At 43.9% G+C, this 139,320-nt stretch overlaps 3 protein-coding genes across 4 annotated transcripts; 1 reads left to right on the forward strand and 2 right to left on the reverse strand.

The window, feature by feature from the left end:
- Nucleotides 1-2,074: 2,074 nt before the first annotated feature.
- LOC311442064 (trefoil factor 1-like) lies at nt 2,075-6,552 on the forward strand. 2 transcript variants are annotated; one of them, XM_084530831.1, is made up of 5 exons: nt 2,075-2,124; nt 2,495-2,693; nt 3,721-3,867; nt 5,551-5,700; nt 6,347-6,552. In XM_084530831.1, exons 2-5 carry the CDS (start codon nt 2,612-2,614, stop codon nt 6,352-6,354), a joined length of 387 nt encoding a protein of 128 aa, XP_084386957.1. In that variant the 5' UTR covers nt 2,075-2,124; nt 2,495-2,611; the 3' UTR covers nt 6,355-6,552. The 2 variants fall into 2 exon arrangements, with proteins under 2 accessions (XP_084386957.1, XP_084386956.1); XM_084530830.1 differs by lacking the exon at nt 2,075-2,124 and having other exon boundaries at nt 2,204-2,693.
- A 9,003-nt stretch (nt 6,553-15,555) lies between these two features.
- On the reverse strand, nt 15,556-66,600 carry ABCG1 (ATP binding cassette subfamily G member 1). Its single transcript, XM_084530810.1, has 15 exons — nt 66,402-66,600; nt 63,350-63,593; nt 33,029-33,146; nt 31,985-32,117; nt 30,622-30,672; nt 26,425-26,570; nt 25,603-25,726; nt 24,485-24,599; nt 23,652-23,800; nt 23,368-23,469; nt 21,294-21,462; nt 20,408-20,508; nt 19,790-19,948; nt 18,294-18,412; nt 15,556-16,688 (listed from the first exon to the last, which is right to left on the reverse strand). Exons 1-15 carry the CDS (start codon nt 66,441-66,443, stop codon nt 16,460-16,462), a joined length of 2,001 nt encoding a protein of 666 aa, XP_084386936.1. The 5' UTR covers nt 66,444-66,600; the 3' UTR covers nt 15,556-16,459.
- Nucleotides 66,601-81,895: 15,295 nt separating this feature from the next.
- LOC311442054 (uncharacterized protein) lies at nt 81,896-94,586 on the reverse strand. Its single transcript, XM_084530820.1, has 11 exons — nt 94,498-94,586; nt 93,333-93,587; nt 92,265-92,377; nt 91,710-91,929; nt 91,373-91,531; nt 90,973-91,071; nt 89,996-90,241; nt 87,000-87,083; nt 86,287-86,399; nt 85,556-85,754; nt 81,896-84,317 (listed from the first exon to the last, which is right to left on the reverse strand). Exons 1-11 carry the CDS (start codon nt 94,568-94,570, stop codon nt 84,121-84,123), a joined length of 1,758 nt encoding a protein of 585 aa, XP_084386946.1. The 5' UTR covers nt 94,571-94,586; the 3' UTR covers nt 81,896-84,120.
- Nucleotides 94,587-139,320: the final 44,734 nt, after the last annotated feature.

Below are 139,320 nucleotides of genomic sequence, written 5' to 3' on the forward strand. Positions count from 1 at the left end.
CTGACTGCTTCCAAAACAGGTCTCTCCCTGAAAGAGAAAGGGAAAACCCAGCCCCAGCCTGTGCCCAGCACAGGCGAGCAGCACCCACGCGCTGCCCACCTCCAAGCTGCAGCACAAGGTCTGCACAACAGCCTCCTGCTTGCTTTGTGGGAAACAAAGTTCTCGGGCATGTTTTACAGCAGACCTACATCTACACAAAGCCTGGTTAGTTCCCTCCCACACCCACTCAAAGCATTGACCTTTTAGCTTCAAAACCACAGGGATTTCCTACTTGAGCTAGAAAAGAAGCTCTGTGAGAGAAGCCAAGGGCACCAGCAGCTGTTGTGAAGCAAGGCAAACAGCAAGCCTCATGATAAGGAAGGAGAATATTGCTCATTCCTACGGTTTCCATAAACACTCCTAAAAAACAGAGTTGCAGTGAACAGCATGAAGCGCACTTTGCCTAGGTGGTGGTGTGAGACTAGCACTGCTCCTGGGTCCTCTCCTCTGCTGAGCATCCCTTGCACAGCTTGAAGGAGCAAAATCGCCGAAGACAACCCCCCAGAAATCCACGAACTGGAGTTTCCTTGTTGCTTCGCCTCTGACTTTTTACCTTTTATGGTTATTCATTTCAACAAATGTGAAAAACTTGAGATTTATTTTGTGGGCTAATGTACAGTGGTGTTGAGCGATGAGAGATATTTCATGTAGCACTCGTTCTAACCACAGAAGGAAATTCCCTTTAGGATCCCAAACTCCCTTTAGGATGAAAACCTAATTAGTGCTGTTGGTTGATGGGTTGAGGAGCTCTTCCAGCCCCCTTCGGGAGCTCAGCACAGAGTTACCGAAAGGTCTGGGTAGATGCCAGTCTCAGGGAAGGAAACACATTTGCAGAGAAACCCCAGATAATGTCCAAGGCTTTCCTATATAAACATATCAAAGATCTTAAAGTAATCCGCTGGCAGAAAGCGTGAAGCTTATTTCTTCCAGGGTGTTTGTTTTAAGATGCCAATCATGCAGCCTTTCCGCAGCGAGAACTTGGTGGAAGATTTGCCTTTGTGTGCGCGGTGGGATCGGGCCCAGGAGGTGACAGCTTGCAGATAAGGACTTAACTAATGTCCCGTAAGAGGCAGGAGGGACAGGTGTTATCAGCGGCTTGCCTGACTCATGCCGTGGGCTGATAATCTCCCGTGAGCTGCTGCAGCGGCACGAACACCGCACCGCTGCCTTGGAAAGGCAGTGTTGCAGCCCATCCCTCCTGGTACTTGATGAAGGATGGTGGAAAAGTCCCTCCTGACTTCCCTCGGGCCAGGCATCACCACTGACCTTTGGGAGTGCGGTCAGTGTTGTGTCCATGGAGAAAAATAGGTGAATTTTAGGTCTGATGCTCCCTCCTGGGGATAGAGGTGAGAGGCGTGAGGGCTGGCGCGTGGTTGTCTGCTGCCTGCAGCTTGGTACCTTGTGTGATGAAGCATACACAGTGTCTGATTTCTGAACAATGGCTTTCGGTGAGAAGTGCTATCACTATATTCAATAGGGATGGATGTAAATAAAGTATCAAATAAGTTAAACAGCAGGAAAATGAGCTCCGTTATTTTTTCCTTGTAGAGCCAAATCCCTCCTGTACGGTTCAGAATGCTTCTCAACAAATAAATTGCCTTCAAAACACAACCACAGAACTTTAAATTTCTTGCTTTGAACTGTGTTCAGGAAAGAGGCAGAAAACAAACTCATCTATAATTATCAAGGGCACGAAGATATAATTCTACCAAAGATCAAAAAAATGCATTCAATCCTTATCAAATGATGAGCAGGAAGAATTCCCTGGTGGCTAAGTCACAAACCCTTGAAACTGATAGTATATTTATGTTGTATCTAGGTTCACCTAGTTGGGACTGGTAAAGAGAAAAAAAAATATTCAGAAGAAAAGTTGTTCTTTAAAAAAGCAAGATTTCCATGAGGTAAATATCCTTGTGCAGGACAACTACTCCAAAATATTATGTGGGCTGCTCGCATCTGGCCCCTGAGCAACTACAAACCCCAGTGGGTCAGTGAGATCCCATATAAACTCTCCTTTTCTCTCCCAAGTCTGCCATACCTTGAAAGTGTCACACCTTCAGCTATCCTGCCTTACTTGGTTTCAAAGTAAGCGTAACTCAAACCTAAGGCCAGGGAAAATCTGTGTCAGAGAGGACACACTTGTAAGGAAAATATGTGTATTTATTTTTTAGTGGTGGCAACCATTTAAAGCCGCTCAGAGCTTTGAAATACTCTAATAACAATGAAATCAGCTCAGGCTGCCAGAGAGATGCAGTAATGTCCTATTAATAGATTATGGGATCACGTAATAGATATGTGATCTATGGGTACGTAATGGCTATGTGATCAATAGATCATGGGAGCCTAGAAATTTATCTCAGGGATATCAAAATATGCATGGCAACATTTCCTAATTAAACAGCAACAAAAAAAAGCCAACATCTGGGTGAAGCTTCACAGGGAACAATGTTATCAGATCTCTCCAGGCAAACATGAGGACCGTATAAAACGAGCTGCTCAAGGGAAGGCAGCACCTTTCTTCCAGCAACTTGCCCTGCCAGAACAGCCAGAGGCCTGAGGGCTCCCAGGAGCAATGGATCTGAAAGGGATCTGCATGCTCTCTGTCATCCTTGTTGTAGCCCTCATCGCCACGACAGAAGGGAAGACACCACCAAGTAAGTACATTTATCTCCTGTTGCTTTTGCAGGTATGTATGTGGGCTTGAACCTGCTGATTGTACTGGAAGCATGGGCATGTCTCCAGTTCGTGTATCAGACAGTGAATGTCTTGTTCTGACACTGTTCCCAAAGCTGGAGTCTTTTTAAAAAGTCTTTCAGAGAAATCTATGGCAGCAACAACAGCAAAAAAAAAAAGACCACAGGTGAACTCTTATGCTGGTGGCATAACCAGGAACCTGCCACAAAGGTAGAGAGACAGAAATGCTCAGGAGCTCGCTAGAACAAGATTGGGACTGGAACAGGAGCTAGCTCTGCCTAAGTATTCTTCTGACATCTATTTTATGCTACTTTTCTATGTGAATGCAATCTCAAAGAAGTCTATCTGCCTCCACAATAGAAGGCATTTAGACAACTGAAGAAGTAGAAAGCAAGTAGCTCAACAGCAGGCACCTAGGGACGTGCTGAGAATTTCTTGGTTGTGGATGACCATGTAGTAGGCTTAAAATATTAAAAGTATAACTGTGACTATTCTCACATAACCCTATGATTTTATAGTTAACTGAAGGTAAAGCAAAGATTTTGCATTTTTACACCTGTCTTATGTCCACAGGACCCTTTACTCATTCTTTCTTCACATGACATGGGCAAACAAACAAACATTTACTAGCATAACATCTAAACCTGTGTTTTGTACCGTTTGATGTGGTCTATTTGAAGTCCACAGCCTCCTGCTGTGCCGGGCTGGGTTGACTGCAGGTGAGACCACAAGATATTTACTGGGTGAAGTACAGACCTTACTGTAAGGGAGTTTCACCCCAACCATAATGGGGCCAGCATTTCCCCTGCCATCTTTTACCATAAGCAGATCTTAAAACAGACAATGTCTGGTCTTAGCAAGTGACAGAAAGTGTACACTTGCAAGATGGACGGAGTACACTGCTTTCAGTAACTTCCTCATAAATGCACCTCCACTAACAAATGTGCAAACTGACAGCCAGTAACTTAGGATTTCTGTCGTCAACAGCAAAATGCCAGTGTAAAATAGCCCCCAGGGAGCGGAAGAACTGTGGTCACCCAGGAATCTCAGCAGCGGACTGCAGGAAAGCTGGGTGCTGCTTCAACGCCTCAGTCCCTGGCGTCCCCTGGTGCTTCACCGCTAAACCAAAGAAAGGTAATATCTCCACCAGGAACACCGATTTACCTAGTGTTTGCTTATATGGAAATGTGGACAACCAGGGAGTAGCTCTGCTTTGCTCTTAGGCCAATGAAGTGGGCACAAACCTCTGTTAGAAGACCTCTGGTAAGAAAGTACAAAGTCAAATCCTGCTTGTCCATCGGGCTTGTAACTCGTCCTCTCTGCACAAGATATTTCTTTTTCCTTCAGGCTTCTAGTTCTCAAATAGTCCTGATTATTTAAAAACATTTCACTGCCAGTTGTGGTCTTGTTGATCAGTGGAACGTGGGATCTTCTGCACTTACTTAAATGGGTTTTCTGCATGGCTGACAAGGACTTTAGCACTGCATGTTGAAGAGATCATGAAGAGTCACGAAGAGTCCAGATAAGTCCATCTGTGGTTGTTTAACACCACAGGAATCCCGTAACTTGTAGGTTTTTCCTCTTTTTTTTTTTTTTTTTTTTTTTTTTCCCCTAGATTTTTTTTGATACTTGCTACTCCCTTCTTTTTCTGTGTGTTTCCCAGTATAATTCCACTGGGTGTTTTTTTTTTTCCTCTCCTGTTTTCGCTCGCAGTCTTCATCCAATGAAATCTCCAACATATCCCAGGGCGGATCTTTTTTTTTTTTTTTTTTTTTTTTTTTTTTTTTTTATTAGATTCTTCCTTCTAAAGACCCCTTGGAAAATCCAAACAAATTCTTCCATTTTTTGCCCTTGTGTTCTCAGAGAGGGTTGGAGCTGCTCACCCAAGTCCTTCAAGGACCGGGTGCATATTTTATGTAACTATTGAACATGAGCTATACTCATAGTGCCAACCCCTTCTTAGGAGAACCTTGGCAGTTGCACAATCAGCCCTGGGAACATGAAACGAGGGGAAGCGGGGTTACAAAGGCAAAGTTAGCAAATAAAGTAAGTTGATACAAATCAAGATCAGTCAACAAGGCTTCGAATTGTTGGAGGACAAAAAGTGATTTTGCCTTTGAACGCTGTTTGCATTTCATGAAAATCTTGAAAAAGAAATGGCTGCATCTTGAAGTGTCATTTTCACAGAGTTGATTTTCAGAGCAGAACCCTCCCAGGAGAGGAAAACTTAATTATTTAGGCTGTGTGGTGAAACCACTAAAAACAAGGTTTTAATGCTGTGGAAGGGGACTCTTAACATAGATTCCCCACAGCTGCAGTTCCTATCTGTTGGCTGCATCCCCACAAAGGTTCCCTCTGTACCTTTGATTTTAATTTTATGGATGAGCAGTGATTTCTCCTAAATGACTTACCTCCCCTCCACAACTGAAGCTGCCATGCAAAGGTGGGCTACGGCCATCTAAAGATTGGGCACAGATAAAGACAGGGACAGCCCCGGAGCTGAGGCCAGCGTCCGTGGTACCACCATGGGAGACAGGTTTAGATGCTGCCTGCCAGGCACTTTTAGGGGTGAATTTTGGCCCCTCTAGACCCTCTGGTGTGGCAGCAATTCCTCATCTGTTGGCATTTAGTTTTGCCTAGCAGGTATGGCAAGGGCTTGGGTGGTATTGCCGCCTGAAATCAGTGTGGAGAAGGTCACCGTGGCTGTTGCGCTCACTCACGGGCCACACTTGCCTTCCATTTGTGAATTCTGCCCCCAGGTATGTGGAGCATGAAGTAACGCAGCCTTCTTCCTTCCTTCCTTTTTGCTTTCTGCAGTTAAGAAAGTCTGTCCTGCCGACCCTCGGATCCGAGTGAACTGCGGCTACCCTGGCATCACAGCCAAGGAGTGCACAAGTAGGAAGTGCTGCTTCCGGGCACACCCCGCTGGTGTCCCCTGGTGCTTCTACCACCGCACGGTCGAGGAAGGTAACATCTCGCATGAGACATTGCCTGTGTGTCCCCACAGATGCCCTGCAGCTCCAAAGCAGGACAAGCTCTCCTTTCCTTCCCAGTGGGGGTTCAGAGTGCCCAGGGCATGAGCGGGAAGAGGTGGTTAAACCCAAAGAAGACCAGCTTCTTGCACAGAGGGGTGGTGTCCATGGACCACCAGAGCCAGGGACTTGTAGGCAACGGGGCTCTGGTGTGAGCACAAGTCCTCAGCTAACACCAGGGAAAAGGTGTAGCTACCAAACCCACATCTACGTTATCACAGGAGGCAAAAGGCTTCACTTAGAAATGCGGAAAGCACCTTACAGAAATTTCTGATCCCTTCCTTCCATTTCTGTAACTGGTCTTGCAGCACACCTAGTGTAGGTAACAAATACCCCTGGCTGTTCCCAACACACCCCATGGTCTATTTTGCATCTGGAACAATTCCCCATAATTCAGTTTTATTGAATCATAGCTAGGAAACACATGTAAGGATGGGTGGGAGAGTAATTACTAAAATCTGACATCTGGATGCACACAACCTTTTTAATGTCCTTCATCTAGGCAAACGCTTCCTTGCATCTTTTCAAATTTGTGGAAGAAACAAATCGCTTAATCTGTTTCTCCTACTTTTTCTCCCCAGCTTGTTAAAGCAGAAACTTCCATCAAGAGCCTACTCAGCTGGGAAATTACAGCCAGACGTCCCAGACCAAACTTCATCATCTGTAACAACAACAGTTTTTATGTCACTTTTTTCTCCTTTCTGAAGAAAATTTTTCCATGGCTTTTATTCTATCAGTAGGGTAGTACCACACAGTTTTTCAATGTAATAAAGGAACCAAGACACAATCCACGAGTCCTCTGCTGTCTTTATTTTAATGCCGTGTATTTCTTTGTCTCCTGGGAAATCAGACGTCCTAGCAACCCGCAGATGACAACACGGTTGCTGACATTTCTGTAAGAAGCAGGGTGCGGAGCTTATACTTCACAGAGTAGCTGCTTGGAGGTGCTAGCTGATGGGTGGCTACGCATGGACCTTTCTGTTTTGAACACTGAAAATACCCAGCGTTTCCCTTTTTACAGTGACAGCCGTGGGATTGTTGTGTTTTCCCCTCAGGACACAGGGAAGGGTCCCTTTGCTCTCCCCAGCGCCACCCCCAGCAGCCAAACCAGCACCTGTACAACCAGCCCATGTCCTCACAAGTGGGTCCCATGGTTTGGGTGCAGGAAAAGTCTGATTCGGCTCAGCAGCATTAAAAACAAAGCAAGAAACAGGGCCCCTGGCCTTAACCTACACCTGAACTATATGCTGTGGTGTGTTGCCAGACACAGGAGGAGCACTGGGCCTCCAGGTGAGTGCGACTGCTTTCCTCTGCACACCTGTAATGCTTGGCACTGCAGCTTAAATGCTTCTCTGCTCTGGCTGAGATAAAGAGTCCCTAAGAGCGCTCTTAGCTCTTAACAGAATGGGTAACATGAGGCTGCTGCAGTAGCATGCCATGCTCGGGGGCTTTGCAGAAAAGAGCAGTTGAGCAGTTTTGCAGGGATGTGCTGCAAGGAGAGAAAATGATGAATACACCAGCCTCCTTAGAGCCTTCTTTTATGGTGATGAAGTTATCCAAGTGGGCAAAAATCAGTCATGTGTGAAAGTCCATTATCTCTCAATTAAAACAGGCTCGGTAACAGGATATAAATATGGTTGTAATAGAAGCAAATAAATTGACAAGTCCTCTGAAAGTCTTTGAAGGTCTTTGCTAAGGGAGATTTGGAGGTGTAGCCCAGGTGAATTTGGGAGGGTTAAGCACAGTGTGATCATTAAAATAGCAAAGTGGCCCCCAGAAGACAAGCCCAGCCGAGGGGCCCTGGCTGCTGGCCATCGATTGCGTTTCAGAGCCCACGTTGGCCAGCACATGGACATGAGCAGATGCGCACAGCTCATCCATTCGGTCTGCGTCAATAGATTTACAGGCTTCACTAGCTGGCACAATGGAAACAGCTTCAAATGATTGGGTTGTGTAAAGCCTGTCCTTTCCTGTCCCTTCTTTATTTTTTATTTTATTTTATTATTTTATTTTATTATTTATTTTTATTTTTTTTTTAATGGAGCCCTGACTTACTTTGAGAAAAGAGACTCAACTGGAAACTTGAACAAAGCTGTTGTTAGTGTTTCAGGCTGGTTACCCTACCCCAATTAAACTTCCAAATAAAAAGAAATCCAAGTGCACCCATAACACCCTGAGAGTGATGGGTGGCCACACTGGGTCATTTCAGAGGTTCATCCAGCGTCCTCCAGCCCCCAATAATGTTGTTCAGGGAGAGGGGCAGGATAAGCATACAACAAGGCTGCTTTTTTAACACAGCACAGAGCTCTTGTCACAAACGTGAATCAGTTTTAACGAGCAAACATGAGGAGCACAAATACAGACTCACCCTTAGCGTCTTTGCTTGCACACCCACATAGCTGCACAGCGATGAACAAGTAAGCAAAGTGCCTAATATTTTTCTGGGGGGAAAAGAAAGTAGGTCAGCTACAGGATTTTCCATTTGAGGAAGAGATGAAGGACTGGCACAAAACTGTAATGTCAGGTATCTAGTAATGCTATTGCACAAAGTTGACTTGGCATAAAAAATTCACAGATCTTGAAAAAAATCAAGGCACAATAAAATAAAATAAAATAAAATTTAAAAGGAAGAAAAAAGGGAAAACAAATGAGGCTATGAAATTAATAATTAAAAAAATGCAACTAGTGTCCATGCTGCTCTTGGCAGCTTTTCTGCCACAGAGGTGGGAATTCCCAGCCAAGCCCCTTATTATGGCTTTCCTAAGATAAACCCCGGTGCTGGTAACTGGCAGCATGACAGCTGCTCATTGCTTACCTGGGCACTGCACACCTCCTCGCATCCTTCCATGCTGAAAGAAAGGATCATTCTTATTGTAGCAACTTCCCTATCTTTCCAGCATTTCCCATCCTTCATTATGAAAGTTTTTAAATTGATAGTTACGGGAAAAGGCAACATCAAGTGTTCTTTGTTTTCAAATGCTCTTTATTTTATGATGCAATTTAGAGAACAGAGTGGATGGTAATTGCATGTGAGGTATATTAATTTTTGTACAGTTGATAACGAGAAGTTTATGGCTGGCTTATTTCATAGCATTAACTGTAATATAAGACAATAAAAGTGATTGAAGTTGCTGCTCGGGCTACAAAAGAATCCTGTTCCTCCTCTTCCTTGTCTGATTTATGGAGAGTTGGCATGGGAGGCATCTACTTTTGGGGACCACGATGTCTTCAGTCCACCATTTTTTGCAGGTCTATAAAACATGAAGCATGACCTCTATTATCATTACAAAATTGTCTTGCTCTTAGTTTTGAAAATGTAGTCCTATTGCATCCTCTGGGGAGTTTATCCTTTAAGCATCACTGCTCATGTTGTCTAGGGCTGGACACTTAGCAAACTTGTGAAAGTTATGGCTGTTAGCCTTGCACTGTGGTGAGATACACAGCTAATTTTGTTGCTGTGGCAGGCAGGAGGGGTGGCACAAGGACAAATTAGTACCGTGGAAAGCCACCGTGCCAAAATGAGTTTTGGCATGAAAATACCTTTCATGATGTATGTGACAGAAATGTACAGGAGGCTGCAGGAGAACACAGCACGGGTGTTGTGGCTGAACAAGGGAACATGGTGCTTGGTAAAATGGGAAATGGACAGGTGGGACTGGCAGAATAAAGCATGGTTTCCCTTCTCTGGGAACAAGGGAGGAGGAAATCTATAACTTCCAGAGTACTGAGCAGAAGGTAGACCAGGAATGATCATTGACTCCTTCCTGTAATGTAAGAGTATGGGAAAACTCTGCTGAAACTTGCAGCTAGCATGGTCAAGAACAGGAGACTCAAGCAGCAATTAGACAAGTCCATGAAAGAAAAATCCATCAAACGTAAGAAAATACAAAGAAAACTGCAGTGGCTCAGGCAATCCTTGAACTGTCAGGCAAGCACCTCTTGATGCTTACCCCGTTCTTACTGTTCCCTGTGTGGTGCTGTTGTCCACTGTCAAGCACTGGGCAGTACAGATCCTTGCCCTGAGCCAATGTGACTGCACTTATGTTATGAAGAATTTCTACGAGTTATATCTGTAACCTACCTGTACTGGAGTTACCTGAAACCACATCTAAAACAGGCAATTTGCTGTCCTTGCTGACTGCCAGGGGCAGTCAGTGAAAATGTATCTGTACCACTGCAGCTGCCAGTTCCCTTGGAGAGAGAACAGCGACAAAGGCATCTGTCTGAAAATAATAACACTTTATTTGATTTTTCTTTTGTTACATTATCATAAATGTCTCTATTCTCAGAAAACAAAGCCCTAGTTTGGAAAATAATGCACATACAAATCTCTTACGGGTATTAAGTATACAGAAATATACAAAGATTTCTCTATTATTGTCATATATCATCAGAATGCCCCACATCCCACATTTTTACTCAGGTCCACTGTACCAGTAAGCGTTAACTACAAAGGTAACAAGCAACCTGAAAAAGACATGGTTTATATAATATAATTACATATATGTATATATATATCTACAACAGTGCAAATATATCACAGCGTGCAGGCAGCAAAAGTCTCTAGAGAAGCATAATAAAATTGATTCATAGTAATGCAAATGCATTACAGAAAAAAGAGACAACAATGACATTCGATATACAGAATATGCACACTTCAGCACGCTGATTTAGAATGATACTTGCATTGACTCTTGCTTTAAAAACAAAAGAACAAATGTTAAATAATTCAATTACAGATTCAAGGGTAGTATCTCACAATAAGGTCAACTGACTCAGAGAAAGTATTTCACAAGGCTTACTGACATACATAAGGGTTTGGCTACACTGCAGAACTTGTTTTCTTTTCAGATATATCACATAATCTTTTTCCTTAAATTTCATGTATTTATCCTGTAACTTAGGAGCATTTGTTCGATATTTTTAAGAATTGTTCAACAACTTTGCGTGGTGGGAAAGCTGCTTTTTAAAAGAAGAGGAAGAAGTTTGTGCAACAATTATGCTAAATGGGTTACAGAAATAAGTTAAAATGGGGTAAGAAGAAAGACATCACAGATGTCACTGAAGTTAAAAAAAAAAAAAAAGTCAACCTTAAAAGTAAAGATTTCCATGTCATCTTTTAATCTGCTTAAAAAGACATTTTAGATTTTGTTCTTCTTGAAAGAGTGGAGAGAAGCACATCCTCAGATCCAGACCGTGAGGTATTCAGTAGCTCAAAGAAGTCTAAAAAGTCAGCGCTTCACCTCAAACCCCTTTGCACTGGTCCCAAGAAGCTCATTTTAACCACCCACGTAGACAACAACAAGTAACTAGCTAGAAGGACACGAGCAATTGTTTTGCATGGCCAGAGCTGTACAGAAACCCCAAGTAAGAAAATGGATCGATAAAATCGTGATGTACCTTGAAAGCATAAATAACGTACAGAATGCAGGCTGGCAGGCTAAGTTGTGGGAATTTCTTTTGCAAAAGGATAAATATTTTGACTGGTCATCCTTTGTTTTACAGTTCCTGCAATTAGTCTCAATAGAAACCTAACACTCTTAAAAGAAGCTTCTACAACCGACATCTGTGTAAAGCTACGGTTCGTTAAAAGATTTAAAAATAATGAAAACATTGAAGCTAGATTTCATGCTCTAAGGTAGCATTACTCTTTTGCAAAATCTGTATGAAATGTGTACAGAAAGAGAAGTGTGCTAACATACACACAACTGAAAGGAAATGTGATGCTTGCAGGCTCAACCTGTAGCTTCTGGACTTGTAACACGCATCCGGGTTATAAAAAACATTCGGTGGGATCAAAGTGACCTATCTCTATATAATGAGAACACGTATTCAGGAACAGGACAGTAGGAGTTGATCCCTGAAAATGCTACTGCCCCTGTCCGGGAATAGCAAAGCCCATGATTAACTTCAGTGAGACCTCGCAATTAATATATGCACTCTCTAGTGTGGTGGGGTAGAATTAGTAGGACCTGTACCATGGGCTCAGCAATGATTGGCCTGTCACAAACTGTTACAAAGGACATGATACTAGGACTAGTTCCCAACAGCTTTTCAAAATGCCTTTGTGATTATCCTACCTTGTTAATGTTTTCCATACAGAACAAAAGGGAAGTAATTCCTGAGCAAGTGCACCCTTTCGGGGTGTTCTGGTAGGAAAATGGACACACACAAAAAGATCATTTTCAGGGTCTCAAAGGAAAAAGAATAACTGATATCTTAATGACCATGACGTTTTCTAATATCCTTGCTCTTCAAATCACAGAATCATTTAGGTTGGAAAAGACCTCTAAGATCACCTAGTCCCACCTTTAACAGGTCCGCATCACTGTCTTCCCACTGAGCCACCAAGTGGGGCTGACCTACAGCTCAGTGAGCAGAGGCAATGTGGAAGAGGCACGCATGCCATCTGCACCCTTCTTGCACCCATTTTCTGAGGATCTCTGTTTAGGATCATAATCACTGCACATTAAGTCCCTCCCTCTGCCCTTTTTTTATTGTTCCTGAAGTTAATCATCACAGAGCAGCAGGCAAAAGAACAAAACTGTATTTCAGTTAAAAGTTAATGCCGAAAAAAGAACCCTTCCTGCTTATTTTGGAAAGTACAAATAAACACTGGCATTTTTAGTATGCAAAGCAGTCCTGGATTGGCATTTCTGGTGCAGAAAGAAAAAAATAGATCTTTCTCCTTACCAAAATTACACAAAGGCAATTATGCAAAACAACAGTAAATACGCAGGAAAATATATACTCATCTCTCTGCTTGATTTTCCTTCTCTTCTGCCCCTCAAAAGAAATTTCTGGTTCAAAAGAGTAGATCAAAATGCCAGCTATCTGATGCCTCTGGTGTCTGGACACAAGTGTTCATTATATTACACCTATACCATCTCTCTTTCTTTAATGTGCATATATATTCCTCTCCTGTAATGATAAAATAAATACTTGGGGCTCCAAATATTAAGAATTCAGATTTTTAAAAGATATTTTTGTTACTCCTTTTGATCCATAAAGATGACTTTTTCTCAATTTCTTATGAGTGCAGACTACTTTCCAAATCTTTTATTTAATTGTAAATAAAAGTAATTCCTCCTAAAAACTTTAAGGGTTTTTCACATTATATGCAAGTATCTGCCCCCAAAATAACAATTCTGAAGCACATAAAGTGTTGACTGGTGCATGTCATAACCAAAGCAACAGGAACAAATACGTCCAAATGAAACAAGGAAGCCAAGGGAATGCCCAAGTCTTCTACTAATCACAACAGAAATCACACATTCAGTCTTCAAGAGAACTTCCGAAAACTTTTGTGCCTCTTGTGCAATTTTTAGCCAGATTGTGCCTGGTTTGAATGGTGATAATGGCATCGATTTCAACCAGTTTATGGCTACTTATATATGGCTATATAAAATGAGGTTTTGAAGTCTTTACAACCCTGCTGGCCTCATTATGTCTCAGCACGAAGCCTCCAGAGATTGGTAATGGGCTTGCTTACACCACAGCACATGCAAGTTCAGTCCACTAACATGGGGACGTGTTCAATACTAGCCTGCTAGAACTTATTTCCACATAAAGGGAGAAAGGCCATGCTGAGCCTCTGTTAAAAGACTTTGCAGCATACGAAAATATAACTGGGATGGACTTCAAATACTTCTGTCCCACAGTATCAGCAAAAGAGATACCAGTTAATTTTAGCACTAAGGAGGGGAAAAATGATTATCTCATTTATGTTTAGTGCTGGCTTCAAGAGAATTAATTTATTTCTTTACTGGGATACTACAGTCTGAAAGTGTTCCTTAGAATAGTAACTTTGAGCTAAATTCTGCCAGCAGATGGCTGGGAAGAAGCACATCTAATTAGAAAGGAGTGATCAAAAATAGTCCAAAGCATGCATTTTCTTAGAAACACCCATGGAGAACCAGACTTTTGGCTACTGTAACGCAATACAAACTTACAGTACAGGAATGTTGCAGACTAAAGAGGTAAAATAAGCCTACAAACACAGGAGCAGGCACAGATAACAAGACAGGATCCAAAGAGCTCCTACTGCTAAATTGGTCTAGCTGGGAGGAGACAGCAATACCCTTGTCTAAGCTGAGAGTGGCGAAGTACCAGTTTTATCAGCAAAGTGATTTCACTTGGTAAGTTTCAAGAGATCCTCAGTGTGCTATTTGGTAAATGGTGTTGATAAAAGCAAATCAAACCCTGAATTTATTTCATGCTGTGGATGTTGCACACTTTCATACTCAGCTAGCTCGCAGCTGGACCAGCAGTGTGCAACAAAAGAATAATCTGGCAAACATAGTCCTGTATCTGTTTGCAAACAGCAACCACCTGAAATATTCACAAATATTCTGAGAGTCTTAAAATAATCAAGGCACATTGTGCCAAGGGATTTCAGGGGAACAAGGGATTTGTGACTTGTTTAAAAACTGTTCACAGTTATGATTATTACCTAGAATAGTCAAAGTTCTTAATTTCTCCTATCTGACAGCCATGGAGGCCCATGCCTGATTGTGAATATACCTGGAAAAGCTGCAGAACTGTATAAAAGCTCTACGGGCTTCAGAGATATTTTGTGGGGGGGGAAAAAAAAAAAAAAAAAAAAAAAAAGCAACAAAAACATGCAGAGAGGTTGGACAAGGATGGTTTTTCTTGTCCTTTTTTTTTTTTTTTTTTTTTACAGTAAAGATTGACCTTATTTTCGCAGATTGACCAATTTCCAGGGAAAGTTCAGCTGACCTTCCTAATACAAGTGACTTGACTTCAGCCTAGAAGACTGGCTTAATTCAAGCATTCTGAGCTTAATAGATACGCACGGTCTGTGTCTGTACCAGCAAATAAAATAGAGCCTGGGCACGGACCAGGAAAACAATTGCCTTCACTGCTAAGTGGTAGAGCTGTGGCTCAGCACAACCTGAGCTTTTCCAGACAGTGTTTGGGCACTGTTTAAAAGTTAGTACAGTGCAGAGATTGTTCCTGGTAGCCCCAGCTGTCTGAGGATTAACGGGACAGACAAAGGCAGACTGTGAAATCTAGCCTAAAGAACAGAGACCAGGCCCTGGAACTATTTAGTTTGCTAATTTAGATGTGGTCATGGAGTCCTCAAAGCCAGACTGTGAGCTGTGACTGTCGGTGGCCAGCAGATGCACAAGGTCTCTCTCTTCAACTAGTCTGTCATGAGTTGCTGAGCTCCTGAGTGCTTTGCTGTCACTGAGCTGCTTCCAATCTACAAGACCTCAGTGTCCCGATAGGAATAATGCATTTATAGAATGCGTACTATTGGTTTGGATGTCTGTGACACTAAGGTAAAACACACGGTAACTGCAGAAGGTAGTGGAATTCACACAGATGTTTACCAGGATGTCCAACATAGGCATTGGTCCCATGCTGTCACTCTGGGTTGCCAATCCAAACCCGGGAAAATCAGTGACAAAATTCACATCAACTTGGAGTCAAAACTCCCCCTGCCAAGTTTACAAAGGTGAGATATGCAGAACAAATGCATGCCTCTTGCAATGGTTTCACCGGTGTTAATTCCCATGTCACGCATGTAGACATTGGGATGAGAACAGAACTGCTTGGTATAATTAACCCTGCAATATTACAAGGCCCTTTGCATATTTTGAGGAGACTCCTACACGTAGTGGGTTACAGGTATTTTAAATGCTGCTGCAGGAGGCAGTCACCAGTGGTTTAACACAATGCCCCAAGCTTTGAGCTGTGGATAGACCTTGCTCAGGCTTTAGGGATGGATTCTGCTTTCATAATTTAAGAAAAAAAGAGCATTGGAGTGCTTTGATCTTTTCATTCACAAGAGGTAGATCAAACAGATAATGAGCAGAGTCAGTATTTTCAAATACAACAAACATTTAGGATTTAAAGGACACTGCAAATAACATATTTTCAATCATTCAGCAGTAGCTTGAATATGTCTGTGCTATCTATTGTTGCTTCCACATACAGGTTCAGTGCAGACTCCGAATCTGCCTTTTCCTCCTAACATTAAGATTTTCAGATATGAGACCAGCTCGACAAGTAAAGCACCAAAATTCTACATTTAGACACAAACAAAAATAATGACTTGAATAATTATATATTTTTTTTGTTTTTAAAAAGTATCCATGTTAAAGAGATATCTTTTCCTTATTAATTATTACATTTACAGACTTTTGGCCAGAAGGGGTAGTTCTGTGGAAAATAACTGCAAAATAATACATATAAAACTGCAAAGATGAAACTCTGAATTTAAAAAGATGAGAGAATCCTATTTTCTTTGCATTCTCCATTTTGCATCTCATTACCTTGTCACTTACAATGACATTATACAATTCTGGCTACCAGGACTAGTATTACCTTGTCGTATGATTGGTTTTCATAAGGAAATTTCCTACAACCATTTTTTTTTTTTTATAACAGTTACACTGTCTCAGTATCGATATTCTGTGTTGTAAAATTCCCTTCTATTTCTTCTTCCTAGTTAAAGCTAGAAAGTGTAATAAAAACATGACCCAACCCAGCTGGACTGATTGGCTTAACACTATATGTCCTCTATCCCAATGTGGTTCTCTATGGGCTAGGTCATAACAGCATCTAGCTGGGCACTGGAGACGGGCCTGCCACAGTGAGACAATGTCAAGAGCCCTCTATTGCATGTCTAAAGATCTTCCTACTCTATCATTTTAGCTGTTTTTCCTTTACCTCTCTGCTCGGATTTTGTATCTGAGAACAAAATAGGCAATTAGGCGCAGAGAGATGAAGAAAATTCCAAGAACAATGAAGTCCAGGTAAAGTTTGGCATTTTCTACATCCAGTTCTCTCAGAATGGCCTCTGATTTTTGAAAATGGCAAGTGTCGTCTTTGTCACAATGCAGGTCTTCTCGATCCAGTCCATAGATGGAGAGAATTACTCCTTCGAAGCCATATCTGGAAAGAAGAAGGATGGGTTATAAAGCAAAATGTTGATAATCAGTTTAGAAGTAGTCCATCAGCAATACACTCTCTATGAGAGCTTGGCTGGAAACACTGAGAGGTTCAGTATTGTTCTGACATGCCTCAAGGTAAATTCTATCCCTATTACAATCAAGCAGATGACATGCCACTGGCATTTTACATGAGATTGAACAACGATAGAAGTTTTGCCTTGAACTGCTTCCAGTTAGCGTATAGTGCAATTTCTCAGAAGTAAAATGTTAAAATACAAAGCAGACTAATTTCAGCTCACACTCAGAAACTCCGCTTTTAAAAGTGACATTATTAATTCCATTTTTAAAGCTAAGCAAGGGGGATACAATTACGGTTTGAAGTCTGAATATATTAAAACCGGCATCTATCTAGAATGTCTCTTCTCTTACCTTCTGTTCACTGTAGTTTCACTAATTAATACTGCACAGTTCCCACGTCTCCCCTAGGACTGGGTGTGCTTAGGATCTGACTTTGCTAGCAGATACAGTATCATGGTTCCCACACTTATGATAGCTCCCTCCAGCTCCAAGAGACCCCACACAGGCTAGACAATGGCTAAAGGCCTCAGCTTGAATTCTAGCGACTAATTTGGGGGGGCTGTAGTCTCTCAATCATTGTTTGGTCTCTGTATAAGACCTCACTTGTCAAACAAGAAGATATTTTAGCTTGGGTTTTCTTAGTAATAGTGCAGCTCAGGCAGGATGGGGAAAAGGGGGGTGGGCAAAGGAGGAACCACCTAGGAACCTATTTCCTCATACTAAAGTGGTTCTGCAAGTACATGAGCCATATACAAAATGATAGTCCAAGAACTGTTTACAAGGAGCCATTTTAGCTCCTTGGGCAACATACACTTCCTAATCATTTAATTTCATTCCAAAAAAAAAAAAACATCCACCATCACCACAGGAATTCATCTTATCTAATTTCAACCACAAACATTCAGGGTTCTTGACTAAACTAGCCCACCATGCTAGCCTCCAGAGGCTTCCTGATGGCAGTCACCACATCTTGAGACTACTATCTCAGACAAGGAGTGTGACTGACATAGATAGCATATAAGGTGCCTGTGCTTCCAATGCCAACAGTTCAGATTAGAGATAACAAAAACCCCAAGCTTCTCATGGCAGTACTACTGCAAAATTTAAAGAAATCAAATCTTCATCTAACAAGTCCATCTAGGATACTGCAGTGATTTATACAACATTTTCTTCCAAAATGAGGCACTGGCATCAATTTCTCATTTGGGCATACTGTTCCTATTATTTCACAAATCCACTGCTCCAAAATCCAAGGAGATTTGAATGCTGTGTAATTCCATTTAATTTAATGGAACTTACACAGACTTGTGGCTGATGATCTGTACTGAATGTTCCAGTTTATTTCACATCATACACAAATAAAATGAAGTTGAGATAATGTGGTATTCATTTACATCATATTCATGTATACTTTAAAGAAACATCCTCTGAACATAGTTTCCTTGGCACCCAAAATAACCAAACAGGCAAACAAAATAAAACAAACAGCATTTCCAAAATGGGAGGTTAATGGCCCCCCTAGCAGTACCTGACATAGGAAATGTAGGACATCCACTGGAGGTATGTTGGGATGGTATCAAAGCTGACAAAAAACCCAGAGAACAGAAGCACTGGGATGGCAGTAACTGGCCCCACAAAAGTGGCCACCTGGGGAGAGAAGGAATAGACAGTCTATTGCCAAGAGAGACAAAGAAAACAAACAAACAAACAAAAAACTTGCTTTTTCATCTGACCTCAACTGAGAAAATATTTTTTTTAAAAGCACTTTCCTTAGGAAATCCTCTGTTCTGTGCCAAACCAAGTAAGTCAGTGAAAATCTCCTCTCTTAGACAGTTGGGAGTGATGCCACTCGAGTCCTTCTGAAAACACTACTCCCCCAAATTATCACAGTTTCAAATAGCAAGAAATTACTAATTTTTTTGGACAAGGTTTCTTAGGGGGGAGGTTAGATGGTCAATGGAGGAAAAGGGGTCCCTCTTCTCTTCCTAAACCTTGCTCCTAGTTGACCACACTGCTGTGCTGGGATCTGTCCTTTGAGACACTTGGACCCACCAAGAATTTACTGAGCAAGATGGGCACTGGCATTCCCTTGCATACCCTGTGTGTGAGACCCATCTTCCTCAATATTATCCTTCCTCACTCACTCCCCGCTGCAGGCACACAAAGTTCCCTTCTCATTAACCCCACATGCACAGAAGCTTCAACTGGTACTAAAATTTGATGAAGAGGATTATATCCAGTTGGGTGGCTTTGGTGGGGTAGACAGATCTTGGCCCATCTCCAGCCTCTTTTCTCTACATCTCCTCTAGGGCAAAAGGCCATACGAGTATCTCTGGGTAGAGCAGACAAACAGGGGTCACAGCACAGGGCTATGCTTAGTTCCAGAGGGTGGCACAGAGAGGGAATCAAGACTTCTACTGCAGAAAAATTATAGTATCAGTGCCTATTAATGTCAATAACATCTATTACCACAGGCACCACAAAACAGTTCTGCTGTGAATTATCACTTCACCAGCCTTCCTGCCAGGAAGCAGAACGGTGGCCAGCTTCCACTGCAGCAGTCAAACCAACAGCTGCTTCCTACCCTCCCTCTGCAGAGGTTTAGTTTCTGGGCAATCCTTTTTCCACCTTGGCTCCTGCAACTTTCTTGTATGTACATGGAAGGACCCCATACTGAGCTGCTGATCTTCATGGCCTACCTCTACTTTGTAGATGCATGCAAATGCATCAGTACTGCAGTTTTTAGGACCTGCTCAGCCAGGGATAAATAGCAAGTGACAATTCACTCAATCAAGCACAGCCCCGTTCAGATGAGGAAGGAATTTCACAGCCTTGCATCCAGTGGGTGTTCACACTCTTAAAGTCGATGGTTGCGAGAAGCATCAAATAGCTCTACCAGACCAAGAGAATATTTTGCCTGTTATATCTTAATAAATGTCTTGTTGACAAAGCAGCAGTCACGGTAAACAGTCAGTACTAGGAGACTGCAGGATTTCTGAGAGGTCACAAAACACCATTAAGTACCTGGAGGGATGTAGAGGCTGCACCTATGAGAAGACCTAGTGACTGTGCCACCAGGGATGTCATGGTTCCCAAGGCTGCAAAGAGGACAAATCGGAGTGCATCAGATGGCTGCGAAGTCATCCAGTAGACAATGCTGCAGTAAGCTACAGGAAACATGATCTGCAAGGAGATACTTGTAGTTAGTCCATTAAAGCCAAACATTCACTCACTCTCAATAAGATAAAAATGTAGTGAGTTCCAGTTAACTCAGAGCTCTCAAGCTTTGCATGGTACATGACAGGCATGGCATTCAGCTGAGGAGAATGAATGCATCTGCCACAGACTGGGATGTTTATCGTACTACTTCAGTATTAGAAAGCAGATCCCATTCACTTGCAGTCCTTTACGATTCCCCTTCTGCACAAAACCACAGATAGTAATGTGTTTATTCAAAAAGTATTGGGTCAGGTCTGGGCATACTGTAATCCATGTGCATCTGATTTGGAACTGAAGATTCAGCACATATATATGAACAGTTTCACCGCCATTCAAATGGATAAAATACTATTACTGATCTCAGCAAGTGGACTTGCCATGAATTTAAATGATTCTTGTTTTATTGAAAAATAGAGCATATACCTGAAAAGGAACATCCGCCATCGTTTTGGCAAGATAGTAGGCTTTCAGGCTGTACCAGTAGTTCAGATGCTCTCTCAGAAATACTCCCATCTCAAGAGGAACTACAGAGAATACAGTTTTGTAAGCTAGGTTGTCAATGTGTAATATTCTTGCACATAATAACATATCTAATAATATAATAAAATAACAACATAATCCATATCTAATCCTTAACTGCTGTAGTCCCACAGTAAGACTGTAACTCTAAGGCCTTTGACAGACCAGCAATAGTTTCAATTATTTGTCACAAAATGTAAGATGTCAGCCCTGAGACTTGCTCATTGTTTAGAGTATGCATGAGGTTACTCAAATGATCTGAACTTTCCTCAAAGAGGCTTTTGAAGGAAAAATGTTTTCAAAGCACGAGGGACTTGGTTATTCATTTTCGTCCAACAGGGAATACAAAGTAACAGCACTCCCCTAAGAAGTAGGGAGCAGTCCATACTGCAGGAGTTTGTTTCTGATACCACAAGATTGTGCTGATTTCATGCAGGAGTCATGATTTAGAAGTCCTAGAGAAATTAAGAGAGTTTCTCTAAGATTAAACCACAAGATCCTGACAAAGCAGAGATCCACTGGCTCCTTAGGAAAAGGGGAAATCCCAGTCCAGGATTGTAACATTGGACAGTGAGGGTTGAGAAACACTGGCAGAACTGTGGAGAGAAGTCTCTCTTTTGACTTCTACACAGCAGCTAGTTAAGTGCAAGATTTACCCCGATACCTGTCTTAGAAGTGGAAGCACAAGTCAAATGTTACTTTACATGTAACAGATACAACTCCCTCTCAACCTGCTGCAACCTCCTCATCCTTTAATTTAACAGTATGACTGTTAATGACTGGTACTCACATGTAAGGACAGTTGGCATGAGCGCAGCAAACATAAGAAACAACATGGAAAAAAAGAGGAAGCCGGAATTGCTGAGGACTTTCTTAGCTTCATTGCCAATGCCTAAGTAGAGCAAGCCAATGAGCAGGCCAATTCCAATGTGTGAGGTTATACGCAAGTGCGTCAGGACCTACAAGCAAGGAAACAGAAGTATCTCTGATCAGAAAGTCTATGTTCAAAAACAATGGCAATATCACCAAAATCAGAAGCACAGCTTGCAGAAAAACAGTAATTTATATCCAGAAGAACATATATAGAAATGTTAATTCTCTTCTAGCATACTGGTCCTCAGCTATGGGAAACTTATGGCAATGAACTTGCCAATGTGAATCAGACCCAAGGCTATTACTGCACAAACGTTCTTCCTGTAAACAAAAGCACAACCTGCAAATGCTGCAATCTGAAATCTTAGTGTCAGACAACGTCATTGAGCCATTGGCCCTCATTCATCAGGGGAAGCAGACTTTCTTTCTGACAAAAACATGAATGTCTCTGAGCAGAAGAGACCATCAAGGGAGGCAGAAGAGTTATTTGGGGCATACATAGACCAAATTAACTTAATCTGGCATAAATAAGCCTTTTGTGTCTTCTCTGCAATACAATACTCCTACAAGAAGTATGGACAAACAAAGGATGATTAACTGTAGAACAACTGCAAGTCTTTACAGCCGAGCATGAAAAAAATCTTAACAACATTATTCTTCCACCTATGCATCTGAAAATAAGCTAGAGTTTCCCCTGGTGGAGATGAGGAGAGGTTTGTATGATCCACGTTCTGAATTTGTACACCTCTGGGATACATATAAATGGTAGTGTCCTAAAGGGATACCTCACTAGGTGAGGGGCAAGAGCAGTGTAGCTGCAGCATCTGGAGCTCGGTAAAGCCAAACTCACCCTAATGCAAGGGTAATTCACTCATGCTGAGCTCCATGTGGCTCAACTACTTTGGAGTTCCAAAACACCTCATTGTCTCAAACCCCTTTCTTAAGGACAGGTATGTCACATTAATGCGTATATTAATGCGTATATTGCCTTTTCTCCCCCATCATGTAAAGCACCGAAAACCTTCCAAACCACAGGAAAGCAGCAAACAAACCCTCTTTGGGTTTATTAAAGTGCAAATTTGGCAACTAGAAAAGCACTGGGCCAACGATACTGAATACTCATGAGTCCCTTGGACAAGTGTGCATGTAAGGTCTGTTTGAGGAAGCTCATCTCTTTAATTCATGCTTGTTAATGAAGAAATAACCCTATCTGGAGGATCTTTCAAAGCAGTAACATTCAGACAGTGTAAGTACTCCCATCTCTTGAATTCACAAACAAGAAAAACTTCAAAAATAAGAAAAACTTCCCTGAGTGGAACAAAGAAAGGCCCATTGCATTTTGTTAATGTAGACTAGCCACCCAAAACATTTAATGAACTTGCATGAAAACTGCAGGTTTGGGGATTTTGAAGGGGGGTATTTATTTTTAGGAAAAAGGTGGAGAATATATACTTTTTTTCCCTTGGAGATGACTTTTTTTTTTTAATAATAGTTGCTCCATTTTGATTTTAAAGGTATGAAAACTGAAATATTTCCCTTTCAGAGAAACAAAATTTTTATTTATCCATTTTCTGTTTCACCAGGAAAGAGAAAGACTTTAAGCATTAACTTTACATTACACTGAAACTGCATATCTGCCATCCTGTATTCTCTGAAGAGACTAATTTTGTGACATACCAGTACAACTTCACACTCACTTTTTACTAGGAAAAATGATTGTATGAGGGACTTGCCAGTACAGAGAGGATTTAAGCTTTAGGGTTTTAGCCCAGATGCTTCTCAGTTCCACTGAGGAAAAAAGTGATTCACAATTAAGGTGGTACAATTAATAGCAAGGCTGAAAGATCAGTCTCTTTACTTTGAAGTTCTGTGTCAATCTTCATGCATGGTCTGTGGACAGGTGTATTATATGCCTTGAAGGTGTATTATACTGCCTCAGAATCAACTGAATAGATCTTTAGGCTACAAAAATATTACAAAAGCAGTCTTACTGAATCCCTCATGATGGTGAGAAAAGTTCTTTTGAAGAGGATACAGAACTGGGTTAGGCAGCTGGCGGAGAAGCTGTGGCAGCCTTCTGTGGATGAGGAATCCTGCGGAAACACAAGAAAGAATAAACTTCTTTCTTTGCAGTATTTTGCTTAGTTTTCTTTCACAAAAACCCATTCTCATCAGCTGAATGAGCCCAGAAACCTCCTCCACTGACAGGATTTTAAATTCTCTTCCTCCCTCTCCAACCTCAAGCCATACCCGTTACTCGTGATATACACAATACCTCTTCAGAGGGCCGGTGCCAGAGGAAGGGATTCAACTCATTCTCACCGCCACCATCTCTCTTGTAGTCTGTGTCACATATCCTCTCCCGTACTGCCCTTACCAGCCGGCTGTTCTGGTCTCCATATTCACCTGATGCAACTTCCATAACTACACAAATCAAAAGGCGAGTTACTGGTTTATCCTACTGATTAGTTATAGGCTTCATTATTAGGTTCCTTCGATTCTGTAGCATTGACAGAAACGTGAATTTTGTTGAAAACAGGCTCTAATCCACATGCAATTTTATATGTATATACATATAATTAAAACATATTTTTCCAAAACTCTTCAGTGAGTTCTCTTCATCCTGGTAGTTAAATGAACCGTTTTAGAGGAAAGACAGTGAATACAGCAGTATTGGTAGTCAAAAGTGACAAAGGTCCATTTTATGGTCTTTACTGTGTCTTTGGAATTAAGAAAGAACAATGAAAAAGAATCTCAATTTTATCAGCTGTTGTTCATAAAACAAACAAACAAACAAACAAAACTCAAAAAGCACAAATACTGGACTCACTCTGAAAAACCACTAAGATTCATCCCTATGAAACAAAACAATATGTTTTATTTCATGGACCTAGACTTCCGTAAGAGAAAAATATTCACTAAATTCTACCACTAGATGGCACTCAAATTGCTTAGAAAAAATCTGATTAATTCTATTTCAAATTTTGGTACATGTATGTACACAGACGTATATGTATGTACAAAAGTGTAAAGCACATCATGGTTCCCATTACCAAGGTACTTATCAAATGCAAAACAAATAGAACAAATTATTCAGATTTTCCTTACCAAAATCTGCTGGATTGTGGTAGGTTGGGCAATTCAACCCCAAATCTCTCAGGTATGGGACTAGATTTAATACTTTGCCACGGTAAATGCATTGACCTTGACTTAAAACATAGAGCTGAAACACAAGGCAAAGAAAAAAAAAGATAAAGAAACATGGAAAACATGAAATCGTATCATAATATCTGAACATGCTATCTGTATGACAGCAATCCATGAACCTAATGAAAGCCTGTTGGCCCTGTGCGAAAAACACCTTGGGAGCATTTGTCATCACTTGGTATTACTTTTGCACGTAATTACAACTAATGGAAAATGAAATGCTTGAGATTTGAATTCTGCAAACATTCCCTCTAGGACTGAAAGAGCATTAACTTAGAAACAGACTAATTCAAGCCTTAGACACATGCTGAAAATAGGCAAGAAACTCTATAAACAAGCCATCTAATTTCCATACATTATGGATATTTTTGGCTGGGAGACAAAGCTGGTGAATGTAGGAATGGAAGGAGAGGTGGAACAGCACAGCAATAGGAAATAGCTTGATTATTCTAACTTTTAGCTATGCTATTGACTTTAAATAAGCTCCCTTGCCAGACTCATAATCTGCAAGTTTGTTCACCTATGGTATAGTAGGTTTTCTCTTATCTCTCACAGCTCTAATCTAGGTCTCCTAACAAGATTAACGTAAATTTAAATCTAACCTTAACATTCATGGTCCACACTACATCAGGTGGGAGAAAACATCTCCAACTGACTTCAGTTATTATTTCACATGAATAATCTCTTCTGAATTTGCACCTGTGTAGCTAGGATGAGAACATGTACTAGCAACATTGCAGACATTTGTACTAAAGTCCTCTCGCTCTCAAATTATCTCTCATTTACTTTACCAACAGCCCTGTGCCCAGAAACAGCAGTAGGTGAAGGTATAAAAATTGCAAGTGTGATAATTATGATTTCACAAACACATCAGCCAGATTCTTTAAAAACATTGCATTTAAATAATGGAAACAGGCAGAAGAAAAGCCATAATCAAAAAGTATATATTTCTCCAATTAATTTAATTAATTTACCGTGCATAAAGTGAAAGAGTTTGAAAATAATTTTGAGAATAATACCTGATCAAACAACTCAAACAGTTTAGCACTGGGCTGGTGAATCGTGCAGATGATGGACCGGCCACCCTGAGCTAAAGCCTTCATCAGAGAGACAACCTGAAAACATGATGCACTATCCAAGCCGCTGAATGAAAAGAAAGAAGTTTGTTATCCATGGGTCCGTACATACCACTTAGAACTAGCATATGTATTCAATACTTCAGTTTCTCACTATTATCTTTTCATAAATTCTCTCTGTAGCAGTTTTATTTTATCATATGCCAACGTTATGCTTGTATTTCTCCACCAGTCTTTTAATTAAGTTGGAAGTATGCCCAAAAATGAAAAATAGGAGTATTCTCAAAGCTGCCTTAAGGGATTTCTACATTTTAGGACTACAGATTTAAATGTGCCCAACTTTAATGAACAGATACATATTCATAACTCTCCCAGCCTCCTCCTAAACTGATCACTGAATTTGATCCTAAATATGATATATTGATTACTAAAAGTCAGTCTTCAAAATGCTTATATTCAAGCTATCTTTGCTTGAAAGAGAAATTTCACGTGCCACAATTTGAAAACAATTAGTTCTCTCTTTCTCTTCTTGTTTCAGTACATGTCTCCCTTAAATACTATTTATAGTCCCATGGTCTGTTGATTACAGCAGTGAGACAGACACTAAGTACCCAAACCACAGGATTTCTTTGGGCCTTCCTCAGTACTTGCAGGCAATACAAAATGAGCCTTTTCCAAGGACTTAGAGGTAAATAACCTTTCTGCAGCACTATTCTACCACATAAAGCAGTATTGTTCAGTCTTTATTTTTTGGCCTTGAAATACCTGGTTGGTTCATCAAAAAACATGACAGGAGGATTGTTCACCAGCTCCAAAGCAATGGCAAGACGCTTTCTCTGGCCTCCAGAAAGACTTCCAGTCCTCGTATTGGCGCACGTTAGCAAACCGAGGGCTGTCAATATTTCCTTTACCTAGAGGAAACACAAAAATGTGTGTCATTTCATTTGTTAGCAGAAAAGAAGAGCCTCTTTAATGTATCACTGATTTTCATGATGAATGTAAACTAGCTCTTGACTATTTCTGTATACATACCTAAGCCTATTTCTATATAATGCAGGAAAGGTGGGTCTTAAACATTTATTAGATTCAGTGGGGCTTAACTGCCTAGCACTTAACATTTTGACCAGAATTCTACTTGTCTCTCCTACATGATCCATCTCAGTAGCAAGTCTTCCCTGTGAAAATGGAGTGGAAATCAGTTCTTTTATAGTATCTCTTGGATACAGCACAGATATCAAAAAAACCCTTTGCAGTATGTGAACTCATTATACAGCAAGACCAACAAGTTTCTCTCATTAGAACTTCTAGTCTGTATTTACAAGGGAATGGAAAACTATAACACAAATCAGTAGTTTCTATAGAGTCATGACCTCTTCTCATATCTGTTCTTCAAAGTCTACTCTTTAAAGTGTGGCCATTGATTATAAGCACTTTCATTCTCCTCAGAGCCAATTCAGCTGTCACGCATACTCTCAGATGTTTGGGATTTCCTCAAGGCACAGCCTCAGGAATGGCACAGTTTGTCCCAGGGTCTTTGGAACAAAAGAACAATCCCAGCTGCTATTGAGTTTTTCTGTTTCAGTGATTGTAGATCTGACCTTGTAGCCCTGTATGAGCAGAACAGCTCTATGGCATCAGTACAACACAAACATAAAAATGGCTGAATCCAAGCTACATTGCTGTATTTCTCATGCAATTAATAAAATAACCGCTTAAAGGGCAGAAAGGAAGCACAGATATGTAACACTTCATCAAAGCATAGGAGAAGGAGTATGTTATTTTTTGAAGTAATGTTTGGGTGGAGGCAGTTTTCCAGACAGGGCCATTAACATCGTAAAGACTGGTCAGACCAGCCACTTAGAATCATAGAATGAATCGCAGAATGGCTCGGGTTGGAAGGGACCTTAAAGATTGTCTAGTTCCAACCCCCCTGCCATGGGCAGGGACACCTCCTACCAGATCAGGTTGCCCAAAGCCCCATCCAGCCTGGCCTTGAACACCTCCAGGGATGGGGCATCCACAGCTTCTCTGGACAACCTGTTCCAGTGCCTCACCACCCTCTGAGTGAAGAATTTCCTCCTAATAGAATGATAGAATAAAATCATAGTCACTTGTCCTGATTTTTGGGAGCTACCTCTCTTAGTCACAAGAAGGGAAAAAGAACAAAACTCACCAACCCTCATTCTCAGAGAGAAGAACTCAACTACCTCCTTCTCTTCAACTCTAGACAGGGTGAACAGAACATGGGCAGCACAAGATAAACCAACTAGAAATATAAAGTATAGTTCACTGGACATTTTTCATTTGTCCCTGTTTTAAACAAGCATCTGTAATCCTGATAACACAAGTGCATAAATTCATAAAATTTATCTACAATAAACATTTACCTTACAATTTACAGCAATAAAATGAATGATTTATTCCAATACAGGCCAGTAACACTAAAACAAATGCCCTTCTAACAGTTGTTGTATAAATGCATACAACACAGTCTTTTCCTCAAAGAGCTGTTTGTAGTTACACTGACAGTATGACAACTGAATTAGCTTGCATAGCCTAACTTAGTAAGTGCAAATGAATTAAGACTTTCAAAGGACAAAAAAAGTAACAGCTGTTTCTAAACATAGACATTTTTTCCAATTAAAAAAGTGTCTTTAGCTTATTACAAAAAAAAGTGCTGATTCAAAGCAATCCAAACCTATCAAACATATGCTGATTCATGTACGCTTCCCTCTCTGCAGTTCTTCCCGATTTCCACATATTCTCTGAGATTGAAGAGATTTATAACGTTCCAATTAGGAAATAAGTAAGGACAAAAGGAAGTTATGGAAATGGCTGCCCTACCCTTGAAGTTGCCATAATTTTCATGTTGCAGGCAATGGATACACTTTTCTCCAGACAGGTTAGAAGTGGCTTCACCCTTTCCTTAATAAACTTCTGCTTAGAAATGCCAGCTATGGCCAGAGGCATCTTTTACTAGAATAAGGTACTCCTCTGAAATACTCAAGTCCAACAAGTCAAGGTCAGGCCTCAATCAGATATGCTCATCTCCTACTTCCTTCCGCAGACTTTTATCTTTTGCCAGGAGAAGCTGTGGATGCCCCATCCCTGGAGGTGTTCAAGGCCAGGTTGGACGGCACTTTGAACAACCTGGTCTAGTGTGAGGTGTCCCTGCCCCATGGTAGGGTGTTGATCTTTAAGGTCCCTTCCAACCCAAACAGTTCTATGACTCTCTGATTCTATTCTACAGAACTATTCTAGTTCTGTAAGGTGGCTTCTTCCAGTCACCTGCACCATTTCCAAATTTGCCCAAGGAGGGTCTCCTCAATGTATGACTTTGGGAGCACAAAATGCACCATAATGAAAAACTGATCCTTCTTTATCTTTGCAAAAAAAAAAAAGAGTACTCTGAAAAGCCATGGAAAACCCCAAACTTGATCTTTACAGGAAAAAAAACCTGTACAGAGTAACATACAAGTCCATAATGAAGGTAGAAGGAGCAGCCAGCTTTCTTGGAAGCTAAGTCTCAGTTTTAGCCATGGGCCTTGTTATTGCATAATCCCCACTAGCACTCAGCATAACTCAAATTACTGAGGCTTATGCCTTGAGGAGGCAGTCTACAAGAGAATAATTACCATCTCCTTGTTGGTGTTGTCTTACACTGGATTGAAACATAGTTTGAAGCCAGCAAAAACACTTCCAAACACCCTCTGAGCTACAGTTTCAATTTTAACGAATCTCTCAGCAATGCAAATCATCTCTACATTCATCAGTGCCATGATTTTTGATTTTAAGCTGCAGGCGTAAAATTGGTAGCTATATATTGTTTTGAAACACACTTTGTGGCACTGAACCGTTCCTCCCATATGCTTCAGCATTTCCTGCTAACTCCACCCAAGCACAGACAGACACCTGAGCGTGGAGTAGCCCTAGGTATACACAAGCCTAGATTTTTGAAGTGCAGAATAAATGTGGAGAAAGGTTACATTTCCTACCCTTGTAAGTATAACTGAGGTAACCAAATTCAGCTGAGAAAGCCAACTCATGCACAAGCTAACCTGTCAGAAGCCTTTTTGTCTATCTGAACACCTCCAAGGTATTTTCTTTAAAAAGACAGCACTGTGTAAGTTCAAACGATGGGGAGGAATCATGGCAGTCAGGTGGCTGAGAGGAGCACACTTAGTGCACATCCAGCTAAGTTATAAGCCTCCACAGCCAAAAACCACCACCTTGGCTTCTCTCCCACTCTGGAAAGTCATATGTTAGACACAGCTAGACAATACAGCAAATGGGCAAGAATAAATTGTGCAACTCATCCCCAGTGTTATTGAAAAGATGCATGCATGTTTTAGCCTGGTTTCTTACTTGTCCAAACCTTGGTCACTTAGAACAGATTCAAAATACATTAGCCTGTATCTTAACTGCAATTTCATTAGCCTGCCCAGTTGAACAATGTCTCACCGCTGACCAGCACAGCCAAAATGATCAAAGATTTCAAACATGAGCACAGAAATTTCTGCAGCAGTTGCAAGAACTACTGAATTTTTCACTAAACCTTGGAAAGGTGAACTTTGCAGCTGGCCTACAATCACTATTGCCAGACATGTCTGATTTATGTCACCACACACAAGAATGCCTGAGCCCTCTGACCTACATGTAAGAGAATCTAAGTGTTAAGGGACAATAAAAGACATCCTACAAAACCCGTGAATTCATGTCACTAGATCTTTTGCAATTATCTTCTCAGTGTCAGCTTCAGGCACACTGAAAGCAACTTTCATACAGTCAGTACTATGCATTCACTCATAATGATACCTGTCAACTTTGAGGTTATGATTTATTCTATCATTACAAGTCCAATGCAATTCAGTGCTAGATAAAAAATGTCAGCTTTACAGAGCTCACTTCACAGACCTCTTTGACAACCCCCAAAATCCTCAGTTTGACGGATAGTGTACATACCATTTCTCTTCTTCCTTCATCTTTCTCTTGAAGTTTCAGATGAGCAGATACCTGGAATGCAACATAATGGAATTTGATTTTAAACTGGCCTGAAGCATCGCAACCAGTTAGAGTGGAAGTCTCAGCCAAAACATCCCAATGTACCATTGAAATGATCTCTTCCAACCCTGAAGGGAAGGTTTAAGTTGAGCTATAATGTTCAAATCACAAGCATCATATATGCCTGTGCTTTAGGTAACAGTATAACCTTAAGTATCGCTCAAGCATCTGACAAAAATCATATTAGAAAGAAAGGCCATTCTGCAAGTTAAATAACTTGAAAGGAAGATGGGAGACCCACGTCTTTGCATAGCCACTAAGTTCCTAGGCAATGCTGGAATCACAGTTTATCTGTGCTTCCTCCATATCATGAGGATAACCGAAAAAAATGCCATTCTCTAGGAAGTCAACAAATGAGTACAGAAAAAAAAAAGTGATTATTTGTTAATAATTATCAAATTAATTTTAAGTTGTAATTAAAAGTAATTATTAAGTTAAATAAATATTTTTGTCAGAGCCTTGATTGATTAGACAGAAAGTACCATCTGGGCCTACTTCTAACAAAAGTGGTCCTATGGGATTCTGACTACAATGTTCAAATAAACAAAAGAGAAAACCTTCCTCGCGAAGTGCCTCTGCAGGAAATTAGCCACATAAGGCACAGACAAGACTACAGTGAAATTTGTGGATTGATGATGGCATGCAGTATGAGTAACCTTAGCCTTATTTCTCAAACTAAGCAACAGGCTCTTCTAGATTGATTGGTCAATCAATAAACCTCTTGATGCTATGATAAACAACAAAAAGAATTTATGTTGCCTGTACATCTTGGGATTATTCTATTCTTACTGTTTTTTGGAAGGAATTTTGTACTGTTTTTATTACAGACTAGTCATGTAAGAGTTTAGTAGCACAGAAATCATGCTTAACGTCAAAACAGCAACTTTTCAGTCAGAGCATGGAAGATGGAGAGAAAGGGAAGAGAACACTTAACCACCACCCAAGAAAAAGGATGCTTCCTACAAAGACTCATTCTGCATTGAATTGCAGGCTTCATTCTCTGGGAGGTCTACTTAGTACAGCCTTCTTCTAAATCATAATACCAGTCACAAATTGAAGGCAATGAAACAGAAGCTCAGACAACCCACAGAAGAATAAGCCTGAAATGGAATTCAAGGCAACATCAAAGTCTAAGCACTTCCACTGAGTAGGATCAAATAGACCTAACAGCTAGTGGCATTACTTAGAACATGTGTGCAATGAACAATTGGAGATTTTCCATTTTCTCCTGCTCAAATAAATTACAGCCAGAAACAAAGATCACCATCATAGCTTCTTGGACAGTCAGATGAGGAAGGAGCATGTCATCTTGCATGATGTAGCAGGAGACTTTGCGAAAAGAGCGCAGGTCACGAGGCTGTCCATTGATGAGAATCTCTCCCTTCATTCCTGTCTCTCTGAAATGAGCCAAGAAAACAACCAGGGGTGAATCTTGCCTTCATTTGAGCTGTCACAGTCCTCATTATGTGGAACTCCTAGGTGATAATTATTGCCTAGTATGGAATAAAACTGATACAGTGGATAGAAATGAATTTATTTCATAATTATTTTCTCTTTCTTAAGAGGCTTCATGTGATTTTGTTGACAATTTCAATCCAATACAAAATGTGTGCTATCTTGCATGAATGTCTGAAAAAATATGAAGCTACTGAAGTGAATTTATTTAGGTTTGTCTATCTTGTTCCTTATGCCCTAATGACAACACAGAAGCACCTCATAGTTAGCCATAAACCAGAAGATTCAGGCTGATAAACCACAGTCATTTCACATGTTGCAGTTTGGTCTAGAAGACATCTACATTATCACAGAATCACAGAATTGAAGGGGTAGGAAGGGACTTCAAAAGATCATCAGGTCCAAAATCCCAAAACACTGCTGAAGCCCGGGATTGAACCAGGGACCTTTAGATCTTCAGTCTAACGCTCTCCCAGCTGAGCTACTTCAGCCCTGCCTGAAGGTGTATTATGAAGGTGTTGATTAAAAAGGGGCTTTTTTTCAAATGTTTATAAGATGTGATTTTAAAATATCACAAACATTAGAGCCAGATTTGTTTTACAGCTAGAAAAGAGAAATCTTTCTGGTGTTCCAGACTTTTTAAATTGCTTCTTATTCTTGAACCTGCCTTGTTAACAGAAAAATCACAAGTTTCTGGAAAAACAGAAAAAATATAAGCAATAAGAATCTAATTAAAAATCTGTGAAATACTTATTTTCCACAAACACTGGCTAAGATTTCTTCTGCTGTTGTCTCCAAGGCATCCACCAGGCTAGCTGATCCTTATCTTACTTGGGATTTTCATGCTACTGACCTGTATCCTGCCAGAATGTTCATGAGTGTTGACTTCCCAGCTCCCGAAGGACCCATAATGGCAACAAGTTCTCCACTGCTGAACTTCCCTGAAATTCCTTTCAAAAGGGTCTTATAACCTGAAAGAAGAAGGAAGAAAAGTTCACTGAATCCTCTCATACTCATGTCTGGTGGACAGTATAAGTTTAATTCTGCTAAAAAATTACAGCAATTAGGCATTAGTGGGTATGTACTGAGAGGCTGATATTAGGATCAGCACACTGCAATAACTACTGAAAGCCAAATTCTGGGTGAGAGTGGCAGCCTCCTCCCACTACACAAGTAGTATGATGGGATCACAGGAATTCATTTATAAGCACACACACTCTTCATTCACAATAGGAAAATTTTCAGACAGGGATAAGCCTTGCTGCCATTTTCTAATTGCCTTCTCAGAGTATTTTAGGATGCTTGTGTCTCCGTTACAAAACAGAATACTCCACAGCTAATGTAACTCCACAGGCTTGGAGCAGAGCATCCTCCAACCACAGCAACTTCAACACCAAAACTCTGTCCTCTTACCAAAACGCTTTAGAAGATCAAGCCACAATAATCATGCTCTCAGGCAAAGCTGTTCTGGAAAAACTACAACACAAACTTCAAACATCTCACTTTATTCCTGAAAGTGACCTTTGTCAACCAACCTTCATTTAAAAGCCCCAAACTCCACATTTCTGTGGGCATACACAAACTGGACTCCCATGAGAACTGCAGATTCAGAGTTAGCTACATCCAGTTTTTCTTGCACGATGCACAATTTGAGGCATACTACACCCTAACACGTCAGCTCTCCTGTGCTGGAAGTCAAGATCCCTGGTGCACAATTTCTCACTGCTGCGGAGAGGCATTTTACTGAAACAGGGAATCTGTACAGATAAAAGCTTACTACATTTTTTGGCAAGCAAAACAAGCAAAAGGTTGCCATTTAGTTAGCTGACATCTAAAAAACTCAAGTGCAGTAATAAGGAGATTGTTGCTTGCCAAACATCTCTGGTTAATTGGATTTTCATTACGATCTGTAATAATGATTCACAAATTTGTCCTCTCCACTTATGATTTAGAGAAAGTCTTTTTCCTTTAGTGATTTCTGGAGGATTAATGGGGTAATGAGTGGGTGAGGAGGGTGGAGAGAGCCCTGACCTGCATTTAAACTTTTCAGAATTGTTTTCCCCTTTATTTATTTGCTTGCTTGCTTCACTTAAAAGACCAACACTTTTAATTAAACTAATCATAAAAAAATGATGAGTAAGATGTCAAAAAACAATCTTGCTGTATGTTGAAAATGTTTCTGTAATTAAGTCATGTCAAAAATGGAAGGGTGGAAGATGCATTCACGCACAGTGCTGGGCTTCAGCAATCCTTTTTGCCACACTGGTGCATACTCAGGAAGCATTTATATTCCACAGGTAAACAATCCCAGCGCTTTGATTATCATTAGCACAGGTTGTAGCTGGAACATTGAAAGGCTGTAAAAAATCACCTTGTCTGCAAGCTCCTGGACAATGAATGATGGATTGTCTTCTGATCTCTCTCTTCCTAACTCCATCACTTCTTGTTTTCCTTTCATCCCCACTTAGCATTCTCCTTAAATGTTCTTCTTTGTTCTCCGGTCACACACTTGCAATGCCAGAGAGCAAGCTTTTACATCAAGAACATGAACACTATGCTGCCATGGGACCCCCAAAATCCAAATCCAATACTTTCCTCTCAGCATTCCCCAGCCCAGGGGGAAAGCAGTGGACACAAAAATAAACCATGACCAGTAACAAAAAAAAAAAAAAAAAAAAAGACCAAATGTATCAAAACTATGGTTTTCTCAAGTGTCATCTATCTTAATTAAAACATTAATTCTTCAGTCTAAAATTTTGTCCTGGACCTGAATGAAACAATGCTCTCGAAGCTACTGAGATATCCCAGATATGAAAACAGTGGTGTATTCACATTGCCTGCTGATGGGGCAAGTCCTGAGAACAAAAGCACAAAAGACTCTGTCAAAAGGAACATCTGTTTAGAAGAAACAAGTCCATGGCACCCTAACGAGGTCTAACAACCTCATTCCTCATGCCAACGTCTTGGAAACTGGGATTTGAGGGAAAAGGACAAGGAAGAGCTCAGACCTTTCAAACATGACAATATTTACTAAATGGGATCTACAGAAATAAAATCCTTCACACTATCCCTTAAGTCCAGTGAGAATCAGCTACCTCCCAAGCCTATTAAATTTGTAAGGGGCCCAAGCATTAGACGTTACCAGCACTTGCTTGCATTATGCACACACCCACCACATACAAATGATATGCAGCTGGGAATCTCTTGCTCATGTTGGTCAAAAGCTGGCCAAGCTGGACTGTTACTAACTTCCACTGGGACAGGATTTCCTTCACGGGATCCCACGTGTCGTGTATAGGGTAAATTATTCACTGGTGTCTGTCTCTGTTTTCTGTCTGCCCCACAAAGCAGTTCAAAACTCACATTCACATAATCCTCTGTTACAACAGCTACTATTGTATGGCCTTGTTCTGACCCAGATTACCACAGGAAAGCATTCTTGTAGGACATCTGTAGTAGCTCATCATGAGGGCTAAGATCAGGGCAGCAAATACTGCACAAATTTATAGGGAACCATAAAGAATGTGTACAGCCATGAACAGTGAGGGAGATATAACCTAAAACACACACTCATCATCCAAAAACATGTATCAACATATGCACCTTTTCCTAAAATTAAAGACTTCCCTCTCGCAATACGACTGTGAGATTTAAAATTACATCCATGAAAGTCACTTTTCCAAACAATACTTCACAAATGACAATCAGTCTACCTTTAATTATGTTATTTTCCCCCCTCGTCACCTGCACTTGTTTCTGCCCATCTGTTGGGGGTTTCTATTTTAAATATCTTGCACACAATGCTTAAATCAGAATGGGACACATCTCTGAAACTCATTTGTGAAACAGTTAAGAAGAAGAAGAAGAAAAAAAAAAAACAATTTTAGATGAAAATCCCAATCACTGGCATTCTAAATTGCTCTCATCTCAAAGCTTTCTCTTCTTTTGACTGGACACGCATAAGAAGACTTTCTATTACAAAGGTTAATTTAGCAACCCCCCCAAACATTTCACATTGTAGCAGTAGTGTGGTGCCCGGTATAATCCTTTGTCAAGAATTAAAGGCCATAAGAAACTACAGCCTTCTCTTTCAGAATATTGAGGCTAATCTGCAACTGAATCAGTTGACCTAAAACTTCTATATTGGGCCACATGTCTTTCACGAGAAACAGATTATGCATTTGAAGGAGATTGTATTCTTAAAGCACGGGGACTGTTTTATATCCCTTTGCTATATATTAGCAATTTCTGACCACCTTCAGTCCCGGTTTACCTGGTCCAGCTCATTTTCCAATGTCCCCTCCCAGAGTTACCGTGACCTCACCCTTAAAATATATTTAGAATCCTATGCCCATGAGAATTTAAATACCAGTTTTCAAGAACTACTTCGATTGAATATTAATAAACCATCACTACCCAGAACAACTGCTTAGCAACTTTCTCAATCCAATCCACTAAAAAAAAAAGGATACGAAAAATTAGGGATCAAACCTGAAACAGAAAATGCAGGTAATGCGCAATATTTTGGTCTTAATTTCACCCAACATTAAATTCCAGAGTCCAACTGCTTCTCCTGAGAAAGGACCGTGGTTTATTTCTGTGCTGCGATTTCCCACGGAAAGCAAACCCCAAGCTCCATGACACTGGAGCCGATTCAGAGCCAGGAGCACATGACTGGCCTGAACAGATGCCTATTCAAGAGGTGGATTTCCCTCGCTGGGTGATTGCAGCACAAAGCCCACAGCAGCCCCTTGTTCGATGAACTGATCTAGGGTGACCTTTTTATTTGATAAAGACACCAGGGGAGCTCTTGCTGCTTAACTCACCAAAATTTCTGCTAATGGATTCAACAGTGGAGACGTTATGTTGATGGTTTAATCTGCTTCCTTGTGGATTCTACGAGGAATTCTGGAGAGATTTAGTTGTTATCATTTTCCAAAAATTATGATTAATCTTGAAGAGAAGCAAGCCTCCTCCTCCCCATGCTTAGGATAGGAGCACATGCTTAAGAATGTGTCTGAATCAGTAAAAAAAAAATAAAATGTAACTAGAACTCCTATCCTTACAGTGAATATCCTCAGGTAAATACTACCTCTAGGTTTTTGATTAAAATGCTTCATTCATTTGCATTTCATTACCAGTAATATACTCATCTGGTATTTGGAGAAATGTCACAGACTCCTCGAAGTTTCTAGGCATCTTGGCCTAATTCTGCAGCCATCAATAGGCACACAGAGCCCGCCTCAGCTCCCAGTGGGCCCAGCAGGATTTCCCTGCTTGCTGCAATTAGAGCAGGATTTGTCCTTCGCAATACGCCTGAACTGGTTCTCTTTCAAAACATGCTCTTCTGAAGGCAGGAAATAGCTGTTGATGCCTGAAATTACTCAAAGGTTTCACAGAAAATTTACTGTTGCAAATAAGGAAGGTGGGAAATTTCAACTCAAAGAGCTCAAATGCGGCAAAATTAGAAACCACTGAAAACCAAGCTACAAAATAAGCAGCACTGGGCACTTAAAAGTCAGCCAAAGTCACCACAGCCTGCTCAGTCCATACTTCCTACCTGCAGCAAAGTAAAAAGAAGTGCACTATTTTATTCGAATACCAGGACTGTATTTCTATGCCTTTTTGTGCTGCTTTTTTGGATGAGATGTGATTACTACTGCTCAGAAACATCCAGCTGGAAATACAGAAGACACTTCTGGCAAGTCCTGTATTACTATCCTGACTTATTTCAATACCTTCAACAATCAACAAACTTTAAAAACAGATATTTACATACACGAATCTGTTCATTTACGCCACCATCAATACAACGATTTGTTAAATTGTGAGCAGAAACCTCCGAAGTTTCTTGTCACTCTATACTGTCCCTGTTGCATTGAAGAAACTCCACTGCCTTTTGCTATTCTAAAATTCAGGTTTAATTTTCATTTTGTTCTTAAATAATTAATTATTAATTGATTTAATTATTAAAATTATTAATTAATTAATTAATAATAAAAACACACAAAAACAATGCTATGGTGAAGCCCAGGGGATCCTCCAACACAAAACCTGAATAAGAGGAAGTGGTATCAAGACCCCACATCCACATCTTTCCCCTTGAGGCAGCAGTAAGGAGTCCTCCTGTTAGGAAAGATGCTCCTAGCAGAACCACAACGTTGCTGCTGTCCCTCAGGCCCATCACACCCACACGCTGATGGCTGAAGACCACTCACTGCCTGGATTAGCTACTGAGGAACAGCACAACAGGCAAAACAGATCCTGTATCTCATGTTAAAGGGAGTCAGGGATGTGTATGAGAGAAGGAGCTTGCCGAATTCCATCCAGGAAAACATCTTCATGATATCTTGCAAATATTTCATTTGCAAATCCTTTAGATTTACAGCAGAAAACTGAACAGCTGGGGAATGCTGGCAGATACTCTACAGAGAAGCACAAGATGAGACACACACGGAGGAAACAGTCCAAGGTCAGATATATACTAAAGACATTTGGAGATATAATAGAGCATCATCTACGAGACATAATTCTTTATCATTTTTACACCAGAATAAAAGTCTATTCCATACACCTGGGTGTAGATATAGCAACAAAAACTCCCTCCCAATCCTTTGCAAACTGTTATTCATGTCCTGTGTTTCTCAATCCTTGTTCCCACTCCAGAGAGGAAGCCAATACATAGTGGCAAAACATTTACATGCATCACAGCAAAACATCCACATGTTTCCTGATAGAGGCTATGCCAATCCACGTCATCTAACAGTTTTATCCCTGCAGGGCAAGGGTATGCAAATAGTGGCAGCGCAGAGATTCCCATGGAGCTGTTAGAGGAAGCTCTGCTGAATCGCTGCATCCCATGCGCTCTAACTCATTCTCCCAGTGCTTGATTTCTTCTGCATCACCCTGCCCTAAGTGAAAATAAACCCCATAAGTGAGTATGTGCTTACAGAAGACCAGCAGGCTGCAGCTGCAGAGCACTGAAGTCAGTGACAGTGAATATCTTCAGCTTAGTGTGTCATGATCATATTTTAAAGGTGAATGCGTGTATACACTTGAACATGAAAAGAGATGCAGGTTGCTCTTCTTTGCATATAAATAACCTAATTGTACATGTAAATTAGCTCTTGATGATTTACCCTCCTCCAGCTACTCAGTTTGTGTATGTAAACATGAGGGCTGTAAATAGGCCAGGAGATGCACAGACTGACTCGCAGCCATCGCAAGGCGGTGGCCAGGTTCTGGGCTTGGGCTGTTTGGAGCATGGAGATTCAGGAGCAGCTCACAACAACAGAGGATGCTGCTGCTCAAGAAGGGGATCAGCGTCTTTCTGCCCTTTCCCCACCTTCCTATCACTTTCCCAGCTGGCACAACCAGCGAGAAGAGCAAGCCCGTCCACCTGGAAACCACTCCAAGGAAATTAAAGAGGGCTTGCTCTCAGCTGCATGGGCTGCAGGAATGCCAGTACCAGGAGGCACAGCATGCAGGACAGGCTGGGCAGGGAGGTCAGACAACCCTCGCAGCAGCTGCGTACACTGCAGGCAGTTTACGCCACCACCCAATCCATATCTGGAGACTTCTTTTTCATTCTGAAATAAAAATTGGACTTGCAAATAAAATGCAACTAACCCCCGTGCACAATTCATGCTATGCCATTCACACCATTTCATTCCCAACTGGGCTGCTTGCTTGCTGTATTTTAATATAAAACCATTAGATCGCTTCCCAGGGACAAGATTAAGATACCCGGGGCTCTTCACTAAACCAAAGTTAGTTCAAAGCCAAGGTGTTTCCACGAACTGACATACTGTCAGGGCAATGTTTTCTGGATATTTCTCATTCTGCTATTGAGCAGCCAGGGCACCATGCTCCCCACTCACAACATGAGTGCAGAGTGCTTTCTTCTCGGTGGTAAGGAGAGAGTTTGTCAAGGTTTAGGTTCTCAGATGAGAAATTCGTCTGTATCAATTGATATTATTTGAATAACTTGAACCTGAAAAACCTTTCGATAGGGATTATTTTAATAGGTATTTCTTTCCCAAGCTCCCCATTGGGCTCAAACGGGCTTAAGTCAAAGTCGATTACAAGCTCCAATACGTGGGAAGAAAACCAGAGATCTTTTAACTTCCAGGAAACACATGAGATAGCAGGAGCCTTCCTGAGAATCAGAGTGAAAAAATACACTGCTACAATAATAGGACCTTTCCTAATTATATATTGGCCCAAACTGTACCTCTGTAAAATCTGGGGGAAAAAGTCACACTACAAGTAATAAATATGCTTAAGGTAACTGAAACCTAGATGTAAATCCACAGGTTCATAGGCTCAACCATCGTTTGCATATTAGTAGTGGATAACCCTTTTTATGAATCATTTTTGCACTTCAAAATCCATACATCCGTATATTTATATTCCACTCACACCTATCCCGGGGACGCAGAACAATAGGACTTGCCATTGTCTAAGCTCTGAGCTCTGCTTTACCACAATTAATGGAATTTACAATTGTAATGCGTTCTTGTGCCCTGCCTCAGAGAAACGACCTTCGTTATGTAAATGCCTATGAAACAGCAAGGCAGGCACCTAAGCATCAGGATGGAGAAGGCAGAAAAGCCAAGCTTGAAGTAATCAGATCAAATGCTTTTGTCCTTTCCAACTCAAAAAGGAGGAATCTGTTCCATTCAACCTAGGAATATGTCTTTCGTGCTTCACCAAAAAGAAAGAAGAAAATCCACTGGGTAGCAAATCTCTTTGTGGTAGACTAAACTGCATTTCTTAATGTAGCTGAAAGGTATCACTCTTGATCCACAGCCCATTTCCCACTTAGTGATCACGGGACTGATTATTCATAACTCAGACGGAGAGCTTAGCCCACGCTTACGGCCAATCTCATAGAGTTCATTTTACCTCATTATGTGCACCTAGAAGCTTGACATCTAACCTAAGTTAATTGTTCAGGGCTCACTTATTGCCAATAAAGAGAGACAGGCACCTCTCTAATTAATTCCACCTATTTTGCATTCGTGTTCAGGGAAGGGTTAAGAGAGCCTCTTTCTCTCACCTACAGTGTATAGTGAGAGCTCAGGCCACAGCTTGCACTGGACACTTCATCTCTAGATGCTGCGACAAGCCTCATCCTTTGTCAACAAAGTTATGGCTGATTTCAGTATCAGTCACAAACAACATGGTTACAAAGCCTTTTTCTGTATTTCTTAAATGTCAGTTTGATCATAGTACTCCATTTGCTTGCACGATTGCAGTAATAAAACACACAAATTGCACATGTAAAATCTTGTAGTTGGCTTGGCACTCCAAGATGTTTCCTACAAACAGATCAAGGAGGGCATCCTGCCCATCTTCAGGAAGTACAAATGTAACAGCCACAGTGCTTTTACTTTATCATTAGTATTTAGCACTTATTTCTCACTCTGACAACTGCAGGCAGTTCAAACCTCTAAGAGATTTTTGCTTTGAGCTATAAAAGCTGAAGAATACATCACTTTCTTGGTAGCACTCAGTTCACACTTAACCAGAACACCTCAAAGCCTGAAAACTCCATTTAAGCTTTGGGAGGTCAGATCTTAAACAAAAGCTAAACATTGAGAACCAACTTTTAAAGCAGCTTTTGAATTCTGCCTGTGTGGGTGCCTATGATTTGATTTCTAAGTGCTAGCGCTAGTGCCTGACACTTCCTATGTGCTAAATGCATCAGCTAACTTCCTCCTGTACAAAATCAGTAAAGCATGCGGTAGATTGGAGTCTGAGAGATTATGAATCCCCAAACCAAGATTTAGGACATGAAATTCCTAGTTACCCTAGGCAATGCTGTGTAATAAAAGAGACCGTGTTGACGAGAAGACGGTAATCTAGATGAGAAACCGAATTTCAGCAGAGGGCGAATCTTAAATCAAAGTCCAGATTAAAAAAAAAATATCTGAGGAGACCATTTAATTTTATTGTTCTTTCAGATCCCTGGACTAGATATTAGGCTTATGCAAGACATTGGATCTGACAGTCCACATTGTTTAGTCAAATAAAAAAATCCCTGACTAAGTAAAGATTTCTCCCTTTTGAAAGTTCAAAATAAGGACTGTGTGCACCGTGCTCTTTCTGTACTATGCAGGCTGCTCATCACATGATTTCGGTATCTGAATATTGTTTTTCTTCAGAGTAACTAATTAGATGTGACAGTCTGTTAGGCTGCAAGCTCTGCAACCCTCTAATTTTGGGTCTGAAGGTTTCATAGACTATACAGCCTCACTCACCTTGTCTGGCTGTATCACATCTCCTGGCCGGGCGGTGTTTCTCTGTGAACACGAGGAGTTTCCTGCACACAGAACCCCTACCACCAAATAACATGAGACTGAAGAGCTTGCAGGTGGACACAGCTTACAGACTTCCTTGGAACATCCCATTCCCCCAGCAGTGCAGAGGAACTTAATGGGAAGCAGAAGCATCGTGGGCATGCTTCTTTGCTCCTTCAGTGACCGATCAGACCTCCCCACCTTGCTGTGAGATGAAGGGGTTTTGTTTCAGCCCCCGTTAAGTCTACACTCCTTACAGCTATGACCAGGAAGAGCTGAAGTATTTAAGAAACCTATCAATGCAGTAGGAGACCTAGGTAAATATTTGACATCTTTCTTGTTAAAGAAACACCTCATACAGACTGACACTAATCCCAGCGGAACAGCTGCTCTGAGCCACTCGTTTTATTCACTGAGACCAAACATCAAATCCGTCTGCTTCTATGAAGAGCAGAATAAGACACATGACACCTTCCTTACTTCTCTTCCTACACAGTCCTTCCAGGGTATTATAACACCTTTTTGGTCTGCTCACAAGGAAGTCCAAGAAAGGCCAGAATGAGGTTTAGTGAGGAAGACAGCAGGCAGTCTCCAGATACCCAGGGAGCTCAGAGAAGCAAACCATTTTTGCATAGCTCCCTTCAGCCTGCTCTATAACAAGGTTACAGCCTGCCACCAAGTACTACAGGATGCTTACGATGATATATGGGTACTCATTTTAATCAGATATGTCCACGCCAAGATTTGGTTCTTGTCTGTCTCCTTGCTGAACGTTTTTGTTTGAGAGAGTTAAAGCTGTTTGTCTTTCGTAGGCACGCACACGAAGCCATATGCCTGCAACTGAGGATAGGGAATGACAATTAAATGGGTCAATGAACGAAAGTAACCTTCGACTGTGAATGCAAATAAATCTGTACTTGCAATGAGACATGATGGCTTCAGAAGCAGTATTTACATGTTGAAGCATTTGGAGATCTGGGGCATAGCTTGTGCTTTGCCGGCAAAGAAAATTGCTACCCTAATTTATCTTCAACCCTTAGGAAACATGAAAGGGGGAAAAAAAAAACATGTATGAGTGACGCACAGCTTTGTCTTTCTTCTGAATCTATTGGAAATATCTTTTCAAAGCAATATCCATAGCCCAATCCTTGTTTGATAATTGCTTTTTGCTGCCGTTTCTTAATTTCTTTTGTTTCTGTTACTTAAATGCGCAAGAAAGGTCTTTCCTTACAAAAGAAGAGCCAACACAATTTGAAATGAAAGGCTGACACATTCTCTCGAATGACAAACTGAAGTCACGAGCCTGATGCATACATTCAGAGATGAAAGCTGTTTACGTATGCCAGTCAGGCAAAAAGCAATTTCCTCATAATTGCAGTACCTTTATACCTCAAAGTACAAATAGTATTATTCACAGTCTTACAAACAGATAAAACCAGAACTCTCCCCAACATCCCCTCCCTTTACAAAAAAAATCTTCAAGCAGGAGATATTCTAAAATAGCCCAGCAGCTGTTAACAACCAAACTGCCCCATCTGCCACCGTTTCAAAGTGCAGACGCAGCTGGGTCACTCTGTAGTGGGAGTCAGAAAACCTTCCTCCCTCAGAGAGGACTTCTTTGGGTCTTTTAATGTTGGTGTTCAGAATAGCCATGCACTTCACTTCTGTTCTCTCCCATCTTCTTTCCAGCCTCTCCCCACCCACATGCGTGCACAAAGCAAGAAGGAAATAAGGGAGAAGTAAAACTCTGGCTCTCTCCTCCTACCTACATTTGTGTAAGGGCTACAGAACTAGGCTCTGGAGCTTTTCAGAGCTACAGAAGAAAGAGCAGAAGTTACACAGCACCTCTTTCCTCCATGCTGGGTCTGATGGTAATGTCTAGTCTGAAGAACTTGGATGTGCAAAAATAAGTTTTTCCTAAGAAGCTGTTCATTGCAAACAGCTTTATCACAAACTCTAGCTTAAATTGGTATCTGAGGGGATGTCTTCTGCAAATTGCATAGTGAGTACCTTTTGAAACACACTCAGAGGTAAATATCAGAGGTGTTTTTAAAGAAAACTTTAAACTCAGGTATTAAGACTTTAATTGCAATACATACACTCAGGAGAAGAGGTACAGACAGAAACGTCAACAATTGGCCTCCAAAACTGGAGAGGAGCTCAGTGAACAAGAACAGGAGTCACATGCAGAAGAACTGCTGAGGCTGAGGAAGCTGCTGTGGTGGTGGGATATCTCCTGGTGGCCAGCCCCATGGCTGGCTGGAGCAGTTATTTGGGGAGATCCTTCTTTTTAGTAACAGTCACGCTGATCCTGCCCTTCTTCTCCTCGATGCTTTCATGAAACAGAAGCACAGGGTAACAGATTTACTTCATTCTAGCACACATCAAGTGACAGATCTAAACTATGAACCTCAATGCTAAAACAAGGGAAGACCTGAAGGGTGTACGGAAATAAACCCTGGGTTAGCCCTAGTTCTTGCATTTTACTTAGAACAACTGTGTTTTTCTCTCTCGTCTTGAATATTTACTCTAATGAAGTTACCCGAATTAAAATACTTTTTGTTGTCAGCAAACCAACTATAAAATCCTCTAAACACCGCTGAACTAATTAGCATCTTCTGTGGCATGTCAGAGCTGAATATGTTGCAAAGAAAGCCCAACTGCACAGGGTATGGCTGCTTCTGGAATGAAAACAAGTTGGAATAAGTGGTTTTCGGGAGGCTGATTTCTGCTTTTTCTGCAACTGGGAACTGGAGAAGTTGGCAGCCTTGTGGGGACAGGCATCCATTGAGCCACCATGAACTACTCAATTTCCATCTGTTTTAAAAAGCTCCGGTTGACCTACATTTTATGTTATGGATTAGCTGAAGCTTATGGAGTAACATAGACAAAGCTTGACTCTTGCTGCTAATCATATTTCCTAAGCAATTAAATATTTTGCCAGTCAGATGGCCCATGTAAAGAGGAGAGTTTTCAAGAGGAAAACTTTTTAGCATTTCACATACAAAACAGAAATGTTCACTAGACAGACGCACTCAGACTGCAATATAAATATCAAGCTGATTAACTTTTCCTTAGCATACTAAGACAATTCAAATGTACAAACTAAAATTATTTGAAGTTTTGAAAAAAAGGCTAATTAATTCACAATTTCAGGACATGCTAAGATGAGGCACCAAAATCGTTTGGCATCTTGGAAACCCTGTGTTTTTTTCTAAATCATCTACAAAATGATTGATAAACCAAGCCAGAAAGCAAAGACTCACTACAAAAAAAACGAGATTTCCATTCAAGTTTCCATTTTCTTATCCTGAGGCAAACAGAAAATTCAGTCTTGAGTTGGTTGTTTTTTTTTTTACAAGTCTGTAACATCATTCCAGCGGCCAGTGGGACACACTGACACAAGGGTGAATCAAGTCTAAGTCCTTGAGTCAGATCAAGAACTCCAATTTGGATCTCTTACATTTTCAAGTGCCCCGGTCATCGGAGAGACTAGATTTTCTCTCTTCCTCTTCCTAACTACAAAGTCCTGGATCTGACAAGTCTCCATGAAAATCCAGTCACAAAAAAATATAGTGAAGAAACAACATATTTCTAATCAGATGCACTACCATTTTCCAACAAAAAGAAGCTATTGACAATTTCCTGCTGGATTTTCATAGGAGATCCTCTGTATTTAGAGTCCATTTACTTATTCTGGTGTTAGTTTGCTTCCCAGTAACACTTGTAACTACTTTTGACACTTTTTGTCCTTCTTTACAATGAGGTTCTTCAACTGTTTAATGAAAAGTCAAGAGATAAGCTAAGAACAGGCTTAGGCTGATCCAACTGGTCTATTAAGACAGGAAAAATTTGGTAGTGAAAGCAATTGGTTCATCCACAAATTGTAACCCCTTCAAAAGAAATCTAACATCCATGTTAATGACCTGAAGATCTATGTGCATCACTAGGAAGAGAGGCTCACATAAGCTGATCTTCTCACAACCTTCTCGTAGATGTCCCTGTAAACCATATTCCAAAATGCAACTGTTTTTTCCAAAGTCAAGACATGCTTCCATTTTTTTCTGACCACCAACTAATCCAACAACATCCTTTCAGAAAAATGCCAGTTGGATACATTACCTGAAAATGAAAATTGACTTGTCTTTTGGGATTTATTTTTTCTCTTACTGTGTGATCTTTGTATAACTGTCTATCTATGCTTAATATACTTCTGTAAGTCATGTATCTGTGCCACCTGTTAACACCTGCACAATCAGAAAAAAAGAAAGGTATTAAGAGCCCATCCTGCTTACATGGTTGTCCTCACTCCTAGTGACACTTTAAATGAAACTGTAACGATACACAGTTAGAAAAATATCCACATCACCTCAAAACACATGCTTTGATCCTAAAAAACACATCTTCTCACTGCACTCAATTGCTACCAAACGTTCAACGAAGCTCCACTAAAACCAACAGAGCAGCACAGGCTCATGCTAGCTGAGTAGCTGGCACAAGGCTGAGGGATTGAAAATGGGGATTCATAACAACCTAGACGCACGGCAATATTTCAGTATTCAAAGATCAGAAGGTGGAAAGCTTCCATGGAAGAAATACTGATGTATCAGGAACTCCAAATCTCAGGGTGGGATTTATCTTAGCCAGTTGCAAACATCCACAATGTAAATAAACTCTTGCATGTGAGCCATTCCAGTGCTGATAACACGCCAGTCTTTTGGCTATTGCTGAACAGTGCTTGCACAGCATTAAGGCTTTCTGTTTTTTTTTCTCCTTTTCCCTCTCTGCCCCCCGCAGCCATGAAGATGGGGATGCACAAGAAGCTGGGCCCCAGCCAGGCCAGCTGACCAAAGGCAGCTCCCGCACCATATGGCATTGTGCTCAGCAAGAAAAGCTCGGGGAGAGGAGGAGGAAGGGGGGGATGCTTGGGGTTATGGCGTTTGTCACCCCAAGTAACTGTTCTGTGTGCTGCTTTACTGGAAACGGCTGAACATCTGCATGCCAATGGGAAGTACCGAATAAACCCCTTATTTTGCTTTGCTTCACTTATTAAACTGCTTTCATCACCATCCTTAAATTTTCAGGTTCTGCTTTTCTGATTCTCTCCCCCATCCCACTGGGGGGCAGTGAGGGACCGGCTGCGTGGGGCTTAGCTGCTGGCCGGGGTCATCCCACCCCAGCTGCTCCTCCTTGCCAGGGTGGAGAAAGAGTCTCCCATTGGGGTCACTGAGGATGAGATGAGCACTAACCTCAACTCCACTGACTGCCAGGGAAATCTCTTCGGTCTCTGAAGAGTGCTGAGGTTGATGTCTAACTCGGACACGGACTTGTATGTGGTAGAAACCTACATTTACTCAGATGAATCTGTCAGGCATGTCTCTTGCCGCTGCGAGGTGCCTAAGGGAAAATGCTGTCTGCTGTCTCTTAAGCGTAACTGCTCGTGTAATTTCTGTCTTAAAAAATACCTGATATACTGAAGTATAATTCAAAACCTCATGTGAGATGAACAGCTCCATTACACGCAAGGATGGAGCAGCTGCGGTTTACCTGGCTAGAGGCATTCCTTCCGCAGGTAACACGCTCAGTGCCAAGCTGGAGGTGCACAAATCCGGGTTTTTCTCGGCACATTTTTCTTAGTGTATGTGACAGCACAAGGGAGAGTAATGACAGCTGTAGCCTGAGTGCAAATGGAAAAACAAGTACACCTCCAATATTGTCGGTGTTCATTTCACAGCGCTGGGTAACTGCTTTTGATCGCTGTGTGAACGCGGTGAAGGCACCACCTGTGATTTCTTTGTCTTTCTGCCAACAGGTGAGATCCCACCACGCTGGCAGGGGCTGCAACATTCGGGTAATGGCACAAGCACTGAGCATTGTTCTGCCATCAGATCACAACAGTTTGAAAATGTTAGCACTTTTTTTTTTTTTTTTTTTTTAAATCTCTGTATGTGCATGTTAAAACTGAGTCACCACTCCACCTCCCGTGAAGACCCGAATGAAACCCAACAAACTCCTTTGAAGCACTGCTATCTGCCCCTAACAGTTGACTTTCCACTTTGCCATTTGTAATATTTACAAGAGTTCGGTATTTTACAGTCTTTGTTATGGTCATCATAATAGCCTCTGCATGCATTGGCCAGATTCATGGTCCCATGTTCTCAGTGAATCGACATCGAATATGAAGATCCCGTAGGTAGGACAAAGTCTGCTTTACTCTGTTCTTCTCTTCCACACTTTCCACTTGAGATAAATTGTCCCAATTTATCATCAATTTACAAAGAAAGGGTTTGCTATACAGTATGGTTTCCTGCAGGACTCCAAAGCACTGCTTTAAGAGCCTTAGAGGTCAAGAAAGTGAAGCTCATGCTAGGCTTAATTTCACATAGGGTGGTAAGTTTGAAACTTTATCAAACCTACAGGTTTGGCATTATCCACAAAAATCCTACTGTCTGTTACATTGGAAGAATCCCTGGGGAAACTGCACAAGAGCAGTCTCATGCTCTTCTAGAGGGACGACTGCTGTATTAAGAAACCAGAAAGTCATTTTGGAACCGTTGAAGAACCAAAACCCCATGCATGAATGCCACCATATATAAACCCCAAGAATTGTACCTATAAATCATGTGGCTAGAGCCCCAGCTGGAGTTTCTCCATATGTCTGAACTCTCTTGGCCTTTTTCTGCAGTAAGGTACAGCAGCTGCTGGATGACAGAGTCCTTCATGAGGTGAAGGACCTCTTCTGGCAACTGGGAAGAGCTCCCTGCTCTTTCCCATTCCCTCTCCATACAGCTTATCTGCACTACGGCTCCAACTCCCTGCTGAAGGCTACCTGTGCCAGCAACAACGTAGCAGGGGATATTCAAAACCAGCAGATGATCTTTTCAGGGCCTGACCCGCTGAGCTCTAATGGAGCTGTTCTGTCCCTGAAGCAGCAACCCACAGACAACAAAGACAAGGGTCCCCTGTGGGGATCGTCCACGAGTCAGTGATTCAAGGGGAAGAAGTCTCTTTAAAGGGAATGCACGAGGAGAAGATGCAATTGCCTTTGGGGAGGTTTACATCTGTCACTTTTTCCATCTTGCAAATCCACAAAGAAAATGGTGTAGGTGGACGGCTGAAGATTGCTCTTCTCAAAGGCTTCCTCCTGAAATGGGTGCCTACGCTCTAATACTGACTAAGCTGCAGGGCTTTGCTTCTGATCTAATTAGATAATGATACTGCGATACAAAAGGAGAGGTTAATCTTGACTCCATCTTCAATCTCCTTTCCTTGTGTACAATTGTAAACATCCTGGAAGCACTGGGAGTCACTTCTGCCTATGTGTTTAAGTGTCAGCACTGGCACAAATATGGGAAATTAGGAGATCTGGAAAAGAGGGAAGAGGAGAGAGAAGCTTTTAAAATGCATTGGGCAATTCACACAGATCTTGAGGAGTATTAGTGCCAGGGTGGCTAGCAAAAAAGACAATGAGAACAACAGAGGCTGACCACAACCAGACAACGTCCTCAGTTGATGTTCTCCCTTCCCTCCTACATCAGAGGTGCTCACAGAAGGCAAACGTAGCCACAGGGGAACACAGACACCCACTGGGTGCACAGAGATATTTCTGGAAAGTGCCCTCCACTTGCAGATCTCAGGTGCGCACCCTCATGCTGTTATTTGCCCTCCCTAGGGCAGTCAAGGGACATTTCCAGCCCCCAAGAAAATCAGCCAGTAGCTCACCTCTACTCCATTCCCATTCCTTGCACCGCTCTCTCTTTTGCAAACTAAAAAAGCACATTGCCATTAGTTTACATGAAAGCCTAACATTTTCCTTCTGTACCCCAAAATGCAGACTTCTTCCAGTTTTCTGTCACCAGCAAACCAGCAGCCAAACAGACAGGAGTAGAACCCATTTATCTGACACACAAGCATACTCTCTGTTACACCTAGCAAGAAAGGGAGTTGCAATAATGCTTGAATTAATAAGAAGGGAAATTCAGATAATGATGCTGGCAGTTGTAAACAGGAACAATTGCCCAAACATGTCTGAATTGGACCTACCATTGATAAACACAAGGGCTCCAACCCATTCTTCCTTATAACTTCTAAGGAAAGCAAGAACAAACAAAGCACAAGCAATCTGATTACGGCAGAAATTACCGAGAGCAGAAAATTACTCAACTTATGTAATGCAATAAGCCCCTATTGAAAAGCATCAGCAAAATGCTGTCTTTTATTTATACCATTCTTTAAACCAGTGGCATTCAGGTGGATAAAACAGCTTCCATTTTACAGTCAGTTTTCCTGCTATTTTAGCTTATTATGCTGTTAATCCAGTAGCAACAGACTCGAGCCACTTCTAAGCAACCAATATTCTCTTGCTTTTCATTAAAAAGCATCAGGTTCTTACTGTATTTCTATAATTATTTCACATTGTCATGAAAAGGAGGAGGAATATATACCTCAATAAAAATATTACCTTCAAAGTATCTGTTATAGTGATACACGGCCAGATTTTGTACACAAATAAATACACCTGACTGAGTGTATGGGCATACGTGCATATAGATATCTAAAATATACATGTGCACATACACATTTATGTTTACACATATCCATGTAAATATATTAGATCACCTGTGTATCTACAATACATTGAACATATTAACAGATCATACATATAAAAATAAAGAAAAGGCACGTACAATATGCTCACCGATTACTAACATGAATACGTAGAAATCTGGGGAAGAAGCCATACATGACTCTTTGCACGCTGAAAGGGGGCTGTTCTGATCTTCTGAGACATGCCCACATTGGATGATAGAGACATTTGTGGTGCTGGTTATCTGGACAGGAGCTGGGCCACAAGACAGGACCAGTTCTCTCAGGTTAACACTGTGGGTGATGGGACAGAGTAGGATATAGATGGGCTTTGCTTTGTTACGCTGGTAGTCAGAAATCCAGCTTGCCTGACTTTCAGCACTGGCATTTGACATGAACTGTGTTAGCTTCTGCCTCTTCTAGAAAGCAGTTTTAGCACTGAACCACATTAACGAGTGGAAAAAGTGCTTTTCAGATAGTAGGTCATACTCTTCCTTCATCAAGCGTTATTAATTTCAGTTAATTTATAACAGGGACGAATTCGGTCCAGAATGATCTACTGTAAGACAACACCCTTGGCAGACTACCCATATCTATTCTTCGGGTTATCCAATATGCCACTGCTGAGATTTTAAGATTCATTTGGCCATGTACTTCTCAGGTAGTGCTGCTTGAGTGCCTGAGCTGAACCAAAGGTTGGCTCCAAAGTTAGGTTTATTTATCGCAGAACGTGTGTCACTTTTTGTCCCAGCCCACTTGGCTTGATGAAGTTTGTTTTCCTTACTTAACACTTGTCAATGAGACTCAAACACAGTGTTAAAATACCACAACTATGCTCGCTATGGGAAGGCTTACTTTATTTTTGTTTGTTTGTTTTCATGGCTCATACACAAGGTATTTAGAGAATACATGACTCAGGAGGCTGGGATCACAGAATCATAAAGGTTGGAAAAGACCTCCAAGATCAACTGGTCCAATAAATAATAAAGATGGTAAAGAGTAAATATGATAAGTAGTATTACTCACGTTATGGAGTTTCATGTTTCTTGTACTGTCCCCAGGTGCCTTACTGTCAGTGGAGAAGACACAGTCATTGTCTACAGACACCTAGTCTTACAGTGATCCCGAGGTTCATGGACCTGTGACTACTTCAGGCAATACGTTTTTCCTTGAGATTTACATCATCATTCACCCAGGCAAGAAATCAAATAGTCAACTTTCTTTGCGAATGTCTGTCAAGGTCCTCTGACTATTTTTTAATACAGCAACTCACACACATTGTTATAACTCAGCCTTAAAGACAGCAGACCCTGATTTATTATAATCACAAATGGCAGCACCTCTATTCCCTGTTGGCAGTTACTCAACTTTCCTGATGCTTTCACATGGGAGGGTAAAAATGTTCAGGTGTGAGTCCTAATTCAATGATGATTTAAATCACAAGGAAACTTTCCCCGGAATTAGAGGAGCTACTGGCTAAGCAGATGCCATTTATGTTTAAATAGAAGGCTTAGCAAAATCAAATCGGCCAAGCAAGTCTAAAAATTGCCTTTGCTCAGCTATGTGATAAAAGGTCAGGCACACCAAAAACAAAAACCCAGGCTGAGAGCACCAGCAGAGGTATCAGCCCCACCAACCTACTCTGTGCAAACACAGCCCCTGAATCAGCCACTTTTAAGGCTCTTGAAGGAAAAGGACAGGACCACAGACCCTGGTGGAAAACCCACCAGGGTGCATCAGTGGGGAAACTCTCTCCCTGGAGAGGAACAGGACTTAAGTGTGCCATGCAGAGGGAAAAGGAGTGGGGACCTGTGTAAAACCAGCTGCAGGATGGAATACCTGCCTTGGTAATTAATACCAGCTGGACCTGCAAACAGAGAGCCGAGGCTGCCACTGGACTGGGGCAGGAGAAATCCCTTTGGGTCTTGAAGCCCCACGAAATCTGTCTACAGCTAAAACTGTTTTGTTTTACAGCCATCAAAATTAGAAATTCTTGCAAATTTCTTGCAAAGACTTTGCATTTCTGATCACAAAACCAATCTGACCCAACTGGTTTTCAGCAAGGTCTCCCATCCAGCATCCGTATGCTTAGTATTTATTTCCTGTCAAATTCCTTCTTTTCAGAAAATTCTCCTTCAAATGATTCTACAAGGCTCAGGGTCGAAACCAAGACCCAAACGAGTAACTTTTCATGGGCAGCTGTGCTCGGAGGTATTCCTCTGCATTTTTGCTTGTCCTTCCATCACATGACATTCACCTCTTAGTGGAGAAGGAAGCTCACTCCCACATGGCCAGCCACAGGTTTAAGTTTTATGCACCTCAGATTGTTATTTTACGCAGTCAGGCCTTGACAGTCAGATTCAGTAAGCTGGCTGAACTTAGTGGTATTTTGACACGGGTAAAAAATCTGTCCTCCCTCCAAAAGTTAAGTATTTACCTTCAATCCCCGTCCTTTTAATCGTGTGCTTATTTACCCATTCTAGCCTTGTAATGCTGGTGCTACTAGAGTGTTTAATTTCCAAAGCACTTGAGATAGTGACTGGATCATGACTAAAGAAATTATACCGGCCATGCTCTGTTGGTGCAGCCTCATCCACTTGAGCACTTCGCTTAGCACAAAACATATGCAAAAGGGCAGAATTCACCCTGCTGCTTAATGAGAGTATTAAAACCTTCTGATTTTTTTCTCATTTTTTTTTTGTATTGACTAGCTGCATCACTTCATTTGAAATTCCTTTCTTCTCCTGCCCCGCATGAAAGCCAGCTCTCTGAAGATCAGCATGAGGCAGAGCAGAGGTCTCACTCTCATCTACGCAGGAACCTGACCATGGCACGTTCCATTTTCTCCTCTCTGCTGCAGCAGATGTACTGCAATTATAAACAACATTTGTTATTATTCTAAACATGCAAAGCAGGAAGAAACGCGATTCTTACACAGAAGATGTAGGCTGCAGATACTAGATGAGAGGCAGATGGTAAATTGTCTTGTAAAGCCAAGGTCTCTGCCATTTATTTTTCTTTGGAACAGATAAGGGATGAATGATGAACCAACACACAAGTGGTTAACTCGGTCTGCCTGTTATGTAATTCCGCGTCCTTCTTTCTGTTAACAACTTGGACTACTTCATCCCTAGCCTCTCTGAAGAGAATTAAATCTTCAGATTGCATCTGTTTCTTCCACCAAAATCAAAAAAGTCTAAATGAGCTGTGAATGAGAATACAAGCCTAACAGCGGCAAGAGAGCCCAATCAGGAAACATAGTTAAAAAGGTTTCTGCAGGATGACTGAAGACATATTGCAGTTTAAGTCTCCAGCCATACAATTTCCTAGAAGGAATTATTCTGCCCTTCTTCAACAGGCACTTACACAACACTAGGCTTTCTGTATTTTATACTACCCCCTATGTTCTCCATCAAATATTCATTCTCCAATCTTCTTTTCTAGGAGAGGAAGCATCCAAAGGCCAAATTAACCTCAAACGTCTGTACTAAAGAACACAACTCACAAGGGAGTAATTTTCAAATATCTGTATCGTCACCGATGGGATATTTCAGCAGGCCTCCTGATAGCGTACTTAAGGAACAAATGAAATACATAAGGATGCTTGCTTGTAGGAAGCTACTCAGAGTCAAATACTTACTGAAAACAACTGAAGTTCCTTGCCTTACTATCTATGCACTGTGACCTTTTCCATCATATTTAAATTATTGTTTTGGGGACGAACAAGTTAAAGAATTGGTTGAAAGGGGCAGTAATTCTTCCACACAGATTTGATTAAACTGTACCATCCTTTCATGTCTTTGAAAGTTGGTGAAGAAGTGACTACATTTGGAGGGATTTGAGGACCCTTAGTCTTTCAGTTTCCTAATTAACATAGGTATTTATATCAAGAAGATGACAACGTTACTAAAAGATAAACTTTCCACATGGTACAGCCTAAGCCAGGGCTGGTGTTTTTGCTGTCCTCCATAGTGGTGATGTGAAACAGAAATTGCTGGCTTCTAGGTTCAGAGCCTAGCTGGCACAGTAGGCAGGCAATCTGAACCCCTAACATCCCCGCTTGTCACTGCCCCAATGCTTTTAACAGACAAAAAGAGAGAACTTGTGCAGAAGCCTCTGACTCAAGATTTGGTTACGTAAATTGCACGTGATGTCCTTTGGAAGTAATGTCTTGAAAGAAAGGCCATTTTGTCATCTTACATGGATGTCACGGAAAGTTTCAGTGAGGTCTTTTACTAAAGTTGTTAAATAAATGAACCTGACAAGAAGGTAGATGGATGGCTCTCAAATAAACGAGAAAGCAGGTGAAGCAACAGGAGACACCAGAATAGGAGACAGTGGTCAGTCTGTGGGGAAAGTTTCCCCCTGAGTCTCAGGGAATTTGTATCAGGCTATGCATTTACTCCTAAATGATTTGGAAAAGCAGGCAAACAGCAAAGTGCATACACACACTAAAAGTGTGCACAGGGTCAGAGAGCAAGTGAATGATTTTACAAAAGAAAATTCCACGAACGGCTGGTACACAAACCTGGTTCTGGAAACCTGAGCTGCAAGTTGCAGGGACGTGGGGCACACTGCATGCCTGCCTGTTCTCACACCATGCACGAAGCATTTACCTCTGCCTGCTGTCAGGGAACGGACACTGGGCCAGGTGGGCATCCTCTGACTTTGTACAACAGCAAACCGACCCAAACTCCCATGTTATTTTTCCCAAAAAGTGTTAGACACACATCCTTACGGACCTCAGGAGTGTGAAAGCCACAGAGGTCTGCAGGATAAGGCAGGGCCTTTTTGGCTACTGCACTGAGTTCTGCCTGAAGGACACTCACTTTGAGGCTGAATGCCCACCCTTCGGTCTGTAGTGCTTTCATTTCAAATCCAAACCAGTTCCTTCCCGCGTGCTAGCCCATTCTGCTGGGATTCTCCTTGCGTGTATTTTGGAGCAAGTCTTGAGGTGTTATTTCCCATAGTAAGAGCAAACATTTTTTCCTCAAAGAGGACAAAAGTTGCCGTCAGTTTTGCAGGCATGGCTATGAATTACACTGCAGCAGGGTATACTCACTCAGGGTCTGCCACATTTTTGAGCGGTATCATGTTCCCTGAGCTCTGTCCTCCCCAAACCAGCCAGTTTACATAGGAGAACAATGCTACAGGGAAGTGTGAAGGAATTAGTTTCTTAGAGAATAGAGCTGAACTCTGAGATCTTAAATCCCTTGAGAACAAAAGACTTGGTACTTACGCCTTGGTACACATGTAAGTTTAGACCCCATGGGCTTCCAGAGGGTACTTTCCAAAATGACATGTAAATACAGAAGTGAAAATGGCCTCGTGTGCATGTAGTGCTTAGGGATATAGTTTAGTGGTGGACTTGATGATCTTTGAGGTCTTTTCCAATGATGTTACGATTCTCTGGTTACCCACACGGCACAGCTACACACCACCTCTGAAGACGGTACGTGCAATCACTACTCCTCAACACCTCGAGCACGAGACGACTGCGTACAGGCAGAGGACAGCAAAGCACTTCATCAAAGCCCACTCGGCGTACAGAAGGTCGCAGTGGGGAGCTGTCAGGGTGCGTTACAGCCAGCCCCCTACACATGCTCACGGTGAGATGGAGACGGTGGAGCTCAGCCTCCCAACAGCTCATCGCCATTGCCATCACCCCTTCCCTGGGATATTATTCCCAAAATGTTTTAACTGGTCCCTCTCTGAACCTTCCTTCCTCGGCCACGAGTTCTCAATCTTGTTGGCATTGTTTTACCAACAATATGACAAAGGGAAAGAAGAGAAATATGTTCCACTCACACAAAAGCTCAGCAACCACGGCTCCCTGAGTCAAACTCAGACACATTTCCAAAAAAAAAAAAAAGGCTCTGCATACAAAAAAAAAAAAAAAATAATCCCACAGTAATAACAACAGGCTCTGTATGAAGGAAAATAAGCAATTCTCTGTTTCAGCAGAACTACTGCTACAGGAATGTCATTCTCGGCTGGGAAACTGACAGTCAGACAAAGGGGCTGAGCAGGATTTGTCCCTAGCAGCCTCTATTTTATACAACCCATGCAGAGGATGCTAGGAGTTGTTATTTATCTCTCAATAAAGCACTGTGAACTGCTCCAGTGACAGTGACTTCTTAGGATATTTTTACTGTCTTGACACAGCTTAAGAGGTAAGAGAGAAGCTGTATGGGTTTTCCAAGGTTGAAACACGAATTTAGAAATCTTGTGAGAAGTCACGTTTTGTTGCCATTAATCCCTCTAACGTTTTAAGGGACTGAAAAAGAAGCCACAAAACGCTCGGTTGAGGAGCTTTTACTAGTACTGCAGCTCGTTTCAACCAGCTTAACTTGTTTACTCCTCCTGGCAGGCGGCTCTGAATTTGCACCCCCTCTGCTCTCCAGGCTGAGACCACGCTCCCGGGCGAAACCCGCGGCAAACAACGCGACCCATCTGTCGGCGGATGGCGAGGAGCGAGAACTCCCTCTCCGGCGGCGGGCTCTTTATTTATTTAATTCCGGGGGGCTCTTTCCTGCTCATCTATTTCTCCTCTCCTCTTAGCAACAGCTCGCGGAGCAGCCAACCACAACCAGGGCCGGCTCGCCGGCGCGGAGCATCGCCGCCGCGGGTTACTGCAGTGCACTGACCGCCAGTAACCGCCAGCCAGCCCTCTACCGCAGTGCACCTGCTGGGGATGAGGACAGGCTTTTTCCGACTCCTCTGGCAAGGATTAGCAAATAATTTAGGGCAAATCCCACCCCCCACCCCCCTCACCTCCCGCCAACCCCCTTTTCCTTTTCCGTTCGGGGCTTCGGGGTGAGGAGTGACGGGAAAGATGCAGCAACATAAAAACCAGACAGCTAAATAATAAAAATAAAGGGAATGGGGGCTGTCCCAGCACACGTACCAGAAATAAGGAATTCGTAACAGAGCAGCAAAAGCCAGCCTGCTCAAACCCGTGTTGAGGGCTCGACAGGGGGCTATGTTTCCACCTCGTTCAGAGATCAGCATTCACACAGCACGCAGACCTCTGGGCTGCTCTGATGACACCGCCTCGGGCGGTGATGGATGCTTCCAGCCCTTTACGAATACCAAGCAACCTGGCAAATATTCCCTATTTCCCCCTCAGACACTATGGGGCCATCCAAAGTGAACAGTCCTAGTCCTGCATCCCCCTCCTTTACACCGTCAGACCTCCCCTGCACGTTTCACGCGCTGAATCTTCACGTTACGAACCCAAAATCTCGTAAGAAAAGACAGGACCTCTACGACCCCTCGCCTTCCCTGGGGGCCTGAGCTCTTACAGCAAACCCCACATAACATTTGGGCGTTTTCTGCTGAGCCTGAACTTCTGCGTGGCCGCTAATCCTCCCGGTAAGAAGAGCAGGGCCCCTTCCCCCAGAGGTTACTCCAGATCAAATCCGACCGCCACTTCCATCCCCAGGCGGCACGGGTGAGTCACTGCAGCCCTCAAAATAACAATGGAGAAATTTCCAACTACACTCTTGCCTAATTAACCACGAATACTGACAAGCGCTAGGAAAAAAAAAAAAAAAATCAGTCCTCAAATTGTGGCAGAGTTTTAAAAGGCAATTTATTAGTGTTTTCATCCCAGAGGCACTCGTTAGGTAGGAGCGGTATTTCCCTGGGATCCTACCTTACGGCAGACACCTGGAAACAAAAGGATAAACGTCCTTGGGGGGGTGTGTACACAGAACCGAACTAAATGAAGGGAAAGAGTTATAGCAAGACAGAAGACTCCAAAGTACTTTTTGAGACTTCCTCGTATTTGGGACCATCCATAATTTCACTCCTCCATCAGTCACTCTATTCAGATCTCTTTATGGTGCTTATAAAACAACAACAGCAAAAAGCTAAGGCACAGACTTCTACAAAATCCCCTGGCATAGTTTTCAGGCAGTCCTAGCTTTAAAACCTACACATTACTTTTTTTTTCTTTTTTAATATAAACTGCTAAACCCAATGCATGTTCCTGTTGTTTGCATTTTAAATGACATTTTCAATGTCATTTGAAGATACAGCTTGAGCAGACAGTTCGCAAGCCAGGATAAGAGCCACTTTCAGTCTCTTTTTCAACCCTCAGATAAATGGCTGTGTGATAAGGCAGTGAAATCTTGGCCAAGGTTTGTTCTGAAGCTCTGTGGATGTTGCTTTTCCTCAATTAAGGAGCCCACACTTGATCTAACAGAGGACTCTCCTGTTCTCTCTCTTCCCCTGGCTGAGTCAGCTGGCTCCCTCATCCAGCTTCTCCAGAAAGGAGAAGGCATAGTTTGTTTGCGTGCTGAATTTTCCTTTTTTTTTTTTTTTTTCCTGGCTTTGCCAGTTCATCTTAACCTTGACACACTGTCTACCTGTTCCTGCAGTCCTGGAGGTTTCTTAAGAAAATCTTGCGTCCTGCTGACCTGCACGAGACTTCTGGCACATGCTGGAACACAGACTGGAATCAAACACTGAGATTTGATGAGATGCGTTTTTACCAATCTCTTTCCTTCAAAACTGAAGAAAAAGTTTGTTCTGCCAGCTGAGTAATTCCCTAAAAGCTTTATGAAGGAAATGCCAAAGTTACGTGAGACCTTCTGAAAAATTTCACTTCTGTAACCTCTTCCAAATTCCCTTATTGATAAGGAGTCCTGCTGACCTGACCGGGTCAGACAGAGTTTCTTTGATCAAGGACTCATCTGCCAGGTTCATCCCTGTTAATACCACTGACTTCAAGAGGAATTACACCACGAATGAATCAGACCCAGAGTCGTACAAATCCTCACTATGAATTTGATAAAAACTCAATTTGATAAAAAGAGCGGACCAGGCTTGATGGTAGCAAGCAGCATTTCTCAGATAATTCTGAGAATGAAACGCCCTTCCTTGTTTTTACAGAGATTTAAAAGTTAAAAGTTAAATTATATTTAATAGATAAATTAGGTGTGTTAAGGCTGAGACACAAATCAATGAAAAATTCTAATTTGAAATCTACTATGGCTAATTTAGCTTATTTGTTGTTGACAAGCAATTCAAGCTCACCTTCTTTGTGCTGCTAATAAAAAGTAAATGATGTTACTAACCATGAGTTTCACTGTCTGAACAATGCAGCAAAGTACAGAACACAATGACAGCATTACTAATTATTCCTCCTTTTGTTAATTTAGAGCCTAACCTTAACATTACTTTACAATAACATCCTCACTGAAGGGAGTACGTTTTTCTGTTGTTGCTTTTTAGTTCAATTCCTCTCTAGCACACTGGCACAAATTGTCTTCACAAGGAAACTGTATTTCTCCCTTTGTGATCCAACACTCACTAAAAGGTTTTAACTAATTCATTACAGCTGTGGGGAAAGATGCAGGAATAGCAGAATTTTTCCAGCTCCATTTCAGAATAGAAACACCATTAGGCACATTTTCAGAACAGCATCCCTTACCCCTTATTGCCATGAACAGCACCAAAGAACAGAATGAACTGAGACACATCTTCGTGTTTGTTTTTTTTCCCATCTTGCACGTGCAAGTTTTCTGTGTTGTTGTTTTTTTTTTTCTTAATTGGATTTCTTAGTTGGATTGCCAATACTGGACTTTGTACCTTCAGGAGCATGTTCTCTGCTACTCATAAAAAAAAAAAAAAAAGTGAATTTAAACATTTGACTTCACAGCAATGAGAAAGACTTTTAGTGCAGGGAAGTCCCAAGAAAAATAGAGCTAAATCAGCCACCCATGTTTAGAGGTAAAATACAACCTTTTTCCTGAACAGACACAGATTAAAACCCATTGCAAAGTCCCAGTTTCCCACTGGAGGAGAAACCAGTAAGAGGCATTCAGAATAGTTCTACATGTAGTGTGTTTATCTACAAGCCTACTCATTTTAAACAGAGATAACCAAAATTACACACAAAGTTCTATTCACACAACTGCTAAAATGATTCAAGGCATCTAATATTTTGGTCCCAACCTTCCTTTGGGACTACTTAGGCAGTTCGGTATTCAGTTTTCTGTTTCTCTACTGGAAAACCTTCTCTACTAAAACCTATGTATCAGGGTCAACCTCTGGAGAGGGAACATGGCTGGGAGGGAAGTTTGTTTCTGGAAGGTTTCTATAAGCTGAATCATAAAAGCATTGTTTGGAAGGGACCTCTGGAGGTGCCCTAATCCAGCCTGCTGCTCAAAGCAAGATGATCACCACCAATAACTCAGGCCAGCTGTGGTTGTGCCAAGTCCACTCTTCTAAACCCCACAGCAAGGAGAAACCACACCACCAGGGTGACCTGTCCCAGCGCTGCACCACCCTCCTGGTAAAAAGCTGTTTTCCACTGTAAGCCGCCCAAACTGCAGCACGTGGCCACTGACCCTTGTTATGTATCAGCTGGCTCTACCACCAGGAGTTTGGCTGCAGTGTCTTCAGAGCCGCCCACTGTGTAGTTGTAAGCCACTGCGAGGCCATCTCCTCTTGCAAATCCGAGGGTAGTGCGTTTCTGATCTGGAAACCTTTCATCATTTTTGGCCAGTGAGAAACAGACCAGTTAAAACAATCAAATTGTCAAGTCCGACATGAGACACTTCAGCATAGTTCTATTTCTTGGGGAAAAAAAAAAATACTTCAAAATTTGAGTTTACTCCAGAAAGACGAGAAATAATTTTGTACAAAAGTCATTGCCAAACTGAGTTGTTCTCCTCTGGACAGCAGATCTAGATGCAATCTTACTAAATAGTTTAAAGAAGGCAGGTGTGTACACATATAGTTTTGATGTTAAAAAAAAAAATTAAAGCCACAAGACTGCACATCCTTCCACAAATGATTAACTGCATGCATAGGCTGTCCTGATACGGCAGCAGTTGCACGGCCACAGCTCAGTGTTTTTCATACCACACATTTCTAGACTATTCAAGCCTCGGTGTTATGATAATGACAACATTTCCAGACAGCAGCAATGTACTTTGCGAAACAATTTCAAGTGGAACCTTTAAGCCAGCGGATTTATAGATTCAAAGCAAGTCCAGGTATCAAATATGGCTCAGCCAGCATGTTGGCAGGGTCTTATCTCTCAAAAATAACTAAAGCACACAGCCGTACCAATTTACACTACTAAGAGAGAATTCCTCCAGAAAGAGCAATTAAGTCATTTAGCACACAAAATTCTCCTCAAGATTTCAGTATTTTCTTTTGGACTTCCTTCTTTTTGCTAGCACGAATTTACTGCATGACCTATTTTTTCTTTCAGAGAGACAACTAGTCACACAAAGACACACAAGAAATTCTCCAGAAAACACATGGCTACACAATGCAAATGAAAGTATAAAAAGAACGAATACAAAGCAGATGAAAAAGGGCAGAGCCATGTTACACCCACCTTTCGGAACTGGAATAGACCAAGAGTATATAAGGAACAGAGCTGAATATGCCCTCCTAACTCCCATCAATAAATCAGCACCAGAAGCAATGTTTCAGAGCTATAAGTGAGATTGTATTGTGAAAATAAAGTGGTAATGTTTGACTTCCCTTGACACGCATCCAATATCCACATCATTTTGGTGGGCCCTGTGTTACAGGCTGTGAACAGTTGGTTGTGTATTAGCAAAGTAACTAGCAAAAAAGCATGCTGGTCCTTGACTAAATCTCAGGATTTAGACCTAGCAATAGGCAGTCATTTCATCAGTTAAAAGAAATGGTAAACTTAAAGACACCCATCTGAGAAAACCAAGAGACACAGATGTGCTGACATGCCAATAGCCCACAGCACTGACTTTAAAACACAGCATTTTAAGAGAATAACTATCTTGGTTTCAAATGCCTTCTGAAATTCAGAGATGCTTGCTGTTCTGCAAGGGTACTGAAAAAAAACAGCCATTTGACAAAACAACGTATTGTAAAAGTTAAAAAAAGCATACCCTTTTCCCCGACCCCTATCTTTAAACTACTGCATGCTCAACCTGTCCTCCCCCAGCACTCAAACAACAAATTGTAAACATGCAGGATCACAGGACACATACTTGGCAGCACAGGAGTACTGTATGTGCTTCAGATACTTCAGAATTGGGAGGCAAAAATAAACAGTTGTACAAATTACTGCATCTACAGTTTCTTGGAGCGCAAGCGTCAGGCTCCTGGGAAGTTCCCAGCTGTCTGCTTGGGGGACTCTCCACGTTCCTCAGAAGGAAGTGGTGTCTGCTTCCAGAGCAGGGACAAATCCTGCACCTAGCCTTTCAGTCAGCCCTGGGGCAGCTTCTTTATGCTCTTTTCAGCTATAAGGTGTTAAAGCATTACATTTTCCTCACCTTTCTTCCTCCACCATGGCCCTTCTTGGATGGAATATGAGAGTTCTTTAAATTCAATGTTTACAGCTGGTCTGCGTGGCAGGTAGGAGAAACGATGAGCTTCTGTCAGAGTATTGTCCACCTTTTTTAAGTGTCCATTCATCAGTCGAACGTCTTGGTTATCTGTGCCATTGGAGACCACCTCATCCACCGAAACGCACACTGACTTCGGCTCGGCCATCGTGCAGGCAGAACTGCTGGCGTTCTAGAGGGAAAAAGTTGGAGAAAGGACAAAGTTCACAGACTTCCCCTTAGGAACACATTTCAAAACCTTCTGCATGAGAAGAGTTATTATCTAAAATAAAATCCAAGCACAGAATCCAGCACAGAAATGTGTTGAAAGGTGAAAGAGGGAAAAATAATCTTTTGTTTGTTCTGCCAGTGTCTTGATAGGAGAGGTAAAAGAGAAATTGTCGCACACAAAGAGCGGTTCTTTTCGCACCACTTTCCTCTCAGTGGGTATATACAGCACATCAGTACCTAACTTCAGAACAGAATGGCTCTTGCACCAGAATAATACAGCAGAAGAATACAATTTCTAAGTACAGTCACAGTGTATTCAGTTTCTCATTCCCTCCAAGAATTAGGCTCTAGTTGCCCTGATTCCAAGGCTTGTATTAGGACAGAGCTGAAGGGGGAAGGGAGCTAGCTGAACAATTGTTTACGCAGACATGTCAGAAGACAGCCTCTCAAAAAGTCCAAGAGCTCTTACGCCTTTAGATCAGAAGATACTTCCGTAAATGTGAAATCGCACAAGTTACACTTCTGCAAATTTTGAAATGTACTGTTTTCTGCTTTATCTGCTCCGGCAGCAATAGTTCTGGAGACTGAGACCTGCAGCAGTACAACTTCTTTTCTAGAGGTTTGTTAGGAAAGCACAGCGATATCCATCCAAAATCCTTCCTTGCTTGACAGTGATCCCTAATGGAAATCTTATCAGCTACATAAACATACTAAACCCTGCTCAGTACAGCACTGCTGACACTGCAAGGTCAATGCTCTCTGCTCACAGCCATGCCTCCTACCATGCTTTGCCCAGTGTAGTACCCAGTGCAATCCCACTTGGCTTTTTTTGGATGGAGGCTCTTTCCCCTCCTCTCCTGACTGTGACAGCAGCTTGCTGTCTGCCTTTCCCTTCTTTTTTATTTATGCACACAAAATCTGAACTTTTTCGATTCCTTTTACCTTCACGGGCACCTTGGACCAGTATCGACAGGATATGTCCAAGGCCTAAACGAAAACAACCATGAATCTTCTTCAGCTAAACAGAATTTTGAACAGTTCGGAGGACATCCTTTGTCATCTGTTGTTTGGAGTATGCCATAAGCAGCGCCTAACATCTGCACAGTTGTCTATAATAAAATCTTATATTTTTAATGCAGATCTGCACCAGAAACTAATTCTGTAGGTAACATATGCCAGGCTTTCCATCCTGTCACCCATGTCCAACAACCTACATGTCTCCAAAAGATACCCACTGAAAAACACTCTCAAATAAGGAGCTGTAGGTCGTGACACTGTTTCTCCCTTCTCACTCTCCAGTGCAACTAAGTCACACTGCCTCCAAAATCATCCTCTGTCATGGGGAGTGGTCTCCCTATGTATGTGCTTTTCAGGTCAGTTACTTCTGATGAAAAACCCTAAAATACAGTCCTTCAAAACCAGTGGTTACCAAGCGTCTTCCAGTTCTTCCTGCACAAGCACATAGCTCTGGATGTGAAAATCTGCTCTGCTTACCACATTTTCTCAAGCAAGAGATTTTAATCATGGTCTCAAGTTGCTCAGAGGTCAAGTATCCAGTAGCAGTTACTCCCAATTTCTTAAGCAGATGACTGTAATAGCACGTAATTTGAACATAACAAGCGTAATGTGAAACACCTTAGACCTGAACAGTTAAAGAACGGGGACCTCCTTCTTCCCTTAAAAAATTAACAGAAGGTGATTTGATAATGTTCCTAAATGTTTTCAAGGCTTACTTTGGCACTCTCAAAGTCATTGGTTCACAGAAACTACCGAGCAGCTTCACGTGCCAGAGGGAATATCCAAAAACTACCAATGAGCAGGTCACCATCGCTATTCAAGGGACAGTCGGGGCTTCTCCGGTTTAGATGGTTTCAAAAAGAAACATCCTTTGGATGAGCTCCTTGCGGTATGACTTAATCAGCCAAAAGTAGGAGGCCAGAGACTTTTGTTCCTGGGACATAAGCAAAGCATTTCAGTCACCCGGCCGACTGAAACGCCTCTCCTCAGCAGACCGTGACACAGCCCTGGGTCAGACGCCAGCCTCACCGGGGTCCCCTCACTGGGGTGAGGATGTCCCCTGCCAGCTGGGTGACTGAAATCCTGTGGGGTCTTTGCTTGAAATTCCCCACCAGGTGGGCAGTTCTGGTGGCTCGTACAGCCGCCAGCCCGTATAAAGTGGCACCAGAGAGCGCCTGAGGGGTTTCACGGATCTACGAGCACAAGCCGTGTGCTTCTCCACTGATGTATGCGTGCAGCCGTGTCTTTTGCACCGGTGTCCACCTCAAACACACCTATGGGGCTTACACCTCGGCCGATTTCACACAGTTTTATTCCCCGGCTTGCCGTGAGGGGCTGAACTGCCTGCTGCTGTTTACCCCACACCGCGATGCTCCCTCACGCCCTGCGCCCTTTCCCCCAAGCAACTTCCCCGCACCATCCCTTCCTCCTCCCGCAGCCTGCCTGCCTTTCACCCAAGCTTTTACGCCAGAAATAGAGGTTACGGTCCCCCCCGGTAAATCCGTTTCGAGAAAGCACCGGCGGCGGGGCAGGGAGCGTGCTGCCACAACCCCCTAATCCCAGCAGCAGCTCAAGCCGGGAGGTTACTGCCGGTCAAGCACCGCCACCGGGCACCGGGCACCGGGCACCGGGAACCATCACCGGGCACCCCCGGGCACCCCCAGCCGCCCACCCTGCCCTCACGGAGCCCCACGGAGCCCTCCTTTCCCCCCTCGTCCCGGCCGCGAAGGAAGGGCGAGCAGGGCGCCCTTACCAGAGCGGTGCCCAGGGAGAAAGCCGCCATCAGGCATGCCATGTGCCCCGCTGCTGCTGCTGCTGCTGCTGCTGCTGGCGGCGTCTCCCGCTCCGCCAGCACCGTGCCGAGCCCTCGGGTGTCGCCTCCCCGGCCGGCTCGGCGGCGGAGAGGATGGAGGGAGGGAGGGAAGGATGGAGGGAGGGCGGCTCCGCCGAGATGGGGGCCGCCCCGCCGCGTTGAACGCGGCCCCGCCCGCCGCCATCGCGCTGAGGGGATGAGGGGAGCGGGGCGGCCGCCATGTGGCGGGGCAGGGGTGGCCCTGCCGTGGGCAAGGTGGCTTGCTCGTGAGCTCCCGGAGGGACCGGGGATGACAAAAATCTCCTCTCTCGGCCCTAGGACTTCTGTGTGATTTGTAAACTGAGCAAGGTGTTTGGGTGCAGGCTCTGAGAAAACAGAAGGTTGTAATCAAGTTTTCTTCTCTCATCGTTTTCTCCTCAAGTCTAAGACCTACGTTGCAGCAACGGTGGGGCCAGAACAACGTATCACAGAACCATCTAGGTTGGAAGAGACCTCCAAGATCACCTCGTCCAACCTCTGACCTAACACTAACAAGCCCTCCACTAAACCATACCTCTAAGCTCTACATCTAAATGTCTTTTAAAGACCTCCAGGGATGGTGACTCAACCACTTCCCTAGGCAGCCTATTCCAGTGCCTAACAAGCCTTTCAGTAAATAAGTTCTTCCTAATATCCAACCTAAACTTCCCCTGGCACAACTTTAGCCCATTCCCCCTCGTCCTGTCACCAGGCACGTGGGAGAATAGACCAACCCCCACCTCGTTACAGCCTCCTTTAAGGTACTTGTAGAGTGCGATAAGGTTGTCCCTGAGCCTTCTCTTGCTCATTAAGTGCAATGGATGCTGTTAAGAGTTGCATTGGCACTCCTGCGATGAGTATAGATCCATAGCTAGATTTCAAGTCAGTTTAATTAGCCTCACTACCCAGCAGCAGGAAGCTCTGCCCAGGCACTTCACCATGCCAAGAAGCTGAATGCTGAAACATCAACCAACCTTCTCCAGGGCCTCTGAAGTGTGCCCACTGGGCCTGTTTTCCATATGCTAAGGGACTCCCTTTCCTCGGGGAGCATTAGAAGGAATATATGGGTAGATAAATCATAGCAAGGATCTGAGAAACAGATTCAAAATGTCTACAGAACATTTTATACATGAATTCATTACCCCTGAGGAGTCTGCTAAAGGGAGCTTGCCATAATGGTTGGCACTCACGTAGCATTGTACAGATAGCAAGGTAATAATCCTCACAAAGCCCCTGAAAGACTGGAAAGTATTTTATCCTTCTTGAGCTGTGAGGAGATAGATGCTTAGCACAGGCCACCCAGTGTGGCAGGGCCAGGAGATGGATGATCAAAGAAGAGCACAAGCACAAGGCTAGTGTGTGTCAGATGTCTCCTTGATACTCTGCCAACCCACAGACATTCTGGGCTCAAGGACTTCCTGACATATAGCTGTCACTCCTGAATGTGCTAATAAACTTCAGTAGATGTCTCTTAACATGAACTACACCAGGTTTCCCCTTGAACAGCCGTGATCTCTTACATCCACTACATCTTGTTGCCGAGGAGTAGAGCATTGAGACTCACTGCTCTTCACCTTGGATTCAGTCACCAGATATTGCAGAAAATCATTTACTTGTTACTCATGTAGTGGGGAAAAAATCTCTACCTGTTGTGGAGTACCAGACAAAACACAGATAGGCCCATCCAGAAGTCTTCACCGGAGACCTGAACTGTGTTTGAGAAGAAATAAAATTAACACTAATTTTTGAAATAAAGAGAAATTATGAACTATTGTTCCAGTGAGGCTCCAGGGTTTTACTTTACTTGATTGGGAACACATATCCATAGCATCTAAAATGTATTCAAACTTTATTTCCTCTATTTTCCCTTAAGCTGAATTATCTCCCACAATACCTGAAAAGGGCTGTGAAATACTACATTTAGGGCACTTATGGGGTTAAACAAACTGCTTAAAGACGTCAGATGTTTTAACTGCCGAAGAGAAGGTGCATGAAATATCCTCATCTTAGTGCACATGTGATACAGACCCAGCACAATGCTTGCTCTCCTCTGTTTCTCATCTCTTTCAACTTCTTAAAGGCTTGGGAAGAAGCAAGATAAAAAGAAAGAAGGCTGTAACACAACGTTACAGTAAAGCACAGTTGACAGTGCTGAAATCTGCTGCACAAACAAAAGTTTTAGCTCAGGCTGTAAGCAGCTTATGGTACTAAGGACTGAACTGTGCCTTTCACAAAAGGGTCCCGCAGAGAAAGGCACGTGTAGCTTGCCAGCCTTGGGACTGGCCATGCTGCCACTTGGGCCACCCCAGCATGGCCAGACAGGTCGCATTATTTCATATGAGGTGGCAAGGAGACACAAACCCTCCTCAGGTGAGGCATGGGATGAAAACAACGTAGGGCTCAGACCTGCAGCCTTTACTCAAGCACCACTCCTGTTACTGCCCACAGGGCTTTAGCCTGAGCACGAGTACACAATCCCATCGCAGGGAATTATTTTTTCACAGTGGCTGCTGGATCAGTATCTAACAGAGCTTCTTGTAAAACACTGAGACGTAAAAACAGGTTTCACAGAAACTAAATTCTACTTACCAACTAAATTTGGTATCTATTTTGATATCACACGGGGAAAAAAAATGATTACATAAGACTGCTAAAAATAGCAGTCTCCTGCATTCCTACATTCCCTCATTAACTCTTCCATTAACTTTACAGGTGATCCCCTGGTCCCTGCAGACAAAAAAATACCAAGCATACAACTCTGAGAAGAAAAAAGACACACATTGAGAGAGAGGGAGAGAGAGAGTAAAAAAATCCAGGACAAAAAAAAAAAAAAAAAAAAAAAAGCAGCTACAGATGAAGGTGAGGACAAGCAGGCAGGGACAAAACTCTCACTCCTAAAATAGATGAGGAAACAGTAGTAGCTTCCAGGCTTTACAGCAGGGTAAGCATTACAGGCGGTGGATTGGTGCAACCCACAGGAAAGAAAAAGGACAGCACAAGAAGAAATGAGCTGGGAAGGGCAGGCCAAAGTGGAAGCATACGAGCAGCAGGAGAGGGCAGATCTACAGCACACTCACAGGAGTATTTTCAGTGTTTTATAGATAGCTCTGGTGTCTCTGTGCAAGAACTAGTTCACATGGAGAAGCAGTACAGCCTGGGGGAACACAGCGGCCAGCATGGATGTAGCTGCTAAGATACAACATGTAGGAAAAGTTCAACCGAGAAATGTGGAACAGGCAGAGGAGAAAAAGAAAGTGTAAAATGCAAAAGGCAAAATATTTCACAAGTTTTCATTTTTAAAAAATTCCTTGACTTTAACAATTTGCAACCTGTTGATTTTAAGTGGTTTGGCCAGAGTGTAAGGAACTCTGAGGAAAAGGCTTAGGGAGTTTTTGAGAACTTTTTCAGATTTTTGTTTGTTTTAATATGTATTGGAGAAAAAACATTTGGGATTTTCCTTTTAGAACTGTTTCTAAATGTACCTAAAAATCAAAGGATCTGAGAGTACAAAGAAACATATCCCAATGTAAAATGCTCACACAACTATTGACCCAAATTAAAACCCAATAACAACAGTTTATCCCAGACAGAGTGTCACTTTGCCACTTCAAAATATGCATTGTTTTGGATGGAATTATGCTTCCTCTCTTCCTGTGCCCTGCCCCAAATGTTTTGGTAGGTCTAGTGAAATATGAGTGGAAAGAATATCAGTAGGTTTGAGCAACCTGAAGATGAAGTTGAGAAAAAGCTTATGGTCCAATTCTGAGAAAGGCTGAGGGCCTGGATTTCTGGAAGCTAGGAACCGGGAGTCTTCACTATGCTGTCAGTGAACCTGGGATGCAAAATATAGTCTAAAGGGGGAAAAAAAAAAAAAAAAAAAGAAAAAAAAAGAAAATAAAAAAGTCACACTGGAAGGAAGTTATATGAACGAAAGAGATAATTTTCTATTTAAGTTTCCGTGTGATAAGACTTGGAAGACATCAACACATGTATTACTTTCAGATGATAAATCAAGCAAAACACCAGTGACATAATGAGTTTTCCTATAACGCTAAGAAATTATTAGGAGCTCTACAGCGAGTATCCAACTAAAAAGTTCCAGTACGTTTTTGGAAGTGAGCTGGAAGAAGGATCTTACAAAAACAAAATAAAGCCATGACCTAGACCAGATTTTTTCTTTTCCCTTTCTATTGTTTATCTTTCCTATTTAGTGGAACATCGTCATAAACCCTCTCATTTTTTTCTCATGTCTTTTTGAAAATGACATTAATACTTCCCTATCTATACTGGAAATACTCACATAATGCTATTTGGGAAGAATGCAGTCAGTCAGTTTAAACAGATCTTCCTTCAGATCTGTTTAATATTGAAGAACATAATCAGTCATTCCTTTCATGTTAGGTATACTCTGTATAATGGGTGGGATTTGTCTCTAATTTTAGCTGCCTAGAAAATTGGTATCTAAGCTAGTCATGCAGACTCTTTCAGTCACTGGAGAGAAATGGCATCCCCAAAGGAAAATTCAGTCTTTCCTTCTTAAATATTTGCCTTGATTTGGGATTAATTGGCTTCCAGATCCATCTTGGCTTCCCAGTCAACTGGGAAAGGCTCCAGACACCTAACCTGGAATAGCCATGGCCAGTGCTATAGAGATGGATGTGTGTTCTTAGTCCTCTTTTGTCTTCAACTAATATTTCCAGGAATAACAAATGAAACTTCACGTTTGTTGTACGTGAGGTTTTATTCCTGTTTTTCTATCTGAGTACTCCAACATCCTTCTTCTGAAATTCAAGGGCAACAGATTCAAGAGCAGAACACCAGCTTATTTCTTAACATTTCCAGTTGAAATTCATTTCTGTGTCTGTTTCTACAGTCTATTGTGCTTATGGAATCAGTAGGGCATTCAGCACTTGCCTTTGTTTGTCTGAGCTTTTTCTTTCAAGCAAACTGAGGTGAACACTGGGAAAAAAGTAACACTGAGAGCAATGGATTAGCTCAGCCCTGCAGAAGACGGTGATCCATTCCTCTGCATCTAAGTAGCCCGCAGCTACCACAGCCATTTCATCCCAAGACATGCTAGGAGGGAACAAGAAAGCACATCGTCATTCTTCCTGCTCCAACAAATAGTTGTCTTGTCAGAGACTGAGCATAATTTATATGAACTCAGTGCTTTCAGTTGATGTCATCATAGTACACTCCTGTAGTTTTCATGAGAGGAGAAATAGCAAAATGTCTCCCACACATCATGCTGGAAGCAGATAAGGGCCGAATACCTCTAGGGAAAAAGTTCCCAGACATATCTTTGCAACCCTACAGTGCTGCTCCACGTGCCAGTTCTCCTCAGAAAGGAAATGGGATAAAAGGTGGAATTGCCTACCTTTAGGGTCAGGCAGCACAGATCATAGGTAGCCTCAGGGTTTGAGCACTAGGGAGGAGCAAGTGACAGTACTCACGCAGTAATGGCCATGGGGAGAAACTTCAGCAACGCTGTCGTGAGCAGATTGGGTGAAAATAATATTCTCACAGCCTGATGAAAAGGCTGCAGACTCAATTCACAAGGCAACTCAGCAATTAGGCATGGCACAAGTCTTCTGAAACTCTTTTTCTCCAGCTTAAGCTCCCTGTACCATGCCTAAAGAGAGCGTGGGGCACCTGGGAAAGGCATGCACAGAAGTCAGCAGTAAACGCTAGACAAAAGGAAATGCCAAGGAAAGACGCATGCCTGGAGGACTCGGATTAGTCTCTGAAAGCTGTTTCCAAAGGGGATTCTCAGCCATGGTACTGCCTCGTGTTTGTCTGACAGAAAGCTCCAACCAGCGCCTATCCCACTACACCCAATTATCCTGCTGCTGCGCCTTCATCTTGGTGCTGAAAAGCAAATCTCACATTCAGCCTCTGCTTAGTTTCAAGAAAGGTTACGGACAGGCCTGTGGGACTGGACGAGGTCTGAGTCACTTAAATAAGTGTTCTCCAGGGAAAGCAGTAGGTGTCCCTCCCACTGCTGTTGTTCTGCTTTGAAAATGTCGCTAAACACTAACTGAGTGCCATCCTCCCCTTTGCTTCCAGTGTGAAGTGGAAAAAACTTCAAGAAGTCAGGGCTTTCACCCCAGAGCATACATATAGAGCTTTTCTACAAAGGACAGGAGACTCAGATTCAAACTCCCTGCTCTAGGTTAGGTGGAGCAGATGGGGTGCCTGATAGAAAAACACTCCAGCCATGGACATCCTAAGGAGACACAGCCCTTTTCCCAGCCGTGTCAGCCTCACCTGGTTTTGTACATGCTTGGCAGCAGAAGCACAGGAGATTTGGGGTTGCAGACTCTTCCTGAGACACACGAGACTCAGCAGGCAAATGTTAATTATTCTGCAAGGCCATGGCATCTGGCACGTCTCAAAGATCATTTAATAAGTGACATAAAGCTCCCTCCCTTATCAATGGAAATGTATACATTTATTTCCTGCAGAACTGAAGTCCCTGGGAGAAAATAAGCATGATTGCCAGGCAAGAAAACCAGGCTGTTGGAGTCTCAGCCTCATGGAGAAGTTACAAGTTCTGCTGTAGTGAAAGGGAAGGGAAGGGAAGGGAAGGGAAGGGAAGGGAAGGGAAGGGAAGGGAAGGGAAGGGAAGGGAAGGGAAGGGAAGGGAAGGGAAGGGAAGGGAAGGGAAGGGAAGGGAAGGGAAGGGAAGGGAAGGGAAGGGAAGGGAAGGGAAGGGAAGGGAAGGGAAGGGAAGGGAAGGGAAGGGAAGAGGGGAAGGGAGGAAGGAAGAGAGAGAAAGAGAGAGAAAGAGAGAGAGAGAGAGAGAGAGAGAGAGAAAGAGAGAGAGAAAGAGAGAAAGAGAGAGAGAGAGAGAGAGAGAGAGAGAGAGAGAGAAAGAAAGAAAGAAAGAAAGAAAGAAAGAAAGAAAGAAAGAAAGAAAGAAAGAAAGAAAGAAAGAAAGAAAGAAAGAAAGAAAGAAAGAAAAACACCTCAAAACCCATGACGTATTGAGAAAGTTATCCCACTCACTCCCAGTAGCCCACGTGAGACTGACAGGGGAACAAAGAGCCAGAGCACTTATATCATCCACCTACCAGGATGGTAGAAGAAAGGAGCATAGCAGGAGCTGGGAAGCTTAGTACAAGTTTATTTGCTTGCTACATGCACTTGGCAATGCTTTTGTCCAAGATTACGTCTCAGAACAAGACAGGCACGTGAGGCACTCACTCTGCAAGAGGTGCCTGATCTCTGGAAAGCCTCCCAGGGAAGCAGAGCTGTCATTACCTGTAAGGCAGCCAAACTGCAGGCCCTGAACTACACTCAGGTTTGTCATGGTTAGCAGAGAGAGCCTGTGTCAGTTTAGAGAAACGAGCTCTTTGGAGTCCCTGGCAGAGCTGACTGAGCCTCGAGGATGGTGCACTTGGGGACCCACAGATAATTTGTCACCGTCACAGACCTCACAGCCATAGCATTCAGTAGTGGTCATCCCACAGGCTTGACGTGAAAGACTTTCATGATGAGCATTTGCTAATTCACTGATAGACTAATAAACGTCAAACTAAGTGGCCGTATCTGCTGGTCTGACCCCTTGTCCATCACCAGTCCTTCAGCCACACTTGGTGACCCTGTATGGGGACAGCAATGTTCAGCTGCCTTCTGGACAAGCGCTCTGGTTTGATTTGAAGGTATGAAATCAAAGAAGGAGAAGGTTATCTTTTATAGTTTATTCCACCATTTTGGCATTTGCTGTAAAATAATTTGTACAGTATTTGTGTGTCTACCACGGTTTCAAGCTGTTTGCTTACATGTGTAATTAATCAGGTTAAAAAAACCTTTACAGTTTCTTATTTTTCCCTCCCTGATCCCCAAAAGATGGATATTTAGAAATTATAAGTTGCATCCAATCTTCTTTTTGATCAGTTAAACAGACTGAACTCTTTAGAGCTCTGTGTGAGGCAGTTTCTCCAGCTATCTAATCTTTGGGGTGCTTTTTTACACCTTTTCAGCATCTCTTTAAAACAGCCGATGCCAAAACTTTCAGCATTCCAGCGGCAATCTCACTAATGCGATACCCAGAGGTAGCGTTACCTCATGGCCCTGTTCATGCACTGCTAATCCAAGCATCCCATTAACCTTTTTTGGCCACAGCATAACTGTGGGAGATTATGCTGCTTTGCTTATCCTTTCATTACCAAATCCTTTTCTGAGTCCATTCCTGTTGGGATGCAGCATCCTATCCCGTGGGCATGGCCTTCTTTCTTTATTCCTAAAAGTGCATCTGTGCAGCCAGCTACTGAAATGCATTTCACTGAAATGGGCCAAGCTTATCAAGAAGTCAAGATCGTTGCGTGCAACAGTCCTAGCCTCTTTGTTTACCATTCTGCATAAGTCACACACCTTAATCAGTAAAGGAGTTATATTTACTTCCGAATCACTGATGCAAATATTTAATCACTTCAAGCCTACCACCAGAGGAATCTTAATCAAAACATATCCATTAGAAGTTTCTCCAGTGATAACTACCTTAAGGTATGTTAGTTTACCAGTTGGTAAACTATGTTGCTTATTTTTTGATACTGTCCAGTACTGGACAGGTTCTCATAAGACACCAAGTTAAACCTCACAAGAAAGTAGCTGCGTTATGTGTGAGCGTGCATATATTGTCATAAATCATTGTGATGCCTGCTCATAAAAAAAGGGAGCCACGTTCTGTCTAGGGCAGGCTCCGAAAAGAGCAGTATTATCAATGTGTAGTGTTATGTATTATGGTTGATGGCATAGATCATTATTAAAGCCATTAAATCATTATTTTTTTTTGCCTCAAGCTGCTGTCACACTCCCAAACCCAGTCTAGCCATTGCTCTGGCCTTTTTTTAAATTCTGGTGCAATATTTTTAAGAATAATGAAATTTCTTCAGGATTCCAAGTTTTGAACGACTTCATAAAAGTTCTCTAATGAGATATTTTATACATTCATGTAAACGAATGTAAACTGTCCAGGCCAGTGATTTAAAAGTTTAGTGCCAGCAAGTGCTGTGTAGCATCTCGCTCCACCCTAAGGGCCTGGAAAGCACTTCTTTGAACTTAGTGACTTACTCGTGCCATGCAGCTCCTTTCTGAACACTAAACGGAAATATTTGTTAAATTACTCTGCTGTTTTCTGCAGTGTTTTCAGGCGTGTCAGGTTCATAGCAGTCCCTGTGTTAGGCACAGTGCTTTAAACATTACCAAACTGGTAACTGTAGATCTGCAGCAATGGTTCACTACTGGTGCTTCTCCCATGTTAAAAAATACTTTTATTTCCATCGAGCTGCACTCTGCATGAACAGTAAGCATCCATCTTTTTTTTTTTTCTTTTCTTCCTTTTCTGAATTAAATTATTCAGATCTGCTTTCCACATCATCTGTGCACGCACTGTGGACATCTGGAGCTTCCAGATGTAGAGCAGCCTTGGTGAGAAGCTCCTTGCAACCACACACACACATGCCCCCGGTATAACTGGTGCTCAGTGGCAGAAGGATGTGTCATTAGGGGCAGGACCACATGCCCGAACACCCTGCACTGACATTGCAATTCCTTGAACTCAGATCACTGTTCTGAGAAGGAGAAGACGGGCAGGAGGGATGTGACAAGGTAACCCCACATCTGATGAAAATGCCTGATGAAAATTGAGCATCCTTTCGTTGAAGATGTCCCTCCAGGATTGTGGCAGCCTAGCAGCTTTTTGTTGGGAAAGGAAGGTGAGGAGAAGAGAGGGAAAGAAGGAGCCCACAGACAAGTCATGGAAGGAAGCTTTCATTTCCCAGCTCCCGCCAGCCTGACTGGTGCAGTGGATTGAAGGCCAGCACCTGCAGCCTCCCCAGCCAGAGCCTGAGCAGGCTGACAGGAAAACAAGCAGGTTCCTGCAGAGCTGTTTGACTCTGGCAGTTTTCCAGTGTAATGCTTTTGGACTGAAAAAATGACAAGCAATTTTGTACTTTGAGTCTGTGTCAAAGGTAATTCCAAAATTGAATAGCCATTTCACTCTTTGTTAAGCCCCTCAACTCCCCCACCTCTCTTAAGAGCCAAGAAATCAACTAAAATAAAAAAGAAATCACTAAATATTGTGCTTGTAACCTTAATGAAAGAATGACTAATTAAAGTCATCATGAAATAATTACATACTGCATTGTATGACATAAAGAATGAAAAGGGAGACTGTTCCCAGCTACCCATGGAGACATCATTTAATAAAAAGGAATGAGACAATTGCAATACAGGCTGTAGGACAAAGCAGGAAACCCTATTTCCTCATATTTAAGATACCGATCACTTCTGACATTGCACAAGCGAAATAAAATCGGATTACCCTTTACAGTGACCCAAGAGCTTCCTTTGCTAGATTTTTTTTTTCAGCAGTGACAGCCTGGCCCTTGTTTTCCTGAGCTGTGAATACACCTTCCATACATTTGCACCACTGTGTAGCAAAAGGCATTAAGGACATCCCAGCAAGTACTGAGCTATCATAGCGAAGCAGGTACCAGGTATTAGCATGAGACTGAACAACTCGAGGCAAATGGAGAATTCAAGCATGGCATAAGCTGGAAGCTCTCTCTCTCCTCTAAATAGGACTTTCAGCACTTTCTGCAAGAATAAAGGCAATTGTTCACGGAGCACTGTGACCACACTCATTATTAATGGCAGGTCAACCTCAAGGCTCCCTGACCATAAAAAATATGAAAGAAGGGGCGGAGGGGTTTATCCAGTTTCCATTATGCTATCGGATGAGACATCCGCTGCTGCCAGCTTGCTGGTCTGTGGCAGGCGGGTTGCTAGCAGCCAGAATCAGAGCAGGCGTCTCCTGCCAGGCTTACACAGCAATAGCACGTCCCTGCTTCCTCGCCTCTCTGAGAGCCCCGTGCAGTAGGCAAAATGAGTTTGCAAGGCAGGGTGGTGATTTGTCATAAAGAGGGGTGAAGCGGTCACAATTCTCCTTTACCACTTTCCTTAGCTCTGTCAGTACGCGCTGACAAGTCCTGGATTTACGACTAAAGGAGTTTTCAGCTTGGCCTTGCTGTAATCTTATTTATTTATTTATTTATTTATTTTTTTATTTATTTATTTATTTTTCCTGTCTTCCCCAGTGCTCCTGCATGACCCACATATGCACATACTTTCTTTAGGCCCTGATCTTTGCTAATACACATGGCCTGGCTGCAGCCCTAGATGCAGGACACATAGGCTGGGGGGCACAGCGATGGAGACGAGGGCATGTGCAGTAATGCCCTGGTGCCTCTGCACATCTTCTCCAGCACAGGTGTGTCGGGGTCAGGATGAATCCTGATGGGCATGGTGAGAGGGGTATGGGACAGAAAGACATGAGGGATGTACATCCTATCCCACCTGTCTTTCTTCAAAGCCCAAGCCTTCTCAGTAAGCCCTCCATCCTGGTTGCACTTGAAGAGGAGAAGGAAGGAAAACAGACCTGTGGGCCATTACTGGCTAAATCCTGCAGCAGAGTAAAAAAAGTCTTGTGCCAGTGGTGCCTCTTAGAGCTGCAGGCTCCTAGTCAGACGCTGCTGTGGCTGAACTCCCCAAGCCTGCAAAAATTGCTGTTCTCTCTCCATCACCCAATATAGGCCCTGCCCAGGCCTATACCACCACAGACCTGCTAACCCAGCCCACCAGGTGCTGGCATAATGGGCAAGGCTGGGACCTTCCTTCTGCTGAGGCATGCAAGCTGGGGAGGGGTTTCCTCTGAGACCTGCCACTGTCTCCTAATGTAGAGGTCCATGAGTTAGTGTTGGTCTAGTTTCTCTTCACAGTCAGTGGAGACAAAGAGCCATTTCTGGGTGGTTTCAGCTCATCTAAAACAGACGCCTAAAACGTGGGTGGATGAGACATGTCCCAAAGATGCTCACTTTTCTCTGCAGACCACCACAAATGCCCTCATACCCGTCACAACACCACACACCAAATCCCTGCCACCCATTGGGGACATCAGACCCACTGCCCCTGATCCTGGCAGCTCTTGGGGGAGCTGTGCCCCATGGGTTTACGCACCGGTCAACAGGAGGGAATGAAAAGGATCTTTTCTTTAAACACCAATTAGGGTTTAGAAACCAAAGCACAATATTCAGGCTCTTCTACGTGACACAGAGCAAGTGAACTTACTGATAGCTGGCACTCTGCAGCCATCCATTTCCCTAGACAAGCGGAGTGATTAGCCAGATGAAATGACCTTAGTATAATAGTTAAGGAAAATGACACTTGGAATATCAGACATTTTAATTAGCTGAGAGCTAATATTTAATTACATTTTTGATTTGTAGGATTATTTTTTTTTTAAACAGATAATTTGGCCACGCTCTTAAAATTATATCTTTTTAATAGTTATTTACTTAAGGTGCTGACTCAGCGAATCCAATGCAAAAATCCCCATGAGAAACAGCTGTAAAGATCCATTCAGTTCTGTGAGGCTTCTGAATGTGAGAGCAGAAAACAAATTAACATTTTGAACGTACTTGATGTACAATTAACATTTTAATAGGGAGAACAGGATGTTTAATGGTGAAATGAGGCGAACTGAAGTTTAGAGCTGCTATCAGAGCACAGAGACGATGCCTCAACAGAGGTGGCAAAGTTCAGCAATCGCATCAGTCCCTGCCTCAGCCTGCGAGTCCTTCATGTGCTGCTGATATGGCACCTTGCACCAACCCAGAACATACTGAAGTGAGCAGAAGAGTAGAGAGTGGAGGAAGCAAATAAAACCCTTTTTCTTTGAATGTTTTCATGGGTTTCGGGGCCAGGCTTTAAACTGGTATTTAGGCACTCAAGGAGACAGGTAGGATCACACTGTCATCTTCATCTCTTGTTTTTTGGACTGCAATTCCACAGTTTAACTAGTGTAATCTAGTGACTACTTGTGTAAATGGCTCTTCACGCCTGTGATGGCCCAGCCACAGAGTCTTCATCACAGAATGATGAAATGTCTTCATGTCCCAGGTCCCTTTGGCTGGGAGGGGAATACCTGAGACACAAGCAATGGTGTCACGGGTGGGGACAGCAGCTCACCAGGTTGTGCCAGCCACCCTCCCAAATACAGGCTGCACATTTGGCTCTGCTGGGGATATGCTAGCCTTTAGACAACAGACTTACAAAAATTGCAGGTGGCATCTCCCGCTGTGCAGAGGGCTACCAGGGAAGTGCCACCCACCACCCACTCCCACTCTGGGCATCAACTTTGTGTCCTTTCACTGCTGTTCCTCCGGTGTTTGTGGGGCTCAGCACGGGCAGCTCAGCCTCTCCGAACTGCCTGCTCAGCACATCTGCACATCGGCACCGGGGAGTGGAGAAAAGGAGAGCCTGCATGCAATAATCCTGTAATTCTTGGAAGATTTGACGGGTGCAGGGAGCACCATCTGGTGGGCAAGGCTGCACAGTGCAGCATTTCCTCGGTTTCTCCACGAATAGAGTTTTCTGTCCAGGTCTAATCAATGTATTTGATTTTGTATGTTTTTTAGAAGTGCAGATGTAGTGTTATGCTCATCCAGTCTCAAAAACAAGCAATAAACATTTTTTTTTTTTTTTTAATGAAGTTGGAAGTTTCTTTATTGAAGTAGGAGAAGGGATAATTGCCACTAAAGTAACTTTGAAGTTGGTCCCCCCCGTTCCCTTTTTTCATTAACCTCGGATTTTTTTTACATTGTTTGCTTGACCGTGCACATTTGCCGTGGAATCACACAGCTACACCGACACACTGCAACAACTGGAACCAAACTGGAAGAACACAGAACTGCAGAAAAAAAACACAAGCTGGACTTGGCTAAAGTAACCTCAGTGACTACGTAGGCAATAAATTAGTTCTGTGGAAGGACCAAGACCTCCTAAAAGGATCATGATCTTTTTAGAATCCCACCTAACCTGCATCACTGCTGTCAGCAAAGGATCACTGCAAGCTTAGAAAAGGGTATTTTCCACACAGGTAAAGAAAGCTCTTATTTCTATGTATTTCATATATCACTACACATTCTAGCATAATTTCACATATATCTGACCATGCAAAGTTCAGCTCTCCCCCTGCTGGCAAGAGCTACTGAAGAGAGGCGTGACTGAGGCCGCTCAGCGCAAAGCAGCTTCAGCTGCTCAGGGCAAACTTTTAACCGAGGCTAATACCACCCACCATAGGATAAGACCCACCAAAGAGAGAGATAGATGGCCTTCTACCTGAAGCTGTTGTGGATGGAATACTGGGTTCGGTGGGCCTCATCTTCTAAGCCAACATAGCAGATCTCACACAGGAAGCTGAAATAAATCTCCAGATACTTGCAGTACTGACACCCATGGGAAAAATACCATGGCACGAGCCTCTTTAGAGGCCAGAGGGCAAATGCTGCTGAAAAGGGGAGCATCCAAATCTTGCAACTGTTGTAAAAAAGTGTAGCATCTTGATGGTTGTGGTGAACCTTCTCTAATTCTCTCATTTGAATGCCACTCCAAAAACTTCAGAGGGCACAACTTACAGAGGTTCACATGAGTAAAACATGTATTATCATTATCTGGGTACATTTCTTCTATATCTACAAAAAAAAAGGTGTGATACATTAAGCGATGGTTGGTGTGTGCTGGGGCAGTGTTCTATTTTCATCTTTCCACTAACATATTTCATGATGTCCTACAACATTTGATTTCTGACACTGTTAAGTTTTCACTCATGAACAGGAACACGTCTCACTAGAGCAGGCTGCCCAAAGCCCCATCCAGCCTGGCCTTGAGCACCTCCAGGGATGGGGCACCCACAGCTTCTCTGGGCAGCCTGTGCCCGTGCCTCACCACCCTGACTTCATCAAAGTGAAGTAATAAGAGGACTTAGCTGCTTGTGCCAGCCAGCCTTCAGTGAGACATGAGGCAGGAGAGCTCCAGGGCCAAGAATGGTGCTACATCCCAGAAGATGATGGCCCCAGTAACCTCTGTTAGGGTTAACCAGGCTGCCCAGCAGCCTTCACAGCAGCCCTACTGTCAGTCACATGAGAGATCCCCAGCATGGGAGCTGCATTTGAAATGTTTGGAAATAGAGTGTAACTCCCAAAATAATGTTTAGCCAGGTGTTGTTTAATATAAATTTCTAAGAAGATGAGACCTGTGTGACTGGGCTGACCATCAGCTTACCAGCCGATCTGTCTATCCAGTTGTTTCCCCTCCAAAAATGTTGCAGCTCTTGGTCAAACTTGAAGCTGTGCTGATGCCTCTAAAGATAGGCTCAAGTACACCAAGGTTACTGAAGTTTGGTGAAAATCAAAGGTTTTTAATACTGCTTGTGCTAGGGAAAAGCTCAAGAGCTGTTGATAGTACTGACCACCCTCCCCTCCTGCAGCTAGAAGAGGAGAAAAGAGCAGAAAGAACAGATACTTTCAAAATACAAAATTGTAAAAATAGAGGTTTTATTTGTACAACATTTTTGGAAGAAAAAAAAAATCATTTAAAATACCACTTTTCTTCAGATATAAATATATTTTTGCAGGAGCAAGTCCCAGAGTTCCATAGTACAACCCTGCTGTACATGGTCTTTAGTTCAACATTATTTGCAAAGACATCTGAAAGGTTTATTAACAATGAGAGATTGCTGCTCAAAGTACACCCATCAAAAAATAAGGAAAAAAAAGTATTAACATAAGCAAGAGTGTTCATTTGTATTTTCAACACACAGCTCACCAGAGAACCTGTATTTGCTGACAGAATGCATTGTCAAGTGACTGCTCAGTGAGTATAACAGCAAAGCCAGCTATGTTTAAAACCTACAGGAAAGAATTTTAACAAATATTAAGCATACTGAATTTCCATCAGAGCTGGGCCATGCCTTCATACCCCAGATCTAAGCAAAAGGAGAGCCAAGCTGATACTACGTGGAAGGATAAGGGATTACAATTCGTGCAACAACCCTGTTTCACAGATCCCTACAACACAATAAAATAAAATAAAATAAAAATAAATAAAATAATGCAAAATCCAGCCAGGAGTATAAATCACCAACACAGCCTTGTGTGCAAAGACCCCCTAGGTACACACAGAGCCTTCCCTTCTCAGCCAGCAGTGTCCATTGGCCTCAGACACTGACAGTGCTGCTAAGCCAAGGAGAGAGGAGCATGGCTGGGTGTGACTTCCCTCATCCGGGTGCTGATACAACCTGAACTAAACCAGCCTACATGCAGTGAGGCCAGCACACAGACGGCTTCACCTGTTTGCTTAACCAGGGCGCTTGACAGGATTCATCCAGGTGCCGAGCTGTAGCTCAGGGAAGGAAGTATAAATACCTGGCTGCACCCTGAGGAGAGCAGCGTAACTAGTGTGCCACTGCCCTACTGATGCCCTTTGTGTGCTGATGTCCTCTTCTTGGCATTTCCTTACTCTAAGCCATGCCAACTAAACATAACGTAATCTGAAAAGACAGGGGGCACAAACTATTCAGGGGCATGAGGCAGGGTCTCAGAAGATCACAGGATATTCAGTGCTTCAGCGTGAATGGTGAGCATTGGCATACAGACAAAATACACAGACACGGAGAACTGCTTTGAGATGAAATACATAAATACTACTGAAAATATGTACAGCAATATACTGCCATTTATTATTTGTTCAACGTGTTCCAAGGAGAAAAATACTCCATAGAATAAATAGTCTGTAACCTCATTGGGACTGCAGCTGACAGCGGTGAAAACAGACAAAGGCTGTTTCTCCCCATTTCTCTAGTACACAGGGTCTCAAGCCATGCCATGCCCTTGGGCTGCTTTTAGTGGACTCCACATTGGGATTATCAGGAGCAAGGCAAAATGGCGCTATGTGACACACACTTGCTCAGCTGTATTTGACAGGCAAAACTAGATGAAGGTTTTGTCTCCCCTCCCCCATCTTTTGGTAACATGTTAAGGCTATAAAATTACTGGTTTCCTGTTGAACCACACCTGTATCTAACATGCCATATATTTGTCACATATGAGCATTTGTTTCTTCACAGCCTAGGAATTAAGAAACCAGCCTTGAATTTAGCAGCCTCTGGATCAGGTGTCTGTTCTCCCAGAGACTCCTATGGTGAGTCCGTATAGCCCAGATCTATCCCCTCTTCCTTTCAGACTCAAAACTAAGCTGTGTTTGCTGAATTGTCCCAGGCTGGCTCATTCTGCTAACTGGAGAGAAAGAGGCATCTTCATATGGTGATAAAAATCTCAGGTGAGGTGAATCACCTTTGGCTAAGTGCATAAAGCTCAACACATCTGGGCTTAGATGTGTAATCAAGTGACATGCTATAGGTATTAGGATCAGTCAGTTTGCTGTGTCACCTAAATATATATATAAGAGAGTACTGAGCAGTTCAGATTCTCTCTTTATAGCCAATGGTTAGGGATCTTTGCAATACTTACAGGGGATCGTCTGAACAGAAGTTTCTCTGTGCCTCAGTCCCCCACACATTCAATGAGGAAAATTCCCCATTCCACACCCAAGAGCAATGTCAAAAGGCTAATTCATCAGAGGTTGTTAGGAGATCAGGAATGGACGTTGAGAAGGAAAGGGCAGAGTTTTCTTAAGTTATCATAAACCATTAACAAAGACAAAAGGATTTTAAGACAAATATATTAATTCCCCCCACCCCACCCCATCCAAAATATGTAAGTCAAACTGGTGGCTTATATTACAAGTGCCTGTAGACAAAATTTCCTAGGAGTTCTTTAGGTTCAACTATGTATTTACCCGATCTTCTCTTCATCCAAATATAAGCTGATATTACCACAAAAATTAGCAGTAATGCAACTCCAAGTAAAACTCCAAGGACAATCACTGCCACTCTCCAGGTGGAACTTTTTTCAGTCGATGACTGAGAAGACAGAGCTGAAAATGTAAAGCATATTACATGTAAGTTAGGTAGAAACAATAAAAAGTAGGCATAAGACAGCCTGGAGACCTGAGTGACAGCTGCATTTCACTTTTGGATAGCTTTGAAGTTTTTGAATAATATCATAACGTTTTTGTATGTAGTAAAGATTTGCTAACTATGAAATTTCATGGATGTCTCTCTCTCTGATGGTCCTTGAGCTCTCTTAGTGACATTCAGTATCAGCAGATCTGTGGATTTGTTTGGTAGAAAGTGCCTGGAAGGTTCTGGGAGAACTCCAGTCTATATCTCAGTAAAAAGTCTCTCTACAGTGTGAAAAAGGAGCGTGAAATGAAGCTGTACATAATGTAACCCTCACAGTACTCCTTATACATGCACAAGCAACTTTGTAAAATTAATTGGGACCTAGTCTGCCATCCATACCTGCACTTCTTACTCCAGGATAAAGGCTCCAGATAAAGGCAATGAAAGGCCTGTAGCCCATGTAAGCGTATCTCATCACTCTAGTAAAGATGCATGTAGTAATGGTGGAAAGGCACATAGATTAATAGTGCTAGACTAAAAGTGCTAGCCAGCCTGGTACAAAGAGAGTATATTAACTTAGGTAGAAATGTTGTATGACACCCCCCAGCTCATAGCAGCTCAAGGTAATAAGTGTTTTACCTTATTATCTTTGAGCATGACAAATACTGTATTTTGGATAAATATCCTTCTGCACACTTTCTACTTTCTCTCTCTGCCTCTCGGCAGCTCTGCAGTACTCTGAGTTGGTAAATACACACTGCCTCTGGTCAGGGAAGCAGGTGCCACTGGTTTTTGAGGGCTGTCCATCAGACAAGAAGAAATCCGTACCAGAGAGCAGTATTGCAGATGCCACTAGAGAAGAAATATGGATTCTCCTCATCCCCTTCTCCACCAAAAGCCCATCATTTAGGATCCATTTGGATAGTACAAAAATGACTACACACTATGACAAGAAGCTCTCTTAGCCCTCCTTCTGTGTGATGAGAATCCATCCCTTAAGTCTGGAAATAGGTACATGCATTGGCTCATTAAAATAACTCTGTAAACTACATGATAGCTGGAATATGTTTTCTGTGAATGTTTAAATATGTTATCTGAAATATGTGAATCTCTTAAAAGGAAGAAGTTAATTTATCAGTTTTTATGCATGGTAGGAGATCTGACTCTAATCCCCACACCATCACAGAAAAGATGTTTTAACATCACTTACATTGTACAGTTACTTCAACTTGGTCACCAAACTTTCTCTTTAATATTTGACTTAGGTATTCCCGCACAACGTTCACATCAACAGGCTCTTGCTTTTGCAGTAGGGAAATAAAATAAGCAATCACACTCCCAGGTCTGAATCCAACCATCACGATATCAAAGTGGTCATCTTTAAGTTTGATGCGCATCTCTCTAACAATCTGTGTAAATGGGAATTGATATTTGTTCCATTGTGTCAGTAAAATGAGCCAGAGCAAGAATTATTGCATACACACATCAGGATATTCACTTTCTGCATTTATCTTTTCTTCAGGGCTATCTCTTTGGAATAACAAACAACTGAATAATGACAGTAATTTTTGTCTGTACCACTACAATATTTACAGAAGGAGGATTTGGGAACAATGCAGTCTGTGACTGAAAATACAAAAAAAAAAAATTGACAGATAATGGGAAGTTCTTTGTGCTTATAAGAAAATAATTTTAAATTGCTTCTCATTAAATATTTTAGTTTTCAGTACTAGGTAAGTAATATAATCCTCATCAGACAACATGCTTTGGTCAAGATTGTCCTTGTTGAGCAAGTGATTCATTTGCTGTTTTATCAAGGTGGTATTATCTTTTCTCCTGTCACAACTTTGATTTAATAATTAATCTAAGTGACTGATGCTGCTAATTGAAAAAAAAAATCTTAGCACATTTAAAGTGGGAAAGGAGATTACAGGAACTTACTTCTGTTTTGATACTTTCAGACATTGCTTTGTAGTCTTCACTGTCAGAGTCATAAAGTGTATGATTAAATGTCTGGCTTTTTAACAAAGCACTGCAGGCAAATACTTTGTAATCTGAAAAAATATGTATATTAGGTGAATCTTGAGATATCACTTTATAATTGCTTTATGGACTTCATTATCTCATGTTATCAGCTTATAATACTAATCAATAGAAACAGAAACTAATCAAATAGAAGGAAAGAAGTATATCATGTAAATGTGTCTAATGTACTGGCTTCTGAACCTTCAGAGTTGAATCCTTTTCCTCTTCAAATTTGTCCGCCATCGCAATCCTTATGACTTCTTAGTCATTCCTGCTATAATTTAGGGCACATCCTACTCCCTAATTCAACAGCCATTCTCCCACTGATCTCAGCAGAAGCAAGAACAGTATATTAGATTCTGTAAAACACTTAGTATGTTTCTATCCTCCTGAGTAGGTGGATAAGCCCTAAACCAAAAGAAGTATTCTTTACATAGAAAAGTCCAGTCTAAAAATAGACATGGAAGTTGACACTGAAGTTTGATGAAGGCAGCTTCCTTACCAAAGAAGTGTGAACTTCAGAAGCTATGTGAATTGAGATAACAAAACAGATGATAAAATACTCATGAAAGATACTATATTGTGAAATGATATGCTATATTTATGAACAAATAAATTGTAAAACTTACCTGAGCATATGACATATTTTAAGTCAGGACAGTCACGATTCTGTGATAAGCAAAACCCAGTTCTATTGAAACAGGAAACCGGATCTGTAAAATAAACAACAACAACAACAACAACAACAACAACAACAAAAAGAGAATTGCCTCTGTGCATGGGTGATTATTGCTAGTAAGAAAATGATGGGTTGAGAATTTAGAACTGCAGACTATAAAAATGGAGCATATCAGAAAAGAGGCAGGTGGTGGGTGGGTAGGTGGTAGTTGAGAACTTCACTGAGATAACACTGAGAACTCTAAGTTCTTATGGAAGATAAAGATACATGTTTTGCTATGTGCTTGTACTACTTGGGTAAGCTGTAGATAGAATTTTCAGAAGTAAAAGTCATTTGCGATTTCATTTGAAAACAATATGCACCAAGGAGACTTGAAACCCCAGAATGCTTATCTAGATTGGCTAATAAGAATTACTTATAATGGTTCAAAATAGCAGTAAAGGCTGGTACTGTGGTTTTTATATGGTTAGCTCATACGGTGCAACTCTAGCTCCCCTCACAGAACTGTGTAATGTAATCCGTAACTCCACATAAAATTCAGATGACTCGGTCTTTATTGGCAAGATGAATCTTTTCAATTGCCTCACAAACATATTTCTAGTAAGGCAGATGGCTTCAGACTACAAAAGGAAGCAGTTTTGTTGTTGTTGTTTAGAAAATAGGGGAGCTAAAAAATGAAAGCCACTGGACTGAAGCATTGAAAAAAAATGGATGAAAATTATGTTGACAATTTCTTGGCTCTGTGTTCCTAAAGCTGATGATAGAAGGGAAGTCTATAAGATGGGACCTCACAGTTAACTGCTAGAATAATAGCCCTAGAAGGGTTTTGAAAATAATCAGACAACCTATGAGAGAACTGAAAAAAAAGGTTGCTAGAAAGAGAGTTACATTTAGATGTCAAGAAATACTGGAAGAAAGTAAGAAATGCAAAAAGTCAAAATTAGATATTTCAAAAGTTATTAAAAGAAATCATGAGAATTTTCTCAGCCACTGATAAGGTATGATAAAGTACAATATAATTTTATCAAAAGGGGACTGTGCTAAAATAACCTAATAGCTTCCTTTGACGAGCTGGCTAAGATATCTTCCAATCTTTCCCAATATAGTGCCAAGTAATATTTTTTTTTAGTGGAAAAAATGTGCCTAAAGGAATAGGCTAATGGGAAGATGTAAATGGGTAGCTTTAAAAGAAAAAATCTTGTTCTAAAGGGGTATTACATGTGCTGTTCCTTGAGAATCAGTGCAGGCATAGAACTTGCTTTGCATTTCCATTATAGATCTTGCCAGAAAATACAGGAGTTTGCTCATAAGATGTGATGATGGCATAAGGTTAGCAGGCGTCATTGACATGGGAGAATTGAGATACCTTCCAGAAAGAACTGGATGAAGCTAAGAGCAATGGGATGACATTTCCTGAAAACTGGGATAAAATTCCCTGAAGGTTGGGCATTTGGGGACTAATAATAGAAATCCTCTAACCTGGGATTACAGGCATTGAAAAGAAAAGGGGTTCAGTGCCTGAGCTGATCACAGCTATGTCACCCTCTGATGCATTGCTCAATACAATTCCAGAAGAGATGAGAATGTTAACGACGTGGTAAGCGCACTCATACAACCTTGTCCGGACTGCTATGTGTAATCCCAGTTGCTCACATTCAAGAAAGGTGACCTCCATTTCAAAGAAATGAAGAATGATGTGGCCCTCCAAGGGAAAGAAGAACTCTTCTTAGGAAAGAAAACTGTAAAAGAATGGCTTGCCTAGCAAACAAAGGTTGAAAGCACTGTCCACAGAAAAGTTTATTAATATGGCAGGGAAGGAGAGCACCGTATGGGAAGGACCATAAAGGAAGAGAGAGGAACTATTTAAATTAGAGGACAATGCTGGCATAAAAGCGCATTGATATGGATTTGTCCTGGACTTTTAGGCTGGCAAGGTGGTAGTGTTTTCAGAACATCAGAGCCTTACAACCCTGGAACTGCTCGCTATTTGTAATAGTACAGGAAAAATGCCCAATGCCTATCAAGACAACTGATAAATGAGTTGATGAGAAACCTCGATAGTTTTTACCTTATAAATACATACCTATACTTAACAGACCACTTGTTGCAAATTTTATTAAGAGACATGTATGTCTCAGCATTGATTTAAGGGCGCTACACAGCTGTTGTGTGGTCAGAGGCAGGCAGAGGAGTATTTTTCAATTAAAGCACGTTCCTGTCTGCCTGCAACATTTTTTTTGCAGAGGTACCTATGACGTGATAACTGTCAGTGTACAGACAGTGAAGACGGTCCTTCTGAATGCCCTGGAAGCTAAACTGTTGGATCCAGATAATACATACAGCCCCTAAGTGATTCATAAGAAAGGCAGTGTCATTTGGGAGGCTGTATGCATAATAAGAAAAGTTTAGTCAAAAGCATTAGATGTAGGGAAAGGATGTAAGCAGTCAGGATTGCACACTTCCCAAAAGATGCTTTCCAGGTGTATCTCAAATTTCAAGGAAAAAAAATACAGCATATGTTCTACTTTTTGTGATATAGTACAGTGACAAAACTAAACGGTTTGTTTTAACGTCTATATCCTAGGATGAAATTGAGAAGACAAAAATAGCAATTCAGGACTTCCTGCATTCATAAAAGAATGTGCAGTCTAAGCTTTGCATTACCACAATGTTTACTGTTAAATTTGCAACCAAAATATCTTGACTTTTGTACAAAATTACCTGGTTCAATAATACAGCATGGACAGAAATTTTACAGAATAAGCACTTTGTCTTGCAAACTCCTGTTTGATCCAAGCAGTTCTATCCAAGTAAAGGGATGAATCAGATAAATAAAGACAACTTACAGGAACAGTAGTCTATGAAATCAAATCCAAATCATACTATAAAAAGATATTTTGAGAGTATATTCATTAAAAAGAAATGACAGTATAATCAAGGAATTACCTGTTCGGACACTCACTGAAGTCCTGCTATTCTCAGCACAAGATAATACTTTTACAGATATTGTATATACATGACCAGGAAGCAAATGTTTAAATATAGTTGTTGTCTCATTGGTGGTTTTATTTATCTCTCGGATTCCATCCATAAGGGAGATGGTGTAGAAGATGCCTCTCTTGCCACCCGATGTGGTCCAGCTGAATTGTATTGCTTCCCCAGTCACATTCTCAACTTTTATGGATACTGGCACTGCAAAGTGAAAATGTTTCACGCAGCTGAAAGGGACTTTAGTTCACTTCCGTAATTCTAAACATTTAATATTTAATCAAAAAAAAAGAACAAACTTAACCAGTATAAATTTTTGTTGGTTTTCTATGGGCTAATTTCAGCTTTTCATCCCATTCTCCTGCAAGAGCAGAAAGAAACTGTTTGCTCTATAGAGATAAATTATACATTAATGTACATTATTTGATGCCTCCAAAGCATAAATGGGTGGTATTCTGCTTGCTTCTAGTCTTTTTCACCATAGCAAGGTAGCTGCTGTGATGAGTGTTCTGAGGTAGACTGCTATTTGACTCATAGTGATGTTTTATATAACCAGGAGGATGGACTCACTAAAAAGCTACCATGAAACCCTAAGTTTGAAGAAGTAGACAGAAATATAACAACTGTGCTTCATAATAACATTACAAAAATCACACAACACAGTGATAAAGCACTAGAGGTAGGGGTAGGCGTTTTTGACCTTTTGGAACCTCACTGGGTCTGGGGTGGTTTTACCAAGATGTAGAAACTTCCTCGGCTAATATTTGTATAATTATATGTTTTCAGCGGTTATCTCAGGCTTCTCTTTCTGAAGTAATATCTGGAAAATTTACATCACAGCTGATATGACTGATGAAAAATATTATCATATCTGATTTTAATAACTAATCTCAGAACATTTTTATACTGGTATTCAATATTAAATATTTACTTACTGCAAGCTCCTGATGCAAATGTGGTAGCAAAAATGGAATTAGCTGTGGATCCTGTAAATCTACCTGTAGCACTTTTTGGAGGGACTGTAGTCATCTGTTCTGTAAAATAGCAATTTGGAGGCAATGACTAGAATTTCTTTTAGTTTCACCATGTTTATGTGATTTATTTTCATAAACAACTTTCAAAAAACAAGCCCAGAAAATGTGCTTCCATTGTTTGTCTAAATAGTTAGTTATGGCACCTATTCTCATATAAAATTCCATCCATCAAAGGCCAGTATAAGGAAACATAATAAACTATTATCTGAGAGAGGGTCAGGAAGGGAAAAGACATTATATGCAAATTTTTAAGCTTTTTTTTTTTTTAATATTATTTTTCATATATGATAAAAATAGTTACGTGAAGGTGGATTCTTCTTTTGTTGACACACTCTTCCTGGAACTTGTGGACTGTTATCTGTGAATCCTTTGTTGCATTGACAGGAATAACTTGCTCCTTCAGCAGTGCAGGTAGCATATTGCGAACAGACATTTAATCCTGGCTGACAACTATTCCTTGCTACAGTACAGTTAAATAAAATAGAAGAGAAAGAAAAATTTTAAATCAGCTATGAAAAAGAGATAAATAGAACATTATTTGCAATTGCCTAATCCCACCTAAATCCCATTTCACTGGATGTTATCATTAATTAAAGATACACCACTATTTGAATTCATAGTCTTGCATGCATTCATACCTTCTATAGCAGTCCTTTTAAGGTCAGCTTTCAATACTGTACTCATGTTAAGGGACTTCGTAAAAGCATCTGAAATCTCTGTCACTGTTACGTTTTCTCCTACGTTCAACACAATGTTGAAGGACACAACCACACTTCCATTCCTGATGCTATTAATTACAATACGCATTTTTCCTTCCTTTATTAGTTTTAGCATCTCCTCTGGCAGATGTCGTTTTATCTGCAAGGTAAAAAGTTTAAGTTATTATCTTTTTTCTCCTTTAAAACTAAGAATTATTACAGCAATATGCTGCCTATAATTCATTTAGAAGCACCTCCGATAGGGTAGGAGTACATGTAACTGCCAGACAGAATTTCATTTAAATCAGGGCTTCAGAGGACAACAACAACATAAATGAGATGTAAGACCTCAATAAGTACTGCTTTGTTTCTAACCATCATACCTTCTTTCACAACCATACTTAAGATTATTCATACCTGGACCCTTGTGATTGTTGACATGAGAAAGAGCCCAACAGAAAATAAATTTGGAGTTAAAATTCCTAAGGAAAATACCTCCATAATGAAGCGAGTTTCAAAGTCCTTAAATGCTTTACTTGATTTGTTCTCATATTCAGGCAAGAAATCTTCATTAGTAATCCTAGTGGTTCCATTTAAGACTTTTGCAGCTGTGAAGATATTAAAAACAGAATAACCAGCCAAAGTATAGGTACTGTTTAAAAATGTGTCCTCAGATAAACACCTCTAAGGAAAAGTGCAAACCTGAGGTGTATGTGGACAGGTTAATTCCCTACACACCAGCTGGCCAAAGCACAACTCTTAAACACTTTTTGCCATTCACTGACCACTGTATTCCTCACCTTTTATTCAATGCGTCTCTGAGAGAAGAGGACAAGAAGACATTATGAGAAAGGATGATCCACCATACCCTTGGGCTGTGTGCAAGGCAGCTTTGAATAAAATGCAAGAGGCATCACTTTGACCTGCACCCCTTTGACTCTGCACCTTCCAAGATGCTGATTCATGTACCAGACAGTTAATCCTGGAATCACAAATCATGCTGTCCCATGGGAAGGCAGAGCAAGGTAGAGACTCCAGGTATTTCAGCTGGGAACCTAACTGCACTGGCAGATCTTACTGAAAGCATTTGCCATAGAGCTGCTGCTCACAAGAAGAAGCTGAGAAGTGAGAAGTAGGAGCTGCAGGACTCCAGGATTTCCTAGGCTACATGGCTACAGGACAACTGTGTGTTTGAACCTGTTGTCTACCACGTAACCAGGAACTCAAAAGAGGACACAGCTTGCATGTGAAGATATAAGAGCAGGGCAGGCTTGTTGAGTAGGGAGCTATGAGAGACAGACTTGTTGAATAGTGTTTCTAGTTCAGCAATGTTTTGAATATGGCAGAAAGATAAAGGAAGCTTTGGATCTTAGCTCCATTTAAAATCTGAAGATTGTTTTTTAGTGTCTGAAAGTTTGGCTTTCCTCTTCCTATTTGTTTCAGTTTATAGCTTATTCATGTCCAAGAAGGTGCACAATGGAAAAGGGCTTCATTGTCAGGCCACATGTATGTCAGTATACTGTCAGTCTAATGAAAAAAATTGAAAAGATCCTGATAAAATACCTGTCCGAACTGTCATCGAGGTATTGATACTCATAGAGCAAGTTAAAACATCCACAGATATTTTGTATTCGTGATCAGAAAGCAGGCTTCCAAATGCAATACTGGTTTCATTTATGTTCCTGTTCTCAATCTCTCTGGATCCCTCCCACAGACGCACGCGATAAGGACTGTCTCTTGAGCCACCTTGAGGTTTCCAGCTGAACTGTATCGTTGTGCTTGTTACATTCTCCAGCCGTATGGAGAGAGAGACAGGAGCTAAAAAGGAAAAAGGAAATCCCTGTAAGACATGTTCTTATGTGTGTTGCTAGGAATGTTGTATAAATGCAAAACTCGTAGTCTACAGGAAAACAAACAAACAAACAAACACCTCTAAAATGCTTTTATAAAGGTATGAAAAACCAAGTTCTTCATCATATTCATCATACACATGCATATGCCATCATGAATATCATGACAGCATTATGAAAAAAAGTTAGGGTAGGATTAACCCAATAGCTTTGTTTTCAAACAAGAAGATTATAATTTTACAAAAAAAATTAAAACCAAATAACACACAAAATACAATATATATTTAATTTCTGAAGGAGAAAAAGTCAGTATTCTCCACTTTTCATTCCATGATTACCATACCAACCATTAGAATAAAAAAGAGATTAATTATGGCATATTCAGTGAAGCAGAACAGTAAACGTTTGGAAAATAATAATAATAAAAAAAAAAAAAAACTAGAAAAATATTTGCATGGGGAAAAACTGCAAGAGAAAAGAGCTGTGAAAGGACAAAAATATTTTTGACAAATTTCAGCAAGAATGGGATTACAGATAGAGTAGAAAACAATAAAAAGAGAACTGAAGTAAAGTGAAAGGATACACTGAGTACTATATAACACAAAATATAAACATGCAATAAAATTAAGGAATATATGAAAAATTGAATAAATAAGAAAAAGAGAAAGCAGTACTAAAAAAGAAATACAATGAAGATTGGAGAATAAACAAGTTGGAATTATATATTACAATATATTTCACAATACAGGAAAAAAATGAAATAAAAAAAAATGAAAAAACATGCAATTTAAAAGAATTAAAATAAGCAAAAACATACCCAAATTCAAACATATAAGCAAAAGATGCAAAACATCACAGTTAAAATAAGAAACACTTACCACAAGATCCAGACAAAGATGGATGAACTGATGCAGGTGGACTTAATTTAGCCATGTAGATAGTAGTCCGCATGCTTAATTCTCCACCTCCAACTGTGACCATAGAAGCAGCCGACAAAGTTGTGGAAGGGACGGAAATGGAAGTCACGTCACGTGCATCAGAGGTAGTGCCGCTCACCTGGGTCGACCTTGGACTTGCCCCTAGGTCAGTACGAGAGCTGGTAGGGCTAGCAGCAGATGCCAGAGATGTAGAAGGCAACGGGCTGGCAGTGGAAGATGATGTGGACCCCAGCCCTGCTGTGGCCTCCTCCTGGTTGACGGCAGTTGTGGTGAGCACCGTCACAGTTCCCTGTCCAATGCTCGTAGCTCCAGAGGTGGACCAGGGTACGGGAGACGTGAGAATCGTGGATGGCTGAGACGTGGCTGCCAAGCTCGGCTCAGCACTACTGCTGCTTCTGCTTGGCCCGATGCTGGATGGCACAGCTGAGGAGCCAGCAAGGGAAGGAGAGTCACTGCCTGCTGTCGATCTGGCTGTCAGGGACACAGAACTGGTATTGCCACTCGCTGTGCCCATGCTGGTTGTACTGGAGTCGCCACTCATGGATGTGTAGGCGACGCTGGTGGCCTCGCTCCTGCCAGACACCCCGAGTGAGCTCCCCATACTAGACGGCGTAGTGGGCACCGTCTGCGTCCTCACTTCTCCGGCTCCCATGGTAACCATGGAAGCAGCTGACAAAGTCGTGGAAGGCAGGGAAATGGAAGTCACGTCACGTGCATCAGAGGTAGTGCCGCTCACCTGGGCCGAACTTGGACTTTCCCCTAGGCCAGTACGAGAGCTGGTAGGGCTAGCAGCAGATGCCAGAGATGTAGAAGGCAACGGGCTGGCAGTGGAAGATGATGTGGACCCCACCCCTGCTGTGGCCTGCTCCTGGTTAAGGCCGGTTGTGGTGAGCGCTGTCACAGTTCCCTGTCCAATGCTCGTATCTCCAGCAGTGGACCAGGAAGCAGGGGACGTGAGGACTGTGGAAAGCTGCGATGTGGCTACCATGCTCGGCTCCGTGCTACTGCTCCTGCTGCTGCTTGGCCCGCTGCTGGACGGCGCAGCTGAGGAGCCAGCAAGGGAAGGAGAATCACTAATTGCTGTTGATCTGGCTGTCACGGACACAGAGCTGGCACTGCCACTCATTGTGCCTACACTGGTCGTACTGGAGTCATGACTCACAGATGTGTAGGTGATGGTGGTGGCCTCACTACTGCCAGACACCCCAAGTGAACTCCCCATACTAGTTGGCGTAGTGGGCGACCTCTCTGTCTTCACTTCTCCAGCTGCCATGGTGCCCACAGAAACAGCCGACAAAGCTGTCAAAGGGAGGGAAATGGAAGTCTCGTCACGTGCGTCAAATGTAGTTCCACTCACATGGGCCATGGTGGAACTTTCGCCTAAGCCAGTACCAGTGGTGGCAGGGCTAGCAGCAGAGGCCAGAGACGTAGAAAGTAACGGGCTAGCTGTGGAAGATGACGTGGACCCCACACCTGCTGTGGCCTGCTCCTGGTTGAGGGCGGTCGTGGTGAGCACTGTCACAGCACCATGCTCAACGCTCATAGTGCCAGCAGTGGACCAGGGAGCAGAGGACGTGACGACTGCGGAAGGCTGGGATGTGGCTACCAAGCTCGGCTCTGTGCTACTGCTCCTGCTGCTGCTTGGCCCGCTGCTGGACGGTGCAGCTGAGGAGCCAGCAAGGGAAGGAGAGTCACTGCCTGTTGCCGAGCTAGACATTGGTGACAAGGAACTGGCAATGCCACTCGCTGTGCCTATGCTGGTTGCATTTGTGTCCCGACTCAAGGTTGTGTAGGCGACGTTGGGTGCCTTGCTACCATCAGACACCCCAAGTGAGCTCCCCGTACTCGATGGCGTAGTGGGCGCCGTCTGCGTCCTCACTTCTCCGGCTCCCATGGTAACCATGGAAGCAGCTGACAAAGTCGTGGAAGGCAGGGAAATGGAAGTCACGTCACGTGCATCAGAGGTAGTGCCGCTCACCTGGGCCGAACTTGGACTTTCCCCTGGGCCAGTACGAGCGCTGGTAGGGCTAGCAGCAGATGCCAGAGATGTAGAAGGCAACGGGCTGGCAGTGGAAGATGATGTGGACCCCACCCCTGCTGTGGCCTGCTCCTGGTTAAGGCCGGTTGTGGTGAGCGCTGTCACAGTTCCCTGTCCAATGCTCGTATCTCCAGCAGTGGACCAGGAAGCAGGGGACGTGAGGACTATGGAAAGCTGCGATGTGGCTACCATGCTCGGCTCCGTGCTACTGCTCCTGCTGCTGCTTGGCCCGCTGTTGGACGGCGCAGCTGAGGAGCCAGCAAAGGAAGGGGAGTCACTAATTGCTGTTGATCTGGCTGTCACGGACACAGAGCTGGCACTGCCACTCACTGTGCCCACGCTGGTCATACTGGAGTCGTGACTCACAGATGTGTAGGCGACATTGGTGGCCTCACTACTGCCAGACACCCCAAGTGAACTCCCCATACTAGATGGCGTAGTGGGCACAGTCTGCGTCCTCACTTCCCCAGTTCCAATGGTATCCATGGAAGCAGCTGACAAAGTTGTGGAAGGGACGGAAATGGAAGTCTCGTCATGTGCGTCAGACGTAGTGCCGCTCACCTGGGGCATACTGGGACTTTCGCCTAAGCCAGTACCAGTGGTGGCAGGGCTAGCAGCAGAGGCCGGAGACGTAGAAGGTAACGGGCTGGCTGTGGAAGACGACATGGACCCCAGCCCTGCTGTGGCCTCCTCCTGGTTGACGGCGGTCGTGGTGAGCACCGTCACAGTTCCCTGTCCAACGCTCGTAGCTCCAGAGGTGGACCAGGGTACGGGAGACGTGAGAATCGTGGATGGCTGAGACGTGGCTGCCAAGCTCGGCTCAGCACTACTGCTGCTTCTGCTTGGCCCGATGCTGGATGGCACAGCTGAGGAGCCAGCAAGGGAAGGAGAGTCACTGCCTGCTGTCGATCTGGCTGTCAGGGACACAGAACTGGTATTGCCACTCGCTGTGCCCATGCTGGTTGTACTGGAGTCGCCACTCATGGATGTGTAGGCGACGCTGGTGGCCTCGCTCCTGCCAGACACCCCGAGTGAGCTCCCCATACTAGACGGCGTAGTGGGCGCCGTCTGCGTCCTCACTTCTCCGGCTCCCATGGTAACCATGGAAGCAGCTGACAAAGTCGTGGAAGGCAGGGAAATGGAAGTCACGTCACGTGCATCAGAGGTAGTGCCGCTCACCTGGGCCGAACTTGGACTTTCCCCTAGGCCAGTACGAGAGCTGGTAGGGCTAGCAGCAGATGCCAGAGATGTAGAAGGCAACGGGCTGGCAGTGGAAGATGATGTGGACCCCACCCCTGCTGTGGCCTGCTCCTGGTTAAGGCCGGTTGTGGTGAGCGCTGTCACAGTTCCCTGTCCAATGCTCGTATCTCCAGCAGTGGACCAGGAAGCAGGGGACGTGAGGACTGTGGAAAGCTGCGATGTGGCTACCATGCTCGGCTCCGTGCTACTGCTCCTGCTGCTGCTTGGCCCGCTGCTGGACGGCGCAGCTGAGGAGCCAGCAAGGGAAGGAGAATCACTAATTGCTGTTGATCTGGCTGTCACGGACACAGAGCTGGCACTGCCACTCATTGTGCCTACACTGGTCGTACTGGAGTCATGACTCACAGATGTGTAGGTGATGGTGGTGGCCTCACTACTGCCAGACACCCCAAGTGAACTCCCCATACTAGTTGGCGTAGTGGGCGACCTCTCTGTCTTCACTTCTCCAGCTGCCATGGTGCCCACAGAAACAGCCGACAAAGCTGTCAAAGGGAGGGAAATGGAAGTCTCGTCACGTGCGTCAAATGTAGTTCCACTCACATGGGCCATGGTGGAACTTTCGCCTAAGCCAGTACCAGTGGTGGCAGGGCTAGCAGCAGAGGCCAGAGACGTAGAAAGTAACGGGCTAGCTGTGGAAGATGACGTGGACCCCACACCTGCTGTGGCCTGCTCCTGGTTGAGGGCGGTCGTGGTGAGCACTGTCACAGCACCATGCTCAACGCTCATAGTGCCAGCAGTGGACCAGGGAGCAGAGGACGTGACGACTGCGGAAGGCTGGGATGTGGCTACCAAGCTCGGCTCTGTGCTACTGCTCCTGCTGCTGCTTGGCCCGCTGCTGGACGGTGCAGCTGAGGAGCCAGCAAGGGAAGGAGAGTCACTGCCTGTTGCCGAGCTAGACATTGGTGACAAGGAACTGGCAATGCCACTCGCTGTGCCTATGCTGGTTGCATTTGTGTCCCGACTCAAGGTTGTGTAGGCGACGTTGGGTGCCTTGCTACCATCAGACACCCCAAGTGAGCTCCCCGTACTCGATGGCGTAGTGGGCGCCGTCTGCGTCCTCACTTCTCCGGCTCCCATGGTAACCATGGAAGCAGCTGACAAAGTCGTGGAAGGCAGGGAAATGGAAGTCACGTCACGTGCATCAGAGGTAGTGCCGCTCACCTGGGCCGAACTTGGACTTTCCCCTGGGCCAGTACGAGCGCTGGTAGGGCTAGCAGCAGATGCCAGAGATGTAGAAGGCAACGGGCTGGCAGTGGAAGATGATGTGGACCCCACCCCTGCTGTGGCCTGCTCCTGGTTAAGGCCGGTTGTGGTGAGCGCTGTCACAGTTCCCTGTCCAATGCTCGTATCTCCAGCAGTGGACCAGGAAGCAGGGGACGTGAGGACTATGGAAAGCTGCGATGTGGCTACCATGCTCGGCTCCGTGCTACTGCTCCTGCTGCTGCTTGGCCCGCTGTTGGACGGCGCAGCTGAGGAGCCAGCAAAGGAAGGGGAGTCACTAATTGCTGTTGATCTGGCTGTCACGGACACAGAGCTGGCACTGCCACTCACTGTGCCCACGCTGGTCATACTGGAGTCGTGACTCACAGATGTGTAGGCGACATTGGTGGCCTCACTACTGCCAGACACCCCAAGTGAACTCCCCATACTAGATGGCGTAGTGGGCACAGTCTGCGTCCTCACTTCCCCAGTTCCAATGGTATCCATGGAAGCAGCTGACAAAGTTGTGGAAGGGACGGAAATGGAAGTCTCGTCATGTGCGTCAGACGTAGTGCCGCTCACCTGGGGCATACTGGGACTTTCGCCTAAGCCAGTACCAGTGGTGGCAGGGCTAGCAGCAGAGGCCGGAGACATAGAAGGTAACGGGCTGGCTGTGGAAGACGACATGGACCCCAGCCCTGCTGTGGCCTCCTCCTGGTTGACGGCGGTCGTGGTGAGCACCGTCACAGTTCCCTGTCCAACGCTCGTAGCTCCAGAGGTGGACCAGGGTACGGGAGACGTGAGAATCGTGGATGGCTGAGACGTGGCTGCCAAGCTCGGCTCAGCACTACTGCTGCTTCTGCTTGGCCCGATGCTGGATGGCACAGCTGAGGAGCCAGCAAGGGAAGGAGAGTCACTGCCTGCTGTCGATCTGGCTGTCAGGGACACAGAACTGGTATTGCCACTCGCTGTGCCCATGCTGGTTGTACTGGAGTCGCCACTCATGGATGTGTAGGCGACGCTGGTGGCCTCGCTCCTGCCAGACACCCCGAGTGAGCTCCCCATACTAGACGGCGTAGTGGGCGCCGTCTGCGTCCTCACTTCTCCGGCTCCCATGGTAACCATGGAAGCAGCTGACAAAGTCGTGGAAGGCAGGGAAATGGAAGTCACGTCACGTGCATCAGAGGTAGTGCCGCTCACCTGGGCCGAACTTGGACTTTCCCCTAGGCCAGTACGAGAGCTGGTAGGGCTAGCAGCAGATGCCAGAGATGTAGAAGGCAACGGGCTGGCAGTGGAAGATGATGTGGACCCCACCCCTGCTGTGGCCTGCTCCTGGTTAAGGCCGGTTGTGGTGAGCGCTGTCACAGTTCCCTGTCCAATGCTCGTATCTCCAGCAGTGGACCAGGAAGCAGGGGACGTGAGGACTGTGGAAAGCTGCGATGTGGCTACCATGCTCGGCTCCGTGCTACTGCTCCTGCTGCTGCTTGGCCCGCTGTTGGACGGCGCAGCTGAGGAGCCAGCAAGGGAAGGAGAATCACTAATTGCTGTTGATCTGGCTGTCACGGACACAGAGCTGGCACTGCCACTCATTGTGCCTACACTGGTCGTACTGGAGTCATGACTCACAGATGTGTAGGTGATGGTGGTGGCCTCACTACTGCCAGACACCCCAAGTGAACTCCCCATACTAGTTGGCGTAGTGGGCGACCTCTCTGTCTTCACTTCTCCAGCTGCCATGGTGCCCACAGAAACAGCCGACAAAGCTGTCAAAGGGAGGGAAATGGAAGTCTCGTCACGTGCGTCAAATGTAGTTCCACTCACATGGGCCATGGTGGAACTTTCGCCTAAGCCAGTACCAGTGGTGGCAGGGCTAGCAGCAGAGGCCAGAGACGTAGAAAGTAACGGGCTAGCTGTGGAAGATGACGTGGACCCCACACCTGCTGTGGCCTGCTCCTGGTTGAGGGCGGTCGTGGTGAGCACTGTCACAGCACCATGCTCAACGCTCATAGTGCCAGCAGTGGACCAGGGAGCAGAGGACGTGACGACTGCGGAAGGCTGGGATGTGGCTACCAAGCTCGGCTCTGTGCTACTGCTCCTGCTGCTGCTTGGCCCGCTGCTGGACGGTGCAGCTGAGGAGCCAGCAAGGGAAGGAGAGTCACTGCCTGTTGCCGAGCTAGACATTGGTGACAAGGAACTGGCAATGCCACTCGCTGTGCCTATGCTGGTTGCATTTGTGTCCCGACTCAAGGTTGTGTAGGCGACGTTGGGTGCCTTGCTACCATCAGACACCCCAAGTGAGCTCCCCGTACTCGATGGCGTAGTGGGCGCCGTCTGCGTCCTCACTTCTCCGGCTCCCATGGTAACCATGGAAGCAGCTGACAAAGTCGTGGAAGGCAGGGAAATGGAAGTCACGTCACGTGCATCAGAGGTAGTGCCGCTCACCTGGGCCGAACTTGGACTTTCCCCTGGGCCAGTACGAGCGCTGGTAGGGCTAGCAGCAGATGCCAGAGATGTAGAAGGCAACGGGCTGGCAGTGGAAGATGATGTGGACCCCACCCCTGCTGTGGCCTGCTCCTGGTTAAGGCCGGTTGTGGTGAGCGCTGTCACAGTTCCCTGTCCAATGCTCGTATCTCCAGCAGTGGACCAGGAAGCAGGGGACGTGAGGACTATGGAAAGCTGCGATGTGGCTACCATGCTCGGCTCCGTGCTACTGCTCCTGCTGCTGCTTGGCCCGCTGTTGGACGGCGCAGCTGAGGAGCCAGCAAAGGAAGGGGAGTCACTAATTGCTGTTGATCTGGCTGTCACGGACACAGAGCTGGCACTGCCACTCACTGTGCCCACGCTGGTCATACTGGAGTCGTGACTCACAGATGTGTAGGCGACATTGGTGGCCTCACTACTGCCAGACACCCCAAGTGAACTCCCCATACTAGATGGCGTAGTGGGCACAGTCTGCGTCCTCACTTCCCCAGTTCCAATGGTATCCATGGAAGCAGCTGACAAAGTTGTGGAAGGGACGGAAATGGAAGTCTCGTCATGTGCGTCAGACGTAGTGCCGCTCACCTGGGGCATACTGGGACTTTTGCCTAAGCCAGTATGAGTGGTGGCAGGGCTAGCAGCAGAGGCCGGAGACGTAGAAGGTAACGGGCTGGCTGTGGAAGACGACATGGACCCCAGCCCTGCTGTGGCCTCCTCCTGGTTGACGGCGGTCGTGGTGAGCACCGTCACAGTTCCCTGTCCAACGCTCGTAGCTCCAGAGGTGGACCAGGGTACGGGAGACGTGAGAATCGTGGATGGCTGAGACGTGGCTGCCAAGCTCGGCTCAGCACTACTGCTGCTTCTGCTTGGCCCGATGCTGGATGGCACAGCTGAGGAGCCAGCAAGGGAAGGAGAGTCACTGCCTGCTGTCGATCTGGCTGTCAGGGACACAGAACTGGTATTGCCACTCGCTGTGCCCATGCTGGTTGTACTGGAGTCGCCACTCATGGATGTGTAGGCGACGCTGGTGGCCTCGCTCCTGCCAGACACCCCGAGTGAGCTCCCCATACTAGACGGCGTAGTGGGCGCCGTCTGCGTCCTCACTTCTCCGGCTCCCATGGTAACCATGGAAGCAGCTGACAAAGTCGTGGAAGGCAGGGAAATGGAAGTCACGTCACGTGCATCAGAGGTAGTGCCGCTCACCTGGGCCGAACTTGGACTTTCCCCTAGGCCAGTACGAGAGCTGGTAGGGCTAGCAGCAGATGCCAGAGATGTAGAAGGCAACGGGCTGGCAGTGGAAGATGATGTGGACCCCACCCCTGCTGTGGCCTGCTCCTGGTTAAGGCCGGTTGTGGTGAGCGCTGTCACAGTTCCCTGTCCAATGCTCGTATCTCCAGCAGTGGACCAGGAAGCAGGGGACGTGAGGACTATGGAAAGCTGCGATGTGGCTACCATGCTCGGCTCCGTGCTACTGCTCCTGCTGCTGCTTGGCCCGCTGTTGGACGGCGCAGCTGAGGAGCCAGCAAGGGAAGGAGAATCACTAATTGCTGTTGATCTGGCTGTCACGGACACAGAGCTGGCACTGCCACTCATTGTGCCTACACTGGTCGTACTGGAGTCATGACTCACAGATGTGTAGGTGATGGTGGTGGCCTCACTACTGCCAGACACCCCAAGTGAACTCCCCATACTAGTTGGCGTAGTGGGCGACCTCTCTGTCTTCACTTCTCCAGCTGCCATGGTGCCCACAGAAACAGCCGACAAAGCTGTCAAAGGGAGGGAAATGGAAGTCTCGTCACGTGCGTCAAATGTAGTTCCACTCACATGGGCCATGGTGGAACTTTCGCCTAAGCCTGTACCAGTGGTGGCAGGGCTAGCAGCAGAGGCCAGAGACGTAGAAAGTAACGGGCTAGCTGTGGAAGATGACGTGGACCCCACACCTGCTGTGGCCTGCTCCTGGTTGAGGGCGGTCGTGGTGAGCACTGTCACAGCACCATGCTCAACGCTCATAGTGCCAGCAGTGGACCAGGGAGCAGAGGACGTGACGACTGCGGAAGGCTGGGATGTGGCTACCAAGCTCGGCTCTGTGCTACTGCTCCTGCTGCTGCTTGGCCCGCTGCTGGACGGTGCAGCTGAGGAGCCAGCAAGGGAAGGAGAGTCACTGCCTGTTGCCGAGCTAGACATTGGTGACAAGGAACTGGCAATGCCACTCGCTGTGCCTATGCTGGTTGCATTTGTGTCCCGACTCAAGGTTGTGTAGGCGACGTTGGGTGCCTTGCTACCATCAGACACCCCAAGTGAGCTCCCCGTACTCGATGGCGTAGTGGGCGCCGTCTGCGTCCTCACTTCTCCGGCTCCCATGGTAACCATGGAAGCAGCTGACAAAGTCGTGGAAGGCAGGGAAATGGAAGTCACGTCACGTGCATCAGAGGTAGTGCCGCTCACCTGGGCCGAACTTGGACTTTCCCCTGGGCCAGTACGAGCGCTGGTAGGGCTAGCAGCAGATGCCAGAGATGTAGAAGGCAACGGGCTGGCAGTGGAAGATGATGTGGACCCCACCCCTGCTGTGGCCTGCTCCTGGTTAAGGCCGGTTGTGGTGAGCGCTGTCACAGTTCCCTGTCCAATGCTCGTATCTCCAGCAGTGGACCAGGAAGCAGGGGACGTGAGGACTATGGAAAGCTGCGATGTGGCTACCATGCTCGGCTCCGTGCTACTGCTCCTGCTGCTGCTTGGCCCGCTGTTGGACGGCGCAGCTGAGGAGCCAGCAAAGGAAGGGGAGTCACTAATTGCTGTTGATCTGGCTGTCACGGACACAGAGCTGGCACTGCCACTCACTGTGCCCACGCTGGTCATACTGGAGTCGTGACTCACAGATGTGTAGGCGACATTGGTGGCCTCACTACTGCCAGACACCCCAAGTGAACTCCCCATACTAGATGGCGTAGTGGGCACAGTCTGCGTCCTCACTTCCCCAGTTCCAATGGTATCCATGGAAGCAGCTGACAAAGTTGTGGAAGGGACGGAAATGGAAGTCTCGTCATGTGCGTCAGACGTAGTGCCGCTCACCTGGGGCATACTGGGACTTTCGCCTAAGCCAGTACCAGTGGTGGCAGGGCTAGCAGCAGAGGCCGGAGACGTAGAAGGTAACGGGCTGGCTGTGGAAGACGACATGGACCCCAGCCCTGCTGTGGCCTCCTCCTGGTTGACGGCGGTCGTGGTGAGCACCGTCACAGTTCCCTGTCCAACGCTCGTAGCTCCAGAGGTGGACCAGGGTACGGGAGACGTGAGAATCGTGGATGGCTGAGACGTGGCTGCCAAGCTCGGCTCAGCACTACTGCTGCTTCTGCTTGGCCCGATGCTGGATGGCACAGCTGAGGAGCCAGCAAGGGAAGGAGAGTCACTGCCTGCTGTCGATCTGGCTGTCAGGGACACAGAACTGGTATTGCCACTCGCTGTGCCCATGCTGGTTGTACTGGAGTCGCCACTCATGGATGTGTAGGCGACGCTGGTGGCCTCGCTCCTGCCAGACACCCCGAGTGAGCTCCCCATACTAGACGGCGTAGTGGGCGCCGTCTGCGTCCTCACTTCTCCGGCTCCCATGGTAACCATGGAAGCAGCTGACAAAGTCGTGGAAGGCAGGGAAATGGAAGTCACGTCACGTGCATCAGAGGTAGTGCCGCTCACCTGGGCCGAACTTGGACTTTCCCCTAGGCCAGTACGAGAGCTGGTAGGGCTAGCAGCAGATGCCAGAGATGTAGAAGGCAACGGGCTGGCAGTGGAAGATGATGTGGACCCCACCCCTGCTGTGGCCTGCTCCTGGTTAAGGCCGGTTGTGGTGAGCGCTGTCACAGTTCCCTGTCCAATGCTCGTATCTCCAGCAGTGGACCAGGAAGCAGGGGACGTGAGGACTATGGAAAGCTGCGATGTGGCTACCATGCTCGGCTCCGTGCTACTGCTCCTGCTGCTGCTTGGCCCGCTGTTGGACGGCGCAGCTGAGGAGCCAGCAAGGGAAGGAGAATCACTAATTGCTGTTGATCTGGCTGTCACGGACACAGAGCTGGCACTGCCACTCATTGTGCCTACACTGGTCGTACTGGAGTCATGACTCACAGATGTGTAGGTGATGGTGGTGGCCTCACTACTGCCAGACACCCCAAGTGAACTCCCCATACTAGTTGGCGTAGTGGGCGACCTCTCTGTCTTCACTTCTCCAGCTGCCATGGTGCCCACAGAAACAGCCGACAAAGCTGTCAAAGGGAGGGAAATGGAAGTCTCGTCACGTGCGTCAAATGTAGTTCCACTCACATGGGCCATGGTGGAACTTTCGCCTAAGCCTGTACCAGTGGTGGCAGGGCTAGCAGCAGAGGCCAGAGACGTAGAAAGTAACGGGCTAGCTGTGGAAGATGACGTGGACCCCACACCTGCTGTGGCCTGCTCCTGGTTGAGGGCGGTCGTGGTGAGCACTGTCACAGCACCATGCTCAACGCTCATAGTGCCAGCAGTGGACCAGGGAGCAGAGGACGTGACGACTGCGGAAGGCTGGGATGTGGCTACCAAGCTCGGCTCTGTGCTACTGCTCCTGCTGCTGCTTGGCCCGCTGCTGGACGGTGCAGCTGAGGAGCCAGCAAGGGAAGGAGAGTCACTGCCTGTTGCCGAGCTAGACATTGGTGACAAGGAACTGGCAATGCCACTCGCTGTGCCTATGCTGGTTGCATTTGTGTCCCGACTCAAGGTTGTGTAGGCGACGTTGGGTGCCTTGCTACCATCAGACACCCCAAGTGAGCTCCCCGTACTCGATGGCGTAGTGGGCGCCGTCTGCGTCCTCACTTCTCCGGCTCCCATGGTAACCATGGAAGCAGCTGACAAAGTCGTGGAAGGCAGGGAAATGGAAGTCACGTCACGTGCATCAGAGGTAGTGCCGCTCACCTGGGCCGAACTTGGACTTTCCCCTGGGCCAGTACGAGCGCTGGTAGGGCTAGCAGCAGATGCCAGAGATGTAGAAGGCAACGGGCTGGCAGTGGAAGATGATGTGGACCCCACCCCTGCTGTGGCCTGCTCCTGGTTAAGGCCGGTTGTGGTGAGCGCTGTCACAGTTCCCTGTCCAATGCTCGTATCTCCAGCAGTGGACCAGGAAGCAGGGGACGTGAGGACTATGGAAAGCTGCGATGTGGCTACCATGCTCGGCTCCGTGCTACTGCTCCTGCTGCTGCTTGGCCCGCTGTTGGACGGCGCAGCTGAGGAGCCAGCAAAGGAAGGGGAGTCACTAATTGCTGTTGATCTGGCTGTCACGGACACAGAGCTGGCACTGCCACTCACTGTGCCCACGCTGGTCATACTGGAGTCGTGACTCACAGATGTGTAGGCGACATTGGTGGCCTCACTACTGCCAGACACCCCAAGTGAACTCCCCATACTAGATGGCGTAGTGGGCACAGTCTGCGTCCTCACTTCCCCAGTTCCAATGGTATCCATGGAAGCAGCTGACAAAGTTGTGGAAGGGACGGAAATGGAAGTCTCGTCATGTGCGTCAGACGTAGTGCCGCTCACCTGGGGCATACTGGGACTTTCGCCTAAGCCAGTACCAGTGGTGGCAGGGCTAGCAGCAGAGGCCGGAGACGTAGAAGGTAACGGGCTGGCTGTGGAAGACGACATGGACCCCAGCCCTGCTGTGGCCTCCTCCTGGTTGACGGCGGTCGTGGTGAGCACCGTCACAGTTCCCTGTCCAACGCTCGTAGCTCCAGAGGTGGACCAGGGTACGGGAGACGTGAGAATCGTGGATGGCTGAGACGTGGCTGCCAAGCTCGGCTCAGCACTACTGCTGCTTCTGCTTGGCCCGATGCTGGATGGCACAGCTGAGGAGCCAGCAAGGGAAGGAGAGTCACTGCCTGCTGTCGATCTGGCTGTCAGGGACACAGAACTGGTATTGCCACTCGCTGTGCCCATGCTGGTTGTACTGGAGTCGCCACTCATGGATGTGTAGGCGACGCTGGTGGCCTCGCTCCTGCCAGACACCCCGAGTGAGCTCCCCATACTAGACGGCGTAGTGGGCGCCGTCTGCGTCCTCACTTCTCCGGCTCCCATGGTAACCATGGAAGCAGCTGACAAAGTCGTGGAAGGCAGGGAAATGGAAGTCACGTCACGTGCATCAGAGGTAGTGCCGCTCACCTGGGCCGAACTTGGACTTTCCCCTAGGCCAGTACGAGAGCTGGTAGGGCTAGCAGCAGATGCCAGAGATGTAGAAGGCAACGGGCTGGCAGTGGAAGATGATGTGGACCCCACCCCTGCTGTGGCCTGCTCCTGGTTAAGGCCGGTTGTGGTGAGCGCTGTCACAGTTCCCTGTCCAATGCTCGTATCTCCAGCAGTGGACCAGGAAGCAGGGGACGTGAGGACTATGGAAAGCTGCGATGTGGCTACCATGCTCGGCTCCGTGCTACTGCTCCTGCTGCTGCTTGGCCCGCTGTTGGACGGCGCAGCTGAGGAGCCAGCAAGGGAAGGAGAATCACTAATTGCTGTTGATCTGGCTGTCACGGACACAGAGCTGGCACTGCCACTCATTGTGCCTACACTGGTCGTACTGGAGTCATGACTCACAGATGTGTAGGTGATGGTGGTGGCCTCACTACTGCCAGACACCCCAAGTGAACTCCCCATACTAGTTGGCGTAGTGGGCGACCTCTCTGTCTTCACTTCTCCAGCTGCCATGGTGCCCACAGAAACAGCCGACAAAGCTGTCAAAGGGAGGGAAATGGAAGTCTCGTCACGTGCGTCAAATGTAGTTCCACTCACATGGGCCATGGTGGAACTTTCGCCTAAGCCTGTACCAGTGGTGGCAGGGCTAGCAGCAGAGGCCAGAGACGTAGAAAGTAACGGGCTAGCTGTGGAAGATGACGTGGACCCCACACCTGCTGTGGCCTGCTCCTGGTTGAGGGCGGTCGTGGTGAGCACTGTCACAGCACCATGCTCAACGCTCATAGTGCCAGCAGTGGACCAGGGAGCAGAGGACGTGACGACTGCGGAAGGCTGGGATGTGGCTACCAAGCTCGGCTCTGTGCTACTGCTCCTGCTGCTGCTTGGCCCGCTGCTGGACGGTGCAGCTGAGGAGCCAGCAAGGGAAGGAGAGTCACTGCCTGTTGCCGAGCTAGACATTGGTGACAAGGAACTGGCAATGCCACTCGCTGTGCCTATGCTGGTTGCATTTGTGTCCCGACTCAAGGTTGTGTAGGCGACGTTGGGTGCCTTGCTACCATCAGACACCCCAAGTGAGCTCCCCGTACTCGATGGCGTAGTGGGCGCCGTCTGCGTCCTCACTTCTCCGGCTCCCATGGTAACCATGGAAGCAGCTGACAAAGTCGTGGAAGGCAGGGAAATGGAAGTCACGTCACGTGCATCAGAGGTAGTGCCGCTCACCTGGGCCGAACTTGGACTTTCCCCTGGGCCAGTACGAGCGCTGGTAGGGCTAGCAGCAGATGCCAGAGATGTAGAAGGCAACGGGCTGGCAGTGGAAGATGATGTGGACCCCACCCCTGCTGTGGCCTGCTCCTGGTTAAGGCCGGTTGTGGTGAGCGCTGTCACAGTTCCCTGTCCAATGCTCGTATCTCCAGCAGTGGACCAGGAAGCAGGGGACGTGAGGACTATGGAAAGCTGCGATGTGGCTACCATGCTCGGCTCCGTGCTACTGCTCCTGCTGCTGCTTGGCCCGCTGTTGGACGGCGCAGCTGAGGAGCCAGCAAAGGAAGGGGAGTCACTAATTGCTGTTGATCTGGCTGTCACGGACACAGAGCTGGCACTGCCACTCACTGTGCCCACGCTGGTCATACTGGAGTCGTGACTCACAGATGTGTAGGCGACATTGGTGGCCTCACTACTGCCAGACACCCCAAGTGAACTCCCCATACTAGATGGCGTAGTGGGCACAGTCTGCGTCCTCACTTCCCCAGTTCCAATGGTATCCATGGAAGCAGCTGACAAAGTTGTGGAAGGGACGGAAATGGAAGTCTCGTCATGTGCGTCAGACGTAGTGCCGCTCACCTGGGGCATACTGGGACTTTTGCCTAAGCCAGTACCAGTGGTGGCAGGGCTAGCAGCAGAGGCCGGAGACGTAGAAGGTAACGGGCTGGCTGTGGAAGACGACATGGACCCCAGCCTTGCTGTGGCCTCCTCCTGGTTGACGGCGGTCGTGGTGAGCACCGTCACAGTTCCCTGTCCAACGCTCGTAGCTCCAGAGGTGGACCAGGGTACGGGAGACGTGAGAATCGTGGATGGCTGAGACGTGGCTGCCAAGCTCGGCTCAGCACTACTGCTGCTTCTGCTTGGCCCGATGCTGGATGGCACAGCTGAGGAGCCAGCAAGGGAAGGAGAGTCACTGCCTGCTGTCGATCTGGCTGTCAGGGACACAGAACTGGTATTGCCACTCGCTGTGCCCATGCTGGTTGTACTGGAGTCGCCACTCATGGATGTGTAGGCGACGCTGGTGGCCTCGCTCCTGCCAGACACCCCGAGTGAGCTCCCCATACTAGACGGCGTAGTGGGCGCCGTCTGCGTCCTCACTTCTCCGGCTCCCATGGTAACCATGGAAGCAGCTGACAAAGTCGTGGAAGGCAGGGAAATGGAAGTCACGTCACGTGCATCAGAGGTAGTGCCGCTCACCTGGGCCGAACTTGGACTTTCCCCTAGGCCAGTACGAGAGCTGGTAGGGCTAGCAGCAGATGCCAGAGATGTAGAAGGCAACGGGCTGGCAGTGGAAGATGATGTGGACCCCACCCCTGCTGTGGCCTGCTCCTGGTTAAGGCCGGTTGTGGTGAGCGCTGTCACAGTTCCCTGTCCAATGCTCGTATCTCCAGCAGTGGACCAGGAAGCAGGGGACGTGAGGACTGTGGAAAGCTGCGATGTGGCTACCATGCTCGGCTCCGTGCTACTGCTCCTGCTGCTGCTTGGCCCGCTGCTGGACGGCGCAGCTGAGGAGCCAGCAAGGGAAGGAGAATCACTAATTGCTGTTGATCTGGCTGTCACGGACACAGAGCTGGCACTGCCACTCATTGTGCCTACACTGGTCGTACTGGAGTCATGACTCACAGATGTGTAGGTGATGGTGGTGGCCTCACTACTGCCAGACACCCCAAGTGAACTCCCCATACTAGTTGGCGTAGTGGGCGACCTCTCTGTCTTCACTTCTCCAGCTGCCATGGTGCCCACAGAAACAGCCGACAAAGCTGTCAAAGGGAGGGAAATGGAAGTCTCGTCACGTGCGTCAGATGTAGTTCCACTCACATGGGCCATGGTGGAACTTTCGCCTAAGCCAGTACCAGTGGTGGCAGGGCTAGCAGCAGAGGCCAGAGACGTAGAAAGTAACGGGCTAGCTGTGGAAGATGATGTGGACCCCACACCTGCTGTGGCCTGCTCCTGGTTGAGGGCGGTCGTGGTGAGCACTGTCACAGCACCATGCTCAACGCTCATAGTGCCAGCAGTGGACCAGGGAGCAGAGGACGTGACGACTGCGGAAGGCTGGGATGTGGCTACCAAGCTCGGCTCTGTGCTACTGCTCCTGCTGCTGCTTGGCCCGCTGCTGGACGGTGCAGCTGAGGAGCCAGCAAGGGAAGGAGAGTCACTGCCTGTTGCCGAGCTAGACATTGGTGACAAGGAACTGGCAATGCCACTCGCTGTGCCTATGCTGGTTGCATTTGTGTCCCGACTCAAGGTTGTGTAGGCGACGTTGGGTGCCTTGCTACCATCAGACACCCCAAGTGAGCTCCCCGTACTCGATGGCGTAGTGGGCGCCGTCTGCGTCCTCACTTCTCCGGCTCCCATGGTAACCATGGAAGCAGCTGACAAAGTCGTGGAAGGCAGGGAAATGGAAGTCACGTCACGTGCATCAGAGGTAGTACCGCTCACCTGGGCCGAACTTGGACTTTCCCCTAGGCCAGTACGAGAGCTGGTAGGGCTAGCAGCAGATGCCAGAGATGTAGAAGGCAACGGGCTGGCAGTGGAAGATGATGTGGATCCCACCCCTGCTGTGGCCTCCTCCTGGTTGACGGCGGTCGTGGTGAGCACCGTCACAGTTCCCCGTCCAACGCTCGTAGCTCCAGAGGTCAACCAGGGTACAGGAGACGTGAGAATCGTGGATGGCTGAGACGTGGCTGCCAAGCTCGGCTCAGCACTACTGCTGCTTCTGCTTGGCCCGATGCTGGATGGCACAGCTGAGGAGCCAGCAAGTGAAGGAGAGTCACTGCCTGCTGTCGATCTGGCTGTCAGGGACACAGAACTGGTATTGCCACTCGCTGTGCCCATGCTGGTTGTACTGGAGTCGCCACTCATGGATGTGTGGGCGACACTGGTGGCCTTGCTCCTGCCAGACACCCCGAGTGAGCTCCCCATCGTAGAGGTTTTAATCGTCGTCGTGTACACCTTGACTTCTCGAGTTGCCATCATGTCTATGGAAGGAGTTGAGAAAGATATGTGGGGGAGAGAATTTTAAATGATTTCTTGCCCATTGGACATAATGCCTTTCACCAATTTCCTCCTTTCATTTTGGTATTGATGTACATATAATGCATGTTCCATGTTAAATGGCTGTTTTAGTTACTCTACGGTTTTGCTTTGCAGTCATGTTTTTACACTTAATTTTGTCTTTCTTATACTGTGATGAACTTCATAGTCTTTTATTTTATTTTAAGTTTGGACTAACTTTCTCCATTTTCTTTTCTCTGATATTTTCATTTATTTTCTCTAATCATCCTTCTATTTTTATTATCCTTCTCTTTTTTTATATATATTTATAGTTTTTTTTATTTTATTGATTTCCAAATGTTTATTTTTTATTCTACATCATTTAATAGATTTTAACCAGCTTTCTGTATGCGCTGTTTTTTGTTTTTGAGAATATATTTTTTCTTGTAGAAAATCTAAATCTTTTATTTTAGAGAAATAATTAGGAAAATATGATTTTCAAATATGGCAAGTTTTAGTATAATTTTGTCTTCTTTAGTCTTTTTTTTTTTTTTCTTTGTAAGGCATTAATGTCTTCACTATACTGTTCGTCTCAGGTATGGTAGAGCGTTTATCCTGAATCTATTTTTTTATATTACTGAAATCATTAATTGTCTTTGGAGAAAATTCTTTTTTTGTTGTTGTTTTGTTTACCTGTACCTCTGATTATTAATCAATAGTAACTACTGTTGTTTGCATGAAGACTGTAACATTTATTACCCGCCTCATATTTCTTTAAAGGGAAAATCAAATCATTTTTCTGTTGTGATTATATACAGACTAGTTCAGACTTATTTCATTTACTTGCCCTATTTATTCTATCTTGATTTTGAGTGGTGTCTTTTATTTTTCCCCCTTTTAAAACATGGATACAGTTGTGTGTTTTGTTTTGTTTTTCTCAATGTAATATCAGTCCTTAGCAACACCTAGTTAATATGCTATTTCTTTATTTTCAGCTGTGTGTATCGTAAAGGATACATGCACCATGTGCACTAAAGTAGCTAAATCAAAGAACTATACTAGTTAACTTCTTTTGGCTAATATGTCTGTATAACCAAACTGGCATTTATTGTATCATTTAGTATATCTTTAACAGTGTGTAATTTAGACATATTTTGCAAAATTCCTCCTACAGACCAATAAATTTTCTGCATCCCAATACAGCTTAAGTCGTACAACTCTCTGTATGTATCCCTTGGATTCTTAATAGCAACTACTGATAATCACTAAAGAAACTTACACTCATCTGTATTGAATGACATGGAGCTAGACAGAAAGAGTAAAATAAGGGAGGACTCTTAGTTTCTAGGTATTTCAAACAGATCTTCCATTACAGTGAGTGAACAGCATAATTAATATAACCCTGTCCACATTTTCTTATCATTTTTTTCCCCAAAGAGTCTTTCAGGGAAGAAAGATCAGCAAAACAGTGTTCATTGGTCTCATAACTAAGAAATTTAAGAACAAAAAACATCAGGAAATGTGGTCAAATGCTGTGTTTCATCTTTTTAGATGAGTCTTCCACATACTTTGCTCTCACTATTTTATTTACTTGCAGCTTTATGCCCCCACTAAAATACCTACTGAAATATACATATTCAATAGAAATTTAAAAATAAATTGTAACTGTAAATATTATGTGCATTTATTTTATGTTGATTTTTAACCACCACCACCCCACCACTCTCAAGATTATTGTTTCAAATCTATCTCCAGGACCTCGAAATATATCACAAGAGTAAGTAGTAAGATTTTAACTTACACAGAAGAGAGAAAACGAAGTGCCAAAGGTAACTCCGAGTCCCCATGATAAGTTTTCTCCTCCTTACTGTACTCTTTCCATTTGTGAAACTAACATTTTGGATTGAAGGCGTCAGTAATTTAAACAGGGTGAGGCTGCATTGTTACGTCTCAGCCTCAGCTAATCCCTCACACAGGTGGGATCACAGCCAATGTAATGAAATTCTCACACCTGACTCGTACTATAATAAATTCTGAAGTTTCCTGTTGAAGTATGCTTGCTTTTCTTTAACTGAACAAAGTCTGAACGTGATTCAAAGTCTAGTGAGTCAGAAGGAAAGACTTGCAGAATTCAGTGGGTAATGCATCACACCTGAACACTGTTCGATATTTGAACAGGAGGGTATTTTAACAATCTTGGGGCTGGGTAATGCATGACTAAGATGCAGACCTTGTTGTTTTGAGTTCAAAAGCCTTGCTCTAATCAAAAGATACAACTTTTTCCCCAACCACATTTTGCAATATTTTGAATTATTTAAGAGTAGATGTTGAAGTATTCAGTTCTAACATGTATTTTTATTGGATTAGAATGCCAAATTGCTACAAATGCACCAAATGTATCAACCTTTGTTTTTTCCAATACTATAAAGAGATTGTAGCAGCCACAAATCTCTGCTAGTTCACCTCTTTGGACTAGATGGAAAATAGTAGATAACCAGGTCTCTCATTCTTACCTGAGTTTGTCCATGTTTTCTTTAGCAAGTAAGCACCCCCTAACTATAGGCAGTTGATACTGACAGACACAGCTTGCCACCTGTCTGGGGTCACATCTTCACCCACCTTCCTTCTCTTCAGTGACCGATAATGACAGAAACCCCAGACATCTCTGTGCCTGGGAGCTCATCAACGACTTAAACACTTACATTATCTCATATTTTTAATAGTCTTTCCTGCCTCAGGTTTGCTTTCAGTCACAAAATACTTGGGCTCCTAAACAGATAGAGCACTTCGGGAGCTTCACAAGGGGAAATGGTTCCCTCTTACTCTGCAGCTCAGAGGGTCTTAATACCCACCTTCTGGGGGCTGCTGCCTGTGCTGGAACAGCAAGAGTACTTGAATTTCCTGCAATCCCTGTCTGGAGTGGAGATTCTTGTATTATATATATACTTGTATTTGTTAGTCTTTAATTGATAACCTCCTGTGCCTCCATTACAAAAAGTATTATCCTGTGTCTTTTTTCTCTCCTACATCTTCCTGGGTGGATTTCACTCTGTTTCATCATCTTGTTTCTTTAGAACTACATGGGTCCTGTTTTCCTAGTCACACAAGCTAGGACACTAATTCTCCAGCTTTCTCATCATTTGTTAAGAGAGAGTGAGGAAATGAAAGATAAATGAAAGTAGCAGAATCTGTTTCACTGTTATTGGGACATTCACTCTGGCTTTCCACTGAAAATACTCTATGTGATGTGGTTAGGATCACAGACTTGATGAAAGACCATTACCTACCTGGGGATCTGTCAAGTTTTCAAGACCTAGAACATCTATAACTACATTAATCCTAGATTTTGCTCTAGAAGATACGTTTTTTAAACTTAGTTTCATTTAGGTTTCCCTTTGACAGGCAGGTGAGATCAAGGCAAACAGTCCTTGAAATGAACCCAGAAAAATGTATTGTTGCTCTTTGGTGCAAGGCAGCAGGTTTCACTTTTGTGCTTTGTTTGATGTAGGAACTCCTGACGCAGTCAGATGTTTTCTTAGCAATCACTTGTTTACAGTTTCAACTGAAATGCTTAAAGAATGCATACGAGCTATTTTCTCTTGCAGAAATCATTAGAAATTCCATCTTCCCAGGAGTCCAATGTCTTCAGGCTCCTCTCTCTTTTGAACTCCCACTAGCCTCTTCAGCTCATGCTCTGCTTGGACATTTATGGTAGTACCACTCCACATGCGAAGGTAGTGTTTGTACCTAACCTCCCGTGGCCTCTGCAGGTCCTACTTATCTGTGAACAAGCCCTCTGGTCCTTTCAAGGAAAGGGCAAGATATGCCCCTCATTACCCTCATTACCTAGCCAAGGTCACCATCTGTGTAATGAAATGAGACATAGAAAACTGGCTGAAAAGTCTATCTATTAAAAACAGGTTTTTAATTATCTTAGAAGAAACACTGCTGTTTTTTAGTATACAACAACACTTGACTTGTTTAAAAGGGAAGTTCTTCATGAACCAAAAGAACAAACCAAGTTTAGATTTAGTAGTATAGGCCAATTTTTATTGCTATAAAGCAAACAGAATATTACCTTAACAAAATAAATAAATAAATAAATAAATAAATAGAATCTATTCTTTGTGAGCTAGTTAAAGTAGACAAGCTATTTGTTTCATCACAACCTGTTGCCAGAACCAAGGCAAAAATAAGCTTCCGTGTTGGGTAGCCTGGATTCCACAGTTTTTATACCTGTGACAATTTATGCCCCAAGGGGAAACTTATCTCTAATTCACCTTGCCATACATTTTACCATAAAAGTTGTTTAAATAAAAGTTGTCTAAAATGCAAAATTTTACCACGTGCTTTAAAGATAAGAGAGTTGCCAGTATCAAACTGCTGTCTGTTTTAAATTTTGTAATGCCTTTTGCTGTCTTTTTTAAATTTTGTAATGCCTTTTGATTCACCTTACTCACCTGTCAACTCAAGATTTGACTGATTACCTACTTCTTACATATATCTTGCAAAGCTCATGAAGAAAGTCATGTTACACCTAGAGGTGGTAGGGGAGCATACAAAAGGAAACAACGTGATTGAAACTCCATTGACTTCACTTGTTTAAGACCTTGGCATTCCTTTGAGATGCTCAAAGACTCCAGACATAATTTTGAAAAAAAAAGAAAAGAGATATTAATTTTCACCTGTTTAAGAGCATGTTGTTTAAAAACTATGCTTACCAAGGCCTTAGCTTTCCAATAAAATGGAAGTTAAAAGAAATATAGAGGGCAGATGCAATTGGAAATGCAGTTATCTTTTATTAAGTCTACTAATACAACAGGGGAAAAAATACTTGTGGACATCTAAGCCCCTCAGTCAACTTGAATCACTAGAAGAAAAAATTGGGGAGAAATCTTCACAGCTGAAAGAAAAATAACCCATTTTGATGCATTCATTCTTCTAATGCCAGCCATCACTGATCATTTCCAGATTCTCACCTGCCCACTTATTAGTCAAAGACGGAATTTCCTGGGGAACATTACAATTCAGGGGAAGAATATAATACTGTTTTTAATTTCTTTTATCATGTTGCAATACCAAACTAACATATACAAGAACCTCCTAAAACATACCGGTACTGTCAGTGAGGACGTGTTTCATGGTCTTGCTCCGTGGGTTTGGAGAGTGAAAGAAAAAGTGTTCTTCCAAGCACTAACTGTTCTTTCCACATTCATAAGAAGTGCCTTATCACTGAATTTTATCTTCAGTTTTTATCAAGCTTATTCAAACTTACCTTCAGTTACTTAGTAGGTGAGCCTCATTTCAAAGAGTTCAGCTCACCTTAACAATGTATATCTACGTTATTCAGTGGAAAGCAATGTGCTTGTTCTAATATCAGCCTATTATATATTAACCCAAGACTGTCTCTTACCTTTTTATTTTGTATTTGTTTTCTCATTAATAACAAATGGAAGTGAGGTTCTTCCTTGTCCAGAAGAATTACCTTCTCATGTAGTAATTTCAGTGCTAGAGAATGTTCTCTTTTCAACAACTCTCCTACTTGCAACTGATTTATCATTTTCTAATTCATTGTGATGTTCCAATCACACAAATATGAAACATATTTTCTACTGCTCACAAAAGTCATTTCTGAGTCCTCAGGCCACCTTGCATGAAACCATGCTGCCAGCTCTGAAATGACCAGTCAATACTCATTGGCAATGAAACACAGTGGGTTTTATGCACAGCACATATGCATATTGAGTAGATGATAAGACAATTCTAAGCCGTGCTTTGTGAAGACAAAGATCCACTAAAAAGAAGCATATGGCACACATCCCAGCCATTTGGGGCTTGGTGCAATGTGGAGGAAGGGGAGAGGAAGGACACTCCCAGTTGGATAAAACTAGTTTCTGGCCATAAAATATCATAAACAAGCAAGCAAGCAAGCAAATAAACAAAATACCTAATTCAAAGAAACAATTCCCAAGAACCTTGAACTCATTTGAATTCCATCTCCCCATACCTAACTATCCAAAGCGAACACAATCAGGCTAAAAAAATCACAGTTATTATGACAGGGGAAAAAAAAAAATAAGGAAATAAATAAGGGCGAGAGATGCCTTTTATTTGCCTCCTAGATTTGGGAAACTCTGATGTTCACATTGAGATACTTTTTGCTGTTGTTACATTCCTAAGAAATTGAGGACAGAAGAAATAGGAATGCTGAAGGCCTTTCTATCTATGGGAGCCTGAGGCTTTAAGAAACAAATGTCATCAAACAAGAAATGTTATTGAGACTGTATTTCGTATTGTGAGTTAAAGGACTTGGAGTAGCTGTAACTCAGTGCATCTAGATCTTCAACATTAGCAGTGAAGTAATCTGGAGGGAGAACTTTCACAGCTGAATGGGGACTTTTTATATTGGCTGCACCCCTGTGTAGGGGGTCCTTTTCTCACCTTTTGCCACCCCAGATGAAAAGCTACAGCAAAGCCTGAAAGGAGTTACCCCTTATAGCAATGGGAACAGACAGGCTGCTTTCACTGTTGCAAAATCACTGAGAACATGCTTTTAAAAAGTCACTCGGCAGTACTGATTGATTTCAAAAGCAAGTGGAATCTAAATATATATTTTAAATGTGAATCATTCACCAATTGGTTTTCAGTAAGATAAAATGGGTTTCCTAGAAACTATTCCTGTTAAAGTTGGCAAAACATAGTACCTTTTGTGGAGGGCTAATGAGGCATGGTGTTGAGTAGAGAGTCACAGAAGTAATCAGTGTACTTTAGCTAGCTCTGATGAGTCAAATCCCACATTTTCCTTCTCAGACTTGCATTGCATTATCGTAGAAGGAGCGGATGAAAGACAAATCAAATGCAAAATACCAGGAAATAGAAAACAGCATGGATAAAGAATCGGAGTTTACAGTTAACTGAATCAATACCCAGCGTTCACAATGCAGGTTGGAAACACTGCAGCTTCCAGACAGACATGGATCATGGATTTGTCAAAATGCTCTACTGTGGAAATAAGAACAGCATAAAATAGAGAGAAGCTTTTCACGTGGAAGAGGAGGCATGTCTTCTGGGTAGAAGGGAAGCAAGTTCTGCCTTTGGGCAGAGCACCAAAACAAAAAAGCACACCGTCATCAGAGAACATGTCTACTTCACCCAGCAGCCCTCCATAAAGATACTGATCTAAGCTGGCTCTTGAATCAGAATCAGGAAAGCCCAAGAAACCCTGATGTTCATCACATCACATTAGTCCTGACCAAAAAAAAAAAAAAAAAAAGCATTATGCTAATGAGACTATGCTGCTGCTGTGACTTGATTAGCAACTTGACTTTGTTCTGTGCTGTGCATTAGATGCATTAATGCAGTCATAGCTATATCAGGGACTCTGTAACACAGCACCACATAAAGCTGTGTAGAAAAATTGTTCCTGTAAGTCTGGCCCAGGAAAAGGAAGAAAATAAAATGACTCTAAACAAGAAAGTCCAGTTCTCCACCAAGCAGCATCACTCACCCAACATCTGCTCCAGAAAGACATCCAAATAGCCCATTGCCAGAGAACAAATATCCATGTTAATCATAAACCACAGATGAGAATGAAGAAATTAGCTGTGGTTTCCAGGGTAGAATTCAAAAGACAATGCTCAGCCAGGAATTATTGCCAATGATAACAATAAAAGTTCATTACATAGAGCTGGCATCCAAAACTAAAACAGTGACTCCCAAGGAAAATCACACTGTCTTGGAGGCTTGCTGCATGATATCTAATGCCCTCCCATAAACAAACAGAAGACCGATGTTAGACACAAAGAGATCAAGCTCCTGTCAATGTGGCTACTGATATCCCCTGTTTCAATGTCAGTTTCTCTCTTCATGTCTCATTCTCCTAATCCAGATCTTTTATTTTTATTTTTATTTTTATTTTTATTTTTATTTTTATTTTTATTTTTATTTTTATTTTTATTATTATTATTGTTATTGTTATTGTTATTATTATTCTCCTAAATAGAGCTTACTAGCATCACTGAGAAGTTCCCCTCATGTAGAAGATCTACGTTCTGTAGCATAACACTTGTAACTCTATATAGCATGTCAAACCTCCTACATATGCAGAGACATAGCTGCCATGGAGAACCATGGAAACTCTTTTCAAATTTTTTTCATCTTTTTTGAGGGATACATTTTAACAGGATGTACTATTTGAACTAACTCTTCATGAGACCACAAAATCATGGGATTTGAAACTAGTGCTGGGCACGTAGGGCAGATGGCTAGAAAAGAGGGTGGGACTGTCCTTCTTGGCAGCTCCCAGGTATCAGGTTGGCATGGCTGTACTGTCATGGTGTGGATTCGGCGCCTTCTGTGAAACAATTCCTGGTGTATAGAAGTGTTTAAGCAAGGAGCAAAAGACATGAGCACGTATTTATAATCAAGTAGGTACTTTAGTGGCTTCTGGATTACAGCTTGACAACACAAAGCTGAGACAGGAAAACATTTCAAGTGTAGAATGCACAGGGCAAGAGTGAATAAAACAATATTAAAATCATAAAAAAAAAATCATAATAAGTTGAGCAAATGTCACGCCCATACAAACATTTGCAAAGCTGTTTGACTTCAGTGCCTAACGACTTCCACAGCACCTGCCATATGAGATTTTCAGAACAATTTACAAACATGGTTTGACTACGTTTTACAGTGCATCTGCCCTGAGGGTTTCTCTGAGTTCCATTTCCTGGATTTTCTCAACAGAGAAACTGAGTGCTTAGATTGCTTCCTCACCATAAGATAGCTTACTTACACAGAAGAGTCCCTGAAAACCATGAGTACCACTACTCAGCATCTAGAAATCTGTCCACTTCTGCTAGAGACAGCATTCAAGTGAACAGGTGCAGCAAAGCAACCGGTACGACAGAGAGGTGGAGGACTAGCATGCTGAAATTTCAAACACCTGGGAAACTTTCTGTTCCCCTCAAGAAAGCTTAAATGCCAAATAAATTTAAGCTATTAGACGTGAAGATATGTATCCTGTTTGTTTATTTCTACAGTAGGAATGCAAACAGAGTAAGCTGGGGAGAACTGTAGGTAGATACTCTGTGGTAGGTGGATAAGGATGGAGAAGCCTTAGTAATAACACTTTGCTAAGTCCCCTGTTTTGTTCTGAGAAGAAAGCTGTGCCACTTCCTTATGATTTATGTGTTACAGTCACAGTGTGAAACCAGCCATTTCACTGCAAGACTTAAAGTTTTGGACATTTCATTAAATGACTGCCAGCACCAGTATTCTGTTACACCATGTACTGGAGGCTGTTTCTCCCAGGCATCTTACGTAAGATCAGGATGGCATTTCTGTTAGCACTGTTACGAAACGTGGCTCTGCAGGCATCTGGTTACACTAACAGGAGACAGAGGAATTCTTTGCTGGACATTACGTGACACACAAATTTCACTCGAGACCCCACAGTTTGTAACTGATCAGATTATCAGATTGCAATGGATGACACCATAACAAAGTTAGCAGCCAGTATATGTCCTGTGCAGGAAGACTGACCGCCGATGGGTCTGACTCAGCAAAGTCTTCCCAAGGGTAATAATAATGTGGGATTAAAACGAGAGTTCCTGGCTTTCAGAAAACACTTAGCAATTCTTGGATTATTTTTTTTTAATTATTATTTTTTTCTCTTCATTTAGTTGCCTTTCTGGAATTTATTTCTCCAGCAAGGAAAGTAGGAAAAGCACAGGTATTGACAGCAGATCCCTTTTACTTCTTTTCAGATGTGAACTGGAAATGATGCCTATAAATCATCTTTCCATATATGGTTTTCTTGAAGATCCATTTTAAGTTCCACAAGTTGCACCTGAGAAACATTTCACTGGTTTCTGCATCCAGAGCCAGGATATCACTGTGGGCCTGCATGTTGGAAAGGCACACACCTTTCACTCACACAACAGAGGATCTTCATGGCTGTTCGCATCCGTGCAGATATTTATCTCTATATTCAAACTGTCAGACTGGATGACATACTCACTTACTGTGGATCCACTAGGCTGTAGCAGTAACCAGCAACTACAGCACACTGCAGAAGAGGTCAGGATGCTTCTGAGGCCTTCCTATAGAAATTCTCAAAGATGCACAAGTACATCACTGATGCTAAGACTTTTAGTTCACTTTACACAGCAGTGCATCATTTCAGATCACCGTGACTTAATATTTAATAGAAAATTCTTTCAGCTGCCTTTTACTAAAGACTCTGAGATATACCCCTCCTCTCCAGATGGATTAAAAATGGAGTGCGGTACCTACAGTGTGAATGAATCATAAATACTCCCTCAAGAAAGGAAGTTGCTGGAATGAAAAAACCTCAGTGCCAAGGTCTTTATGGACCATGTGTCCCTACAGTTTAAAAGTACATAGGGAATACATAAATATATGAACACAAGAAATATAAACCATTGTCGTGGTTTAACCCGACCGGCAGCTAAACACCACGCAGCCGTTCGCTCACCCTCCCCCCTCCCTCTCTGGGACGGGGGAGAGAAATGGAAAGTGAAGCCCGTGAGTTGAGATAAAGACAGTTTAATAAGACAGGAAAAAAAAAATAACAAAATAATAATAACAATAATAATAATGATGATACAATGGTGATAATACGAAAGTAATAATAGTATGTACAAACAAGTGATGCACAATGCAATTGCTCACCACCCGCTGACCGATGCCCAGCCTAACCCCGAGCAGTCCGGCCCCCTCCCCCCGGCTCGCCACCCCTATATATTGTTTAGCATGACGTCAGATGGTATGGAATACCCCTTTGGCTAGTTTGGGTCACCTGTCCTGGGTCTGTCCCCTCCCAGCTCTTACTGCACCCCCCCAGCCTGCCCGTTGGCAGGACAGAGCAAAGGCTGAGATGTCCTTGGCTTAGTATAAGCACTGCTCTGCAACAATTAAAGCATCGGGGTGTTATCAGTACTCTTCTCATTCTAAGCCAAAACACAGCATTCCACCAGCTACTAGGAAGAAAATTAATTCTGTGCTAACTGAAACCAGGACATCTATCCACCCCTTATTCCATACCATTTATGTCATGCTCAGGTTACACTCTTTTCCATACATTCTAATTAGTCACCTATAGTAATCATGGTAGTGATAACATACAGTATAACATACTATTTAACATGGTGCAATTCAGTTCATGGGCTATTCTCACCCAGTATTAAATCTCCTTGAGGTACACACCGGACCTCTCCGTTCTTTTGCATCACCCACCAAGTATATCCAGGTCCCTGAGCGAAAACAATTCCACGAATAGGTTTGCCTTTTCCTGAGGCAGGAGTAGCCCAGACTGTTTTACCCAGCATATTTTTTACATGCACTACAGGAACTTTATCCCCATCTACAGTACGTAACAGGTTTGATTGGGCAGGTCCAGCTCGGTTGGTAGATCCCCTAGTATTGACTAACCAGGTGGCCTTTGCCAAATGCGTATCCCAGTTTTTGAACGTCCCAGCGCCCATTGCTTTCAAGGTAGTCTTTAACAGGCCATTGTATCGTTCAACTTTCCCGGAGGCTGGTGCATGATAGGGGATGTGATACACCCATTCAATACCATGTTCTTTGGCCCAAGTGTCTATAAGGTTGTTTCGGAAGTGAGTCCCATTGTCTGATTCTATTCTTTCTGGGGTGCCATGTCGCCATAGGACTTGCTTTTCAAGGCCCAGGATGGTGTTCCGGGCGGTAGCATGAGGCACAGGATATGTTTCCAGCCATCCGGTGGTTGCTTCCACCATTGTAAGTACGTGGCGCTTGCCATTGCGAGTTTGAGGGAGTGTGATGTAATCAATCTGCCAGGCCTCTCCATATTTATATTTCAGCCATCGTCCTCCATACCAAAGAGGCTTTGACCGTTTGGCTTGCTTGATTGCAGCACATGTTTCACAGTCATGAATAACCTGTGCTATAGCGTCCATGGTCAAGTCCACCCCTCGATCACGAGCCCATCTGTATGTTGCATCTCTACCTTGATGGCCTGAGGTGTCATGGGCCCATCGGGCTATAAATAATTCACCTTTATGCTGCCAATCCAGGTCCACCTGAGCTACTTCAATCTTAGCAGCCTGATCCACCTGCTGGTTGTTTTGATGTTCTTCAGTAGCCCGATTCTTGGGCACATGAGCATCTACGTGGCGTACTTTCACAGCCAGGTTCTCTACCCGAGCAGCAATATCTTGCCACAATGCAGCAGCCCAGATAGGTTTGCCCCTACGCTGCCAGTTGTTTTGCTTCCATTGCTGTAACCATCCCCACAGGGCATTTGCTACCATCCATGAATCGGTGTAGAGATAGAGAACTGGCCATTTTTCTCGTTCAGCAATGTCTAAAGCCAGCTGAATGGCTTTCACTTCTGCAAACTGACTCGATTCACCTTCTCCCTCAGCAGCTTCTGCAACTCGTCGCGTAGGACTCCATACAGCAGCCTTCCATCTCCGATGCTTCCCCACAATACGACAGGACCCATCAGTGAACAGGGCATATTTCTTTTCATTCTCTGGCAACTGGTTGTACAGTGGGGCTTCTTCAGCACGACCCACCTCCTCCTCTGATGATATCCCAAAGTATTTGCCTTCTGGCCAGTCCATGATCACTTCCAATATTCCTGGGCGACTGGGGTTTCCTATTCGAGCCCGCTGAGTAATCAGTGCAACCCACTTGCTCCATGTAGCATCAGTTGCATGATGCGTAGAGGGGACCCTTCCCTTGAACATCCAGCCTAGTACCGGTAATCGGGGTGCTAGGAGGAGCTGCGCTTCAGTACCGACCACCTCCGAAGCAGATCGAACTCCTTCATATGCTGCCAATATCTCCTTTTCAGTTGGAGTATAGCGGGCCTCAGATCCTCTGTATCCCCGACTCCAAAACCCCAGAGGCCGACCTCGAGTTTCCCCAGGTTCTTTCTGCCAGAGGCTCCAGGTGGGGCCGTTCTCCCCGGCTGCAGTGTAGAGCACATTCTTTACATCTGGTCCTGTTCGAACTGGCCCAAGGGCTACTGCATGGACTATTTCCTGCTTGATTTGTTCAAAGGCTTGTCGTTGTTCAGGGCCCCATTCAAACTCATTCTTCTTACGAGTTACTTGGTAGAGTGGGTTTACAATCAGACTGTAATTTGGGATGTGCATTCTCCAAAACCCCACAACACCTAGGAAAGTCTGTGTTTCTTTTTTGTTAGTTGGTGGAGACATAGCTGTTATTTTGTTGATCACATCCATTGGGATTTGACGACGTCCATCTTGCCATTTTATTCCTAAAAACTGGATCTCCCGTGCAGGTCCTTTGACTTTATTTTGTTTTATGGCAAAACCGGCTTTCAGAAGGATTTGGACTATTTTCTTCCCTTTCTCGAAAACTTCCTCTGCTGTGTCACCCCACACAATAATGTCATCGATGTACTGCAGGTGTTCAGGAGCTTCCCCCTGCTCTAGTGCAGACTGGATCAGCCCATGGCAAATGGTAGGGCTGTGTTTCCACCCCTGGGGCAGCCTATTCCAAGTATATTGGACTCCCCTCCAAGTGAAGGCAAATTGTGGCCTGCACTCTGCTGCTAGAGGGATGGAGAAAAATGCATTAGCGATATCAATTGTGGCGTACCACTTGGCTGCCTTCGATTCAAGTTCATACTGAAGTTCCAGCATGTCCGGCACTGCAGCACTCAGTGGTGGCGTGACTTCGTTCAGGCCGCGATAGTCCACTGTTAGTCTCCACTCGCCATTAGACTTTCGCACTGGCCATATGGGACTATTGAAAGGTGAATGAGTCTTGCTGATCACTCCTTGGCTCTCCAATTGACGAATTAGCTTATGGATGGGAATCAGGGAGTCTCGGTTGGTGCGATATTGCCGCCGGTGCACAGTTGTGGTAGCAATTGGCACTTGCTGTTCTTCGACCCTCAGCAACCCCACAACAGAGGGGTCCTCTGAGAGACCAGGCAAGGTAGATAATTGTTTAATGCCCTCTGTCTCTAAGGCAGCAATACCAAAAGCCCACCGGAACCCTTTTGGGTCCTTGCAGTATCCTCTTCTAAGATAGTCTATGCCAAGGATACATGGAGCATCCGGACCAGTCACAATGCGGTGCTTTTCCCACTCATTCCCAGTCAGACTCACTTCAGCCTCCAATACAGTCAACTGCTGAGATCCCCCTGTCACTCCACAAATATAGATGGGCTCTGGTCCTTTATAGCTCGATGGCATTATAGTACATTGTGCACCGGTGTCTACTAAAGCCTTATACTTCTGTGCGCGTGATGTGCCAGGCCATCGAATCCACACAGTCCAATAAACTCGATTGTCCCTTTCCTCCCCCTGGCTGGAGGCAGGGCCCCCCTAATCCTGGTCAGAATCTTCCTCGTTTCTGTGTTTGAAGGACTGTCTGCTGGAAGTTGGAGCAGCAAACTTTTCGGAGAATCCCTTTTTCCTGATTGTTTTCTTTTGCAACTCACGTACCCGTGCCTCTAGGGTCGCGGTAGATTTTCCATCCCACTTTCTCATGTCCTCTCCATGGTCTCGTAAGTAAAACCACAGGGTGGCACGGGGTGAGTACCCACCATATCGTCTTCCTTGTGTGGGTGAACGCCTACCCCTGACAGCTGAGACACTGCTTTGTACAGGTGCGAAGGAGAATAATCTCTCTTCAAGTTGGTGAACCTTTTCAGAAAGTTTCTCCCAAGTGTTCTCCTTTGGTCGGTGGGCACTGGTTGGTTCAGGTGGGGAGGACAATAGATTCTCTTCAAGTTGGTGAACCTTTTCAGAAAGTTTCTCCACAGCTGAGACGCAGGCCTGTAAGGAAGAGGAGAGACTTTCTTCGTACTGCCGGAGTTGTTTAGCCGCTTCACCCACTGTGGGTTCCTCATCCTCTTTCCAGGCCATTATTGCCAATGAGCTGGCATATGATGATGGTGCACTCCGTACAAACTTCCGCCACATGGGTCGTGTACACTTGACTTCATCTGGATCTGTGGATGTTTGTTTGAGGTCTGGATCCTCATAAATCACTTCCCGTACGGCTAATTCCCTCAGGTACTGGATTCCCTTCTCCATAGTGGTCCACTTGCCTGGTAGACATAAAATATCTTCCTTGAAGGGATACCTTTCCCTCACAGCTGAGAGGAGACGCCTCCAGAGGCTGGTGGGTCGTGCTCCATCTGCAATTGCTTTGTCAATGCCGGCGTCTCGAGCAAGGGATCCCAGCCGCTTGGCTTCCCTGCCGTCTAATTCCACACAATTGGCTCCAGAGTCCCAGCACCGGAGCAGCCAGGTGACAAGCTGCTCACCTATACAGCGACCAAAATCTTTTCGCACATCTCGTAGCTCGCGCTCGTTTAGGCTTCGGGTAGTTACTGTTGCTCTTTCGGCATCCTCATCTTCCTCCTCCTGAATCCTTGACGGCCCAGCGTCGTCATCATCTTCGTCATCTCTATACTTAGTTTTGGCAGAAGCCTTACCTGGATTGGCAGAAGACTCTCTGCGTTCTAAACGACTTGAATTTCTATACCATATTTTCACCTTCTCTACAGGGGCAGCTTGCACTGCTACTGCTCGTTTCTCTGACTTTGTTACAGGGTCTGCCACAGGGGTTGGAATGCCCTCTGCAGGGTCAACTTGCACTGCTACAGCTCGTTTCTCTGACACGGCCACAGGAGCTGGAGCGGCTACAGGAGCTGGAGTTGGAGCTGGAGCAGTTGCAGGAGCTGGGACTGGAGCAGCAGTAGGAGCTGGAGCTGGAGCGGCTTCAGGAGCTGGGACTGAAGCAGTTGCAGGAACTGGGACTGGAGTAGCGGCCGGAGCTGGAACTGGAGCAGCTTCGGGAGCTGGGACTGGAGCAGTTGCAGGAGCTGGAGCTGGAGCGGCTGCAGGAGCTGGGACTGGAGCGGCTGCAGGAGCTGGGACTGGAGCGGCTGCAGAATCCACCGTAGGGGTCACAGTGGCCGTTGGATCTGTCACAGGGTTTGGAGTGGCCGCAGGGTCTGTCACTAAGTTGACAGCAGTATCAATGGCAGCTCGATAGGCATGAGCCAGGCCCCAGCACGTTACAATGATTTGTGTTACTTTGGAACTGCCAGAATCATTACACCTTTTTTTCAAGCATTCTGCCAGTTTTTGAGGATTTTGCCATTGTTCAGGGGTGAATTTCCAACACACTGGGGGTGCCAACTGCTCTAGATGCCTGCCCATATCCACCCATACTCCCTGCCACCCACAACTATACTGCCTCCGGGCAGATCTCCGGATGAGCTTCATAAGTAGTTGTTTAACTTTAAGCAGAATCTGAAGTGCATTCATGAGGCAGAACAACAAGACTATGGTATTCTGAGTATTCCAGAAATATTCAATATCTTGGAGAGCTATTGTGACAAGCTCAGGGGATAAGAGGGTGGTGAAGGAGGAAGGCAGAGTGACCCAGGAGGATACAGGGGTGGTGAAGGAGAAAGGGAGAGTAAGCAAGTAAGGAAAAATATCCTCCCCTTTCCCCTCCACAGATTGACTCTCTAATGGAGAAAAACAATAGGTATAATTGCTAATAGTTCCCAAGATGCTGTTTCCAAAGTACAGAGTCCACGATGTTACTGAGTATAAATACCAAGTTAGAGTCATGACCAGATATCTTATCGTCTCATAAGCCATTGCTATAACACTTAGTACCATAATGGTCTGAAACCAGGGCCCGGAGAGGAGAAACAACACTACAGAGAGCAAATACGGAAAATAATGTACTATAATACTCAATTTGGAAAACAGGCGCAGCAGAGTTGTGATTAAAGCAATCAGCATCATGACAAGTGACTATTAAGCAGGTCTAATCCTTACACCAATTTTAGTTTAACACACTCTGATCAGATCTGCCGTTATCTCAACCTTTCGGGCCCCACGTTGGGCGCCAAAAAGACTGTCGTGGTTTAACCCGACCGGCAGCTAAACACCACGCAGCCGTTCGCTCACCCTCCCCCCTCCCTCTCTGGGACGGGGGAGAGAAATGGAAAGTGAAGCCCGTGAGTTGAGATAAAGACAGTTTAATAAGACAGGAAAAAAAAAATAACAAAATAATAATAACAATAATAATAATGATGATACAATGGTGATAATACGAAAGTAATAATAGTATGTACAAACAAGTGATGCACAATGCAATTGCTCACCACCCGCTGACCGATGCCCAGCCTAACCCCGAGCAGTCCGGCCCCCTCCCCCCGGCTAGCCACCCCTATATATTGTTTAGCATGACGTCAGATGGTATGGAATACCCCTTTGGCTAGTTTGGGTCACCTGTCCTGGGTCTGTCCCCTCCCAGCTCTTACTGCACCCCCCCAGCCTGCCCGTTGGCAGGACAGAGCAAAGGCTGAGATGTCCTTGGCTTAGTATAAGCACTGCTCTGCAACAATTAAAGCATCGGGGTGTTATCAGTACTCTTCTCATTCTAAGCCAAAACACAGCATTCCACCAGCTACTAGGAAGAAAATTAATTCTGTGCTAACTGAAACCAGGACAACCATGAAGAACACTACGTGTTAATAACTAACTTCCTTTTCTAGGATGTGACACATTACTGTATGGGAGACATAATACTGTATGGCTTAAAAATAAACCTAAATCTTTTTTAGATCAATTATTGGGCATTTCACATAATGCTTATTTCTATCACCTTTTACACTGAAATCCCTTAAGAGAAGGGACAGTCATGTCCTACAAAGGGTCAGCCAAACTAGCCTCCCCGCCCTAGCTTAAGACAAACGAGCAACAATATTTGTTCAGCTTTTCTATCCACCCTTTCCTCCAACTACAGTTGAAAAGATGAAAGAAACTGTTACTTCAGCCCCAGGAAGGCTGCTCTAACCAGAAGATTCCAAATTAGTCTTGGCACAGGCTGCTGACAGACAGCTTTCTGTTCAGCTCTGCTGAGTAACAAGGGGAGGGAAAGGCACACTGGTGGGTGAGGCAAAGAGAATGGGGAAACAGGCTAAGGAAGGGGCCTTTCCTCCATCATGTAATCCAGAGACCTCACCATACTTGGCAGTGCTAACAGTGAAATGAAATTTGCCAGCTAACCTCCGGTTATCCTGTTAATGACTGAAACAGCACACGAAAAAAAATGTAGGGGAAAAGATTTATATACAAGTGTAAAGAAAAGTACACAGCCAGGGTATTTAAATATATACAAAAATACAAATAACATTGAAACATGCGACTTTATAGGTTTCTTTCTTAATTGTGTTTTTTTGTTGGCTGAGTGAACACATTTTTATACACTTGGCTCCAATTTTCACTGTACAGTCTGTCCAATTAAACACCATGGTTGATATCACAACTATATAAAATTAACTTACAAATATCAGAACCTGCTATTTTATTTTTTTTAGGAGAAAAAAAAAAAAAAAGAAGTGCAAGTTCTGATCTTATTGTGGATTTGTGGTTTTGTGTTTTGTTTTGTTTTGTTTTGTTTCAATACATTATTTTCTGTGTGCTCCTGGAGCTAGGATGTGTGTAAGTGCCTAATGGCATAGCTTGACAGCAGGATTGTTGAGGCTTTTTACCATCATCCATTATTACTACAGTGGCATGTTGTGGCTGACTGCACTCCGCTGGCACTAGATACACATGAAAGAGGAAGGAGAAGACCAGGACTACACCACCTGAGAGGAATATTGGGAAGAAACCACAGCTCAATCACATCCCAACTCTGGGGTCCCAGGGGTCGGGTAACCAGATCAGCTTTCAGAACCAGCAGATCTCTTGGAAAGCAGGGCAAAACTGAAGCTTTGAGTAACCAGCACAGCAGGTCTCCAAAAGGTCATGTTGGCTAAGAGGCTCAGTGGACTGAGCATTTAGGTATGAGATTTATTTAGCTCTGCAACTCTCTGGAATGTTAGCAAGCTGGATGTATGGTGGCCTGTGCTGACAAATGCACACAAGACTTCAGCACTTGCCTTTGAAGTCTCAGACCTGTGCAGTGACCTCTGTTAATGAGTAGAAACCTCATACTATATTGGAACCTCATATTAGATATTGGCCTTTTCTTTGCTTAGTGCTTGTACTGGCAAATGATGTCAACTCAAGGTGTTCCTTTTTTAACCTACAGAGATGTATTTGGATAGTCTGAAGATAACATAAAAGTGTCTTAAGCTGGAAAAGCTTCTGCCCTTTCCCATACATCTCACTAGTTCTGGTCTGAGTGCATCCTCTGTGGGGGACTTCTGCTGTCACTATCAACGGATCATCATCCATCAGGCCTCTACTGTTTCCCAGACAACATTACTCTTCAACAGGAGATGTGTTTGTGAGATCCACTCTCCTGTCCTTCCTCCTTCCCTCTCTCCCCATGTTTACCTGTGACCAACGTCAGACTGGAAGCCATGCATACTCACACCAAGAGCCAATGAGAAGAGATGTCAAGAGCACAAAGATTAAGTATGACCCAGCAAAAATGGGTACGACTGGATTAGTCAGTGCATGCATCAATTGAATTTACAAATATGTACTCATATTTCTTCCTTCTTTGGTCTGAAACTGTCTATTTGATTTGGTGTTTCAAACTGGACAGCTTTATCCACGCTGGCACTGCTAAGTCCATGCCTATTTGTGTTTCTATTTACATACAAATTTATTCTGTACAGGACAATTAGCTGTCTGTATCTATAGACAACCTTCTCATTTTTCTTGTTTCCTGTGTATTAGCGCTGGGAAGGAACAATTTCCCAAACCATATTTAGAATCACAGAATGATAGAATGGTTTGGGTTGGAAGGGACTTTAATATCATCTGTTTCCAAACCTATCGTGGACAGAGACACTAGACCAGGTTGCTTCAAGCCCCATCCAACCTGGACATGAACACTTCCAGGGATGGGGCATCCACAGCTTTTCTGGGCAACCTGTTCTTGTGCCTCACCACCCTAACAGTGAAGAATTTCTTCCTCGTTGTCCTGGTTTCAGTTAGAACAGAATTAATTTTCTTCCTAGTAGCTGGTGGAATGCTGTGTTTTGGCTTAGGATGAGAAGAGTGCTGATAACACCCCGATGTTTTAATTGTTGCAGAGCAGTGCTTATACCAAGCCAAGGACATCTCAGCCTTTTGCTCTGTCCCGCCAACAGGCAGGCTGGGGGTGCAGTAAGAGCTGGGAGGGGACAGACCCAGGACAGGTGACCCGAACTAGCCAAAGGGGTATTCCATACCATCTGACGTCATGCTAAACAATATATAGGGTGGCTAGCCGGGGGGAGGGGGCCGGACTGCTCAGGGTTAAGCTGGGCATCGGTCAGCGGGTGGTGAGCAATTGCATTGTGCATCACTTGTTTGTACATATTATTATTACTTTCCTATTATCACCATTGTAACATTATTGTTATTATTGTTATTATTATTTTGTTATTATTATTTTCCTGTCTTATTAAACTGTCTTTATCTCAACTCACGGGCTTCACTTTCCATTTCTCTCCCCCGTCCCAGAGAGGGAGGGGGGAGGGTGAGCGAACGGCTGCGTGGTGTTTAGCTGCCAGCCGGGTTAAACCACGACACTCGTATCTAACCTAAATCTATCATCTTTCAGTTTAAAGCCCTTACCATTGTCCTATCACTACATGGCCTTGTAAAAGTCCCTCTCTAGCTTTCTTGTAGGACCCCCTTTAGGGTCTCTCTGAAGCCTTCTCTTCTCCAGGTTGAACAACCCCAGTTCTCTCAGCCTGTCTTCACAGGAGAGGTGCTCCAGCTCTCTGAGCATCCCCATGGCCCTCCCCTGGACTTGCTCCAACATGTCCATGTTCTCATGTTTTACCACCCAAACTGTGGTCACTTGCCACCACAGGTGAGTATATTTAGCTGGTGTAGTGAATATATTTGCTAAATTCCAGCGTTGTCAGAAGCTCAGTATGCTAGTTTTTCAAACTGTTTTCAACCAAACTATTGTTGGCTGAAGTGGAGAGCTTTCAATCAGGAATGAAAAAGCAGCTTTCAATAGTGATGCAATCACACAGCAGGATACCTCAGAAAAATATAACTATAAATGCATTCAGGTTTTAATCAAGAGATAAAGTTCCCCCTCACCTCCTAACTCATCATAACTGGAAGAAAAGAGCAGGTGCAAGACAAAATTAACAGCATACATAATCTTGATGTTGGCTCACTCAATACCTCCCCTTGGCTTATTTTCTTAACCTGGGGAAATTCCCTAAGACAGCACAAATAGAAAGTTAAAAGCTTTGCCAGTTGTTTATCAATGGAGAGGTGGAACTATAAAATGAGTCATTCTCTCATCTGTAAAGATCAGTGACACATAAATGTTTTATTGTGTATAAGTAAGAGAATTTGTAAAGTACATGCTCACACATATACGAGAATGCAGTAATTCAGAGAGCTAAAATATTGCACCAGTACTTTCCACACAGAGAGATCACATGGAGATGAGCAGAAAATACATTTGAGAGCACAGCAGAGGTAAAGACACCTGAAAGAACACTCACACTATTCTCACCCTCCAAAATTTGGCCCTTCGTTTCTAATGCACTCCCACTCTGATTTCAACCCAGATGACCATAAATGCTCAAATCATGCCACTGGCTGCAATAAGGGAAGAGTCATTTTGGCAGCTTAAAGATACAGAACAGGATCTGTATTATGGAAGCTATTTCCATTTGAAGAAGCATCAAAATAACTCAGTATCCAGCTCTGTAAAGAAGCCTTTGATCTGTATGGCATTGCATAGAATCTGCTGCTTGCCACAGGACAAAAAAAGAGAAGGCCATAATAGGCATTGGGTATTTATGAGATGAAAACACAGCAAACAGCAATAAATTGCAAACAACTAAATGATGATATCCATTACTATGTGAAGGAGAGGTCTAAAAAGGTGTGGAGGAATAAGTGAGAATATTCTTCTCTGAGGTCAGAACCACTGGCATAGATCTAAAAGATATTTACAGAAGAGAAAGCTGGAAAGGAAGCTCTTCACATGTTTTGTGTTTGACTCCTGTATTACACATGGACAGATTACTGATGATAAGCTTCCTGTGTATGTTTCTGCAAATCCTTTTGACGGCTAAAGCTACATATTGAGAAAATACAGATATATGTGACACAAAAAATATGGCAAATATACTACAGCAATAAGTGCACTTTGCCAAGACACACCGAGTCATTAAGTTTTAAAATCTGCCAGAAAGGATAACCTGTTAAGTAGTTTCTATCAAAAATATTAAACATGTTCACAATAGAAAAAAAAATGTTTACTGGTAAAGAACGTGGTAACCTGTGGTATTCTCTCTGTATCTGGCACCTATTGAGTGGTACAGGAATATGTTTGTAGGGTCTAAGTATTTCCTGGGATATGAGTTAATACAAGGCTTGTAAAAGTGCTCACAGCTTCCCTGGCAGCAATTTCCTAGTGAGTTTTAGAGGCAATTAGCACTGGTATTGATAACCTTCCTCCATGTCTTTTAGGCCTGATTAGCAAACATCTCACTAAGAGGGCCCCATTTTCCTAGGTCATACAAAGACAGAGTAAAATGTCCCTTTCTAATATGCACTCATGTATCTACCAGAGCTTTTAGGAGTTGAGCAGCTTTCTCACAAGGATGGGAATTCTTCCATATTCAGCCCTGGTGATTGTTAACTGTAATTCTAAAAGTGACTGGTTCAGAAATGGAAAGATTAATCCTCCAACAAAGATCTGTTCACTTAGTACTAAATGTCATGGTATTTATATCACATCATTTACCCACCACTTATACCCTACATTCAGGAGATAAAACTGCATTGATTGATAAGTTTGGGGCAGGGTTTCAAACTCATTTGGACAGTTAATAATTTGTCATCTACTGCTTAGCAAATAACAGGAATAATGTTCCAAGTCACTAGAAAATTCTCACGACAAAACGGAACACTTTAATATCCAATACTGAACAACTTGTCACTTCTGCCAGGAAGGAAAAAACTAGCAGTACAAAATCATGTGGTGGGGGAGCAGTGTAACAACAGCACTTTCTCCAGGGATAATGCATAGCTGGCTTACCTTATTATGTGTGCTTCTGTTGCCTCCTCCTGGTTTTGTAATTATGGATTCTGGTAAAGAAGAGGAAGAAGCTGACTTTGTGGTGTCACACAGTAGGATGAGAATTAAGCCAAAGTGTAAAAGATGAAGCTTAAGACTTGGGTATGCTCCTGCTGACATGAAGGGGAAATTTTTTTCCCCTTTTGAAGTGAGCAGACGCATGTCCCAAGATCCCACGCAGAGTCCCACACTGCCATCTCTCCCGTTTCTGCCTGACAGGCAGCATTACTTGTGGTGGAGCAGAAGGCTGAAACGAGGAACCCTTGTGCCCACCTCTGGAACTGCCTCTGCCCCACCTGTGGGCACATGCCTCTCCCCACTGCTGCCCCTCGCTCCCCCATATCAGGCCCCATGGCTGCACAGGCCAGCTGCCCGCAAACAGCCCGAGGCCAGAGCCCAGCAGGGCAACCAGCCCCAGCCGCCATGGCAGGGCTGCCATGTTGTGGTGAAGCGCCTTGGGGCTGGGGCACGGCCGTGCTCAGGGCCACCAGCATGGCGTGAATCACCCACTAGTGCCAGCCCCAGCTTTCATCCAGGCACGGCAGTGGGGGGAGGCAGCTGCTTCTCTTGCCTGGCCAGGGTAGGGCCCAGCATCAAGCGGGTTCCTTCCAGCTGCTCTCCTTGTCCTCGTGCTGCGTGCCCAGAGGTCGGCACCCAGCCCTTCATCTTGGCTGGCAAAATCAACATAGGCATGTGCAGTGCTTCGTGAGGAAGCCTGCCTGTCATTCATGACTCTCTGAAACCATCTTTGGACAAAGCAGAGGCTGCATAGCGAGCAGTACCACTGTGTACTCCCAGAGAGAGATGAAACCTTTCAGGACATTAACGCACCCAGCTGTAGTCAGTGCATCTGTCAAGGCCTCTTGCAGGAAAAATGCAGTAAAGCTTTCCATGAGATTTTATGTATATATATAATTAATATAAGGATGGTTTCCAAGGGCACCATGAATTACTTCATACAGCAGCTGTAATCTCACATTATATGTGTAACTAGATACATGCGTGCAGACAAACCTGTGTAGCCAAATATGCTAAGTGTGAATAAGTGACCCAGGTGACCATGGGTCCACCTCACTCCCTGAGGAAGCACTAAAGGAAGAGACAGTATTATTTGTGCCTTGATGAGTGCTGAGGAAGAAGGCAATCTCCTAGAAAATGTCCTTAGAAGACACATACATCTTGTTCAGCTGACAGTCACTGGTATGCATTCTTTAACAAAAGAAAAATCTACCGTTGAATCACAGAAACAACTTAAGGGCTTGTTCTGTCCTTTACCAGATCTCCCATTTCATCTATTGTCTGCCAAAAACAACAGGAACTCCAGCAGGAAGCTGACATGCAGGCTGACCTCAAGCATCAGGAGCTGCCAAGAAGGGAGCCTGCATTTTTACTCAGCATCTCACTTTTGAAAAGCCCAGGTGCCATCATGTTAAGATCAATTGCATTTCTTACTCTTAATTTCAAATTACATTGCTCCCATTAATAATCTCCTGATTTCTCACTGCCCAATTAAGTAGCTGAGCACAGGCCTGAATAAATAAGGTTTCTGAGAGGCAATGTGTGTCACACTTTGCACTCAGTGGCAACAGGCTGAGACAGTCACAGCAGCTGGATGAATATGAATTGTGTTGGTGCTTTGCTGGGAAACTGAAAGTAGTAAAAGCAATGATGCACTATACCAAGACAAGATACAAAAATCAGTTCCTCATGTCAGTGGGAAGACAGCACCAAATATGGTTGCAAAAAAGGAATTCAACAGCATAGGCAGTCTCAGGTGTTCCTTTCTCTGAAATACCTGGCTTTACTCCATGAAAATACAAATAACAGTTTAAGGAATTAATTTTGGAGTACTAAAGAATAATGAATCTGGAAGTTACTAAACACATATCTTTCCAGGGAGGTCATGCAGCCTCCAATGGTCAGAATTAAATAGTTGCAAAAGTACTGTCTTATAAAAGAAGTCCAGAATATATGACTACAATCATAGCCTGTGCATGCTGTCACACTGGCATTGACTTTCATAGAAGTCAAATGAGACTTAGATGTTATTTTCCAAGGAGAGACTAAACTTTGCAAGGTGATACTTCTCATACACATGTACAACAATAGATGTGCCTTCCTCTTGTTTAAGAATAAGATGTCATAGCTGTAGCCACACAAGAGAAGATGAAGAGAACAGGGGGTCAAAGAAATGCTGACTAATGCAAGAAACAGGAAGCACTATTTAGTATCTCCAGAGGAAAAGTCAGGTGATCTTTGAATGGACTGCATGATGCAGCCTCAAACTATCTGCCAGCTGAAAATCTCGTAGGACATAAACAAAACAGCTCCAGAAGGCAATCACATCTTGTTCAACTGTTACTCTTGACTTTTACCTTACTGAAAAATGACAACTGAGGTGTTTGGTTTGGCCCTGCATTATGCAAAAGCTGTTCGGTAAAAAAATAAGTTGGATAAGAAAGCTATTCATATGTAACACTCGGCAGTGAGTCTCTCAGGTTTGGCACCAGAACAAATGCAAGAGCTTTCTATGTGTGTGTGCTAGTAATAGCCATATTTGTTGAAAATACTGAGGTGAAGCACTTCCTTCATCCTTTCAGAGTGCAAAATGTCAAAAGCAGCTAATAAATGAGAGCACTATTTGTGGCCAGCATTTCATATCAAAGCTTTAGGCAGTGTAAGAGGCAAAGCCATGTATTCCCTGAGTGGATTTGACAAGTTTAAATACTCTTGAGCATAAACCATGAAGAACTCACACTGTCAATATTGTTATTAGCTGCCAGTACATTCCCAAGGATATAGCAATATTCTTTGCTGGAAAGATTTTACCCAACTGAAAATTTTACCCAACTGTCTCTGCCAGAAATGCAGTCTCTTCTTGGCATTGAGAAGTCGTCATCACAGTTCTGAAGTGAGCGGTTTCTTGGTATGTTGGGATGAATTGGTGTCAGCCTGTTGAGAATACTGCTACCCCATAACCTACTGCACCTTGCCTGATCCACTTCCAACTATCAGTGAAAGTAGCTCCATACTGCCAGCGTACTTGGAGCTCCGCAACACTCAGTGTTTTTATCAAGTTTTCCTACTTTTCCATATATTTTCCCAAAGACTACATCTAGCAGGTAAAAGAGTGAAATGTCCCATCTAGCAAGGTGCCAAATATTCACTGCAGCATTGATAAACCAACTAGGGCATATTTTCTCTTCTCCTTGTCTATAAATTATGACCCTCCTCAGAGTTATATGTAGCAAAAGCAGACCAAACAGTCGAGGAAAAACAACTGTCAAGAGACTGCATTCTTCACAGGATAAAAGTGTAAAACAGAAATATCGCTTTTCTTTTGAAATGGGTTACTTCCAGAGTAAAGCAGGAAACAGACAAAATCACTCCTGTAATGAGTGTTATTACTTCAACTAAGCCTATGAATACTTGTAAATTTCTGAAAGTTCTCAAATATTCATTATCAAACTTTCTCTGAATGGAAAGGGAGAGAAAAAGAGAAAAAAAGAAAAAAAAAAAAAAGAAAAAAAAAAAGTGGGATCAAATCAAGCTCTCTTTACTGTATGTGTACAATCCCTAACCATGCAAAATCCCATCTAACACACACACAAACACGCACCAAGGTAAGTTGATAAAATTACTAACTTTTTTCATTCTTTACAGTTATCATGTCAACAAAGCCAGTTACTGGGCAGCAACGTGCATTTACCCTGCCCATCCTAGTACTTTTATAGCCTTGGTTATAGGAAGGGCTGAGCACCAGCTGATTTAAAGAGTAGACATGTAGACATAGTAGACATAAGAGTAGACATTTCTGGATTCATTCCAAGCACTACACCAGTGATTTGTTACTGACATTTTAACACAGCATTAAAACCTCTTTGTCTTGGTGCTTGACTGTTCTTTCCATCCCATCTCCAAATGTTCCATCTGTTGTTCAGTTACCCTTTTATACTTACATCATGATTGCTTATAGTGTACACATCTGTGACTGTATTTGTATTAAGTCTCTAAAACTCTTCTTTCTGTGGATTTCAGAGGAAAAAAAAAAACTCTCCATTTTGGAAAAAGGACAGAAAAGGCAGAGAGGGCTTTCAGGGGTGTTTACAGCATGTGAAATGGTGCTGCACTGACAAGTGCCCTGTGTTATGCCCTGGCAGACCATGTAACCAAGAGCATCTTTGGTATAAGGTGGCAGCTGTCCACACAGCGAGAGGGAGGGGATTTGAAAAAAAAAAAAAAAACAGCAGAGATACCTTGAAAACCCT

Source organism: Aythya ferina (assembly GCF_964211825.1).
Source record: "Aythya ferina genome assembly, chromosome: 1".
Taxonomy (NCBI): Eukaryota; Metazoa; Chordata; class Aves; order Anseriformes; family Anatidae; genus Aythya; species Aythya ferina.

Coding starts and splice junctions, on each gene's coding strand:
- LOC311442064 (XM_084530831.1), top strand. CDS start 2,612: ATGGATCTGAAAGGGATCTGCATGCTCTCTGTCATCCTTGTTGTAGCC. Junction 2,694..3,720: donor AGAAGGGAAGACACCACCAA/GTAAGTACATTT, acceptor TGTCGTCAACAG/CAAAATGCCAGTGTAAAATA. Junction 3,868..5,550: donor CACCGCTAAACCAAAGAAAG/GTAATATCTCCA, acceptor TGCTTTCTGCAG/TTAAGAAAGTCTGTCCTGCC.
- ABCG1 (XM_084530810.1), bottom strand. CDS start 66,443: ATGGCATGCCTGATGGCGGCTTTCTCCCTGGGCACCGCTCTG. Junction 26,571..30,621: donor ATGAAGGAAGAAGAGAAATG/GTATGTACACTA, acceptor TGTTTCCTCTAG/GTAAAGGAAATATTGACAGC. Junction 23,801..24,484: donor CCACAATCCAGCAGATTTTG/GTAAGGAAAATC, acceptor TGATTTGTGTAG/TTATGGAAGTTGCATCAGGT.
- LOC311442054 (XM_084530820.1), bottom strand. CDS start 94,570: ATGCGGACTACTATCTACATGGCTAAATTAAGTCCACCTGCATCAGTT. Junction 87,084..89,995: donor TTCAGTGAGTGTCCGAACAG/GTAATTCCTTGA, acceptor TTTATTTTACAG/ATCCGGTTTCCTGTTTCAAT. Junction 86,400..86,999: donor AAAATATGTCATATGCTCAG/GTAAGTTTTACA, acceptor ATATTTTTTCAG/ATTACAAAGTATTTGCCTGC.